Source organism: Centroberyx affinis, unplaced genomic scaffold, assembly GCF_046629955.1.
Source record: "Centroberyx affinis isolate AG114_WGS23_722 - 3 ecotype Tasmania unplaced genomic scaffold, CSIRO-AGI_Caff_v1 ptg000002l_1, whole genome shotgun sequence".
NCBI lineage: Eukaryota > Metazoa > Chordata > Actinopteri > Beryciformes > Berycidae > Centroberyx > Centroberyx affinis.
The window spans coordinates 150,947-269,863 of NW_027278718.1; the positions used below are offsets into that span (position 1 = coordinate 150,947).

The 118,917-nt window shown below is 40.1% G+C and overlaps 1 protein-coding gene across 1 annotated transcript; it reads right to left on the bottom strand.

Annotated features, from left to right (window-relative positions):
* Positions 1-3,825: 3,825 nt before the first annotated feature.
* tcf12 (transcription factor 12) lies at positions 3,826-102,656 on the bottom strand. Its single transcript, XM_071527415.1, has 21 exons — positions 102,562-102,656; positions 101,673-101,761; positions 101,271-101,343; positions 85,254-85,327; positions 78,610-78,712; positions 50,988-51,049; positions 43,502-43,634; positions 41,807-41,859; positions 24,565-24,664; positions 23,634-23,773; positions 22,976-23,129; positions 22,734-22,804; positions 19,307-19,394; positions 14,023-14,096; positions 12,296-12,367; positions 11,560-11,751; positions 8,599-8,710; positions 8,316-8,478; positions 7,644-7,876; positions 6,359-6,512; positions 3,826-6,144 (listed from the first exon to the last, which is right to left on the bottom strand). The coding sequence occupies exons 2-20, from the start codon at positions 101,742-101,744 to the stop codon at positions 6,370-6,372; spliced, it is 2,112 nt and encodes a 703-aa protein (XP_071383516.1). The 5' UTR covers positions 101,745-101,761; positions 102,562-102,656; the 3' UTR covers positions 3,826-6,144; positions 6,359-6,369.
* Positions 102,657-118,917: the final 16,261 nt, after the last annotated feature.

Here is a 118,917-nt window from a genome sequence, read left to right on the forward strand (position 1 = left end):
AGTCCAGATCAACCTGTTAGCTGACAGCTCAGCGCTAATTAGTCTTTCCAGTTGAACTAAAGGTTTGATTGAGTGTATAAATGCACATCATACTGATATCATGATATCGGGGATATACGGAGAAAGTAGGTCTATTTCTTTGTTTGTTTGTTTTTTGGAAAAAGCTGGGCCAATTTAACCGAGGTTATGAATTTTGTGACTGTTTTTCTATGTGAAAAAAAAAAGTTTCTGTATGTGGAAAAGTCAAACCTAATAATAACCCTATAACAAATCTTAGAAGGATACTACACAAATATCACAGTAAAACTCCCGGCAAAAGTCCCTACAAGAATATTACAGTAGAATATATATAAAAACGTGCAAACGTGTGTGTCACAGAAACTCTCTAATTCCCTAGAGGACTATTAATGGGATTTTTTAAATATAAACTAATAGCTTTATAATAGCATCTTACCCTGCAGCACTAGGCCTACATCCAGGCGGCTGTAGCCTACTCTTTAATGCCCAGAGAAAATGGTAGATACCTGTGTGTGCTCGCCTTAAGGTAGTTGTGGGTTAAATTACTTGCACGCTGCTAACTGCAAACAATTTGCGACGCCTTTAAAAACCGAGAGCGTCATCTAGTGGATAGTCAATAGGCTGACCTGAATGAAGTCAGTTGGTTAATCAGGATCTGAATCACTGGATTGGCCAAACATGTACAAGGGTCTCTGTTGGTGCCATTGGTGCAGGGATGCATGGAGAGCCAAGGCAGTAACACAGAAGGACAAGGGACAAATACATACACAGACGGTAAAATATAATGTTATCACCCTACATACATAGATTCAGCATAGGCAGCATGGTGTACACACTGTGGGTGCAGCAAGGGAACAGTGTAGCATGAAATAGTTAAACTGAGTGGGATGAAAAGCAAGAAATTAGCTCTGAGCATTATGGAGAATGAATATTATCTCTGTAACTAAAGTGTCTTAGTGTACAAAGACTTTATGAGGAGACATTTTGAGTAGTGCAGGACTGTACAAACAGCACTGAGTAACGACTCATACTATCCAGAATGAGTTAAAGCAGGCAGCAGCAGGATTACAGTCAGTTTCATAAGGAGAGGTGAGCAGGAGTCCACAGACTGTGTATTTGCAGTGAGTCTGGAAGTGCTGATGTTAATTAATCAGAAAGCTTGCTCTATTTAGTCTCCAGCTGGGTATCTGCAATATGTATACACTAGAAAATCTATCATAGGCCTAATATTATGTGATGATATTTTGGTTTAACATTTTTAAAAAGGCACATGATATATATTTATTGTTATTGACATAGCTTCAGGAATAAACAGGTCTTTACTCCTGCAATTATCAAAAACTATAAAATACAATACAGTAGCCTTGACTAAATATTATTTGAGTGTATGATCTGTTACTTACTGTCAAAATACAAAGCTTATAATTCATGTGGTAGATCAGCAATGATGATATTTACACTGGATGATATTATCCAATGCGATTACCTTCAGCTTCATCATGCCACAAAGAATATTTCACACAGCTACATTATTCCTTATAACTTTGGGAGAAGAAAACAACTATTATTATTGCAATCCTCATGAATGGACATCCATGGCATTTCATCGCTTCCACCAAGGCTTCAATTAAATGTTAAATTCAGAGTTCTTTCATGAAGCTTGTCTTTGGACAGACAGTACATAAACTACACTGTACTGGAGGCCCCAGCTGCCCCCTGCCTTTGTAGTGGCCCTCTGTTTATATTTGTGTCCGCAGAGAGAGCCGCGCAGCGCCGCAGCCTTTAATCTGTGCTCTGTGGCACTGTGTCGTGTTACAGCAGCACACAATAAGGGCTCTGTTCTCCGCTGAGGTGCCACAGCTGGGACCTCTGGGCATGCTCAGTACAGAGCACCGAGTCTTATCCTGGTTAAGGAAACCTGCAGGCCTTTTAGTGGCAACTGAACAGAGCTGACATGTAGCAGAGAAATCCCAGTGAAAACACATTTAGCTCATGTGATTTCATTACACATCTTTTTCCACTGTAGTGACTTTTGACAGAAAACTATTATATATGGAAAGTTTCTGTGAATTTGTATTGGCTCTGTGCCGACGTGACAGGCAGAAGCCAACAACGAAACCAAGAAAAAACGAGACAAATAACAGTGATCTGAGATTATAAAATCAGAGAAATTAAGGAACAAAACACTCTCAACACAGCAGGCATCCTATAAGTAGTAACAGAAAGGCAGATGCTCTGACTGTAAGTATGATCGCACTGTAAGAGCCAGGATTCCCAGCATAGCAACAATCCCTTTGGGGGCTTGTTGCTTCAAGGATGTGAGCCAAGAGTTTGTCTGTCAGTCGGTCCAGCAGCCAAACCCACAGGAAGTCGGCCTTCAAACACGGTGGTCCCACTTTTACAGAAAACACACACACACACACACATCTTCCTCCCTATGCAGAATATTGAAAGATGACAGTCATGATTTAGACTGCATTACTGAGTTTGCCACACACAGAACAGCAGTCAGCACTTTCCTCAGACCGTCACCTCTGTCAGAAAGCTGAAATGGGATCAGACCTCTCAGGATGTGATGACTTCTCTCATGCTCACATATGCAAAAGTGTAATTTTGTGCAGATGTCCCAGGCCGGTGATTTACAGCAACAGCCCTCTGGGTTTAGAGGAGTATTCGAACAACTGTGTTAGGATTGACTAATTTATGTCACAGCACAAGCAGCAGATTGAGCACTAGTCTATGGAAAGCCGGTTCCACCAAAAACATTTATTAGAAAATACATTTCAGATTTATACTTTTCACAATAGCTGCATCCACTTCATCCTGACGCTCTGTTTTCAGTTCATCTCTTTTTTCTCAACATTTACATGATGTATGTCCATCAAAACAATGACAAAACAAATAGACAAAAATGAACCAACCATCTTGAAATTAACACAATTAAAACAAAATTATTCTAAAATTATACTCAAGAAATAAATTCATATTTAATTACTAATATTCAAAGATAAATGTATTTTCAAGATCAGTTTATTTACTGTTTAAAATAGATATTCATGCATTTTATTTTTTGCTGGAATGGCTTTCATACAGAACCTAATGCTTCTGGGCTCTTTTTCTCAGTCGGCCATTCATGGAAAATCTAAATTTCAGAAAAAAGTAGGACCACAGCACATGTACAGTACGCTGCTATCACACTTTATTCAAAATAGAAACATATATTCCATAGTACTTTTCATACAGACTACAATGGTCCACTGGTATTATTTTCAAAAATGAGTTACATACTATAAAACACTCATTTGGCCTAAATCCACTGTAGAAATGTCTCCGCAAAAACAAACAAAAACAGGAAAGCCTCATCCAACACCCGTGTTTCTGAGCTCATCCCACTTCACCCAGCCAGCCTAACCCATGTCATAAAATAAAACTGCATGGAGAGAGGAGGAAAAAATGTAAATATGGAGAAACATAAAAAGGTGTTTGCTCAGTGAGGGAAATAAATGCACATACAATTGAGTTTAAAAAAAGATGGCACATTTATTGCAACATAAATGTTATATACATTTTGTGTTTTTCTGTTGAAAGAGACAGAAAATTCAAATTCTTGTTGCTGTATTTTTTGATGTGCATCAACAACACCTTGAATTTCTTTTGACACAAGAACAAATCTTTTATCAATCAACAATGGAGACTGAAGAATAAGATGGAGATCGCACTTTTAGGAGTCTTGAGCTCGTTCAACGCCTTTTAAGTCCTAGACTACGAGCAACAATCCTTCTATGTTCTTGAGATGCCATTTGTAAATTTCTGGTAATAATGGACAGGTTATGGTAAATAACCGTACATTTTTACTATCTAATATAGTAAAATAAAGTAAGAAACTTTTTACTCAAAACTTTTGCTTTCAAAAATCTAGAAAGAGTAATATTTAGAATTCAAGAAATATTCTTACAGTATTATTGTATAAAAGACTAACTACAGTGAAAAATAAGCCAAATGTTTTTTTTTTCTTTTGATTTTTTTTTTCATATATTATACAAGGGAAAGCATCTGGGAATACAGCAAAGTCTAACTTGGCAAACAGAGGAGCAAAGAAATATAGGAAGAACAGAAAATTTAAAAAATGAAGGAAAGAGAGAGCAGGACATACGTTATATCCCTCAATCAAAGACTGCCAACATGAATACAAGCTCATGAATACTGAAATGAAGAACAAGGCCACATGCAGTCAGAGAATACACAATAGTTGTTTAGGTTTTTCCACAAAAACAAAGTTGTTAAATCATAAATCCTCAATGTAAACTCTTGGTGTGGCATCCTTAATTCTAATTGATTTCCCTTTTTACAGAATATTCATTCTGAATGTGGCAGCCTTGTTTAAGGTGTAGATTATGATGGAAGACGATATACGAAGAAATAAATGGAATATAAAGCAAGTCTTAAGACCAAAGACTTAATAAAGGAGAAACATAAAGCATGCACACTGATAGGGAAAAAATAAAGCCATGATCAATGTCTTGAAACATAAAAGAAAATCCTGTTAACTGCTTTTGTTCATTATTGTACTACAGTTCTATGAAACCAACTATTTTTTATATGAAACAGTATGTGAATCCTTGAAATATCTAGTCTGGTTTACTGTACTGAGTATATCACGGCTTGGAAACACCATTTAAAATAACTTAGAAATTCTCTCTGCTAATTGAAACTGGACATTATATGCTGAAAGCCTAGAGAAATTACTTGTTACAACACAAATAAACATAACTAGTTTTTACTTAGAGTAACTGTTTTTGAGACTTACTGTCTTGAGTTATTAACAGAAAGAAAATTAAGTGATATGTTCATCAGGCCAGGAGTAAGAGTGGTCGTCGTTTTGAAACTACTTCTTCATTAAGCGATCTCTGACTAGCCAGTGGCGGGAAATGACAAAAAGAAGCCACTTCTGCGCTGAAGTCTAGAGCGTGTAACTGTCAGGCTAAACAGACAACAATCTGCAAAATATGCCATTGCTTACATTTAACACTATATGGCAAAGGAACCTAAGGGCAGTGAAGTCCCCTTTCCTTTTGTTAAGACACTAAAAATATGCAGGGAATGCTAAGGTTTGCAAATAGTTTGCTCTCTGTATTTTAACTGCTCACTACAGAGGAAAAAAAAACACAACTAAAGTCGACCTTTCAGTAAAACTAGAGTTTGCCATTCTTCTGTCACCTTAGGGCTAGACAATATTGTTTGCTAGTGTAAAAAGGGCCTATTATTCAACTGCTGAGCTCATTAAATCAGCTCAGGTTCTTCTAATCTCAGTCTGCAGCATGGAGACTGATCTAAACTACACAGAAACAGCATAGGTAGTTTTGGTTAAAGATGCGGCTCGTGGCGGAATTAATAAAATATAAATATAAATAATATATAATCTTTTTTAAAAATGGGGCGCTTAAGTCTTGAGCTCTCACAGCTGACAATCATTGTCACAGCTGACAATCATTGTCAGCTGGGTATAAATATCACTCTAAACTGGCCAATAAATTAATTTGACTCTTACCGTCTCAGTGCCCAAATATTTTAAATATTTTCCCCCTCATCTCGGACGAGCCCGGGACTTACTGGGGCGGAGTGCTCAGCCTTACTGGTGACACTGGCAAACTGTAGATCAACTGAAAAGCCACATGCTTCTCTTTGAAATTACTTAACTTTCCCTTTAGACATACACTTTATAGCTCAATAACATAATAAATAGAAAAAAAGAAACAGACAAACAAAAAAACAATTGCTGTTACAATGCATTCGTCAATTCAGTTTAGGCACAAGGCAACTTCCACATACGGTCGGAGGACATTGCGACAGTCTCTGATTGTTCAGAAGCAACGCGCTTCTTGCAGACAGTGATATGTGCTGAAGTTTTTCTCGTGGGCAGAAATTTGCTGATGGACATTGGCTGTTGTCACAGGGAGCTGGACGCTGGGTTTTTCTTCAATCTTAGGATTGGATTGTGTTAGCCTTGTACTTTTGCTTCAAGTGGTCTGTCTCCTCCAATTGGTGTCACAAACTGTGAGTCCTGTCTGTCATTGGGAAGCAAGGTCACCGACTCAATCTTACAGAAATGATCTGGATCACTTTGACCTGGAGAGAGGAGGAAAGAAATATATTGATCAGAGGTGAACATCGAATAATTAATCACACTAGGTACAAAACAAGCTCTATCTTATACTCCATATTAAGCGTCAAGGTTACAGCAAATCATATTAATTTGCAAGTATGATTATGGTTGTGATGATTATGACTATTTCTGCATATTTAACGATGAGGATGCGGACTCCGATGAGGTGAGGCGTACCTGTCTGCTACTCAGAGGTGGCCCATGGGGTTGGATGTGTCAGTGAGGCCAGGATGGACCCCTGTGTGGGCGGACTGGGCGTCGCCAGACACCCCAGACACTTTCTCCTCCTCCCTTCTCTTAAGGCAGGCTGCTTTTGGATTCAAGTTCCGCTCTGTAGGTTCAGAGAAATAGGAATCGAACCTTTCTGTTAGTTTCTGATCAGTTAGTAATCAATGGGAGCTTAGGTGTCTTCATTCTTTGATCATAAAACATTATAAAACATCAAGTGATACAGTAATACAGCATTTGAGTGAGCGAATGCAGCTTGTAATAATGTAAGTAATGTCACGATACCAGAATTTTGACTTCAAGACCAATACTAAGTTTAATATCTCATAATTCAATACTACTACGATATCACAGCAAGCAAGAATTATCATCAAGCTATGTGTTACCCAGTGCTGAGGGTATGGTATGCTTTAGAAAATGGTCAGCAGTAATGTAAAGTATGCATGCAGTGTAGCAAATGGGCTAAAACATGCACAAAAAAACTCCAAAACAATATTGTTCTTTTTAAAGAAAGATTTTGTGTCTGTCATGCTGATAATGTGGGCTTAGGTCTACAATATTTATTGGCCAAATGAACGCAAGTAGCACAATCCTTTTAAGTTGTAATACAAAAGTAATGTAACGAGTAGTGTAACTAATTACTTTTCTCCTGGAGTAATAACTAAGTAATTTATCACTTTTTATGAAAAGTAATGTGCAACGTATTACTTTTCTTCCAGTAACGACCCCAACACTGGTGTCACCACACTTGATTGGACAGCTTTGTAGCAACCTTTGCACAGAAATTTTTTATTTGTCGGTTGGGTGTTTGTTGACTCTGTAAGCAAAACAGTTCCATATTTCGCTCTTGGAACCAGTTTATCCACTTCAAGACGAGGTGGACTGTTTGATGCTGTTGCCAGTTTGATAAGGTTGACTTTTTTGCTAACTGCTGCAGTTCACTGTCAAAAGCCAGACTCTCTGTGTATTTTAATCTTTCTTCTTATAACCAATTCCAGTTCCAATTCACATATCATCCACACATTCAGTAGGCTACTCGCCCTCTGGAGGTGACACCAGAATAAATTTTCAGCTTGCAGAAGTCATTTAGTGAAATATTGAACATTTAAAAATTCAACATTGAATTCAATGTCTTGCAGCAGTGCTGAAGTAGTATTGAAATTTCAGTTATCATGACAGCTCTAGCGTGAAGCCATTCATAGGTCAAACTGGTAGGTTATGGGCGGCCACTGACCTCTAACTTGCTGCTCCAAGCTCAGTATGACAGCCACAGCCTGGTGGAGGATGAGCAGCTTAGTCTGGGGCTTCTCGCTTTTCAGGTGCAGCTGGCACATGCGACCCAGCTCCTTGAAGGCCTCGTTGATATCTCGCACCCTTAGGCGCTCACGGGCGTTGTTGGCCATCCTCCTCTCGCGCTCCCGCTCAGCCTTCTGCTCTGGGTTCAGGTCCTCGTCTTCATTGATACTGCTGAAGACGGGAGGAGACATCCACCCAGTCGGGGAGGTTACAAGAGTAAATCCACACTAAAGCAGCTTTTTAGTAGAAGATCAATGGATTTGACCATGCTATAATGTCATCCTGCTCAAAATAATATGACTAATTTTGTGCTGAAAAATCACAGCTTGTTGCTCCCCCTAGTGGTTCAAATCCAACTTTGGAATTTTGATGTAATTGTGTAATTTCTGTACTGATGATGTCATCGATTGGGAGGCATGACCTCTACTAAGAAGCCTACTGCTCCGCCCATATCCTTGCTTTATGCCAACTGTATATATTATGTTGTATCTCAATACATTAAAGTGGGTGAAAGCCAAAACCATGAGAAAACTCTGTAAAAACAAGGCTATATTTTAAGTTACTTTTAGTTTAAACAAGGAAAATATTTAGTCTGTTTGCATGTACTTACCTCGTCCGGGTGCCTCCGCGGGGCGTCTTGATGTCTCTCTTGTCGCTCTCATCATCTGACCGGACGTCATCGGAGGAGTTGTCGTGCATGTCGTCTTTGTCCTGGTTCTCCACCTTCAAGTCCAGGGAGGCAGGCAGATGCCCAGCCAGGCTTGAAGCAAGACCTGCGGCAGACAAGAGGTAAGACACCATATTTAAATAAGGTCTTGTCATTATACTACAATATGCCTTTATCATGCCATGTCAGCCATTCATTTAGTTGTGGAGACAGAGAGACATCAGACCTCTGAAGGTTTCCAATTGGTGGTTGAGCTCTGCGGTGGATGTGGAGCTGGAGGCCGGCAGTCCTCCATGGCTGTTGTTCAGGCTGGCAGCGTCGTCACGGTGGGCTCCGCCCTGCAGCAACACACAGTGGAGGACAGTGTCAACACAGGAACAAGACATTCGCTCTAGACAATACATACAACAGTACTTTTTAGTAAGAGAGAAGCGCTTGGTGAGTCAGATGTGTTAAGAGATTGAAATGGCACATAGTTCAAAACAGAAAGAATAGCCTTGAAGAGCCGTGACAAAGTCCCCACAGAGGTCAAGGATGAAATTCATTTTCACTTATTCAACAGTAAATGCCCAGTGATTTATGGTCAGACTTTTAGAAATGTGTTATTAAATTCTAGAGTGAATGTTCAAGCTGTCAGAGATTTACCTATTCATATTACATAAGTTGTTTCTAGTAAACAGATCGCAGTACAATTTCAGGGTCTCATGAGTCACTCAAGTCCCTCTTTCTTAACACTGGGAGGTGCTTTGGTGATTTACTTCACAGTAATCTGTTGCTGTAGAATGCATAAGCAGGGGAGGAAAACAAAAAAATAAGAGACACCTGTGTAATAGTTTTAAAAAACAACGTATTTACAACACATTATGAAAACATCTCCCTTTGTCCCCGTTTATGCTGCATTGTAATTCACTTACTTGTAATTCAGTTACTCTAACCACAATAAACAACATGTCTGTCTAATATAAAACAAATCTTTCTGTGTTCTGGTTCAGAAGATGTCGAGCTAAACCCACTCCAAAGCCAATTTCCTTGTTATTTCGTCCACATTTATAACAGTCAGCTCCCACCGCCTTGTACTGCAATGCCCCTCCTTCCTGAGGTTTACCACATGTTCTCCAGCTATTTGGTCTCCCCTCTGAGAACCGAGGAAAGGCGGGGAAATCAGAACTGAGGGGTGTGTGTGTGTGTGTGTGTGTGTGTGTGTGTGTGTGTGGTGGTGTCTTCCCCTTTTCTTATGGAATGTGATCCCCAGTCACTGTTGGCCTCTGTTAACCCCGCTACCCCGAGACCCTCCCCTTCCTCAGCGCTACGCTAATCTTTGCTGCGCTCTCAACAGGTGTCCAAACAAGTCTTTGTCTGGAGGAGGAGGAGGGAGGCCGGGGCTCTGGCGAGGGAAGAACGCTGCCATTTTCATGGCTGGGCCTGATTACCATACAGCTGAGGACCCTCTATTTGGGTGGAGGCCGCGGGTTCAGACACACGTTTCCAACGATTCAGATTTCCTGGGTTGTTAAAAAGAGGCAATGAAAAGGGGGTGGGTGTTCAGCCAGAGTAAAAGCCTGTGGTTGTGCTGTGCTGAGGCTGGTGAGCCCCGTCTGAGGAGCCCTGTCTGAGGAGCCCCCTTGAGGACCCCGTCTGAGGATCCTCTTCCCACACAGGAAGTGCTGTGTTAACGCAGACACAGTATGTTCTCTCTCACAGTTGCAGTCTGTCAACATCGCTGCCATAACCCAAAGCTCTGTAACAAATACATCAAGTCTGACTCTTTGGATCAACCACAAAAAGTGCTTTTGTTAAGGGGAAAAACGCGCTTCCCTGAACGATCCAAGGACCACAGCACCAGTATCAAAACACACCATGACAGATAACACACAGTGCCTGCAGATATTATCTTCCCTGTGCTGCGAGATGGGCAACAATAACAAACTGGAAACATTAACAACTCTGTATTTAATATAAATTATTGTTGGCAGAGGGGACAAGAGGCAGTCGGCCAGAAAGAGAGATACCAAATCCCAATAAGTGGTGCAAGGAAAATACAGCACAACTTTGATAATCTTGCCAGCAAAGGATTTTACTTTTATGTGTGAAAGTTAAATATTTTGGCATGATTAACACTAAAATGTCAGTCCAAATCAAAATATGAAACAAATATGTACAGATAATCTAAATTACTTTCTACAGTCTAATTTGTGGTTCAAATGCTTTTTTACAATTTCAATAATTGGGCACAGTTAATGGAAAATATTTTCACTGGAATCCAATTTCTTTAAATTAACCACTTGCTAAATTGGTCAGTGTGAATGTCTGAGGTTGTGATAACTGATACTGAAAATCAGTTATACATTTTGGAAAACGTCTGGATCTAAAATCTGGATCTGGATCTAACCTAATCAGATAGTGGAGGACCAAGAAATTCATGAAAAGGAATAAAAAATCTTAATCACAAAAAGAATTGGTTGAAATGTGTTTATGTTGCCTTACCTCTGACTTTTCCCTCTGCCATTTCTGCCTGAGTGCACCCGTTATCTGTAAAATGATAAGTAATCTAAACCCCCACCCATTCAGAATTCTTTTTTAAAAACTGACCCAAATTTTTTCCCAACACCTAAGGATTACTGTAGGAATAGCCGCCCCATTTTAATTTCCACTACAGATGTGTTCAAATCTCCAGGCTCTTTAAAATGAAATAACTCCGATGGAGGATGGGTGAACACATCGTGATTTATATTGAGACCTGCGTTCCCCTGTTCCTCAAGAGGCTTAGTCTTTAACTCTAAAAGGAGCGCAACATACAAACACTTTCCACACCAAAGCAAAACTTCGCTCCATTATGCCTGTTTTTCTCATTTCTCTTTCACCCTTGTGTATACTGCCTTTCTCATGACAAGGGGGGGCCTTAGGCCAGCCATTACACTTATGGAAAATATGTCAGCATAAATTCAACTGCTCTATGAGGAAAATGTCTTAGTTTCTACACATGGCAGCGGACCCATTTTGAACAGGTGGCCGAGGCATGTTGTATGGGGAATTTGGAAAAGTTAGATGCAACAATAAGTGTGTTTGCTTAGACCGAAGAAATGTGTTTTTTTACCCTTTACCCTTTAAATCTTAACACTTATTAGATGCAATATCCTAAATACATAAAATATTCATAATCCAAAATACTTCTGTGAAGTTCTCATACCAACGCTGCTGTCCGACTTGGAACCAATGCAGAGGCAGGGAAGTTTGCTCCAATGGCTGCTATTGGCCCATTTTGTGCTTGTCCCAGCAGAGTGTGTATGTCGCTGGGCAGACTGGCGGTGGAGCCCACTGCATGGTTCCGCAGAACAAGGATTGCATCATCCAGTCTGTCCAGACGATCCTCCATTCGAGACTGGGAGGACCAGGGGGATTGAAGAGTGAAGGGTTAGGGAGAGGGAGAAGAGAGGAAAGAAGGACAGAGCAGCTTAGTATAAGCACATTAGGACAAAAATTGAGAACACTGATTGTATGGTGTGGACTTGAAAAAGAAAAAAAAAAACATCTGAAACATAAGATAAAGACAATCCATATGCAAGAACGGAGCCATTTCAACTTGAGGTGCGTGGTTACAGTGTTCTCAAAGACAACAAATGCCCTTGTTTGTGTCCAACTGAAAAATGGACGGATGCACTGCAGCCACTTGGAGTACTTTAACAATGAATTTAGAATTAAACATTTTCTACGCCTAAGCTGATTACTGCAAGCTGGAATGGCAAAATAGAAATAACCAACATGAAAAATATGGCGACAAAAATAATAGAAAAAAATGAGTTAAACGGCATTTCACTGTGAGGAATGTGGATTGGAAGTCAAGCTTGTGGGAGGAAACAAAATGAAGGATGCGAAGACACATGGAACACGAGATGAGAAAGGCTCTATCTGAAGGGCAGGAGTACCTCGCAGACATCCTTCAAGAAAGACATGGCATCCTGGAGATGCTCATGTAGCTGCTGATGAACTCTGTTTTTCTGGCAAAGTCAAATAGGAATAAGACAGGATTATGAAAAAAGATCAATCTATGAAACACCAGAAATAAGAGTGTGGACAGAGATTGTCTGTGAAAAGGCATAGACAGAAAAAGAAAGGCAGAATTTGGAAAGAAACAGACAGCTGTTGACCAATCACTTTGTAAGGATGAAAATGTTTTCTTGTTTGAGACGACTAATAACAACTCTTACTTCAGTCTCTCCTCCCACTTTGGCTTTACTAGGAAGTGGTATACAAAGGTCACATCCGTTACATCACATCCATGGCACAAAAGTTTGTTTACACCATTGGTTCCCAAATTTGCTGAGCTTGTTTTAATTAGAAGTTTTCTGTGAGCTTACGTGCATCAATTCATTTGTTTAATCGACTGTCCTCAAGTTTTCAACATTTTAAGCTGAGAAAAGCGAACAAATCCTCTCTCGTCAAACTTCAACGGTAGTTTTTAATGTTATTAGCTGTACCACAGATGCTCTCTCTAGTGGCAATACAGTACAATACAATCTTCTTCTGAGAAATGTAATGAATTTTTAAGTATCTTTGCAAACAAAATTGCAAATGTTAAAACACAGATCACCCCAGCCGCTCAAGTCATAGCCATCCTCCTGTCTGCAGGATGTAACTTTATATTTGTTATTTCTCTGTTGGAGTGCATGTCGTCATTGGCAAAAGTTGCCTGTGGTGTCCCCCAGGGATCTATTCTGGGTCCAATACTTTTCTCCATATAGTATATATATGCTACCCTTGCAAACATAATATTAGTTTCCATTGTAATGTGTTTTCGGTAAACCCAATTGATATCATGCAATTGGATATGCAAAGATGGATATCTCTTAATTTCTTACAAATTAATACAGATAAGTCTTAAGTTATCATAATTGGGCCTCATCTTGTTAGTGCTCCAATTCATAACCATCTTGGCCTGATCTCTGCTAATATATATTCAAACTGTAGGAATCTTGGAGTCATTTTGATTCCTATTTGAGCCTGAACAAACATGTTACGACAGTGGTGCAGTCATGTTTTCTACATCCAAAATTAGTTTTTGTTTTTTCTGCTTTTAATTACCTGGAAATTGTGATCCATGCTTTTAATTATTCTGTACATACACCCTTTTGTATTTTTTTTTTTTATTTCTACAGTTTTAGTAATCTTTTAAAGCCCCTTGTAACACTGTTTTGAAGTGAAGGTTACTAACATTAAATTTAAAACATTGTGGGTAAATATTTAATCCCCACACCAGATAATGTGAACACATGACATGTGCATCAGGTCGTATGTTGGATGAAAGGTGATCCCAGACTGGGGCTCTGGTGGCAAGGCAGCACAGGAATCCTGGAGCAGCGGTTCAGCACAACAGCTGCCAATCCCCTCTGCCAGCCCCCTTCACTCCAGCCCTAGCCCCCAACTGTCATCCCCACCCTGGCCCGCAGAGTGGAGGACAGATGGCTGGGCACACCCCAAGGGACAGGTATTGTTCAGTTTTGGTATCCCTCTGCCCCCACCTTTCTCAACAACATTTGTCAGACAGGAATCTCCCTGTAATGCAAGCTCTGCCCTCCATGGGTAACCTATCTACTGTAAGCATCCATGAAAGAGTGTGTGTGTATTGGAAGAGTGAGGAGGCTGCGGGGCTTACCAGTGAGTGAAGGGAGTTGTCGTAATTTGGGGAGGAGGGGGTCTGTCCACCAGCACGGGGCCACTGGTTAGTACCTGATGAGAGAGAGAGGGGGGGGGGGGGGGGGGCAATCACCATTAGCAACGTAACACAGCTGATTCACTTTCATAACAACGTGGCTGAGAGCTTTACCCTGCTCCACTGGGTACATTGACACAAAGGCTACCTGACACACAGCATAACACGCAGTCATAACGCACTGACATCCTGATTTTCTGGTTTCTTGTTGCTCTATTGAGGTATTTTTATCTTTAAGGCTCAACTGCATCACTTCCTGATGACTGGACCGCATCCTGACACATGAGCCAGTGGAGGAATAGTCAAACGCCCACTTCCACTCTGGGACGTACTCTACATCCGCTCATTAATGAGCTCACAGCTAAGAAAGGCCGGGGAACAATATGAGCACTGATAAGAGCTGATAAGACGCTGGCTATCCTTGACACTTCCTTCTTCCTGGACAGTTTGAGGCTCTGTAATACATCAGAGTGATCAAAAATGCAGTGCGGTTAAACAGGTGGCCATCCTGATCTACAGATCTGAACCTCATCTGATTAGATTAATGCGATACTGGCATCCCAGGCAGTCAATCACATACCAAGAGTTTTAGCATAACATGAGTCCAACAGCCTTCCACACTTGCCAAATCATCTAGGCCAAAAGAGACACAGAGAATCAATCTATGTTGACTTCCTCTCCAAAATTCAACAGAGCATTATAAAAGTCCAAACAGATGTTGAACAGATCAAATTCATACCTTGATTAATTAAGGTCAAACCCATTTCATATCCAAGACTGGACATCATTGATAATCAACAGTATAATGAATCTGATCTAAAGCTTAAGGCATCAAAGTGTGTTTAAATAATTTCAATCAGCATATAAAAATACACTCTGGCACCGCAGGATTTGAAATTAACAGCTACCATCTGTTAAATTACGGTAAAAATTGGAAGTGAGGGATTATCCTTTCAATTTTAACAGCCACTTTGATTACTCATCTTTTCAAATCATTTCCAGAGAAAAATAATTTGTAGGAAAACTCAACACATCTTTGAACACAAATAGACACTTGTATTTCATTTAACTTTGTATTTTTCCTATGAATAATTAAGATGATGAGTCTGCTTCCCATCAACATCAATGGCCAATCCCTGCTGGCTCTGTCATGACTGAATGTAGTTAGAGAACCTTCTACACTGAGAAAACACTGCAAACTGCTGTGGGCCTCAGCTGAATACTGAATACTCTCTTGGCTATTCTCTAATTTCTGAACACTTGTCAATGATTGTTGGTGTTGAAGTTTGAAACGTATCACACATCCACAAGGAATGGTAGGCCTATACAATCAGGGGTCAGTTTGAGCAGCATTAGAGGGTATAGTTTTGTTATCATAAAGTGATAACTTCAAGGGAACAGCTGTAAAAAGTCCCACAACTGTAAAGGTCTACTGTATAAAATGGAATTTGCCAATGGATTGTGAGGCCCTATTGTTTTTATGAGTGTTAGGACAGTGTGCCTGTGCAGGCCTAAATATGGAGAAATTCAAGCAGCTTTACACTAAATACTAGTGGTTATAATTTACCTTTGGTCGGCAGAGGTTCTGAGTGGATTTTTAAGCTTTTGTGTGAGCCAAAAAGTTCATTTACAGCTCTGTGTAGTATATAGAAAAGTAAATCATCTTGATTTGATCTGGTGTAAATTAGTGTGAGAGAAAAGGAATCCACATCTGCTCATCACATTTCCAATTCCAATACATTTCATCTTTCCTTTTTCTGAAGCACACTTTCATCCTGCCAAACAAACAATGTGCAACAGGAGGTAATGCGTTATACAATCAAATATCCTTAATGGACTTTGACAATAATGAACCCTTCCAGGTTATTTACATGAGGTGGTGTTTGTGGACCTTTCCAGCTCAGCGCTGTCTGCTGTCTATTATGGTGGAAGGAGGCCAAACCTACATCCTGGTAAATGGAGTCCACCAGAGCACAAGCTGCAGATGGGGACTTTGTTTTGGCTATCTCTTTTTCATTTAGGCCAATTCTTAAAACTCATTGTCAGTACAGTTCTTCATTGCACATAGGAGTAGCAAGCCAAACAAAAAATGTAGACCAGGCATAGGGAATCATTTCTACTGGAGTTGCCTGGGAGAAAAGATTGTCTTCATTGTTATTTCCATGAGTAACTTAAAAAGCTACAAAGGGCAAGATTACATTCTGAGTCCCATCTTTGAAGAGACTGATGTGGCATTCTTACTCATAATGCCATTTACTGAGAATTATTCATAAATATCAAGGCGTACTTGGTCAGATCAAACACATACCAAACCACTGAATGTAACACCTCGGTTTTCAAAAGAGGTTTTACTTACTGATTTCATTTTATAGCAAACAACATGACAGCTTAAATATATTATCTTACAAACATGCGTCTAGCTAGTGTTAAACAAGAAAACACCAGGAATTCCTTTGAAGACTATCACAGTTTTAGAGTGTCTGTACATCTCAACCTTTCAACAGACCACTAAGCTAAGCAAGTATGTAAACCTAGCAACTAGCATCTTAGCAACTAGGATATTTATTTTTAGTAGCATTCAGGGATGCATTTTGAGAACACTGACTGTGGGACTCTTTTCTCTAACATCTCCCCTAAAAGGATATTTCAGTATTTCAAAGACAGCAAGACAAGAGTGAGAGAGAGAGCAGGAACCTAATGTTAGCAAATTGTATGTTTCTAACAAACACAAAGATTACATCTCCCTTGAGCTCTGGGAACTGTTTAGAAAAGGACTTTCCGAAGAATGTCTCTCTACACTGCCACACTCTTCTATACTTGAGTTTTCATGTTTCTTTACACACACAGCCTTAGAAAAAGCAGACTTTAATTAACAAGCTATTAAAAGTTACTTTGGAAGAGGAAATGAGAAAGTCTCTGTTCTGCCTCAGCTTTCTCCCAGGCGTGAATCAGACAGGAACTCCTCATAAGCCTCCACTGGCTGGCTGCTATGAAAAATTAGCCTGGGGCTCTGGTCCCCACGTGCACTAGAGAGGGCTAATTGAACAAACCAGCCTTGAGTAATGTGCTGTGCATTGGTGTAATCCTAATGATGAATGGATTTTGTGGTTTGCATCAACAGGATGCCAAATTTTGTGCCAATTTCAAAGAATAGTCCTTTTTCAAACTCCAGATGCATAATTGTGAAATAGATCACAAAACACAAACAACTAGTGAAAGAATATCCTTTCAAGTGAACTTGCATATGAACAAATGGAGATTTTTCTATTGTAAAAACTTAACAGAGATCGATGAGAAATACTAATATATTTAACAGCACATATAATAATATCTATTTCAATTTCTGGATATATGAAATGACAACCCAGCCTGTAAATGGTTTGAGCAATTCTGCTGTTCTCCTGTCCGGTGTGGCATACTGCTATCAAGCCTGGCTGCGAGTTACTGTAAATAGGTGGAGAGAGGGGATCTCCCCGTGTGAGGCCGTCATCGTCTTCCTCATCAGCTGAGTCACAGCCACCCCACCCCCCTCCACCGGCAGATAAATGAGGCCTTTTGCAGCCTGGTCTGTGGGGGGGTAACAGCTGTCCATGGGCCAGGGCAACAGCTGAGGATGAGGGGGGCATACGCACAGACAGCTGTCGCCAATACATTACCACACATGACACAACTGCCCGCAAAAACAACACGCTGGGCTTTCCCTCACTCTCTCCCCCTGCACTCACGCTCCATTTCTCCCTAGCTTCTGTAAACATGTTTGGCAACTTCAATATTCTTCTCTCACCTAGCTCTTTTACTGTCCTTGAAACCCCAATATGTCAGAAACGGAAACTTCCTCAGGTGTTCTGGTGGCAACTAACATGTTCTCTCAACTGTATGGATATGCATTGTTCACTACTTTCCTGTCTTTCTTCACTGCATCTGTCACGCCAAACGAATAAAACTCATAAGGAGGGTTGTCTGTCCAAAAATGCAAACTGTTGAGCACTTGTCTGTAAAAACAGGATTATGTAATATCAACGCTACTCCCTCAAATCTTTTCAACAACATGATGTCTTATCACAAAGTAGGGCCTCTTCTGTCTGGACCACACCAACAGTTGCCATGAGGCAATGTGTGTTATCAGCCATAAAGACTTAGATAACCATCATGCAAAAACATAATCTTTACAGCTTTTTAATGGTGAAATTCAAGACCTTTTCAAAAACTTTCAAAGTTAATTGTCAAAAAACTCAAGCACCCCACAGGCCACAACTCCAGTCAATTTCATTTACATTGTCCCCAGTCTCCAGTGGTTGTCATTAAACTTTTGTTTCTGTCACTTTTAAAGCAAAAATCCAGTCTAAGGTAAGTTATTCCAAGAGCATTTGTCAGTTCAGTCTAGATTTATGATCATGAACAAGTCTGAGCGAGAAACCTGAGAGCCAAGACTAATCTGTGATGTCACCATGAGACTATCTAGAGCAGCTCTACCGACCATGAAAACAGGCCCATGTTGTGGACACTGTACCAGCACCTCAGGTATATTCTACAGTACGCTGTATTTTCTGGGTCAGAATAAAGTTGATCCGCTGAATTTATGCCTCTAGCACTACTACTCCGCTCAATCACAATTCTGGCATTTTTAAGAATTTCAAGTACTTGTTAAAACTCTTAGATAAGCTTTACCTAGTAATGGCACTGATAGGGCTGTTTGAATGGATATGCATAAAGTCTAGTCCTAGACTAAACTAAAGTGCCTTTAGAATGGATTCACTTAAAAATGGTGCTAATTGACATGTCTGAGATTAAGCATAGTCTGGATTTAACCAATTTAACTCTAGCTACTGAGCTACTCCATGACTAAAACCGGTAATAAATTAAGTTTTAAGGAAACTTTCCAAACTTAACTCTGCTTAGTCTTTGATTAATCCAACTAATGCACTACATAGTCTTGAAGTAATTAAATTAAAGTCATGTTCATGAAAGCCTCTTAATTATCTTAGCTATTCCAGGTCAAAGCCTACTCCTGACACAATCTGATACATGTCTGTGCCACTGGCCCTCTGCCTATAAAAATAAGCATGTTTAAAGCATTTATAATGAAGTGCATGTTCCACTCTACAACCAGGTATCCGGCGTGGGTGTATGAGGTGTGTGTAAGTTAAAAATCCAGAGATTGATGCCGTACCTGCCCTTCCAGACGGGGTGCCGGCAGCAGTCACCACTGTACCTGCTGAGGCAGCACCTGCTGTGGCGGTCAGGGGCGAAGGAGAGCCTACAGGTGTCGACGGGTTGGATGGGAAACTACTGCTAGTGTGGTCAGGTGAGTAAATCTATGGGAACAGAGAGGAAGAGAGAGGTGGATGGAGAGATAGGGGAAAGAGAGAGAGAGATTCATCATTAAGGCACCACAAGCAACCCTATATATATCATATATATATACCATCTTCCAGCCAAAACTGGCTCATCACTTATGAGGATTTTACTACCAGGGATGCTATAAAAATGTTCAGGGCATACATATGACCCTCTAACAGTTGAATCATACACAATATTCACTTTGATATACTGTACTTTTATCTTGCACTGTATCTACTCCCATCATCTAGTCAGTCTGTTTTTTCACACATTTCTCTGGCTAGCTGCAACAAAGAGAATGTACAAAAATGTAATACAGCTGACAAAACAGTGACTGCTATACAACCATCTGATAAACTGTCTGACTGGATTCCAGTTTGCCTGAGATATCGTAGAATTATGGGGTGAGATTTGTGCCACCAGACAACTGAATCCGAATTGTGTTCTGAATTTGTGTGTGATCAATGACATTTGACTTGACATTTGAATCTGTTTTTTTACAGTTTTACAGTTTCGGTAAGTCAGGTTTTCTCCTGCCTCTCAGGGTTTCCATTGAAACTCAGTATTGAAAATCAGTATTGAAACTGAACATTAAAAAACTGTATTTCAAAAGAGGGACATTTTACTGTGTCTCTGAATTCTTACCAATTCTTGCCACCCTAGTGCAGAAAATGTCTTGGTTTGCTGCATGATGCCACAAAATAGTTTCATTTAGTTCATCTTTCCTAATCAAATAATGGACAATTCAGAGGAAGTGTAACCTTTCAGTGCATCCCCTGAAAGGTTACACTAAGGTCGTTGAGTTTTAGGATGACATGTCAATCACAAGAGCAGAGAATGGGGAGATTATGTCTTCAAAACTTCCACAGGGATTTCATTTGTTTAAACAAATGCTGGATTAAAGCACAAACACGTCCCTGATTTTTCCCCTTTAATAAGAGGATATTGTGCCATAATGGAACATGTCTCAGAGAACCCAGGGTATTAGGGGTGGATCCTGACTAATTAGCCGAGAAAAAAACAGCCGATCCACAGAGATTTCTCTTCCAAGTTAAGATCAAATTGAGCTTGCAGGAAACCATTTGACTTCTGTGGGGATGATAGAATGCACTCATTATCAATAATCTCCTTATTCAATCTTGATCTCTGGGCTTTAGTGTTTCAATCAACTTGGAGAATCAGGCTAGAGGTTTGGTTGTAGTGGTTCACTGAGTGTGTAGGAGGGATGGCTGTGCTCTAAAGGGACGGATGGAATGGCTATCCATGCTTTTCTACACTCTTAGACCATAGTGTTTCTCTCTGCTCAGCATTTTTACTCTCAGACACTCAATTCAGCTGAAAACTAAAGAGGATTAATAGTGTGATCACAAGTGTGTCGGAAACCAATAAGACTCAAAACAAATCTCCAAATATTTCTTTCGTTTCTCAAAAGCAAGCCGTTTATAACCGTGACTTCTGACCCAACAATATATGACTTTCTATTCTTTTCCCTCATTGGCTACTGGCGCCGTATTCAAAGTGGAACACGGCTCATTTTACTGGAATAAATGAAGCTCCGCCTCATCATCAGTTACGCTCCCGCAGGTGGCATGGGGCCAATAAGCACGGCCAATTTAAAAGGGCGGAGAACAAAAGCCCTACAAAGGGGGGCCCGTGGAGTTGAGCCACAGCAGTTATAAACTCCCCTGTGCCCCCCCCCCCCCCCCAGCCCAACCGTGTCCATTTCACTCCAGCTTTGTCATGCTAATAGAATTGAGTCTGCAAATATAAAAAGACTTAATTTGTGATTATCATCCCCCCACTTTTATATTTTGGGTTTACACCAGTAAGCAGTCTACCTCTCAAATGTAAACCCATTACACTTTTATGCATCAGTTTGCGCTACAATTAATTTTTTTAAAGAAAAAGTGTCTTATTGGACTTCAGTTTGCTAGACAATTTTTTTTCGGATTCTTGCCATATCAAGTACCAGAGTGTGTAGCATGTTAAACACTATTTAATAACATTATGTTGAAATAATAAAAGAGAAAGTAAAAGAATGTAAGACGAAGGCCTAATCTGGCATATGGAAAGACAGACATACAAATGCAGTCCTGAGAAAAGACTTTATTCCAATCAGACAGTAGGGAGCTGTGAAGGGAACTGCAGAGGTAAGATAAGGAATGCCCATCAAGCTACTCTAACTTCTAGATAAGTGAGCTTTCTACAGTTCTATATGATTCGAGATACTGACATTTTTGTTCTCAATTCAAAGACCCCCAAGTTCCCAGTGCTGAGCCCCGAGCCTCCATGCTGTGTTCCTTGTCCACTTCCATGTCACAGTCTTAAAACAGCATACATTTCAAGTGTTCAACTAGTATGAAGTTCAAGGTTAAATGTGAAACCAGTGGATGGTTTCTCTATCAAATATAAATTTTCATTCAGCTGGCAAATCTACCCAAAGAGTGAAAATCAAAGAGTGAATGCTTCTTCTCATCCATACTGTGCTAGTTAAAGCTTACAGGAGGGAGAGACAATTCTCGTTCCCAGATTAGACAATGTGCTGTGATCCTTGTGGCCATCTGACAGCGGATTATTAAATACTGCTTTTTTTACTCTAATTATCATACAATAGAGAGCTGCAGGGCATACTTGTACAGAATCGAGACTGAAATTCTAGCTCTCCATCCATGTGTGTGTAACTTCTTGCTCCTATGAAACTTTGTGAGCCAGAGCAAGTTAAACACTCACAGAGATGCATTACAAGATGTCACAGATATCAAGGGTTGATTTTCCAAACTAGAGTGTAATCCATTGGCTTTAAGAGTATTTTTAATGTACAATTCCCTTTCTTGAATACTCTTAGTTTAAGCCCACAATTATCCAGGCTTAGGCCAAAAAACAACTACAAACATATCCTCTGGGCTTTTTTTAATCAGCATTCAGTATAGCACTTAATTCCCAGCATGACCACTGAGGTCACCTTCTTTAGAGGCAGAAGTGGGCCATTATTCTAATGCACTATCTCGATTTGCAGAGAAATCAAAATGCATTTGCGCTTACGAGTGCATAGAAGGTAGACATGGGGTTCGCACCCTGAGAGGAGACCGGCCTAGAGGGGATATAGAAAGATTTCTGTGTAGCAAACACTTAAGTCACACTGATGCTACCAGGGAAAGAGGGCAATTTTAGATAGTGAATGAATTTTACATCAACATCCACAGTAGACGCCAACTGTTTTTAAAAAAAAATCCAAATCTCCTTTAATTCACTTCCATCAGGAATGTATGGCGAGACGGATTGAATTCCCAGTTGAATGTCGGGGTGTGACTCACCGAGGCTAAAGCCTTGCCCAGTGCATCTCCAGTCTGCGAGCTTCCAGTGGCGTTCCCCCGATTTGGAGCAGCTAAAAAAACAGAGAGAGGGGATCTTTGTAACAGAAAACTCAGACAAATGAAGAGCAGTCACGGTGCACAAAGCAGCTGTCCAACCGCCCGGCCCGCTACCTTTAAAGACCGGACGTTCAGCACTGATTACGATTAATCGATACACTCTGAGCAGGTAGCTGACTATCAACATGAGAACGTACCCATGACCCCATCGGCGGCGTTGACGGACGGGGTGTGCGTTGCGGTGACGAATGGTGAAGTGCTGGCGTTGCTTCGATGGAAGCTGGACATGGGAGGAAGACTGGCATTGATGTCCGGAGAGACTGAGTGTGCAGGGTAATTCTGAAAGAAATAGATTTTGAAGTCACAAATGTGTATGTATGTGTGTGAGAAAGAGGGGGTTCGTCAGCGATGTTCTCATTTATCCTCTGAATTAAATGTACAAGGGTTTCGCCTTTGACATTGTGAGGGACTCTTCCATTTCCCAGCCCATGATGAAGGAAAGGTTATTAGAAAGTGGAACAGAGACAGAGAGAGGGTTTTGGGCAGGCAGCATCTGCAGGCTCCCTGTGATGCCCAGTCAGTTGCGGCAGGCAGGCAGACGAGAGCAGATCAAACACTGATACACAGAGGGTCAGCGGTGCCTTCACTGATAATAACCAGACAGCAACATAAGAAGCGCACACCCACTCTGTGCTGTGTGTGTTGGAGGGCAGGGCTAAAGAAGATCTACATGCTGACCACACATTAGACATCTCTAGTGTGCTGGCAGAATAGAATTAGGATTAAACTTTGATTTTAATTATTTTTTTCTATTGTGTTGGTATCACCGGCTGAGCTGCTTACCAGGCGGTCGTGTGAGTGCAGGTTGCTGTAGTTTCCTGACTGTGGCATGTGAGATGAAGATCCTCCCAGCATTCCACTATAGCTGGGCTGACTGATCCCATTGGACGAGTTCCACGGGTCGGAGGAATTGTGGGTCCCATCTAATCATAAACAGAGATCAGTTCGTCAGAGATCAGTCCTGGAGAAGTTACATAAAATAAATAAAGTCATAATTCAATGCCACACAAAGCAATCCAGAACATGTAGTTTAGTCTCGACTGCCAACTTCAGCTAACCTCCCTCTCTGCCCTTATCTCGGAGTCATCTGAGGAGTACTTTTTTTTTGTTTTTGGGACTGAAATATGATCGTTGTCCTGAACACAGCTGAGATAACACTATGCTAAGGGTAACGGAGAGGTCTGCTATTCTGTCTTCATCCGGGACTCACACTCCACACATAGAAATACAGACTGCACACAGCCGTAACATTGCTAAACGCTGCTGGAACAATTGAATCTGTCTGGTAACATCAATGTAAAATGGTATAGCATTTCATTGTGGTTTCAGGACTGATAAAAGTGAGCATTATTTGCCACAAATATTATGTCAGTAAACTGATGCCAAGAATATATTTTGTTCATATTTGAGGGCAATTTTTGAAAGACCAAACCATGATGCAGTGGTCATTGAAAAGCAGCTTGAAAGTCTAGATGGACTTACATTTCATCCAGTCAATGATTCATGACTTTTTACTGACCCAAAACAAAACAAACAGAAAATAGAAATTTCTCAGTTTTGAAAAAAAAAGTTGCATATCACAATATGATTATATGGTAGTCCAAGCTCTCTGGTGATTCCCAATCCTATTTAACTGCAGCGCCAGATAATACTTTCTCGAGCGAATCCAAAACAGTCAGAGCGGTCGGGCAAACTTGCATCTGAACTTACTCACCAAAGAAAGTGCTTGCAAACATACTGCTGGAGGGCTTAGGAGAGGAGTAGGAAGGTGAATCTCTGTTGAAGTCTTCCGAGTTCGGAGATGGTGCGTACACCTGCCGTACAAAAATAAACATTATTAGCGAGACAGCATATGGTCCGCCAGACACTGAAGCATTCTGGGATCTATCCAAGTGAGTATTCTTTCAGATGGTTGTGCACGGTGAAGAGGCATTTCTCTACCACATCATATTCTCAAGTAAATTGATGCTGAAGCCTATAAAATCTAGTTTAATCTGTCAGCTCTCGCATCTTAACTGCTGTGAAGTAGACACTTTAAACACAAATGCAATGTACAATCAGGCTTACGCAAACAAATATGGTACATAAAAGCATGTCATCTCACACACACAGAAACACACACAGTTACATACAGCCCCAAAAACACACAAAACACACGCACATACACACACTTTAATGACAAAACCAACCAAGCTCATGGAGGGAGGAGTGGATTATCGCGGGTATTTGCATTTCAGATCATCACAACTTCTAATGGAAGTACAATGACACCCGCTCACATGCGTACAATAAATGCCTGGCAAATTACAGCATGCCCAGAGAGGCAGAAATCAAATAGGAGGCCGCTTTGCTTTCTTTATTATATTTGTACCTGCAAGCTGGCGGCAGAGTGAAAGGAGAAGCACAATGGGCATGCTGTTGTACAGCTGTGTGTGTGCCAAGCTAGGCGGGAGGATCAAAGGGACTGGAGGCCAAACACCAGTGATGTGGTCTCTGACTTCATCCACTCCAGATGGAGGGAGAGAGGGTGAGAGGGAAAGACAGAGCACAGAGGAGAGAAGAAGGGAGTGAAGGATTGAACAAATTCTCTACCCCACAGACAGGACTATTCCCCATCAGCATGTAGCACTAATCGGAGCCAGACCTGCCAACTAGATCCCACCTGCCCGTTTCCAGCCCATTCTCTGTTCACTTGCAAGATAAATTCCTCAGTTAATGACCCGACATCACACTCAGATGTTGGCAGTGAGACAGCTCGCACTTCAAAGAATGATCTCTAACGCCCGTGGATGTGATGATGGCCAGAAAGGTTGTTTACTTGCTGAGGTTGTTTTGTCAGTTTATGACAGAGCGCTGATGGGAAATATGCAGTGCAACCGAACTATACAAATTCAATTCAATCACTCGCACACACACGCACACACACACACACACGTGAACATAATATCAATGCAGAACTCAGTCAGCTTAACTGACACTGAGGGCCGTTGGGTTTTGCTGAGTGAGCAGCACTCCAGCGTGTTGTCGTCTGGGTGTGTAATTAAAGCACTCTGGGAGGGGTGGTGCTCTCGTGGGTATTCTGGCTCACACATGTGACCAGGGTTGATGGTACTTCCGCGGTGATCCCAGGTTAGCCTCACACAGGAGCCCGGGCTTTTGTCTTTTGCCTCTGTCTGAGTCTCAATGGGCAGCATATGGCAGCGGATAATGCTAATTGTCCTTTTTACCCTGGGCTAACCAGTCAAAGCATTAATAAACCATCCCAAACACTGGGTGCCTCATTCCGCCGGCCTATGGAAGAGAGGGCCCGCCTGGGTTTCCTTTTACAAGGCCATTAATTAAAAGCTGTCACTCAGATGGAGCACCAGGCCAGCATAGGCCTACACCAGTTGTTTGAGCATCAGTGGTTGTTTGTTAATAAAAATAAATTCCCTACTGTACCATATCTTTCACACCTCATTGCAAATCACAGGCCTGTTTAGCTCCACTGTTTACTTACATTAGACATTAACAAACCTCTCATAACTTGGACCAATGTTCATTTGTATACATAGTGTCCTTGTATGAAGAGCTCTGTTTAGGACCTTTTAAGATGCTTTGTGTAACATTTTCACCAAATATATCAGGGTAAAATCAATTGCGATAGTCATCATCAATGCAAAGGTTCATTACTTTCCCAATCAACAGTCCACTAGAAAAAAAAAATCATAGATATTGCAGAAAAAAACTACTTGACAGCTATGTATTACTGAAAAAAAAAATCTCACATATTATCTATTAAGAAATTTTAAGAAAAACAGTGAGGCTTAAACTTTTGAGGATGACGGATAATTCTAACAACTGATAATTGAATGCTAATATTTAAATAATTATGGTTTAAGGTTGATATGGTAGAAAATGACAATGGACATTTTGAGTTGTTGCTAAATAATAGCCTACTTCAGATAAAAGATACTGTATCAAGTAACGTCATTGGGTTCAGTCATTGTCTTTCCATCCTAACTGCACTCTGCCTCAGCTTGGAGAAGTGAAGATTCCCTCCCTCCTTCCCCCACATCCTGAAGTCTGCAGCACCTGCCTTTGATGTTCATGCAACACCAATCAAATTATCATATTATGTTAAAACACAGGCTGTCAACCTACAGTAAGAGTAAAACTTAACAGGAAGGGAAAGGAGATTAAAAAAATAATAATAACCAAGGAAAAATCAGGCTAATGGCCAAGAAGCTGAAAGAGAGGGTTGAACCGCACTGGTAATGGCTTGTCCTGTTCTCCTATGTCATTATTTGGAATCGAACCATATCTCTGGGGCATTTCTTTTCAAGTACAAGTCTTACACACTTACAAAGGCTAAACACTTATGCAGTGGAAACACAACGGCTCTTAAAACTACAGCTCAGCCTCCTTGGATGGGCATGTTAAACATTTCTGCATGATACCAGCCATTGCTTTCAGGAAAATATTTCAAGGCTGAGTATTTTCATGCAGTCTCACAAAGAACAACTTCATCGGCAAGACTTTTTTGGTGAATTAGGTTAGGTATTATCGGGACTGTTTTAAGGAAAATGCTGACATGCTAAATTATTTTTAGGAGCTGCAGACAAACATTTCATACTTCTCTGGCTGAAATGGAAAAAAAAAATCTGGACGCATCCCTGGTTAAAATCTTATTGCACTTAAGGGATTTTAGTGAGGAAAGGTAACACCTTAGATAAACATATTCCACCCTTAAAATCCCAAATATTTGAATTCTTCAAAGCTTGTGCAATTCACTCGCATGGAACTGGAAGACACAAACAAGTAAATGCTCTCACATCATAAAATAATGAAACCTTTAGAGATGTAGCTTTGAAACAAGTAAACATTCAACCGGGGGTGGATTGGGAAACCTTTTCGGTCCTCAACTTCATATCTGACCAACCTACTAAATCTAATCATTTGTTACCCACTCTGCTTACCCTAAGCTCACCAAAATAGACTAGAATAGAATGTAAAAGCAGAGCAGAGAGGAGAATGGAAGAGAAGAGATATTGTTCTGACTTTTTTCAGAACACTCCTGTAATCCATTCTATTATATCCTCTGTAATCTACCATCAATCCCATCAGCCACTGTAAAGCATCGCACTAAACAACATCAAACCACATCAATATGCATTAGAGTACACAACTTCACATAATCAGTTGGCTGAGATGACAGAGGCATGTAATTAAAGAACTAGCAGGTTTAAAGTTTTATTTTGTGTTTGCAAAGGAGTTAAAGCTTTTTATCCAAGTGCACCTTCTGTCAGCAGAGCGGCCTGCTGGGAGTCAAGTTCTCCAAAAACAGAACAGCAGCCACCTTGCAGAATAACATCCATCTTTCATGCCATAAAAACTGTCTTTGGCATGGATGCAACCACATGATCCTCTCTCAGCACGTGTAGTACACATGTATACAGCAGGTCAACAAACACACAGTATGCATGTGCACTCGAGCACGCATGCTCGCTCGCACAGATGCACATACACTGGGGAGACAGAGAACAAGGGTTAGCTTCTGGCAATGATGCGTGCCAACCTTTAGTGAGCATGGTATAACCTGTTGCTCTAAAAGACAACAAGAGGCATGCCCTACCTTGAAGCACTCATGTTGCCTCTCTTTTTTTTATGATTACCTGTGGATGTCATTTGATGACATTCCATTTCAGGAGGGGATGCTTTGCGTGAGGCAAAATAAGGAAAATGGCAACTTCTAACAATCACCACAGGGCTTTTGCTTACATTTTTTTTTCACTAATGGGTGACGGAAGAAAGATCAGTGAGCTGCTCCATCTGTATTGGTTCCGTGCCACCAGCTCACAAGCCAACGGCCCACTGTGAATTCTCCCAGAGCTCCAGATGGTGAGCCTGCCATGGAACTCTGCATTATAACAAATTAATGTGGATGAAGTTGATGCTAAGAATGAACACCATCTTTCTTTTCCCTTGCAAGGAAAACATAAAGAAGTTGGTGTTGGTTATTTAACAACTGCTTTTGATCATAAAGTTTGCCCATGCTGTCCACATGCTCTCAATTTTCTCCCCATCACCAACTGTAACACAAGCCTGTTAATACTTAATATGAAAAAGATCAAAGTGATCTTTTGTGCAGTGGGAACAGAAAGGAACTGTTGTAACAGGCCATAAGGAAAGTTGAAACACAAGCTTGAGTAAGCTGACCTTTTCAATACAACATTATAAAAAAGGCCAACCTCTTTATTTTCCTAAATCTGCCTTTTAAACACATGTTCACTTTATATAATAGCAAAAATAGCACAGGAAATGACAGGTGGAAATCTCTGTGTATAATTTGCTTATGACAAGATCATTACGTAAGGATTACTAAGATGCACAGGAGAGCTCATTCAGCCATTGTTAGAGGAGCGTGTCCTTGAGCAGAGTAGTAAACCCATTAGATTTGTTTTACCGTAAACAGAAGAGGTATTACATGTCATTCAAAGTAAAACCTGCTATTATCTCAACTGATCTTGACACACTCTTACACCTGTGACATAATCACTCAAAACATCAGTGAAAGCTAAATTCCTTCACATGCAGGAACAACAAAACGCCCCCCATACACACACGATGATGCATGTATTTACAAAAAAAAGATACTCACACAGAAAACTACATTTTCAGAGGAAAACAAAAATCAAAGAGGTTGTTACTGAGAAGTTCAGAAATCACATTAGGCTCCCTGTGGCGTCAAGAATGCCGATGTGATTAAAAACAGATGGAATAACAGCAACACTGGTGCTTGGAGCTCAATCTGCAAACAGGAAAGTCTAACCTCAACAGGCAGCCTCTTTGCCTTAATCATTCCCAGACTCCCACTTGTTATTATTTCAACCCAGTCTCGGAGCTGAAGCAACCAGCCAGTAAAAATAAATTCAGTGCTGCAAGAACTTTTTCTACCACTCTGTTTAATCTGTCTACGAAAAAGAACTTCAAAAAGCGATGGCATAACTTTTCCTGAACTTGAACTGGACACCATGGAGGTGTTTGTGAACTCAACTGGGGCGCATTTTCAAAAGCATGTAAGTTTATGACACATTTCATCTGCACACTGAACGAAGCTGTCACACAGCTGTAACTGATGTAATGGAAAACCATCAGAGAGAAGACCCTCGGACACATGCATGCACGCACATGCGCAGGCACACACACATACACACACACACACACACACACACACACACACATTTCTGTAAAAAAATAAATAAATAGAAAAAGCCAGTGGCTGGGTACAAGTATAGACAGACAAACAGACAGAGACACAGAGACAAACAGAGACACACACACACTCTCTCTCTTGCCCCTCTCCTCTCTCTCTAACACACACATTCCCAGAGAGATAACTCACCGATTTCCCGTTGTAGTAATACATTAAGGAGTTACTGCCCATTCCAGGGACAGGGTAGGCGCAGTACATTATAGCTTCAACAATTAAAGTGATAAAGGTATACGGTTTCAAGACACGGCAGCAGCACACTAGTGTTCTCCCTAGACATACATCCAGACCGCTCAAAAGGGACTAATAATTCTTTCAGTCCTGGCCCTCCACGCACGGACCCACTCAGAGGAAACTTATGCAAAGCAGGACTGTACCACTGCACACTGTGCGAGGGGGTGGCTGTCAGAAGGGAGTGGCTCATGTGGTACATCCCTCTTAAGCCTCGTAAGTGCTGAGGCAAAGAGGAAAAGAGCGAGGGGGAAGGGAGGCAGCGAGGAGGTGGGTGCATAAAAGATAAAGGGAAGTGGGTGGGACAGAAAACAAATGTGTGAGCGGATTTAGAAAGAGAGAGAAAAAAAAGTATAATTCCAGGCATAAAAAATGCAGATTTTCTGCAGGGGATCCCCAACAAACTGGAACTAAAACCATTTCATTGTAAGCGGGATTTCATTAATATGTGTAATTCAGCGGCAAACAAATTAGTGCATAAATAAGTGCAATGAGCCTGTTCCCTTACGCAGGTTTTAATCCTGAGCAGCTAATCTTTTGTTTTTGTAATGATTAAATGAGTCTGCAGGCAGTGAGGTAAAATGGGGTTTTGTAGCAACACAACCATCTGGCAGCAAATTTAACCTGTTCCCACACACAGCTCACACACCAATTAGCATCCAGTAAGGGAAAGTGGACACACTCAACATGCAAACATGTCAAACATGTCAAACATGTCAGACATGACAAATCCAGGTATAAAGAGAGACACAGGGGAGGGGAAACGACATATTTAGGAAATAGAAGATAAATGAAACTTTCAGTGTTGGCAGAGTGAAAGCTTCAGTGGAGAAGTGACTGTAAACAGAGAGAGTTGTAAAGCATGCAACAGCTGCAAAGGGGCTGGCCCGTGACGTCAGGCAACAGGAAAATAATGCTCCATTTCCTAAACCCTGGGGGCCTCAGACAGGGGGAGCACCGGGGGGAAAGCAAGACATGGACAGCCATTTTACCATGGTTTGCTGTCACTGCCAGCCACACTGCTCCCCCTTACCTTTATCATGTGGGAGGAGGGAGCAAAGGGGAGTGGAGAGGATAGATACCATATTCCACCGAGAGCCCGGTCCGTGCCGTCTGACCGCAGCCTTTCATGTCTACCAGTGGAAGCTTCCTGGACTAAACACAGGCCTGTGTACTCATTGAGACCATTATTGTTATAGAAAGATGAAAGCCCCCCACTTGCCTAAGAAAACTGGGCTTTTATTATGTTTTTCCTTTAGTACTGTTATTATTTATCCCCCCCTTTCTTCTCCGGGACTCTTTTAAACTCTTCCAAAGCACTGGCTCTACATGCTGTTACCGCTTTATATCTGGCCCTGTTTCAAGTTGATGCTTTAAGGAAAATTGTCATGATAGAAGTGTGTTTGAAGGGTCCAAAACAAGTCCAGACATAGAGTGCCGTGTTGAGAGGAAAATACATGAAAGCAGGGAGAGATAGGCATTAATTTGGGAAAGTATGCACGCTAACCATACCAGTGCTGGTTTAGTCAGGACAGTGTCGGCATGAAGCCCATTTCTGTGTACTGACTATGTACTAGACACACTCTCTCTGCATGAATGCAGATGTATTTCAAGTAGTGGGACATTTTAATTCTATTAAACTTTATGTATCAAGGTTAGTCCCATTCAACTCAAGGATCACTTTTACATGTCAGACCTGCCCAAGACAGCAGCAGCACCTCTAGCTACGGTAAAATAGAAAGAAGAATAGAAAAATAGCAAACACATTTCATAACAATAGATAAGACATAGTGGCATAGTCACAAAATAATTAAATGAAAGCTTTGACAATTTCCAATAGATTCAAGAAACTTAAAAAAGGCCTGCTCTCCTGAGTTAAACGTTTGATGAGTAGTAGATCCACCCTAAACCGTAGTCTATTAAAATACAAAGACAGAAGCCCTTCCCCTTCTCTCATGTCACGCTGGTCTAAAACAGCATCAGAAGATGTCTCCTCATCAGCCATCAACACACAGGCTACAGCCCAAATATTATGAAAGAGTCCGCATCAGTCTGGCTGATGAAGCTCCATTCACCTGTCCGCACCACCCATCCCTAATCACATTGCGGCCCTCAGAAGATGTTTTTCTTGGGATTTGTTTGGGTGTTGAAAAAGACGGAGCAAATCCACAGGCTGAGGTCACCTCCATCTCATGCATGGATTTAGCCATGATGTCATCAGACAGGAAGATTGTTTCCTGTAAGAAGCTCTGGTTCTAATTAGGGAGGGCAGACTTGCAGGGTGGGGGTTGCCTGGGGGGGATTTCTTAATCTCAGAGAAGACAGAGAAGAAGCCCCTCCTCTCCACCCCCCCCCCCCCCCCCCCCCCAAAAAAAAACAAACAAAAAAACCATCATGCATTTGAAAAATATACCTTTAAAAGCATTGCAACCTGACATTTTAAATTAACAAGACTAGCAGTGGCTGAAGCATTCTGGACAATATTTAAAATTCAATAAAATATTAATGTTATTATAAAGTTTTGTTTTTTTTGGCTCATTCATCTGAATTGTACTCATCAGCACCTAATATGTCTGGTATGTCATTGCTATTAATTCCTGATTAAACCATTTTTCCTCCTTTGTATAATGCTGTTGGCACATTTTCCCTCTCCTTTACTCCTTTCCTGTCAAAACAAGTGATTTGGGTAACCTCTTCATCAGCTGCCTACTCAGCACTGCTACAGAGAGCCACGCCCCTTAATCACTTACCAAAACAGATCTGCTTGTTGGTGGAGGTTACTGCTCCACATATGCATGATTTTTAAATTTGTAAAAATTAATAATTAGTGCCTCATTAACTATTCCTCCAGGTGGTGAGCTGACTTCCTGCATGTTGATACAATCAATCAGTGCTGTTATGAATGGTTCAACTGGAATTATTCCTTACGGTCAACAACCTCTGCTGTCTAGTAGCATTAGATCACACAAGATAAACTCACTTTTGAATTTCTTAAAGGAAACTGTACAACATTATTGTTGGAAGGTGTTAATGTTGTACAGCTAACTATTTGAATTCTGACATATTTGTTTACAACCTCAACACTAGTACTGTAGCTGGTGTGAGCTACTATAATCAAAGCAAACTATCTCACCAAAATCTATGCTAAATGATCTAAATGCGTGGGCTGATATGAGCACTTGTTTTTCTTTATAACATAACTAACAGGTTCATCTTCAATTGGAGACTATCAGTGAAAGCGCGAAGCTAATCAAATGCCTCTTCTTTAAATGAACTTTTTATGTCTCAAGTGAACCCTCAAATATTAAATTACAAGGTTCTGAATCTTGGTAGTAAAAATTATAAAAATGCACTTAGGTATAACTGTTTTTTTTTTTTACAAACCTGTTTTAAAACTAAACATTAGGCATTTAAAATTGTATGTTTCATAGCTAGCATTTCTGCTCATGTTTCTGGTACATATCATTAATGTATTTATGTATTCATTCATGCACACACGCCTGCAAGCACATACACAGATTCATCGTTGGACACAGCAGTCTTCAAACTCACTGGTCATTTAAAACTTTGTGATGGCATGTTGGAAAACTAATAGCTAGCTAGATAGCCATACCCCAAGCTAGCAGCACTAAAACAAAGGGCAATGCTTATCAACTATAACTTACTTACGTTGCACGTCTGACTCAAACCATTTGTTAGAAACACTAAAAGCCCCAAAACTTAAAAATATAGTAAGGAGCTTTCCTGTTCACCTAAATAGATGTGTGCATGCAAGTTTGCTTATCCAGAGCAACAATTAGTGAAACGGTGGAAAAAGGTAAAATTCCTAGATCAACAGAATTACAAGCAATCAACAGTAAGGAGTGCTACAGGGTGAGTGCTACAGGTCTGTGTGATCACAGAACAATCATGCAAGAGTGAAGTACTAGGAAAAGAAATAGAACATGTGCTAAGGAGAGAGATAGAAAGGTATCTTTTAGAGCAATTAGTGAGTAGAGGAGAGGAGATATCATTTAATGGGGAGAAAGTGAGGAGATGAACTTCTTGAAAAGATTAGTTTTCAGTCTATAATGAAAGACGGGGAGTGATGCTTCTGCTCTGACCGCAGTAGGAAGGTCATTCCATCATTGGGGAGCCAGGAGGGAGAAGAGTCGATACCGAGTGGAGCAACGGCCGGGCCGGTGCAGGGAAGGAGCCAAGTGGCCCGTAACAACAGGACACCAGGGTTTTGAATTCAATATGATTATGTCAAATAATGTACAAGCTTAATAAATTCCTTACCGCATAAAACCAGTGCAAAATGCATTTTCTTTGTTGGTTCATTTACATCCATTTACCAGCAGAAACATCATTTTCATGGCTTGACAAAATTGTAACACCTCACTCTTTGGTATGACAGGTAGATGGTTTTAGGGTAGGGGGTTATGAGGGAGAATCCAGTTGGCCTGCCCATCAAGTATAGACCAATCAGTGAAAAGCACGAGGACGGGCTCATACATCCTCAGCACACTATTCTTATGTATCTCCGGTCATGCTGTAACAAAAACACTTAAAAATGAAAGTTAAGAAAATCTTTCATCATAATCAAATAGAGCATCCTAGAATTAGCATGTAATTGCTCCCTCAAACTTTTCTTTTTTTTTTCAAGTGCTAAAAAATAAATTACGCAGGAAATGTGATGTCTACACATATCATAATGTATAACAATTCTAAAAGAAAATCCATTATTTTTAAACATTTTAGTGTCACCAATACTTTTTTTTTAACAGATTTGGTTTTTGTTGCCATAAAACTCTATTTATAAAAGTTTAAAATGCTCTGATAATTCACTGGGTCTGCCCAGAGCGGTTTAACTGACCGAATCAATATTTTAAAGGAGCCACCAGATCCAGCCGAGGTAAACCAACTGAGGCATCCCACAACCCAAAACAGTTTCTGTCAGCACTACTGCCGTTGAATGGATTATCAGAGGCCAACTGACCTTACACATAACCTCTGACCTACAACTGCGGCCTGGAGTTAAGAACCTCGGCTACATCATGAGCTTCACGTGCGGCAGCGCTGTTCTTTCCAGGTCACAGCAGCCCGGCTTCGATGGTCTCTAAATAACAAACACTCTACCTTAGTGATTGTTGACAGGCCGTGTTCTCGGGCCTGCCAACGCTCTGAAATCAAGGTCTGCATTAATGCCGCACACTCACGCAAGCCCTACATGAATAATTTACAACAGGCCAGAATGTGAGTAATGACTTTAATCTGTGCATTATTTCCGTGCTCTTTGTCCTTTCAACTCCTTGTTCTCCTCGCAGATGAAAGGAGGTCAGGCCTCTGGCTTGTTTGCCTGCTCCATTATCTCCAGACTCTAATGTCAGTGGTAAATTTCAGCAACCCAAACAAAGATAAACACACAGCCCACGGTCCCAGAGGTGGCTGCGCCTCTGTTCAGGATCATCCCAGTCAAACCAAGGGTGTCTATCTAATCAGCCATCTGATGAGGTCATCTCTGGGGAGCCGACTAACTGGGGTCAGGTCAGAGCCCAACACACCGTCCCCTGCTGGCTGGATGGGCTGATAAACACAGGCTGCACCGACAGAAAATATTAATTCCCTTACAAATTAGGGTCACGTTTCCTTCATGCCTGCCAAACAATCACCTGAGAATAATCATTTTAATGTGAATACGCTTTCTATTCTTTAATAGTGGGGAAAAAGTGACAATAGAAGACAGTAAAGTCATTTTATTAAAAAAAACAAAAAACACAGCACACAAAAGGCACACACAACTGTGGCTACATGAGAGGGAAACAAAGCAGCCAGTATGTGGCAACACCAGACTTAACCTTGAAGGAAGCTCTGGAGTACCAACTTGAGCGTGTGCGCGCAGTACACAATTTGAATTTGTTCCGCTCATTTATGTTTTTGCTGCAAAAATACCTAACACATACAGTACATTTTGGATAAATGACCTATGTATTGATCAATGATACCACAATTCTGTGTGCAATTACCTGAAATAAATACCGAACCATTTACAGTAGCATTACAACATAATTGGCAGTAAAAGTTGAATAAATAAAATTAACAAAATAAACAAATAATGAATAAATAGGCAAAATAATAGCTGTGCAATCAATGGAACATTGGCCTGCCTGTTTTACTTGGTTTGAACAACAGAAATCATGTAAGAGCTGACACAGCTGACATGTACAGTTTGATTCATTTTGTTTCACTGAGACTAACACAGTTCAGGTGACAGTTTCACATTCTGCAGCCTGGCCTCCGACGTGTCAGACTTGGCTTTTTTAAAGCAAGGTGTCGCTGTAACCCTCCATTCTTTTCTCTGAAGGTTCGGACACGGCTCTGTCTGCGTTATCTCAGTCTGATAAGATCGCCGACTTTCATTTCTACTACTTCTACTGCAGCTAGTTGGCTGCAGGAATAAATAAGGCTTGTTGTGTATTCGTTCAGGGGTCTAGCCTATCATCCTCTCACTCCAAACAAACCACAAGTATTTACAACATAGATAATGTCAGATATCTGGGACAGCAACAAGAACGTTATTCTGGCTGGCTTGACACTGGTAGGCAAACCAACATAAAAATACTGAAATGTTGTCTGTGAAGTGGAAAGAACATTCTGTTCATTTTGTATTTTATTATGATTATCATTTTCTTTTATTAGATTGAGGACTATTACACAATTTTCAGTGCATATTTTGATCAAATGAAGCATTTCTTCCTGTAATTGTTTTATAACAGGCCAATACTAGGCGCATCAGCCAGTGTACTTAATAAAGTACTTGGCACTCACACTGGTTCAGAAAAATTATCAGTGCACATCTTGAAGGGATATGGTAGAAAAATGTCTTATACTATAACAGTTTGTTAGAATCAAACACAAATGTCTTCAGATCAGGTATGATCCAGATGGATAAGACACATTGCTTTGATTTTCCTATCGTCATTATTTCCCATGGAAATACTGAACCCACTGATGTATTTACCACAGTCAGAAGCTACAACTGTCTGTTCTACTGTAGGTTTGCCGACCTCCTCGAAGTCAGTGGCTCCTATTGTTTTCCAAAATACATTAAAAACAGCTCACAGAGACAGAGAGTCGCCCTGACAATCATAACACATCATGTTGAACAACACATGTTGCAGTTTCAAGACAACTTGAGAAGATTTTTCTCCATAAAGAATCAATTTGGCATTGTTGGATTTGATATTCAACTAATGTTTTTCTCTCCTCACCTATCTGGGTTGGCTGCACCCCTTTTTTGACTTAGTTGCACCCTGACATAATGCCATTGGACTAGGGGTGTCTAGTGCTAAATGTAATGCAAGGCATGATGTAAAGCTTACTACCTTAAACAATTTCATGGAGGCTGCTACTCTGTTTCTCCCAACACCGTTTCTAGCAAAACTGGAGCACAATCTAGGCTGTTATAGAATATATAGGCATGGTTAAGCGTGTTTATGTCCATTAACCTTCCCAGGGTCATCTTCCTTTAAAAGCAATTGTTAGTATAGCAACAACTCTAGTAAGGGAAAACATGACACAGAGTAATGGGAAAATATGAATATATAAAACTGCAAACAGAGAGATTTTCTTTGAAAAACAACTTTTTGTCATACAACACCGGCCTGTGATTTGATCAACTACATTATTTAGATTGATTATATAATCATCAGCTGGGTGGCCCAAAAATCAACTTTTGCTTAGAGACCCTAAAAGGCCTGGGGTGATCCTGGTCTCTGGCTGTTTACATAGGGCTTTGCTGATGCATTTCATCCAAAGTCTTTTCACCAAGCCCCATTTGCCAAGTCTTGACCTGCTGTGGTTCAAAGAAAGGGGCAAAAATTAGCTGCTCTCTGAGCAACAGGAACATTGCTATTATAGTACGATACTATGATCACTACTGTCTTTGAACTGTTAAAAACAGATGAAGAAAAAGAAAGAGACAGAGAGGGAGAGATAGATAAAGAGAGAGAGAGAGAGAAAGAAAGAGAGAGAGGGGGAGAGAGAGAGAGAGAGAGAGAGAGAGAGAGAGAGAGAGAGAGAGAGAGAGAGAGAAAATATATCCTCTGAATGTCATGCACCAGACAGCGCTGCAAGGAAAAATTCTGGGTCTTAAGATTCAGAGCCTAGAGCAGACTTCCTCTCTTACAGCTCCCACAGTACAAATCTCTCAGAAACAAGGGTGTGTGAGTGATCTGTCAAAAGCAAATGTCAATCTTTTTTGTCATCCACACTCAGGGTTCTCGCTTGCAAAAGTCCCTGAAGGGAGCTGATTCTCCCCCTGCTCAACCCGCCACTTTCTTTCTCTCATCCTCCAGCCCTACCGTCACCACAGCCAGGGAGGAAGTGTCACATCAAGCCGTTGTGCCTCTGACAAGGGTTTGTAAGAAGAAAAAAAATAAAGAAAAACCTATTTACACATACAAACAGACACGCACATACACACACACGTACACACCATGCCCTTGCAGCTTCCCATAAATATCCTACAAGATACAACTTTTCCCCACAAGCAACAGCGCTGTTTCTCTCTCTCTCTCTCTCTCCCTCTCTCTCTCTCCCTCTCTCTTTCTCTCTCCTCCTGTCAGACAGGTGCCCACACAGCTGCCCGTCAGCGTCCCTCAGCGTAGCAGCCTGTCTGTCCAATGACAACATGCTCTGTCCTTCGCTCTCAGCACTGCTCAGTTTATACAGTGGAATAATGCATGGAGCCAATTATAGCCAAGGTGTCTACTGTAAAAAAAAAAAAAAAAAAAGTAAACACTTTCATGCTGCAGGTTTGAGGTCTTTGAAGATGTGTATCTGTCACACAAGGCTATAAGCTGTATTTTAATTTGGTAGCATAGATTTGATATTTTTTCTGGGCCAGCCATGTTTTACAACATTTTCAACACACGCCGCATTTGGAAAGGCTGAAAAAAAACTAGGTTAAACAGCTGCTTAAAATAATGGTGAAGAAAAAGGATTTGTTGGGCATGCACATCACACACTTACAACCACAACTACAGTATATCCATGACTGCAAGCACACACCTAGCAGACCACAGAGGGAAGTATGTGTGTGGTGGAGGGAGGGGGGCGTCTGTATATAAGATGAAAAAGGCCTATAAACATTTAAATGTTTGCAATCACCAGCTGGCCTCTCTAGATAGCCTTCACATCCTGCTGGACTGCAGTGTCAGAGCCTAAATGCACAGAGGATGTGCTCCCATAAATATTTTGATTCAATTCCATCATGTAGTGTACACACACATCATGCTTGGATTTGCAACTTACATTACCCATCTGATTTAAAACTCCTAAATCTATTTTTAGACCGAGCAGGGAGAATACAAGCTTGAGGAAAAAGGGGATTTGAGACCGAAATAAATAAATAAATGAGAGAATTCCCAGCAGTAGAAATAATGATAGGAAGCATTGTGTTGATTTTTTTTTTTTTTTTTTTTTTTATCAAGCAGCTATTCAGGTCTCTGGTGGGGTTCTGGTGCTTACACAAGCAAAAGCTTTCAGTAGCATCTGCAGCTGCATTCCTGCTTTACAGGTACGCCGCAGGCTCTTCACACAGCTGCCTCTGGCGGAGCAGCTCTGACTCCAGGTGTGCCTTCACCTCAACACTTCTTAACACCACCGCCGCTACCTGCCATGTCGATGCCAGCACCACCAACACAGGTCTCGGCTGATAACCACCTTCACACACATTCACGCTCACACTCAGCGACAGTCACTACACAACTTTTTAAGGGCCATAAGCCGCCCCTTTACACCATTCAATAGTTCATGGCACCCTTCCTCCCACCAGTCCAACACCAATATATTTACACCTCCAAAAAGCTGCCAGACAACCACCCACTCCCCCTTCTCCCCATACAGCACCTATCTGTAAAACTGGCTTTATGTTTTCCTTTCTCTGAGAGCAGGTTATAAGAGACCTATACCCCTTTATTCAACGCCGCCATCTTTATTCTTTCAAATGGGATCAAAAGACTAACTGGGATAATTCCTCCAAGCTCCAGGCTTTATCTTCTGAGCAGCACTGAGTGACAAGAAGAAGCTGTATTTTATCCCATGCTCTGTCACTGTTTTTCCCCATCTAGTATTGTACTGCTTGATTGTACTCTTATGAGTCACAGAACCGCACCTGCGCCCATGTGTTAAGTACTGACAAATAAAAGCCCAGCGTCCATTTACACAACAAAGAGATGTAACCCGCGAGGCAACCGTTCTTTGCCTCCCTCCCTCTCTCTGACAAGACCCCCAATATATCACTTACTTAAGAGGAAGGCAGCGCACGTTCCTCATGATGCCAGAGACTGCCTCTCTCCCCCCATGCTGACAAACTTGCATTCAAATACAAATCCAGAAACAAAAACACATCCCAGCCTTTTATGTCCCGTGGCCTGTTCCATATTTGATTTCAGCATAACAGCAACAGAGGTGATGATTATCACAGCTCCGAAAAGGCAAATCCAGTCTCTGAGTCCCTCATAAAAAAAAAAAAAATCCCTTTTTTTGTTTAACAAAAGAACAGAGAAGGGAGAGATTTTGGTAAACCAGTTGCTTCTTATTAAAAAAAAAACTTCACTCGTACCAGTACTAGGAATTTAAGGCAAGGCTTAAACCTTTGCCAATCCACTAGGGTTTTAACAATGAACATCTGACTTAGTGATTTATGCATATTAATGAACTCCCACACCCCCCCGTCCAGGCGAGCGCAAGCTGAGCTCCACACTTCTCTGCATCCTAATGGTTTCTGCTCCACCGGGATCATTACCAATAGAAATTTCAGAGATTCTGTGCTATTAATCTCTGTCTGTCCTCCTGTTCGGCTACATAATGACTAATTAAACATCAAAAGAGCAGAGCTGGGGATCCGCTCTGACAGCTCTGCTCTCTGCGTCCCTTCTCCCAGGAGAGGCTATGAGGAGGCCAGACTGTGACAGGGCAGTGCTGAAAATCAATCACCTCGAGGTACACATGTGTACGCTCGCACGCAAACGCACACGCATGCACATTCGTGCACACGCACCAAAAAAAAAATAAAAATGCACCAGCACACTTCTTAGACATAACCTACAGAGACATTTCCACACTAACATTAACACCGAAACCACATACACAAATATTTAAAAACAAAACACTCAAGCATGCACCGTCAAAACTTTTGGGGGAAAAAACAAAACAAAAACGCCTTCGTACATTAACAAGGCACCACTGGTGTCACTACAGAGCAGATCTTTCAAGGGCCCACAAAAACAAGTGAATTCCCATCCAAGATGTGTGGTAGTGATGTCTAGAGCGCTCTTTGTGTGCGAGTGCTGTGTGTGTGTGTGTGTGTGTGTGTGTGTGTGTGTGTGTGTGTGTGTGTGTGTGCGCGCGCGCATAGATGTGTGTGTGCTTCAGTAAGCTCACTGTGAAATCTATTTATATGAGAGGTAGATGATCTTCCACTCACAGATGAAGGCAGGCCAGGAGGGACCTTGCGAACTTTCTTTGTTTGTACAGGATCTGTGGAAAGATAAAAGCACATCTATTCACTCACCAGCAAAAAGGAAACAACTAGAAACAACTAGAAATGGGCTGTAAACCAACCATAACTCTTTGTTTTTCCAGACACTGGTTTCATCAACATAAATCATTGAAAACCTTTATTTGTTAATGAATTAAGACTGCCACGCAAGCAAGCTTTAAAGGAAAAATCCACCCTCAGATACTCTTACTCTGTTATACATCGTCAATCTGTGATGTTTAATGTATTCCTGGAGTTATTTTGTGTTGTAGTGTCGTAATTTACCTTTCTGTTGTTCTCTTATATATACTCGTCTATACCCCCAGAGAATGGGTGTTAACTTGTTGCATTGTAATGTGTGTTGTACGTAACCAGAGCAAAGTTAGCTTGATGTTGGACATTTGTTTTTCCACCTTCAGTAACTTGTAAAGCAAACATGTAATAGCACATTAATGAATATATTTGTGATTACTGGAAGAGGAAAAACAGTTTACAACCACTTTCTTAAATATGTGAGAAAATATTTTTCTTATATGACCTCCAGTTCATAAGCTATTGAAATTTGAATATGTTCATACATAAGAGAAATATTTTCTCAAAGAAAAAACCTAGAAACCTGCAGTTGTAAATTGTTCTTCCTCTTTTAGTAATCACAAATATAGTTAGACAACTATGGTTCATCATAGTTAGTGTAATCAAAATTGTATTAAATTATGCACATAACTAGGTTACTTGAAATAGGCCTTTTTGTTTTAATTCAAAGGTGCAGAAATATAAGACGTAGCGTGACATCACCATTTTTATAGAGCCTTATTTCCCTTATGCATAATGACATTTGTGGAGTAGCCTTCCTTGAAAATATAAAAAGGATTACATTGTTTTGATCACCCTTTTAAAATAAATTAGAACATGAATCTGACATTTAAAGGTACAATTTTTCATATATAATAGCATCTGGGGTCCAAATATAAGCATTTTTGTAGAAGCTTTGATTTGGTCATACCTAGTTTATAGTATGTTGTGTGGTGTAGTGTGGTATATAGTTTGGGTAGCTTTCCATGTAAATGGGTATTTGCCATGGGAACAGGCTTATGTCTTCCATCCTTTTTTAAGTAGCTTCTTTGTGAAGTTCACAAAGTCAGAGAGTCCAGGATAAACCAGGCTATTCCAAGTGCTATTCAGCCCCACAGTTAGTTGAACTGTATTTTCCAAAACTTATCCTGGCAATTTAAAGTATTCTGAAGAAATTAGATTTCCATTTTAGACAATTTGATTTGGATTTCAGATACTTTTAACACAAATCATATTGGAGCCACTTGGCTCTGCAACAGACCTGTGTAATACTGATTCTGGCTCTCACATACTGCAGTACTCCCTGTCCAACCTGCATTTAGTCCTGACCATTACTGCCCAAGTATGCCACAGTTTTATTCACAACTGAGATGACTGGTAAGTTCTCCTTTCTGACTGGTTTCAGACATTTTCATTGACCAATATAGAACGACTTCATTAAGATTAGTTAGCTAACTAAAGACTACATTCATCCCTGAGGAGAAATGAGAGAAAATACAATTTTAAAGAAAACTAGATTGTAATTTTTAGTGCATTTTGTGCCAGTATAGTCACTGAGATGGCACTGACCAATGGGAGTGGGGTCTGGTAGAGAGCGTCTTCTGGGATTGGCCCCAGTGTAGGAGTAGAACGGAGCAGCCGACTTCCCCGATGGGGCCACAGAGCTGGGACTCGCCAGCCCGATGTCCGGCCTTAGAGTAGACTGAAAGAGAAAACAAACACACAAACACTCAAAAAAAGTGGACAACAGCAGCTCTCATTGTGTGTCAGAAGTGTGTGTTAATTTCAGTCTTGCTTGCAATAACAATGATCTTGTATAGTCTGCCAGTGATTTCATGTGCTGTCAACTACATTTTATCAATGAGGCTATTAAGGAAGATTCATTCTCAAGAAAGAAGTGCTCTGTCTGAAAAAAGAGGGTTTGCCTCATTTTGAATCAGAGGTGACAATATTACATTGTCACTGGTTAAGACTTAAACACACGACAAGTTATATTTTACGACATATTTACAAGCCAATGCTGGCCTCATTAGCTTAAAGTTAAAGTCAGGCCATCAGTGGAAATATAAATTTGATCTCAAGTGACTTGCCTGGTAAAATGAAGGTTAAATAAAATAAAATAAATAAATAAATAAATAAATAAATAAAAGTTACTAGATTAGGATACTTTACTACCTGAGCCAAGATATGGAGCACACAAAATGAAATGTCAATAAAAATTAAACTAAAATATAACAATAACAGATATATACACACACAATAAAACATCAAGTCCTTCATTATTTGAATAGATTGAACAGAGTAATAAACACCAATCAACAAAAACCCATGTTTGATGATTATGCAGCCGTCTATAACCGTGTATGACATATGACAACTAAATGAATATAAATGTGTTTTCCTAGATTATTATACTTCTATAATGCTCATGAGTTGTTTGTTTCTGTATTGATAAAACAGGCCTACGCTGGAAAGCTAGCTTCTGTGATGCTAACATGCTTCCTGTGGTTATCTGTTTATTATTTAGATAAGAACATACAATACAGCTCTCATGAACTCCACAGACCCAACCAGTCTGACCAAGTGATTTCCCTTTCCTCCACTTCTGCTTAGACTTGTCATGCTTTGCATAGATTTGTGCTTATGACAAAGCCCATATTTAAAAAATCTAGAGATCTATATTTATAGATTTATACCACTGGCCTACCAGCAACAGCAACCACTGTGGGAAGATCACTCACAGAAATACACTCCTGTAGACTACAGAGCGTATACTGCGCACCGAGACAACACCAGAGAGGCCGCTAACCTGCTCTTTTTTACCCATCTTCCTCTATTTCCTCTATCTTCCTCTATCAAGTTCATTTATTAAATACAGCAAAAGAATCTTTGTAATGTAGCAACAACCAACAACCAACAACCAACACCACACACACACACACACACACATGCACACACACACACACACACACACACACACATGCACACACACACACACACACAGTATGTACTCTGCACCACAGTGCATCAGTGAGACAGAGAACCAGTAGTTTTCCCATCCTCTGTCTCTCTTTCATTCTAAAAGTGAAATCTCATATCAAAGAGTGTGTCTATCAGATTTGGCCGAAGGATGTGTAAAATTGGCCAAATGTGTCCAGAAATTGGCCACTGGTACGTTCGATCATTTTTTATGTGGACTCCAGTTTAAAAAACAATTATAGAGCTTTGATATTGGGTTTTTGTGGAGAGTGAAGAGGATGCTGAGCTGATGGACTAATCACCTCAATCTATGTATCCTGTTCTGTCAGCCGGTTTCTGTGTCTGGCTTTTAGTCTGCATAGTCTAGTCTGAGGTCTTTAGTCAAACTGGTTGTTTCAAAATTATGCAATGTACATTCAACTGCAGTTCTGGCCTATTAATACATTAGCAATACATTAGAAATGATAATGATGACAGATGAAATTCTATGATTCAATTGTTTAGTTATCTGGTAACACTTTAAAATAAGGGTCACTAAGTTAAGGGTTAGTTAATGCTTAATAAGGGTTAGTTAATGCTTAATAAGCATTAACTAACCCTTAATTAACAGTTAACTAATGTGTCTGGTAATCATTTACTAATGGTGTTCATATTAACTAAGGTATTAATTTATACATTATTTAATAGTCATCTTTATAAACTATTAAATAATGTATAAATGAATACCTTAGTTAACATGAACACCATTAGTAAATTACACATTAGTTAACTGTTAATTAAGGATTAGTTAATGCTTATTAAGCATTAACTAACCCTTATTAAGCATTAACTAACCCTTAACTTAGTGACCCTTATTGTAAAGTGTTACCAGTTATCTTTACCTCTCAGTGTTATAGTTTTAACATTTTGCAATTGATGTTTTCTGTAATGTTTTGCAGACCAATTAACTTGAAAAATGTCTGCAGTGGATACACTTTTTTTTTTTTTACATAGAAATAATTTTTCCAAATTGCACAAGTAAATTCTTCTGCAGGACAAGTGAACATCTGAAGAAAGAGTTAATCTCAACCCCCAAAAGGCAATTCAATAACTTAATATAAACAGTCACTTTCCCGCAATATAGTCATTAGGTCGCCTGGCTGCTGGCTGCACGTCTCATCTCTGGGAAACAACTCAAATTAGTGTAGGAAAAGTACAGGATGTCAGAGAGCTACCACAACGCTGTGTCAGATGGGCCTTGTTTAGCGCTGCTCCTGGCGTTTTGTGATGCTGTTCATGTTTACTCTGTGTCACGGGAGAGACTGTGGCAGCCTCTGAAAGCTCATCATGTCATCCTATCACCAATATCCATTTGACCTCTACACCCCCAGCAAACTGGGTTAAAAGGCCAATTAAGAGCCCGGTCTTATGAGGCTAATCGGCTGCAGACCTTAAATGGAGAGTCAGGGATCGGGTGAGCGAGTGCAACTCAGAGGGATGTGTAGTAGTTGGCTTGCAAGCTTGCCTTACATGTCCCTTGGACCCTTTGCAGGATGAGGGTTGACATTGCAATCAGTGACCTTTCTAGCAGAGGTTAGAGACACAGCTTTGATCAACAATCCTAACACAGGTGCTAACAAATTCCAAAAAATTAAGATTATCCCCTTAAACGTATGTGAAGGGAACTATAAAACAGATGCAAATCATTATTTCTCTAACTTGGGCCATCAAAGCCTGTCAAAGTCAGCTGTAATACGAATTACTAAAAAAAAAAAAATGGGGGGAGAAACAGGTTCTGTAAAGTGACAATCTGTCACCGATGCCACAGCATTGACAAGGCACAAAAGACCTACTTCTACTGTTGCCTTTGTTCAATGATATTGAATCCTTGGAGCAACATTGGGTCATGCTTCTTTTTTTGGAAGATATGCAGGAAGAAACCACTGAGGAGCCACACAGATTAAATGAAATACCAATCCTTTCTACAAGTATTAAAGCGGTGAGAGGCCCGGAGATGGCAAGGTTTCTGTGTTTGGCAGCTTGTGACTGTGACCTGGCCTGTGAACACCTCTGGATTAGTTTCTTTCACCCAAGTATCAATTGGAGAGGCACTTTGCACCTTATTCTGAGGAGGGAACAACCCGTCATACAGGAATCGGATAATCATACTCTCACAGCTGAAAGACTTTGTAGTCATTAGTAATAGTACTACTAAACCTTTGGATCTCTGCAGTTTCTACAGATTTCCCCTCATCTCACTCAGCTGAACATATTAAAAGCAGAATTTAGCTGACGCTGAGGTTCAGAAATTCAGATTTGCAATTTTTTTTTTTGCAATTCACCTGCAGTTCGTGTGGAGTGTGCCAGTATACTAAGGGTAGAGTTGAATGAATGACCAAGTTTGAATAGATACCACAGCTCGAGCTTAAGTCTGCTGGTTGCTGAGCATGTTTGTAAGCACCCTTTTGCATGAACAAATGTTCTAAAGATCAAAAACATCCCAAAGGTCCCAGCTTACAGACCTGCACTCCAATCTTGGACTTTCAATCAAGAAAAGCTACCAGGTTGTCTGTTGGGAGCAAATAGCTTGGAGAACAATCTCTACAGGCCTATAGCTAAAACCCATGCAGCCTTTTATGTGTTGTATTTAGGCCTGTGACACATCTTAGTTAAATGAAACCTGTAAAAACTTGGCTAAGAAATTAATTATTTTACTCCATTGCTTTGCTTGATCGAATTCCATACAGCCACTAAAGTGTCATGCTTAGGCTGGTGAAGCAGGCTTGTATAACAGTAGGCCATATGGTCCATGGTAAGATGAAAGATAACCAAAATTCTTTATTTTGTATAACTACATGCCATGCTGGCTACAAATCATTGATCTGCCATGTTGTTAAGTTCTTTATGTTAAGCAGCCTGTGTATTTGTAGGGGGCATTTAAAAACATGGCCAAAGATCATTAGCATGATTAGATTAATTTTTATCATTCTTATATGTTGGTCCAAAACATAATTTGCATCCAAACAGAATCTTACTGTAAAAACAAAGAGCATGAGGAAAATGCCAGAGCATTAACAGGCCACAGCTGGTCACAGCACTTAAGATATCTAACCCAATAAGAAAGGGGCAGTTAAACATCATGTTCAAATGATGTAGTGATATGGTGCTGAGAAAGGCAAACCGCCTCAGTATGACAAGCCCATAACTGATGGGCTCTTTGGCAGATATCTAGAGCAATTAAAGTACTTTACAAAAGACAAGCTCTACAGAGATTGTTTGTGTTTTTCAAATTTCCATCCATGCTCCTCTGAGGAAGGAAATAAATGTTACATTTTATTAACTTGTGGGATGGATTGTGAAATTTCCAGCAGACGGGTTATGAAAATGGTGTGAACATTTAGTTGTTCATTAAAAGACAATGGCAAATTATCTTGGCACCTGATGGCCTTTGATTATGTGCAAATCCTGTGCTGTAAAAGGTTCAATGGTGGAGCCCACCAATAACCACCGGAGGGGTTATAATGTTAATATGGCTGTTCCCAGTCTACATTCTTTTTAGATTCTCTGAGGAATGAAATGGCCTTTTTGGTCTTCCTGTTTTTCTTCTTTGACCAGACAAACTGAGTCTCTGCTAACCTCAGATCTCTGCAGCTGCAGGCCTGCATGAATTCCCCAGATCCTACTCAAAATATCTCAATTGGTATTCCCTCCCAAAATGCTTTTATCAATAAGCAAGCAACTTCAAGCAGTAGTTGTTTTATTTTCAATGTATCTGACCAAAAGTATATGCATATTTGTGATCATGTAGTGCACTGTTGGTCATGTTCTGGTCCAGGTTCTGCTCACAAACAGGATATTCAACAGGGTGAGTGAAATAAAACAATTAAAAAAGGGCTTTTTCCCTTATTATAGATTCAAAAAATGACAGAGACTCAGCTAGCCTGAGTCCCTCAGCCAGGCTGTTCCAAAGCATAGGCTCTCTGACTGCGAAATCCCGGTCACCTTTACGTTCAGGCTCATAAGGGGTTGAAAGGTCAGAGATGTAACTTGGGGCCAGACCTTGTTGAGCCTTAAAAACTGTGAGATCTTGAGATCAATTCTAAAATTAACAGAAAGCCAGTGCAAGGAAGCTAGTGGAGGAGGCTTAGAGGTAAGCTAGGGGGTAAAATGGTCTCATCTCCTGGTCCTGGCTAGCAGTTGGGATGCAGTGCTCTGCACCAGTTGCAGTTGAGGGAGCTCTTACTTAGGAGTAGAGGGATTTACAGTAATCCAAGTGTGATGAAAAAAAATGCATGGATTACCTTTTCGAGATCAACTGAGGAGAGGCACGGTCTAATTTTAGCAAACATGACTGAACAACCCTCTTTACCTGAAAGTTAAAACTAAGCTCTGAATCAAATGTTTTTCAGTCGGGAAACAGGTACACATTGCTAAGATTTCTAGCTGTGGGCTCAACAAAGGCTGAAAGGTTACCAAGACTGTCCAGAATGGAGTTGATGGAGTAGAGGGGGCAAAAAACCGATAACATCGGATTTACTGTCATTCAGTTGGAAGGACATTTTTGGCACTTCTTAAGGCTATTTAGTTACTGGTCCATAAAGTTGTGTGTCGTCAGCATAGCAATGAAAATGGATGTTATGTTATGTCATGCCTTCACTTCAGAAAGTCCCAAAAGACAATTTTTATTGGCAAAAACAAAAATTCAAACATAGCCAATCCCACCTCGATATTGCCTTGAGCGTCACTTCTCCATAATAAGCAATAATGCCCATAGCGCATTAGAGCACCCATTGCATATTTCACGATAGGGCCCAAGAGCGCTCGTCATTTTCCACATGTATACGGTGATGTTGACTGGGTCAGTCAATCATAGTCCTAAAAATGGCCGTACCTCCTCGCTTTTACAACCTTATGGAAGCCATGAGAATGTGCTGTTAAAAAGATCCCGACCCACCATGTATCATGGAAAGTGATAAAGACATTGTGAGTTGAAGTTTTTGGATCAAAATCGTTGGTCCTTGTTTAATAAAACAAGACACAATCAGCTTTACTACATATCGGGACTACCTAGTCCTCGCTGCCAGAGAGGGACACCGTTTTCTGGGAGAGAGTGCATCCAAGGCTCCATAGGGAGAATTGTTGTCTGATCTTATTACACTTTTGTGCAGGGCTGAAGTACAGGATGTTTTCTCTTGTATTTTGAAAGCCTAGTGTTAGCTAAAATAAGAGGGATCTGCGTTGTTGTCATACTGTGGCAGTTGACACTAAGACAAATAAGAGTCATTCTTAAACTGCAACAACTACTGGAACTGATCCTGGAATGGAGCCAGGAGTGAACCGGGGTCGCACCCCCCACATCTACAAAGAATTCTACAAGAAACACTGTTAAATTTTACAGGCTGCTCGGTATGCACATTTCTATCACAATGTCACTGACCACAATGGGAATGTAAATAAACTTTTTTTCAGGCAGGGGAGGGCAACCATCAAGGGGAAGCCATTTTCTGATGGCATTTCCACTTATGGGTTTCATAACCAGAGAAGTGCGTCATGCTATACAGCAGGAAGAGTCCAAAATAAGAGGAAACCAAAGACAGAAAAAGAATGGAAGAAAAGGAGGAAAAAGAGATCTCTCCCCTATTTACTTAATGACATCAGGCACAGAGAGGGAGCCATGGCTTCTGCATACAATCAAGACTTTGTGTTGAACAAGTGCGGCAATGAAGAGGGGGAGCTGTGCTCAGTGGCCCTGGCCTAATGGAGGTGCTGAGAGTTGTGTTGTGTCAGTGGGCTGCTTCTGCTCAACCAGACTTAGTAGAAAATATATGTATACCTCTCACTCTAATTAGTTGCTCATTATCAGTAAGCCTTTACAGCTCTCATTCTCACACACTGCCACCCCGCTGTGATTTATTTTTGCTTAGATTGGGGCACTTATCACAGTCTAGAAAATCTTGTTTGACTTGTCTGCTTGTCAGTCAGTTTTATTGACAGTATCACCAGGGCATAAAAAAGCTAAAATAAGAATTCAAAGTTCTATATACTTAGATCAAAACCCAGGGAGCAATAAGAGCTTATCAGCTGATAGGAAACTTACCTGGCAGCCCGATGCTCCGGTATCCCTCCCATAGCCATGAAATGAAGCTCTCTCCGATTTACCTGTTTTAACAAAGAAAGGCCAGTATTAACAATTGTTATCTTTTATAAAACTAGGGCATCCATCACTATTATAAATTCAATAAATGCACTGCATGGATCTTAGGAAGGCAAGGACATGACCATATGCACTGATAGTGAATAATACCTAATAATAGACATAGACACATAGATAGTCTCCTGATCAGTTAGACATGTAAAGAGCTTCTGCGGTTAATTTAAGTCAAGTTTTTGTCTACAGCTGCAAAAATTTGCTTTGCTTGGTGCTTTATCATAGCCAAACCAACAGTAATTAAGCAGATGAGCAGCATTTGAACTTAAATACACACACTAGTAAACAGGTTCAGTTCCATCAGGTTTAACTGCAGGCTGTTGGAAAACATCAGAGTGGTGTCTAGTCAGGTACGAGGGTAATTTGGGCATGTGACCACAGTATTTTAATACCAAATGGCAAAGCTTACAGATGTTGTTCCTTTTATTGAGTTCATCTAGCTCTTTTTTGCATTTGAATCCAAAATGCACCCAAGCATCTGCCCTGACTTCCTGGCACTGGCTATTTTGGCACCTGCCATTACTTTTAAACAGAAGAATTTGGTCAAGTGTGGTCTCCATAGTTATCAAAGCTGCTGTAAAAATGGTCACTAGAGTGACACCAAAAACAAGACTGGCACTTCTGTAAAACATGGGGGTTTACAAGTATTAATATCAGAATTTGCAGGAATTATCCTCAATCCAAAAAAATTAAAATCATGATGTATTGGTGTATCGTGTAGCTAAATGCAAATATTAAACCATAAACATGCATATGAGCATATGAAGAGCATAACTGAACATTAATGTAAACAGCATATGAACAGCATAACAGCAAACTAACTCATGTGTGACCAAGTTTTCAATATAATAATGCAAATGTAAAGAATATATTTTCAGTGGATCATTCACTGACAGTGCAATAAGTCTCCAAGAGTCCTTCCATCAGTGTCACATGTCTGGCATGCTCTCCTCAAAGAGAGGCTTCCAAGCAGCCATCAGGGAAAAATAAAACTTACAGCACACAACGCACATGAATCATACACTTCACAATATCCAAACTCAGCAGTTTTATTCCCATGGAAAAACAAACAAACAAAAAAATGAGAGCTCCTACAGGAAAATGATGAATAACTTTAACAACATCATACATTATTTTTGTCAGACTTCCAAACATTACGAGCACAGACACAAGCAGTGGAACTAAATTCTGTTTACTCTGGGGAAAAGGTAAATATTTTTAGTGAGTTAAAAACTTGCATAGCCTGGATCTTTTGTTACACAATGACTGATCTGAACATTGCTTTCACAAACACAGGTGAACAGAGCCGCATCTAAAAGAATTCACATGTGCTTATCTGAGCAGTCCTGCAGGAGACAGTTGTACTGCATCTGTGCATACTGTCTCTAGAGACTGAGGGAGCGCTGGAAATCAGGGAAGATGGTTTAACTGGCAAAGCTGCTTCTCTTGTTGTATCAAAAGAGTTCATTTGATGTGATATAGCAATTCAGAGCTATGTCTCTTGCAAAAGGAAAATAGGATTAAGTTGTTGGTTACCAACAACATTCCCTACCATGGGAGAATAATGAAACATCTCTCTTTTGACTGAGAATTTTACAATTTTTTAAATTTTCTGTTACCTTCGGGTGGTTTCATGAAATTCATTATCACTCATAAAATGTCCTCTCTGAGGAAAAGGTCTGTTCAAGTCCAAGAGTGAAATATTCATTGCCAGCATGTGTTTTGTCACACACACACTGTGTCTGCTGTGAATAATTGATGGCCAGTGTTGTTGTTTCAGGCCCCACCAGGGCAGACAGACGCACTCATGAAAACATGCTCTCACAGTCTGCACTACGACTGGGAGAGGTAGTCGCACAGCTTCCTCAAACCTCTGCAGCCAGCCAGGCCAAGCGCTCTGACATGCTCTGGGTCCTGTGCACAATCGACGTCAGCAGCCCAAACTGAGAGGAAAATATCCCCAAGGAATCAGTCGGGAAACAGGTACACATTGCTAAGAGCGCAGCCGAAAGATATGACCATCTTCCATCATCACTGGTTAAAATTTTGCCACAATATGACTTCACAAGGAGACTGTGCACGTTATGACAAATGATAGTAGCCTGCAACCCACATGTCATTTCCATTCATAACTTTAACTATAGCCGTTTCACCCAACTTTTCACCCAAGTCACTGCATAACTTTCCTTCTAACTCATCCCACACAAATGCACACAATTGTATCACACATGCTAGTCGTTTACTATGATCGATGTTTCCTTTTTTCCTCTGTTGGAAATCTCATGTAACCAACAATGTGTGTGAGATCAATTTAGCATTCTACGTTTGTAAACACACAACTAAGCGTAGCAGGACGTCCGGGCGGCTCAGTTGGTTAAGGCGCATACCATGTAGCTGCAGTGTCCGAGGTTTGAATCCGGCCCAGGACATTTGCTGCATGTCATCCCTCTTTCTCTCTCACACCCTTCTTGTCTCACTGCACTGTGACTATCCAATAAAGCAAAAACGCCATTAAATAAAAAAGTACTGAGCGTACCATGTTCCACCTGTTCAATACATGTAGAATATTTACCTAGTATATAATTTTTCCAATTCATTTTGATAGCATAGTACGGAGCCCGGGAGTGGCCATCGGGAGAAAAATTATTTATGTCGTGGCCACGATTTACTGTAACGTGCGCACGATATGCAATTCGAGCTCTCGTTTTCTCTTTTTCGTGCGCACGAGATACAATTCGTTCCCTCAATTTCCTCTTTACGTACGCACGAATTGCCAAAACGTGCCCTCAAAATAGTGATATCACGCTCTCGATATATAATACATGCGCTCTTCACAAGCTTATAAAGAGTCATTACTGGTGCTAATGGCGATCCTAAGAAAGAAAGAAAGAAAGAAAGAAAGAAAGAAAGAAAGAAAGAAAGAAAGAAAGTGCAGATATTGGTGATTATGTTTAAATGTGGCGCTGTCCTGGGTGTGTTGCAGCCACCTGATTGTGTTTACATGGCCTGAAGTTTAAGTGGCTAAATATGTTGCAATATTTGGGGGATATGCCTATTCAGTGTAAACAGACAATGGATATTAACATACCACATCCTTACTAGGCCTATCTGCAATACCTAAAAGGTACCTTTTAAGTTGCATTTTTTCATAAAATACACAGTTAAACGAAATCGAGGGAACAAATTGTATCTTGTGCGCACGAATGGACTAAAACGTGCGCATGTTACAGTAAATTGTGGACTCGATATAACTTTATTACTCTCCCAATGGCCACTCCCGGGCTCCGTAATAATGACTGTAGAAACATGAGTTTATTCTATGTGTTGCTTTCTATATATTTATTCGCGGGGTACGATTCCCCACGAATTGTGGAGGTTTGACTTACAGCACAAAGGAGGAGCCGCACTACTTGTTCATAAGTGAACAAATACATTGACAAGTACAGATGCGGTCCAGTCCCATGGCACCTAGCTAGATGTGCAGCATTAACTGTTGCTGTAGTTTACGTTACTGCAGTCCTGGAACAATCAGGATAACCACATCATTGACCACTGTATTGCCTGTTTCATTAGCATTGCCCAAACCTAATAAATTTCACACCTGTCACACAGAACAGCTTTGCTAGCTCAGTGTAGTTGTAACCAAAATATTTGCCAGCAAAAAACATGTTTTTGAAAAGCTTAGAAAGACTGACACCGGGAGAGTGAGCATCACTCAATATGAAGTGAGGCAGCACCATTTGACTGACTGACTGACTGACCTGAATTTGGCTCCTGATAAACACGTCTCGTGCCATGGGAAAAAAAAAACTTGCCTCCTTACATAAGTTTATTCCAGCTCCATTATTCAGTTTGAATTATGACAGTTTCATGTCACCTCTTCTAGACTATACAGATTTGTCTTCTCTCTGCAGAGGAGGGGAGCCAAGTGGCAAGTCGTCTTTGCTACAGTGATGTAAAACACCACCACTAAGGGACTCAAGAGATCAAAGTCATCAAGTTTCAAATGCTACTGGTAGCAGCTTTGAATGTGGTGTGGTTATGTGTTTTATGTGCAATGTCATGTCATTGTGTTTATTCTGAACGGAGCTGCTATGATGCATGACAAATTTCAGAGAAATCTGACAATATAAATCAATAATATAAATCAATACAAACCTTAGAAAAGTATTCACATTTTAAAAAAGGGGGAGAAATACTTTACTAATAGATCAGTGATACAAGAAGTAAACCAATATCCCAGGGGATAGTAGACTGGTAAAATAAGTCCATTCAAAATTTGACGTGAAATGGTCTTACATATCAAAAAAAAACCTTAAATGTTTAATATAATGATCTCACATATTAGAGCTAGAAGGCTCTCCATCTTCAATGCGTTAACAGAATGGATTAGGCCAATGTTGTCATTGGTCATTGGAGTCATTGGAGTAAAAATCCTAAATTAGAAATTTCCAATTAAAGTACAGCTACATCAATATTGTGCCTGAGGTACTTAACTTCAAGTACAGTACTTGAGTAAAATTATTTAGTTTCTTTGCACCTTTGATTTACCTAAGATGACAATATCTGCCAATAATGTAGCCACAAATACACAGAAGATGAGGAAATAATAAGAGCTGGTTAATAACATATGTGTTGTGTACGTGATCAATTTATTTTCAGGTCTTTCGGAATATTATGAATCAAAAATGTGAGACAGCCACAGCAATTGCCATTATAATTGTCACTGGAAATTGTGCCAATCAAAGGCTAATTTTTGAGGAACTGACGCCAGCTAATGTACCTGCAGCACCCATTCCAACACTGTTCCTCACCCCCACCTCCCACGACCCAAATGAGCCAGCAAGGAGAGAGGGATGCAGCAGCACACAGGGGACGGGCCGAGAGGGAGCAGAGTTGGGGATTAACTTCAGTATCCTGTATAGAGGTCATGGATGAACAGGGCTCTCGGTTCGTTTGGACCGGCCTGCTGAAGATGCAGCGGCTCTAACCTCTTTTTATCTAATCACATCCCCCATCTCTGCTCCTGGCGGTGCTAGGGGAGCGATATGCAGTGGGGTGCTGTGATCAATAACTTGTCTGCCTTACTGCTCTACTCTGTCTTCCCCTGCATGTCCCCCCGGAAGCAACCGGTAGGTATTTCCCCTCCCTTAGCAGATACACCATCAATTATAGAAACACTCTCACTAGGGATGATTAATAGGCCAAATCATCACACTTTCGGAGCCAATGACATGCAGAGTGTCATGTGGGACAGAGACGCAGCTCAACTCATTGTGCAGCCTCTTTCAGAGTCTCTCAGAGCCAGTCAGGGGGGCCGACCACAGAAGCCAACATGCTTTGATAATAACAGAAGGCACTTCTGCTGCATGAAGCTGCCAGCTCAGCGATTTGAAACTTGGCACTCAGATGTCTCTAGTATAAATATTCTTTATACGAAGGATTTACAAGGAAAAATTGCTTTATAATAACAGGGCTGTTGGAAGCTTTAATACAAGCTTTGATAGAAGCCAGGATGCTTGAACTTGTGCATGGTCTCATCAATCAAGTTATTATTTACCCATCTAACTCTAGTAGTTAAACCTAACTTTCCCATGGTGTTGAATGTGGTCAGTGCACATTATAGATATTGTCATAGCTTAATAGTGCATAAACCTTGTTATACGTGAAAAGTGGACCTGGCTAACAAGAGTCAGGGGACTTCATGACAAATAGGGGCCATTTTGTTTCAGGGTGCTTTGACATATTGTTGTTTACATTCAGATCCTTCAGAATATGTTAACAGGGTCTGTTTCAAATGTAAATGTGTTCCCTATTCCAGAGAGCCAAAGCATTGGGAACCGAGAACCAGGCACTATGGCTTGGATAGGGCTGTACAGTATAAAGGCACCAGGGTAGTGCCCAAGCCCTTATGATATGTTTTAGCACATTTATTACAAACCATGATAAAAAAAAAACAACAACATAAAAACTCAAAACAAAAGGTAAAGACAATGCAGTATACATAATTTATGCTCTGATCAAATGAGAAAGAAAAGTAGGAATAATTCTTCTGGGTCCTGAAGTGTGTGTGGATCACAGATTAATTCCAAGAGTGGAAACTGCCAACAGCCAATAAGAGCAGAGATTACAATGCAAGTGAGGCGGAAGACCTATACTAATAATAATTATAATAATAATTAACGATAATAACGTGGGATAATAATTTGGGAACTCCTGTCCTACAATGAATGTAAGTTACTATGGTTACTACCATTATTTTTTTTCTGAAGAACCAACTCACCTCTGGCTCTAATGAAAAGTGTACAGCCCATGTTGACTCTGCCTCTCCAACCAAGACTTCTCCTTTTGTGTTCTGTCTTTGTTTTTTCTTTTCAGTGCATATTAATGCACCTTGCATTAATGTCCAAATTAACACATATTGATTAACGCTGGATAGCTTGACACCACAGGAGTCAGCAGGACTCATCTCGGTTATATCGCTAAGTATGTGATACCCTGTCCTTCTCTAATCGTCTTGTGTGAGTATATTTACGACTGAGAGACAAAAAAAAAAAAATCAGTGAAATCTGTCATGTCTGATGCAATGTGTTTTTAAAATGAGTATCTTCTAGTCTTCTAGTTTGTCCCCAGCCCGAGTAAGTGGTTCTTTGAATTTTCATACCCCTGCTTATCAAATTTTAAAGGCTGTACACTGTACACTGTACACTGTACAACAAAACTTCCGAAAGACTCAATAATATTTACAGTATGCAGCTAGTTGGCTGAATTGCTGGTTAAATTTCAGGTGAATGCGTATTCGAGATGTTGAAGTAAAGTAGAACAAAGTGATATATCAAGTGGAACATACTGCTGGGTACGCCAGTTCCAAAGCCAGGAACCTAAATTAGCTGAATAAAATATTCCCTTATCACACGACGACACAATCCTCTGTCTCAGGCAGACATAACTCATTCTGAGGAAAGTAGGTCACTGTAATAATCTATACTTCCTGAGCAAGAACATGACTCAAGCTGTTAAGTCTTAAATTCCCTTAATGAAGTATTTAAGTTGGAAACAAGACCTTATCAATCAAAGCCCACTTACCTATTGTGAGTTAAAGAGAAACAAAAAAGTAGCAGAACAATGGATCAATTTCATATGAGGAGTTGCAGGCCTCACATTAGCCATGCTTTGTTTACCCTCTCCCCGAGCAAGCCGTACGATCACAGTCTCAACCAGAACAACACTAATATTGTTATTACTATGGGCATATTTGTTTTGAGCAGGGCAAGTCAGGAAACAAAGTAATATTCTCCAACCGTTTCATTCTCTTGCCAGTTTCTTGTCTGTGTCAGTTTGTATTTTTATTTCTTTTTGTGTTGCGGGCCTACTTCCTGATTACCAATGGGTCTCGAGCGATTTGATGGATGGGAAGCAAAATCAATTCATCATCCGCTTAACAACAGCACAGATGCAAGCTCCCAGAGACATGACACAAAATACAATATGAATAAAGCTGCTTAATTACCGCCATCACCGTCAATGATCTGAATATAACTTAAGTAAACAGGCTACTGTCACACTAGAGATCACTAGCAGCGTAAACTGAAAATCAATCTTAACAGGAACAACAACCCATCAATTGTGGTTAATTGCTTCTGTGAAGCGGCTCAAGAGCTGACACTAGAAGATCACGGATCACTCTGAGGTGTGAAGGTGTAACTATGAATGTGAAGCAGGGAGCTGCTGAAAAAGACAATATGCACTCAGCAAACCTGCACTGGCAGAGGGATTACCAAAACATAAAAAAAAAATGTTTTAATAATGTCAAAAAGGCAACAAATCTTAAATCTTAATTTGCAGCCAAATTTCTTAAAACATGTTTTATTATGCAGCTTTCATCTTAGTTAATTTGTATTTATCATAAAAAAGCATGCTGACAGCCCTGCATTGCTTTGACAATATATATTTTTTCAGTGATTTTATTAAATTCAAGTGCTTCAGTTCTTTCCAGTTACAGCCATTCCCTTCTCAAGCCACTTTAGTGTCCCACCCAACCCGCCCTGATCATTGCTTTGGAAACAAAATATAAAAACTTGCTTGGATAGATTGTTACATTCAAGCTCTGATGGTCACATTTACATATTTTAGAGGGCTCGCAAACACCAGCAGGTATATTAGTGCAAATTTGACAGGTGGCCAGTGAAGCCAGGCAGTTGTAGCCAGAGGCAGTAAGCACAGCAGGGGGCGGGGGGATCATGCACACACTACTTCACCAGACTATTTGATTTTCACATTACAAATGGAACCTACAAATGATTGCTGGTTACATGTGTTACATGGCTGTTAGATTTAAAAAAATAAATAAATAAAAAGCCACAGCTATTGTGGGAGACCAGTATTAAACTAGTGTCTCCGGTTAATTTAACACTTTAATGACATAAAAAAACAAGGAGACTGCAGTTTAACTTCTATTTGACACACGCCAAAATGAAGCCATTTTCAAATACATTATTAATGAATTATTATATTATTAAATCTTCCTCAAATCGCCCACAGGGTCAGTAGCTACAGCATATTGGCTATTGCTAACATCTATATCCTAGTTCTGCCCACTCAGATTTTGAGATAAAAAAAAACTCAGAGACTATTGACCACTTGGGAAAATGCCACTCACTGGCGTTTTTCAACGGTCAAAACATAAAATCTTGTGGCCATGGCTAGTTGAACATGGGATTTGTCAACCCCTTCACCTAATCAAAGCTGTGTGTGCTTGTCAGGCTCATGCAATGCCATGCCAATGCTAAGTGAAAAAGTTTTTTGCAAATGTATTGAAAATGAAGAAATATCCAGCTTGGCACACATGGATTTGGGGATTCTGTCTTCTCATTCCACAGATTTTCAACGGGATTCAAGTCTGGGCTTTGGCCAGGCCACTCAAGGACTTTCACATTCTTGTTCTGAAGCCATTTCACTGTTGATTTAACTGTGTGCTCAGGGTCATTGTCCTGTTGGAACATAAATCGTCACCCCGATGTGACGTCTTTGGCATTGTGAAGCAGGTTCTCCTCAGGAATTTGCCTGTATTTGGCTTCATTCACTGTTCCCTCTATCCATATAAGTCTCCCAGTCCCTGAAAAGCCCCACAACCTGATGCTGCTGCCACCACGCTTCATGGTGTCACCTGAGTGATGCGCTGAGCCCGGTTTCTGACACATATTAATTTTCTTTGAGGAGTCTCACAGCCTAGACAACAAGTGTTGGAAGATTGTTTACCTGTTGCTGTCGCTTGCGACTGTTAATGACAAATTAACTGATATCCACTTATTGCATTTTTACATTTTATATATCAAGAGAAGATGGACTTCTTTGAGTTTGCTGGAGTACACCTGCCCTTTTTCAGCAACATGGCTTCACACTCACACACTTAGATTCACTACTGTCCAGTACACCCGACGTACAACCCAACCCCACTGAGCAGCTTCACTACAGCAGATGAAGGGCTTTGCTCAGGGAAACCTCTACAGCAGTTACTAAGAGGGGAGACTGTTTCTTATTCACATTCCTCACCCAAGCACCTGGAAAGCACTAGCACACTTGTTCACTTTTAATAAATGTATTGTCAAATGTGAACAAAAGGAGCTCATAATCATCATCAAGATGTTTCTTTCTCTTACTTCGCTGATGACTTCAATTAGTTTTCACGAGGCTGTCTATGCAAGGTGTTGTTGTGTATTAGCTCAAGTGAATTTACACTCAACAATAGAAAAGCAAAGTTTGACTTTCAAGCTTTACACGCTGTGGTTCACAGCTGGAAAAACAAGATTTGTTTGGCTAGTCATCAGTAAAAATAGTAAACTGAGTAAAAAGAGAAAGCAAGCTTCATTAGACAGGGGAACCCCCCATTGCCTGATTGTCTCCAGGTATTTTGCTTACTGGCAAAGACGTACAGTACATCCTTTTGTAGTCTATTAGTCTATACAACATAAAATAGAGGTTCTACAAATAAAATATTTCTTCTTCTTACTCAACCAAATCATTCAATTAAATTATGTGGTCAACTCATTTGCAAAAATAACTGAAAATACCCATCCTAATCAAATTCTGACCATGAATGCTTAGAAAACATAGCTGAGGGGTAACAAAGTTTGAGAGTAATATCCACACAAAATGGAAAAAGAATTGGCCAGGTTTAGGTGTCACGGCCTTAATAAGCATATTTTTAATCTAATTTCCAACCCAATTCAACTTAAGCTGCCTGCATTCTGAGCTTAAGCGTGTGAAGGAGAGGTAAATAAATTACATTTCTGGTATTAAATATTGAAATCCTACTGAAGGAAAAAGCAAGCTGGCCAGTCATTCATAGTGTGCTTCCTTATTGATCACAGGGCTGCAGTACAGCACAGCATGGCACTGTGTTGAGCCCCCTTATTTTGATACTGTGAGAGGTAGTGACCTAAGCGTCTCCAGGGATCAATTCAAAACCCTAGCCACAAAAACAGCCAATTAGCGAGCCTGCTTCACTCCCTCTCACACGCATTCCAAGGGCCTCTTTTTTCCACCCAGAGAACCCAGTCCCTTCTCCTTGCTCCAAGGAAAGCTAAGACCATGAAAACAAACACATAATACAGGATGAGGAAATAGAGGGTAATGTTAAAAACAAATGAACTTATCATGCGTCACTTTGTTTTGTTCCCCTCAGCATGCATGTGTTTCTGTTGGTGTCCGTGTGCGCATGGGCATGTTCCCATGCGATGAGGTCGATGACACCTCACCGCAAACCATTATTTCTAAGTTAATCAACCATTTTTCCATGTTGGATCATGGAAGGGCTAATTCATGGCTAAAAAAGGAAATTCTTTATCCGTGTTACGATCAGTACTAAAAAGGTCCAAGATCTAAAAATATGTTACACGCAGCTTTGTGTTTATTCCTTTTCTGCTGATATCCATGACAAAAACAGGGAGGTGGGCAGGAAAAGAGTGGGTGAGGAGCGGACTGTGAGGACCTTACACTATGAAGGTGAACATAGGACAAAAAGTTAAATCACATACTGCCAACAGGATATTCTACCCTAATCCTGCAGTGTCAAGTTTTGGCCTTTCTGGACACACTTGAAATTAAAGAGTGCATTAGGCAGGCTCCATGGTTACTAACACATTCCACTGGCAAGAAGAGACGTTACAAGGACAAATCAGATGCACACTCACACTCACTTTTTTTCCATGCCTTTTAAAACGGCTCCTTTTGTTTCCTTCTCTCGAGAGTTTGTGTACATCCATCCTGTCGAAGCCTTTTGATGCTTCCGCCAGGTTCTGTTTGACAGTAAATAAAAGCTGGCTGTGAGCAGGGCCGGGGTGGAGGTTAGGTCAGTGTGGATGAGGAAACAGGGAGGGGAGGCGGTGTGTACCAAATCAGCTTCCTCCCTGGCTGGGGGAAACCGTGTCTACAGCCGGGCCTCAGCAACAACAGTAGGACAGAGAAACATGATGGAGCCACAAAAACTAGGGAAACATGTTTCTCTCTGCCTTGCCCTGAGCTCAACATCAATTTCTGTGTACAGCCTTGTCAGCGGTGACATTATTCAAAACAGCAAGCGCAAATGTTAATGAGTTCTTATTTGCATATTTATTTTTTTCTTTGTTGAAATGTCACTGATTATTACGTTCTACGATGATGAATGCATCTGCTCATGCACCCTGATATGTAATTAGCCATTAGGTGGAATGAATAGATCAATTAAAGGAGAGGGACCAAGATTAAGAGAAATCAAACAAGGAGGAATGTAAGAATGACAAATGAAGAGACTGATTTTTTTTTTTTTTTTTTTTTTTTTTAGATGAGACACAAAAAAAAAACATGCTTTCAGTGTGAAAAGAAGCTTACATCCATCGCTCTTAGTTTAGGCTAGAAATCGTGAAAGGGTTTCTAATCAAGGAAAAGTGTCTAAATATTCAGTCGGATCAAAGATAACCTTCATTTTACTGTACATTCTTTAGCCCTGAAGTATGACTTTCAAATTCAGGAGTTGCTGCCCTTCACCCTTGCATACCAAAAAAGTTTATTTTCCCTTAAAATCCATCTCTGTGTGAGAGAAGAGATGTGGATTTCCTGATTGTATTTATCCCCACCCGGGATAATCAGGTGCCACGGCTCGGTCTATTTGAATTTTTTCTGACTCTGTAAAAAGGAAAAAAAAGGGGGGAGGTGGAAAGGGGAAAATGTTTTCGTTTGGCCTTTGCCTTTTTCCGAGCCCAACTATTCTCCTGCCAGTGCTTGTTATTCACAAATGAGGAAAAAAATGCATTACTGCGGACCAGATGGGAACATTCCACATGACCAAACCAATCAATCACCTTGGTGGGACGCAGGTGTGACACAGCCGTGCAGCAACACACCATTTCACAGTCTATCAGGCACAAACACATGGTCACCAATCAATGGCACCCTGAGGACCCATGAGGAGGGGAGCTTCTCCAGAGCCGCACTGGTTCATGGCTGATGACTTCATAATCACACATCCATTCTCTCAGTGGAGAAAGGCAATGAGCTTCCTAATAACCTCTCCCACCATGTGAACACCAACACTGTAATGGATGCTGCTTTGGTCGGGACACCAACATGCTCCCCCGCATCACACATTCACATGTGAGCTCCCCGTCAGGCTGAGAGGGAACCATCCAGGGAGACGAGAATACACTGAACATGCAGGAGAAACGCACAGGAAAAAATTCCTGCATGTCCCTAGTTGGATATTAGAATCAAGTCGGCGTGCAACATCAAAGTGTGTGTCGATGTCTGGTATTAGATGCCAAGCAACTGTTGAACAGTGAAACATCAGAGAGCTGAGATGAAGGACAAGGAAGGATACACACATGGGCTAGGAATGTTGATCCAGCTCCAAGCACTGTGGGCATATTTCCTTACACAGAAAGCCATGCAAACCCTAAGCTGTCTATAGTTTAAGAATACAAGCCTGCACTAAACAAAATAAAAATAAGGACAAACACAGTCCAAACAGGATCATTTTTTTTCTGTTGGTGTGTGTTCTGTGTGGGGATGAATTTGAATGTAGGCAAAAATTGGGGCAGTCATTTAAAAGGTTTTTGTTAAAAGTCATTGAGTTGACTAAAAATTTACCTCCCCACCTCCATACTCCTGGCAGTAAAGACAGTCTGATGCAGCCAGACTTTTCTCCACACTTCCCACACTTCGCACTCTCAGGACTGTGCCAGCGCAGGAGAAAATGTCAGGCTGAAGCCATTGTCAAGTGGGAGTACAGGCGAAACAAATGTTTGCATTTTATCAACCAATCACAATTCACTAGAGTCGAACAAGAGCATAGTGTACCATTAGCTAGTGTTTGTTTGGCAGTACACCCAGCATGGATACAGAGGACGACTGGGCAGGAAGGCAAGAAGGTTGCGACTGTGGAAAAATGATGGCACAAAGAGACTTCACTCTCAAATTTGTGATTTTGCAAAGAAAACTTTCACACAATTCTCACAACTTGCACCTAAAACACAACTTGGCAGTGTTCTAGAGGCGAGTGTCCAGGCAAAAGGAGTCGTCTATATTCTGCACGACCTGGTTTTCAATTCCGTGCCTTCCCCAGCGTGCTTGGTGAGACAGCAGTGGGAGACTCACTTGAACTATGCGTTTCAAGAAAAAGAATGGGAGGAGGTCTTGGACAGAATCCATTCATCCTCCATCTGCGCCCGCCACAACCTTATCCAACTTAAGTTCATCCACCAAATCCATTAGACCAAGCTTAAGTTGTCTAAAATTAAGCCTGAAATTGGTCCCCTTTGTGATGGATGCAAGCAGGCCCCTTAATGCATATGTTTTGGTTTTGCCCTGCTCTGCATTCTGTCTGGCAGTCCATTATTTTGAAGCCGAGTAGGGGTGTCTGGCACAACTTCACCTACTTCCAAGGTGCATGGAGAAGGTAAAAAGCTCAAAACTCCAGCAACACTTGTAGTATATAGAACAACTTTATTGTTAGACCAACGCGTTTCGGCTTGTGGCCTTCATTAGGGTCATCATGAATCACATTACAAACAACATTTAAATAGGGTAACAGAAAAAATTCAAAAAGGAAAAAAAAAAAAAGACAACCAATCATATACAGCCACACACATATCAGCCAATGGGGTACCTACAAAGATTGGTTGGGTATATGGTCATGTGGATTCAGGCCAATCCTAGTCCCAGACTGACAGAGAGGCAAGGGGAGTGGACAATAAGGGGCATGGGTGACACCATATTGGGTCATTAACTTTTTTCTGTTACCCTATGACATTACACTAGAGATGTCCTTTGGGTTTTTTCTTTTTTCGTTTTCTATTTTTTCTCTCTTACATTGTAACTGGGGATTTTGTCATCGTCATTATTATTATTATTATTAGTAGTAGTAGTAGTATTATCATTACTATTATATCAGTTATTTTCTACCTATAAGGCACTTAACTGTCTGCTGTTAGCATCGGGTGTGTAAGCGTGTCTAAGTGTGTAATCTTATTGTCAGTCAAGATTATGGAGACAGAGCCAATTATTCATGTTGGTCTCCTTGGAGAAACAACTGTAGCTCAGCCTGAACGCTCGCAAGACAACATCTGTAAATTCCAAAGGAATAGTGCTAATGCCAATGCCAGTACTGCATCATGTAACAGTTAATCATATATTTGCTAAGTGTGGAGATCATTTCTGTGAAAAGTTTGTCTACCATTCCAATTTGGTACAGACTCAGCTGGAACCAAAAGTCCTTTATTAAATGTTTGTTTAAATGCTCATCTTTGCCGGTTGTTACACCAAAGAGATAAATGCAAAATCTGTATCATTACTTGCACACGTACTTAATATTGAGTCACAAAATGAACTGGGCACTTAAGGTTTACAACTCTATATCTGACTTGGGCAGAAAGAAAATCTGACAACGACAAAGCGGATAAGTGGAGTCATAAAAAAGCTGACAGCAAGCCAGTACTGAGTTATAATAACTGAGGCTATCTGTAATGAAGATCTAAACCATTGGAGTCAAAGAGTCACCAGTAGACATATTTCAGTGTATACCTAAGCTATACAGTAATATGGTATCTAAGGCTGTCAGCAATGACAATATCAAGCACTGAAGTCAACAGACTTCAATTGTTCCACTAACAGTAATTCTTCTGAATGAATCATTTCCCTTGAACTTTGTGCTTGCACTCAATAATCTCCAACATTCTTCTTGGCATCAGCTGCAGGCTAGCGAGAGGAGAGAGAGAGAAATTAGAGAGAAGGGGGAGGAGTGGAGAGAGAGAGAGAGAGAGAGAGAGAGAGGAGAACAGAGGGAGAAAGTGGTACAGAGAGAAGACGAGGGATATAAAGAGGACGACAAGTACAATGGGCCTTGGTGACAGAATTTGAATTAATCTAGACTTCAGTAGACTACATTTCAGAAAAAAATTATTTCAGCAGAAAAAGTTTTGTAATTTATTAATGAATACTGAATTGGACTCTTACTTGAATTATTGAGTTCTAACTGAAAAAATAAAAACTCACTTATGCAGAAATTAGAAGTGGAAAAGCTCTTGGCTACCCCTTATTTGAACAGTAGGGAAAAAGCTGTGCACACACAAACACACATGGACACACGCACCAACAGTTAGGCACACATATTCTAGGCCCCTCATAGCAATTTGGTCCCTTGCACCATCAAAGCTGCCTATCTTTGGCCTTGCCAACTCGACAGCATTCTGTAGAATTAAATGCAGTAGAAGTGACTGACAACAGCCATGTGAAGACACCTCCTCCACCGATTATCTACAACTATCACTGTGGCACTTCGGCTCCTGCAGCTGCTTCTCAGAGGCTTGTTATGTCACCGTACCTTGGCCATACCCCAGCTCTTCTTCCCTCTTTGGAGAGACAGCCCTCCAGGCCTACTGAGACTACAGCTGATCCTCTGCAGCTGGGCAGCCTCGCCAGTAGCATGCTGGGGGCCGGGGCCTAAGGAAGAGGAGGCAGGGGCTGGGCAGGGCCAAGACGGGCTGGGAGAGGCACAAGGGTGGGAAGGACTCGGATGGGGAGAAGTGGGGGGGCACAGGGATGGAGAAAAGGGATTTGTGCCCTTTCAGCTCGTCTTCAGCTCCTCACGCTCCACTGACCACAGTAACAGATAAGCACACCCTGCAGCTCTGCATAATGACTGGCTACATCCACAAGACTACACCGCACCACATCTCCTCGTCTTCCCTTGTCTTCCCTCCTCCGCTCTGACACTTTGTTCTCCTCATACATAGATTAAGACCTCGGCGCTTTTGATAAAGACGCGCCTGCAAAAGAACTGTTGAACATAAGTTAATACTGTATCCTGCTCTAACTGCCAAAGCTTGCACCGATGTATGTGTGCATGTGTGTGTGCGTGCGTGTGTGTGTGTGCATGTGTATATAGGGGTGTGAATGACAGAGTGGGAAGAGGGAGCAGCCTTGGCAGCACCTGTGACCCACGCTGCAGTGGAAACTGAGTGCACACCTGAGCAGCACCTGGCCACAATCACAGCCTGGGTCTGGGGAGGGTCTCTCGCGGGACAGGGCATTAGCACATGACACCTGCACCCGTAAAAACACGCTGGGGATGCCAGTGTGATGTGGGATTTGGCACTCCATGATAAGCCTTGAGGAACAATTAGAAACGAAAAAGGAGAAGACACTGCAGAGGCACTGAAAGAGATTGATTATTTTCTGGTGCAAAAGACTAGACAATACATCTTGGCGGTGCCATGGCCCTTTTTGTATCTTAAAACCTTCACTGTCACTTAACCAACTGCATAATTTCATTCAAGGAAACCCATTCAGTTATATAAGATGGAGATAAAAAAAAAAATAATAGCATTTTTGTGTATAGAGGATAGAAGAGGAGTGGAGCAGGGGAGACGAGGAGAGGAAAGCAGAAGTAACTGCACAATCAAACAACACTCACTGAAGGCTGAAATGAGGATGCAAATCTTAAACACGAGCACTGTTTATCATTATTTTCCTTCTGTCAGTATGCATTACAGCTATTAACTACCTAGAGAGCGGAGACACATACACAATTCATGGTTAGTCTCTCATGACATGCATGATATCAATCTAAGTGACTAAGTATTGATCTGAGTGATCTGCATAACCTTGGGCTTAACAACACATGAGCTAGGAGCCTATGCCAGTGACGTGAACAGTCTATACGCTCCATCTTTGCCATCTGTCTTGCTAGCAGTGTACATCGATGATAAAGGTCCCCATGAAAGCAGTTGTGGTTTCAGTCCACTCTGCTCAAGAATATCATTTTTGGGGAAAAGAGGAATTATAAAACTCAAAAACTTTATTGTTCTATCCATGAGCCAGAAAGCACAGTGTTTGTACTAGTGTCATACAAACAATGAATTTGATAGCTCAAACAGTGAGCCTGCACCTCTGCTTTGAACAGCTATTCAACAAAACAAGTTTTTAATGAAATTTCAATAAGAATTGTAAGAATTGACAGTTATAAATGCAACAGATACAAATTCTATGAGTGACACTTCTCATTATTAGGGGTGGGACAAAATATCGATACTGGAATATATCGTCATACTTCCTCTTGCGATACGTTATCGATACACTGGCGCCAAATATCGATATTTTTATTAAAACATGCAGGTGCTCTGAACGGATTCCCCCGCATTAAGCCTGTTACCATTTTGACTTACCAGAGTCACTACTTAATGACTCCTCGTGGTGGCGCTTATCAAATGAATGAGGGTAAAGTGAACGGAAGTTAACTAACTTGCGGTGAAGAAGACGAATAGCTCACTCAAGGGGAAAACGGCGGACAGCGGGGGGAAAGCAAATCAGAGAGGCACCCAGGGGGTTCCCCAAGCGCCGGCTGCCGGCTATTTAGCCGTCTACTCACCTCTGTCTGGCCGGCTACTTTTATAACTGAATGGCACTAAACGTACACACTATCAGAATTTGGTAGTGACAACCGAATTTATGAATGAGAGTGACTGCGCATATGTATGGTATACTGGAGCAGACTGTGACTAGTGTCTGTACGGTTAACAGGAGTCACTCCATTCCTCTGATCTCGCGATGGCTGGAAATAATGTCTGTAACCATAGTAACGTTTACCACTGCCTGTATTTTCAGTTTGTTTGACACCAGTAACACCAGTAACCAGAGGCGTCAATTTATCCATAAGATCTTAATAAACCGCCACTGACAGCGGCGTCACTTTCTCTTTTTCCACCGCAGGAACTTGATACTTTTAACCGCAACATCTGGGCCGAGACCCAGAACTGGAGGAGCAACTGCAATGTTGAGGAATATAAAATTTGAGAATGTCCCACAACACTTACCTCCGTCTCTTTCAAATTAAGGATGATAATGTTACGTAACATAACGAGTGTCGCGCCACGTAACAACCAGTTGTCCAGTCCCGTTCTGGTTCACACTACTAACCGAAACCGCTGTCAAACTGGGTAGTCAGTAGGCTACCTGATTTTTTCAGGTAGTGAGTTTGGTTATAGACTGCGGTTGTCACTCTCCTTAATAACCGAACTGCGTGTGCAATTGCAATGAGAGTTGTGAGTTTCATAGAGGTTTCAAAATAATAGCTATCTCTGCTGAACCTCGGATCGCGCAGCGAACGGTTGCCATGGTAACGACGGACTCAACTGAAGCGTTACAGCTGAAACTACTGTATAACGCTAAATACAAGGCATTAGCTGAGGAGATCATTTTAGGGGCTTCATGTAACGCTCCTAAATAAACTCCTGGCCTTTGATGTTACCACCCAAGTTTAACCAAGTCCCACTGACTCCATTTTGCCAATGTTCAAAATATAAATGGGAGAAGTAAAGGGAGGAAAAGGGAAAGATTAGAGGGACTTCTGTTTTAGGAGGTTTGTTAAAGCCAGTATGCAGGTGTTATGACCATGTAAAATTGGGGGCATTTTGCCACTGCAAACATCCCATAGCCGGCTACTTTTCCCATCTGGCTGGCTACTCAAAAATTTGGGGAACCCCCTGGGCACCACAGTTCCTGCTTTTTGCCTTTTTAGGGGTATTTTTTCTTCTTCAGTTACACAGATATCGTGATGTATCGTAGATGAATTGTCTTGCAATATATCGAGTATCGCAGAATCGCTGTATCGTGATACCATCGTTATCGTGGGCAACGTATCGGGATAGTATCGTATCGTGAGTTACTCTGTGATTCCCACCCCTACTCATTATGCATTTTAAAGACCTTAGAAGGAAAGTGTTAGCAACATGAGCACAAGCACACTTGACCTGCTGAACACACTGAGCAATAAGCAAACTTGATTTCCAGCGTGGGTGACTGAGTTGGAAATATAATTGCAGTTTATGAACCTACCTGAGAAGTCAACAAAATGAATAGAGCTGCCAGTGTAAATTGTGACTGTGTTGTAAATATAATGGTGGCCTAGCAAAACAGCAATAAAAGCTCCACAACTCCACAAGTTCAATCAGTCCAATTTTATCTGTGTGTACTTGACAGGTTGAAATTTGGGTTTCAGTATGTAGCAAAAAATTCAAAAAGCTCTCATATTCTTTGATTCATATTTCATTCAAATTGTAAAAAGTACAACACAGTGCAAAGTTTAAAAGAGTGAGAGAGTAAAAAGAAAGAAAAGAGAGTAAAAAGACAGCCTAAAGCAGGGAAAAGTATAAATACAAGTTGAATGGAAGTTATAGTATATATTAATAGAGAGTGCAAATGTAAAGCTGCAGGGCCTCATGGAGTCTTACCTGGAACCTTCAAACAGACCGGCCAGCTGGCACTAGTGTTAACAGCATCTTTAACAACTCCATAAGGAGTCCCTACATGCTTCAAATAATCAATCATCGTTCCTGTTCCCAAAGTAGATAAGTTTCCCTGCCTCAATGACCTCAGGCCAGTCACACTGACTTCAGTCATAATGAAAACTTTTGAGCGCCAAGTGCTGTCCGACCTCAAATGCACCACAGACCCAATCCTCCATCCTCCATCCCCTGCAGTTTGCCTATGGGGCAAATCCGTCAGTGGATGACGCAGTCAAGTCAACATGGGTCTACACCTTTCTCATCAAACACTTCTGGCTCCTTTGATTTGCAGTTTCTTTGTTGTCATGTTCTGAATATTTCCTTACATGTTCATTAACAGGCCAAGCTGTATGGTACCAGTCATCATCCTATCTGGGATCTGTCAGTTCCCTTGAGGAGTAGAGAGGACCTGGGCTCTGGACTGGTGGGACCTCAGAGCAGTGAGAGGACGTCTACAACTGAGGGCCTGCAGCCTCTGGGGCCTTGGACAAAGTGAGCATTTACTACCTGCTCCCTTAACAACCAGCTAACAGATTTCATCTACTTTGAGATACAACTGCATTGAGAAGTAACTGACTGTATTCCCAAAACATTACATGCAATTTGGCTATATGGGACAAATCTTAAATTGAGCTAAGCAAACAAATGATCTTTGACAAATATGGTCAAAGATTATTTGTTTGCTTATTTTAATCAAACACTAATACATAAATAAATGTTCAGCCCTCAAACTGATTCTAATTTCTCAATGAGGCCCTCACCGAGATTGAGTTCTCAGGGGCGGAGCTTACCTTGTATGCATATGGGTGCAAGCTAGCTGTGACCTCTGTCTACACAGATCTCATAGGTCTAAAATAGCAATACCTTATAAGCACACTGAGACAACAGTTAATTTTAATTGCTAAATCTTAGGCTACAGAAAATGCAGTACTGATTCTCAGTGATATGTCAGAAAGAAACATGAGCGTTTAGCCAAAATTTGGCATATTTATTTACCAATTCACATTAGATGCAAGTGCATCAAAATCACCCCTACAAGGAAATTTTTCTGGATTTCATCTTTGCAAATTTGTCAATGACTTTGTTCAGATCAATATTCTTGATAATTTTCTTCTCGATGAAGAGGAGAGCAAGCTGAAAGAGACACTCCTTGCTCAACGTCAAGCGCAGGAAATTTTTCAGTAGTTCCAGCTGAATGAAAGAGCGCTCAGCCTGCACACTGTTCACAGGAATGGTGAGGTAAATCCTATGTAGTATCACCAGGGTTGGGAAGGCTCTGTCCATATTATTGGCAATAAGGAATGGCAAAACGTGGCCAGTGGACATCATCATCTGCTCCTCAATAAGCCTTTGTAAGCGTTGATTGACAGTATTGTGTCACTGAGTCATATTCTGATTTTGAGAATGTATTACATGATTCCATGGCAACAGAACATTCCACCTGAGGGATGGAGATACAAAAAGAATGTGACAGAAAGTAGTCCATGATTACATGTAATATGACTATTTAACATTTGAGGATTTTTTTATGTGGTTGCTAAATTCCAAATACATTGTCAGCCCTGGGTGCCAGGCACCCACAGCACCCATTCATATTCTGCTAGTGCCTGCAACGGAAGGATCCTGTTAGGGATTTGCAGAGGTGAGTGAGTCAACAGGGAACATCAATTGCTCCACCATACTCAGGAGGTGAAATTAAGGTCACACATGGGCATGTAGACAGGCTGGGAGCAGGATGCATGTGCCTGCATGTGTGTTGATGGCAGCATTAAGCTGATTAGTTTTTATGAGTTGCCAAAGCTGTACGTGCACAGTGTATGAAGCATACCAAAGGAACGTGAGCGTAGACTTATAACTCAGCAGTTGTGTTTGATAATACACCCTCAGGCACATGGTTGGATAGAACTGATGCAAAAGCACTCATACACACGTGTGCATTGTACATCCATCATCACAGATACATGGCAAGGCCAACCAGCAATCTGACTGTTTCCAAAAACTTCCAAAGAACAAAAACAAAGTGCTTATGTCTTTTAAATAAAATAAAGGTTTTCTTTTTTGAAGGGGGTAGAGAGGTAGGGATTAATTCATAATTAATTAGGATTAATACAAGTGTCATAACACTATTGTAGTGCAAGGATCATTGTGCATGCGTGCGTGTGTGTGTGTGTGTGTGTTTGTGTGTGTGTAAGTGTGTGTGGGAGTGTGTGTGTGTGTGTGTGAGAGAGAGAGAGAGAGAGAGAGAGAGAGAGAGAGACGCAAAATGCATGACTACATTTTATAGGTATAATCAAACTAAGCGTTTATAGCCTGTATGTTTTTCAAAAGCCTTGCAATTACGGTTTTCTGATCATAGTGAGTCAGGCCTTTCTAAAAACATACAAACATAGTGATTCAGAGTAATAATTGCCTATTTTTTTTTTTTTTAGTAGGGTTTGTCCCAGCTTAGTCAAGCTAGGGTAACAAGGCTGTGATGAAAGATGGACTTAAACGCAGAGATACAATTCATCAAAGAGGTTTGGTGCTCATTTGTCCTCAGTCTCAAAAGAGAAAAAGTCACATTCCACTAAGAATTTACTGATTTACTGAAGAGCTGCAATTTGAGCTTAAAAAAAGATTTTATTTTCTTTTGATGTCCTTCTAAGACATTTCCCCCACTTTTTAGCTGCGACCAGCAGCTCTATAGCTCGCTCTGTCGGTCGGTCGGTCGGTTGGTTGGTTGGTTGGTCCACAAAAATTTCCCAACACATGTATGCATGCATGTACGAGGTCGCAGCTATTGCAAATTCATGCTTGTTTCAATACACGGCCACAAACTGTGACTAACAGCATCTGTGACCAGCTACATTAACCCCGTCTTGCAAATTCAAACAGTAATTTACTATTGTCATCTGAGGCTAAGGTTTAAATCAAAAGACGTTATCTGACATTTATCATTATATTTTCCCTTTATCGAAACAGATCAATCAATGAAGAACGTCTTCAATCCATTAAGCAAAAAGCAAACATCAGCGAACGTGTGCACACACACACACACACACACAAGTCCAATCGCACAATGTAGCATGAAAGCAGGGGCAGAAAACAGCTCTTTCAATTGTAGCTCATCATCTGCTGTAATTGCCCACATTGCTTGATATCAACCTCCCCCACTGACTTCCCTTCATCTAGCTTACACCACAAGAAAAATACTCAGCAGGTAATTACATCTAATCATTCCTTGTCGGGCCTATGAACTGTTGACCAATCCTACGGCCAAATAAGTAGCACAACTGAATGAGAGCCCACCCTTCACTATAAGACTTGTTTGTTATTACATGAATTCTAGCATTTGAAAATATAGAGAAGCAAGTGAGGTTCAGAGAATTTTGTCTATTGAAATTTATTTATTTGTCCAAACATTAAACCTCATCAACTGCACAGGAGCATGCCTGTTGTGCTCAGTTGTGTTATCCCTACGCCCTGAGATGATTAGTGAACATCTCCTGTCTTCCATTGCCAGGAACAAAAAAATTGAATTTGTCTTTCCAACTAATTTATATTGCCTACCGATACACAGAGATTGAATTAGAAAAGATGTCTGTGAAATTACTGAGTATGATTTTCCAAGAACAAGGCAACATTATCTGGTTAATAACTGATAGCACTGCAATAATAAAAAGCTTTTTGGATTTAAAATAATTCTAGTATAAACCCACCAACGCGCATTCAAAAAAAAGAAAAGGATCTCTGGTTTCTAGCTTTAGGAAAAAGAGGTTCAGAAATACAGATTGGGCTACCTTAGTTAATATGTTGAATTTTAAAATTCAGTGGTATTCCCTTTCAAGTTAACTGAAAGTGAATGCTATGAAACCCATTATGTCCATTGCAGGTCTTCCAGTCCTGCCTGATGCTATTCAGTATTTTCCATTCCAGTCCCATTCCCATCTATATATGTTACTCCCGTATGCTACACTTTCCATCAATGTGTCATAGACGTTGTATTAAACCGTTGCAGAGTCGTGTTGTCACAAAGCCAGTACACATACAGGCTTATCTGATGCAATGTTGATCAGAACAGTCTTGAATATCAATAAAAAGCTCAACTAATTCTTCTGTGATCATAATCTGTTTGAAAGGTAAATCCATTTACCTTTCACATGGTGAAGAGTCAGGATTTCCTATCTGTATGCAGATATCCATTTCATCAAAACTAGAGCAAGAGTGCTTTCTAGGTGCTCGGGTGGAAGCGTAGGGTGCAGGGTATGCATGTGAAACTACGACTACGACAACCTGGCACAGTGTGGTTGTAACTTAGAATCACTGATCAAAATATTTAATTCATGCTTTTACTACATTGATGAACAGCGCACAAGCCTTGAGTTGGCTGATGCTGTTTGACTTCTACCGTACTGCCTGGTGTACGAGCACACACTGGATTTCCCTTATGCAGGGCTCATAGGGCTCTGCGAGGCCTAAACAGTGCATTACCATATTTCCCCTAAGCACTGCACATTGCCAAAAGCATTACACACAAACATACAAACGAACACACAGAGCCCGGCTCTCCTAGAGGTGCTTCTCCCGAGAACATAATGAGCTTTTTAAATGTTGCTTCAGTAAGCCAAAACTGTACCTGATACCCAGAAAATCATCCAAAATACTGTCACATTTTTCCACCGATTGCAATTCATTATCTGAGCGGCTATACATCTGTGTGATATTCAAGATTAGGAGCGTGACAAATTATTTGTTATTTCTATGGGAAACCACTGACCCAACTGTCAAAGGGCACAGGAATCACATACTTCAAAGCTGAAAATCTCTTCCAAATGATTTCTCAATAATAAGTGCAGCCTCTTGCAATGCATGCAAAGAGCGGTTGAGTCAGAGGGATTCACATGGCTGAGAGTGAAAAAGTTTGTTTTGTAGTGCATGGACAATGTGGCAGCCACCTGTCCTGCAAGGGCAGCGTGCTGAGGATGACGTGTGGGTCAGTAAGAGGATTGGAGCACGAGGGGGTGGAGCTTAGATGCACGTGAGGCCCAGACCAGCTGATCCATAGCCTGACCTGACATGGGAGCTGGCCACTGGGGAGAAGAGTGTCATCATTAAGCAGTCAATGGCTGCTCAGCATTCACCCAAATCCCCATTCTTCAGCTTCAAACCCACACTTTTCTCATGGGACCGGGATAAGGCCGCACCATGAGGGAGGAGCTGACTTCTAACAAACCTGCAACATTCAATTCTGATGTAACCTAACAAAACTAAGTTATAGTAAAATAAGCACCCCTTGGCAGCCATCTGCTACCCACTATGACTATAAAAAGTTCATGATCAAACACAACAGCTAACCTGAAATGACTCTCGCTCTCTCTCTTGTTGACCACATACCGTGCGGCAAGAAACAGCTGGTGGAGAAATGGTTTTGATGTGATGGCTTCCTCCTTGAGTATATACAGAATAGATAAATGTGCTGTGCTGCCTCCAGCACACACAGACCAAATTTCAAAACAGGACTGATACGCAGACCAAACATGCAAGGTCACAATGCTATATCATACAAAGCCAGTTATTGGGTCTCTTTGGTTTATTTCATCCCCATATTATTCTTATTGTGAAATTTTGTCTGCAAGTGCTAGAGGCAGTGGAAGCTTACAGCACAGGGTCGTGGAGGATGCCGCTTGCACAGTAGGGTGAATGGTGGATTCAACATGGAGTGGTCCGTTTTTAAAATGGATTTGAACGAATGATTGGAATGATGTGGACCATTTTTTCACGTTTCACTAGGATTACGCACCAAAGCAGTTTTCCTACCATAAAAATTGGGAAAGTGCGGTGCTTTTTTTTGTTTCAACAACCTCCATTCACAAGGGGCTTGGATTAACAAGAATTCAGTGTACCGGGAAATGGCCAAATATCAAAAACACAAAATATTTTTGTTAGTATTTTTTCAGGAGAAATGACATTGCATTTTCCAAGGATCCAATATCAGTATCCCTTGTGCTAATAAAATATTGCTTGGATATCTGAAGAAAGAACACAGCATTTGGATAAGTGCAAGTCTGTTATTAGGGTTATGAAGTGGCCGCCTTCCACCAGAGATGCTTCCTTGAATTAGACCCAGGTCACTTGAATTAGGCCCATCTACCCTCTCTCTTTATAACCTCCGACACTCAGCTGACACCAAGCTGACAGAGCATCTACACTTAGGCTTACACTTCCCAACATCGCACCCAATAATTTCAAACCTCACCATCAATCTCAGAAACACCTAATGGAATGGCTGACCCTTCGGCCAACTCAGCAGTTCAGAAACCGCACTGTACCAACAACCGGAGAATAATGGGATGCCAGACCCACCTGACTTGGTTGGATTCTGCCGCTGCTCACCACTAAAGAAACTGGTTCTAGCACTACTTTGGAAAAAAGTCACAAAACAGATTTACCTTGGAAATGCTCCATCTCAGAGCGTAACTCTAAACGCATTTCACCCTTGCATGCTTGTTCTGCCCTTTTTTATTGATGAGGAATAACCCTTCAGACATGATTTAATAAGGTTGCTGAAAACTACATAAATCCATGCAAGTCACAGATATTGCTGAAAAAATACAATTTGATAAGACCATACTCATCTTACGATCCCAGCCTCAGATAAGCACAGGCAATTCAAGTATACAATCATATTTCCTAAATCTCTGACATATCACTGTAGCAGATCACATCCATATTCTGCTGCTTATAAGCATAATTACAGGCACAGCTGAAAGGGGGAGAGAAACCCAGTGTTCTGTAACAGTCATGTGATCAATTACAAGAAAGATAACATTTTGTTTCAGTTCACCAGCACCCATTTGTAAACTAATCACTTTGCATGGAAACCAGTCTCCAGGGCCACCACACAATGAGCTGAGATGTAGTTTGCCATAAAACTGTCAAGTGGTTACACATTACAGTGACACCAGGCCAAAGGGTTGGATAATACATGTCTTTTAATTGTTATAATGGGAGTGCATATCATAAATCTAAAATATGCAGCTGCAATAGGGGACAATTTCTCAGTGATCATCATTCTTATCTCCCTTTCACCTCAAATGTTATTACAGCTTCTTGCATTGGCCAAGAAAATGAAAAAAAAAAAAAAACTTGATGCAGATGTTCCCATTCATACCAGCAAATTGAGTGGTTAAAAAAAAACAATCAGCAAACATGATTTAACAAATGCCAATCCAAAGACAGCACAAAAAATCAAAGAGCACCATTCAATAAATCTACAAGAAAACCTTACAATAAATTCCCAATACTTGTGTGAAATGTTCTGTGACACATCTGGCTGTTTAACCCCCGCGCCCAAAGACAACCCTACTGCCGCCACCCGTCGACCGATGGAAGTTGCTGGGGGCTTTTGTTGATGGCTAGAAGACGCCGTTCTGTGATGGAAAGCTATACTGATGGCGTGACTTCCACCCTGGGGGAGGGTCATCGCAGGAGGAGGAAGACGGAGATAAAGAAAGGGGAGGGGGATTAAGCAAGGAAATAAAGACAGCAGGAGATGGGGAAAAATAGCCCTATAGCCTACGAAGCCTTTCAGTGCTGCTACCTCCAGATGCATGATGTGCCTCGACCCCCGCAAGGCTAATATGTTTTTTTTTATACAGAATGTCCTTCCACTACCAAAGGGCATGTAAGGGGTGAGGTGACGAGAATCACTTACTTACCCATTATGTTGGAGTTCATGAAAGGTGTTGGGGACAATCCTTCTTGGGACACTAATCGACTGTCACTCAAGTGATTGCCGTAATGAGGGCTGTCTGCGAAACCCTGAGGGAAGAGATCAGAGTATTAAGCACATTATTAGGCAACTTCACTAATTGAGTGCTATGGCATACCTCTAATTAGTGAGGAGGAGAGCACAACTGGAGCTTCCCCCACGAAACTGTCAATTTTTCTTCCACAAAGTAAAAAAATAAAAATAAACTATCTCTGTAAAGCAGTAAATCGGTTCTCTGCCACACAACTCAACGCATATGCTAAATGCATTTGGAAAAACAAGTTTAATGAGCTGCAAATCAGGAAATGTACTGCAAAAATCTTATGACATTTTAATTGTTGGTACACATTAATGGATCAAAAATACATGCATCTAATAACGCATTCAGACATACAACCCCATTCTCTGACATGAAAAAACAAGTGGGCTGAGGTCTGGTGAAAGAGACAGCAATGGTACCGTTTACATTGTTTTCTTTTCTTTATCAAAGCCATTCCAGGATCGTTCATGCCCTGTGGATATGGACACTATCATCCTGAAATGCTTCACCATAGGTTTTATTCGCATTTACCGTGCCCTCAACAGGGGTGAGTGGGCCTAAGCCATATTAAGTGTCAATCAAAGCATTAAAATATTTCCAAAACTACTAATGAAAAGAGCTTGTGTCATTTTACAGTAAGACCTTTTTAAGTCTAAAAGGTAATTCTTGTGCTTGTTTTTTTGCAATATGTGTTCACTGTATTCAAAGACCAAAAGCTATATAGTGTGCATTTTACCGTTTTCTTTTTGATCTTTTTGATTTTATCTATCTCACGACAAGGTTTATATAATATTTTATAACAAATATCTGCTAAGAAGGTGTTGTTTAATGGAGGGGGAAGAAACAGACGGATGCAATCCTACATCATTCCAAGGTACCTGCAGCTTAAAAAAATTGCCTTTTTCTCCTGCAGCTTAACAGTGCCTTTTCATGACAGTTATCAGCTTCGGGGGCTTAGGTCTAAATATCGGTCACAGTATGGTTTTTGAAAACTCGGGGTCCCATGTAATAAAAGATACTCTGTTGCAGTGCTAATCCCAGGCCCTGTGAAAATCCTCCTGTGCTCCAGTCAAATGCATCTCCCCAAACTACATTAACTCCCACCAGAGGGACCGAGCAGCAGTGGGCTTGCATTTCTATAGAGCTATTTTCACCAACTCATACCCTTTGCATTCAACATACAGTAAAAAAAAAAGTAAATCTTATTATCCATCTTTTTTTTTGTGAGTGGATGGTGATGGAGTAATTTCAAAGGCAGTGGAGTGTTGTGCTGTGTCGAGGGAATCCTCAGAGATTCCCTATTGTGCTCCTGCCAGGCCGCACACTCTGTTAATCACACCATGAACAGACTCAATAACAACAACAGCCCCGTGAGAGGCTCTAGCGAGCTAACACACACACATACACACACACACACACACACACAGAGCTAACGTAAGAAGGCAAAAAACAAACATTTCCTCTCTTCCACTGCAAATCAACAAGGAAAGCGTTTCAAACTTCCAACATGTAACAAAATAAAACAAAGCACTGCTGGTAATGAACAATTGAATCATTCACCAATAAGTCTTCTTTGATCTTTGCTTCCTTGGTTGTTATGAATGCTACCATGAATCAGGAAAAGGCCAGCAGGGTTGGTAGGAAAGGAAGAAAAAAAAAAGAAACACAGGGGGATAATGGTCAATGCAGGCTCACAGTGTGTGTCAGTGCAACCACACTGTGTGCCTGCTCCTCTGGGACCATTAGATCATCAATCACAGATCCCTCATCATTTCCAAACACCGGTGGCCTACATCTATCCGAGACGCTAACACACGCTGTCACCGCTGCCACGGGGCTACGTTAGCGCTGCTGGCTAAATAACTGTCAGATCCCCGCTGCAGCACGGAGGCCGCGGCTCACGCCTCGTCCCCCAATCACTTGCCACAGTGTTTAAAAAGTCATCTCTTCCACACTCGGCGCTGCGTCCCAGGTGAACATGTGGCTGCGCGTGGCAGCTTGGGAAGTGATGATATGGCCATGATGGATGCGTGTGGGGGCGGGTATCACGTCGGGGCAGGGCGCTGGGGATGTGGGGGTTGTCCTGCGGTGGCGGTGGGCACAGCCCTGCCTGTCAGACCGCCGGCCTGCAGCCACAGCTGCCCAGGATGCAGCGGCTGGCTGGAAGCCAAGGTCAGCGCGGCGGGGCTCGCGACTGTTCACAGTCGACTGATCACACACTCGTAGCTCACCAGCTCAAACAAGCTCAGGGACAAGACAGAATTCCCTTCATCACAGACTGAAAGATAAAGCGCTGAGGATTTCTTCTGGGAGATCTGGATAGGACTGATATACTGCGCAGAGCATACTTTTCAAAATAAAATACAGAAAATAGAAATTCACAAATGAAGTGAATGGCTGTGTTCTCAATTTGGATTCTATTATTTGAGTCTCATTTAACAGAGGAACAGCATAAAACCAGCCGCCGCTAGAGACATTGTCTTAATTTCTATTGGCAACTTTTTAACTAATATAAATAATAATAATAATACATTAGTTTGCTCTCTAGCGCAATCACAACAACAGAAATTATGTTTCTCTGTTGTCTCTGCCTTTCAAGGGGAAGTAGAAAATGAGATGAAGTACTTGACAGTTGACAGCAGAAATCTTAGCATGTTCCCAGTGCTCAGAGTGTCTCCAAAAGGTGTTAAGAAATATGCAAGTGACTCATTCATTTTTGTTGGTTATTAGAAATTCATCATGGAGAGAATGTTAGCGTATACTACTGTTTGCATTAGATGGCATTCTTCTTACCGTCTTAGGAAACATTGCAAAAGTAGAATGATTCTAACTTTAAATGACAACTTGTACGTGCTTTTATATCATCTTGCCTTGATTACTGTAATGCTTTGTTCTCCTGTCTCAATCATTTCTCAAGAGGTTCTCAAGCAGGGAGCTCTGAGCGATCCCAAGGTCCAGGCAAGACTGAAGGTGTTGGGGCCTTTGTTGTCCAAGCCTCTGGGCTTTGGGACGTCCTGGCTGAGGAGTTTAGGCTGGCAAAAATCAGTGTCACTTCTTAGAATTTTTTTTAAACATATTTTATTGTTGTTACGTTTTTTTTTAAATCATTTTTACCTTTTATTAGCATTTTACTGTCTAAATCAATTTGCAACTCTGTTTTGAAAGATTTATTATTATATTAAATCGACATTTCATTTTGAACCTGCCTCTCTCTTTCTCCCTCTTGCACTGATATTAGGGTTGGGTATTTTTAATAGTTTTAACAGTGTTTGATTGTAGAGTGTGTTATTATGTAATAGCAACAGGCAAATTAAACAGCACTTCTGTCATTGGGTGATACACTCAGAAAAAAATGAATATGTAACCACTAAACACTAAGCACGTCCAAGTGACACTAATAATGGGGTAAATATGGATGGAGAAAACTGTATTTCAGTTCTGCAATACTGAGAAATTTATTCACAACACAACACATGCTCTGGTATTTTATAATACAGTAAAGCACATTGTTGTATAAGCAGTGCTTCCACATATATATGTAACATGCTATGAGCTATATTTTCAGACAGTTTAATTGCTAAAGTTACCTAGCAGCCCAGGTAGTCTAACATTACTGTATTCTGCATAGAGGAAACAGCTGATCAACTAGAGAGCCAGAGAGCTGAGATCACATTCCAATAAAATCATAATTAATTAGGTCATTATGTCATCACCACAAATGCACCATGGGACTATACAGAATATAATCATTTTGTCAGATATCATTGTATTAGTCCATGTCCTTCTATTTCAGTGAAATATTTTGGTGCAGCTTTGGCTGAAACAAATCCATGGTTCTGTACTTTTATAGATCTGGCACAGGTTTCTATTTCCAAATACATTTGGCTTAGTAAACATGGATTATTTGGTTGTTAATGTGGGGGAATGTAAATTAAAAAAAAAATCTAAATTTACAACTCTAGACAGCATCATTATGTAGAATGAGTAGAAATGAATCTGAGGATTTGAAGAGATTGGCTCTGTTTTCTTTGGCCAAAGTCATCTCATTGAATGTGTGACAGAATAAAAACCAAGCAGTATATAGGAATGCTGCTTTTCTCCAAATCAATTTGGTCTCCACTCACACTGTCAACTATATCTAAAAAGCATTATCCCTGCTGTGGTGTGAATTGGAAGGGATAAGCTGTGTAATAAACACTGGTTGTCTAGGAAAAGATGCATTTTGTATGGACAACTTAAAATCATTCAAAGTGATTACTGTAGACACTAAAGTCAAGTTTTCATCTGCAGATAGAGAAAGTATAATCTATTTCATAACCTAAACTATATATGAGGTATAATATCTATGTGTGTGTGTGTGCGTGTGTGTGTGTGTGTTTGCGTGTGTGTGAGAGAGAGAGAGAGAGAGAGAGAGAGTGTGGAGAATGAGTGAGCGGGCGAGTGTTTGCGTGCGCGCCTTATGAAGGTGCAAACAGCTGTCTGCTGGCTGACGCCGTGCCTTGCAATGTCAGAAACACTCATTTATATGCACCTGGAGCAAAGATATCTCAAGCGTCTCCGTCTTATAATTCAAATCAGGCTGCCTATGTTACCATAGCCTGTAGATGTTCATTCGGGAAGGGCACAGAGAAATAAACAAGGTAATGCAGCCCGAGTAGCTCTGACATTTAACTGAATTCTAATAGAAAGTGACAGGAGATTGACATTAAATGAAATTCATACAGGGCATCTAGAACAACCAACGTGTGAGGGACAAACAAACAGGGGGAGAGTTGTTCACACTTGCTCATGCAAACAGAGAGATGTTCTCACTTAAAACAATAGAGAAATGCAGTTTAAACAATGCATGCATAGTTTCTTCTATATTATTCTTTTACAAATACTACTCTTAGTACCTTGAAGATATGAGTTCCCTTTGGTAATGGGAGTAAATGATGCTGAATTAAGTGCTCATTTGACAATCAAAAAAATTAAATGACTATTATGAATCTGTTATTGAAAATATAAAATCATTTCCATTGCCTCAAGGGGAATACAATTTTCTGAATTAAATTCATTTTTTCTTACCTAGTGAAGATCTGTGATCATAAGCAAAATGTCATAATGTAGTCTGAAGCAATGAACCCAAAAACAGAGATTTTTTGCATCATGTGAGCAACTGCCTAGGAGGCTGACATGCCCCTGAAGTAGTGCAGTATAAAATTAACAGAGCAATTTATAAACAAAAATCAAAGCTTATTTAAGCTTCAAATGACAGAATGCAAAATAGTGATCTGTTGTGCTACAGAAAATGTCACATGAACCTAATTTAAGTGTCAATGTAATTTTCCCCCACTGCTCATCTTTATGAGAGGGGCAACAATGCACATGTGCCAATTGTCTGGGGGAATACCATAAAGCAATTCTCCCTTATTTGGATTTACTGGATTATTTTGACTAGTTCTGGAAATATGGCCAAGAATAAGTTGGCTCATTTGCCCCTGGCTGCTTCAATTTTGATAATACGAGGGCAGAAGGACCCATCTTTCCTCGCATTCAATAACAGACATCAAATGGTGGCTGGTTGCCATTTGGAATGACAAATACAATTTAAATACACCATTGCAATGTCTAAAGAGCTGAGCATGTGCAAACCATTTCTTAGCAGAGGATTACAATTGGAACGCCAAGGCTTCTGCCATTACGTTCCAGCCTGTAGTTCAAGACTCGCTTTTGCAGAATATGTTTGGCCTGGAGAGAGACAGGCCAGTGGGCCTTTGGGCTGTCACTTCTCTGCCAAATCCAGTTCTAGTGAATTCAGTTGAAACTCTGTTTAAAAAAATGCCTCAACTGGAGAGTCATTGCATTGGCTTGTTTCACCACTGTTAACAGGGAACTTTCTGTTGCACAACCAATAGCGCCTATACATTCTCTGGCTCAACTGCTTGTTAAAGCTTAAATAATCTTACAGTTTGTCCATAAATCATCCTGTCCTCATCTTGACACCAATTCCCCACTTTACATTGTACTGTTTATGGGCCATGTCAGTATCTCAATGGAACTGGTTACGTGACTCACAAAAACACTCTTCTTCAGAATACATTAAAACGTTTTCCTTATGACCACAGATCTCCTCGAAGATAAAAAAAAAAGACTATTCTTTCATATTGAAAATCCACGGTATCTCCCATTAAAATATCATTTGAGCCCCGTAGCATAAATATTTAAACAGATCTATATTACTCCACAGCTGCAAAATCCCACAATGTTGTTATCATATTCCAGAGCAGCAGTAATCAGTTTCCCCTGACAAATGATTAACATTTCCAGTAAGATAAAGCAATCCAATGAAATGACAAAATAATGAATTGCACCGGCCATCAGATTATTAGCCATTCATTTAGGTCATACAGGGGGAAATAAGTCAATTACAGGTCACACAACATGACTGGTACTTGGGATAAGGTGGGAATAAAGTATTGTGAATGTAACACTTTGATGTAATGAGTGTTAAATGATGTGCTGTGGAGCAGAAAGGCCATTCGGAGGCGTTAAGGTGTGGGTCGTCTTACCCGTGAGGACTCATAGGAAGGACTGGACTGGCCACCTGGGGCCCAAGACGCTTGGCTGGTCCGCTCATCCATACCTGTCAGAGACAGAGATGCACAACTCAGTCAAGACGTTAAGGTTGCTCAGAGAGAGTACAATATAGATACTGAAAGGAAGCAGATTCTCTCTCTCTCTCTCTCTCTCTTTCTTACACACAGGCAGAAGGAGATATAGTCATGCACTTATATATACTAAGTAAACAACAGAAAGACAATTTAATAAGGTGTGCATAATATTACATTGATAATTGAAAACTGCAGTTTATGGAGTGCCCCAGTGGTTGAGTGGACTGGTATGTTTTGTGTCAAAAACCATTCACGTGATCTACTGTGACTAGATATGTTAAGATGAGCTAACAGCATGGGCGTCGCAGCTATTATATGAGGGTGGGACAAGTCCCACCCACTTTTTTAAATTATTAGTTTAGACGCCCCCCCACTTTTACCATGTTTTTACCATGTCAAAAATCAGTGCATCGGTCTATCCGCACTGACTGTCAGTGCTTCATTATCAAATCCATTCTGCTTGCTTATTGAGAGAATGCCCAAATCAATGAAATTTCATACCACGTTTTCACTGCTACCTTGCACCCAGGCAGATTCTCACATAGCACGCACACACATACACACGAGCGCACTGCTAACGTTAGCTAGTCATTGATGCCCGGATGCCAGGTAGCTGAGTTAAGGTGGGTCACACACTGTCACCGCAAAATGTTCAGGAAATTGTTAACTTACCGAAAATCAAAGCTTGGCATTTAACTAAATGTTCATCTTTTGTTCACCTGTTGCTTATAGCCTTCTTGTTTTTGTTACAAAGTCTCTATACTGATTGACAGCAGCCTCACCGTTCGGTTAGCTAACTGTTAAGAAGCGCTAACGCTAGCTAACATTAAGATTAACATTAGCAAAATAGTGAAAAGATGAGGAGGGAGGCTAGTTTTCATTTGATTGTTACTGTAGACTGGTCTATTTTTTGGCTGACGATCTCTTGGTTTGATATGTTTGCTCCCCCAGACAACATGGACATAAGGAGGTTTTTTTCAAAGAAGAGGAAAGTAAGTCATCACTGGTAGTAATCAGTTAACTTCAGCTAACTAACAGCCGAGTCCCTAAATGGCCAGGGGCTCCTCGTTTTGACAAATAAAAGCCTGGCTGGCCCATGGCCTCGGGTCCTGGTGATTCTTCATAGTAGTAGAAATGATTTGAAGATTAATGTAGTTTATTGGAGAATGCATAGGGGCACTTTGACTACAGTTGTCCTCTCCACTTTACTCATTGATTTGATAACATTAAAGAAATTAATTTAACAGAAATTGCAATTGCATGCAAGCATAAAGAGATCCTCAAGTTTAAATAAACAATGAGTGGTTATTATTAAAGATGGCTCTGAATTAGTCATTGAATCAATTTCTGTATTTAAGCTTTTTAATATCTTCAAATATGTGATCTGGGGCCAACCACTTCCTCTAGATGAAATTACAAAATGTACCCATAATTTTCTCATGCTAGTATAGCCAGATAAAGGTATCAAACCACCTGTTAAAAGGCACCAGAATACAGGAAATTACATTTAGGGGAGGACCCCCTGACCCCCCGTTAGATTGTCCCACCCACATTTTCAATGCTTCCTACGCCCATGGCTAACAGTGTGCTGTCACATCTCTTTCTGCCTGTCTTTCCTGTGTCATTTCAGTGTACTATGTGAAAAAACCTACTAATGCAATTGTGCGAGAAGGTAGACTGGACAGCCCTCTCTTCCCTAAAACCAAACAAGTTCAGCGTTTCCCACAGTTTGCCTGAGTAGGTTACATTGGCAGGAGTGAGAGAGGGGCAAAATGTTCTTTGTTCCTCTGTTCTTTATTCCTCTTTATTCTATCTATTCAAATAATGAAGGACATCATGTTGTTTTTTCAGATGTATGTGTATATATATCTAAGTAGGCTATATTTTGGCTGCATTTTAATGACATTTCATTTAGCGAGTTCAAAAGCTTCCTTTGAGCAAACACTGAGATCTCTTACTCTCTGAACTATAAGCAAAGGCTAGCATTGGCTATTGCGACTGCAACATTAGCTGACTATTACTGTATAGTCCCATTTGATTATCAATAGTTTTGCAAAGTTTCAAACTTTGCCTTGTCAGTACATGGCACTTCGAGCATGACTGAAAGAAACACCGACTGACTAATACCATGCACTGTGTCATAAGTGTAATGAAAAACACGCTTTCAGTGGTTGACAGTATCAAATCTGTTTTTTATAAACTACATTGACGAGAAACAAGTTTGAAAGCCAGCTTAGTGCATCACAGCACCCGAAAAAATATAAAACAAAACTTGTCCAGTTGTTTATTTATCTGGGAGGGCCTCATAAATATAAACCAATATATGGAAAATTTTGAAATTTACTTGCACTCACCAGAAGGCACTTGTTTAAAAGCTCTGTAGTTAATAAAAAGGGCAGGTCTATGTAATATCCAAGGTCTGATCTACATATTATCCGGGTAGACGACTAAAAACGGTACGTGGAAAGTCAGAAAGTAACGCATTGTTGATTTGTTATTTTCATAGGATTTGTTGACCGTAAGCAATGCATTAAAAAACACCGGCCTTATCCTTTAACGTGTTTTTTTTCACTGGAAAACGATGAGAAGAGTGACTAATTCATCTGTTCAAAGGTTGAGCTTCATGAGCTAAAAGCTGTTTTTCATAGTGTCGTTTATTTTGCTTTACATAAATCATGGCCAAAAATGTGCAACCCTTTACACTTGCGCCTTAAATGTACTAAAGAGCAACTCCAGCTTCATGATTTGGCACTGATCTATGACCAGGCTCCATCCAAACAGCTGAGCACTGAAACCTGATGAAACTCATTTTTAAATGAAAGAAAACCTCTATGTTCCAAAAGTCAAACTGAGAAAATGGATAAACAAATAAAATCAATAACTTTGACCAAATTGCAAAACTTGAACATCTGGCATATGATGACAAATATAATATCTGATCTTCAGAATCAAATTTATGTGACCCAGTAAAAAGATATGATGCCTCAATTGTTCTCGCTGTTTGAGACAATATTGTGTTGCAGTAACAGCCCAAGTCCCCACGAACAAAACATAATTGCAGAGAGGGTAAAGCATCAACATTTTCCAAGTTATTGATTGCCCCAGTTGTAATTTCATTCTGTCTCACTAAAATGCAATACCATTTGTTCAATTTCACCGTCAAATAAAAAAAGATCAGATTCAAAGAAATTGTGCAGGCTCCAAAAAATGAATATTGCAAGGAATAAACAAAACTTTCAAGGATACAATGAAGTATATTTTTACCCTAAAATGTTAACAAATGATCTGTGCTCAGGTGCCTCCACACGGCACTTGGCCGCATGGTTAGGCACACAATCCAAGCAGCACAATTTACATGTGTGGAACAAACAACTCTCGCAAAAGCAGAAGTGGATTTTACACAGCAAAAAGCAAGCAAAGCCTGTAATCAAACGATCAAAATGCGGTGGGCTAGTCTCTGACTCAAACACAAACACAACGTACAACCCAGCCAGGCTGTGTGACAAGCAGCACAACAGAAAGACTACAGCAGTCCATTCAACTCAACTTAGTTCAACACAGCCTACTTTTGGCACTTATCATGCGTCATTTAGGTTATTAATTTAATTTTTAAGAGCATACATTTTAAAAAGAAAATCATCAAAATCAGATGGTGCGACATCTGTGTGTGTTGAGATACTCAGAACAGAAAAAGTATGCAATGCCCAATCTGAGAAATGATACATGACATTTTTATAGACAGGGTACTCAATTTTGTAGCATTTAAAAATCATTATACTATTGTCATACTGCAGATAAATTCTTAGTGACAAACACTAATCCTTGTAAAATGTATCATTATACTAGATTATTAGATTAAGTTTGACATACAGTATACTTAACCAGAAAGTCATGATGAGTAGAAGTATAGTAGGATAAGTTCCATCCTGACGACCATGCTGCTTCGCTGCTACTGTGCAGCAGATTCAGTTCCCCTTCTTCTTCTACTAAAACTACTATCAGTGGCTTTTGGGAGAAAATATATAATTGTCTCTGTATCATGATTTTTCTGCTGTGCTATCGTTTAGATTCATAACAGTGATACTTGTGCTGGTAATAGTACCCAAGTCCATATTTTGGTATTGTGACGGCACTAGTGTGACATGTTGTAGCCCAACTGAGGCACTTTACTCTCTGACTGTAACGACGGTCAGTGTTAGCTCTTTGGGCCACTGCCCGTCATCAGCTCCTCTCTCTAGTATGATTACCATCTCCTACCAGGGCTCAAGGGTCTCCTCCCTCTCTCCTTGCACAGCCAGCCAGCACAATACCACACAAAAGGCAAAAGAACAGCTACAAATGCACAGGCTGTAACATAAGTCTAATGAATTAGGAGAACAAATGCCTCTCTACTGTGAGAAAATGAGAGTCACTGTGGCAAACATGCACCAAATCCTACAACAGAGAGAAAATGGAGAGCCCTCTTAAAAAAAAGCCAATCCTCACACAATATGCTTAAGTTCTTTTTTCTCCTCCAAATCAAGTCACAGTATCAAAATGCGTATGAAAGACAACCGAACCGTCATGAAATAGTCCTATGGCTTTAGCCTAAATAAATCAAACTTTTTGTCTAGTGCTGTTAACTTTCTACTAACACTGGGCTGTTTTTTAACCATCTAGGCAGTAGAGAATCAGGAGAAAATGTTTGCAGAAGTTTAGATGGTACCACTTTATTTAGAGCAGTGTAACAGGCAGCCAATCAACAGTGTGTTTGATACAGAGCCATTGTTTTGCTTTACGGTGGCAACCAGGGACAAAGTGTGATAACAGGCAAAGACCAAAGACTGTCTATAACTGAGCCATCCAAGAGTTATCATCTCAAAACGTTTCCAGCCAGTTTGGCAGGTGGCCCTTTCTGATGACAAAGTTTACTGGCAAATGCTGCTTGGCAGGTGTCAATTTTGGACCATGGCTATAAATTTGAAAGTTGGGTTTACAGGAAATTTTTGCCATCAATATGGGATCAAATACTTAAAGCGATCACTACAAATTGCTTGAAATGCCTGCAACAAAAGTTTAACTTGCAAAACACTTGTAATAACCATGGTAAGCCATGGTACTAAACTTGAATCAGTTTTTCCTATACATTGATTATATTTGTACGGCCTGCCCAGGTATATTAACAACTGCCAAAGTAAATTTTTGTTTAAGATTTATTTTGGGTGTAGTTATGCACTAAGCTGGTCATCAAACCTGGCAATTTTCATTGCTATGGTTTATACAAAACAAAGATTTCATACTGTCAAGCACTGAGGGCATTAGTGAACTACAACAACCATAACTCACTGCGCCTATGACGTAAGGCACTGAGCTAAATTACATAAATAAAATAAAATAAAAAATAAAAGAATTACATAAATGAATAAAAGGGTTAGAGTTAGATTTATATTGTAGATTACAATCTCTGTAGACATGGTCACTCTTAGGCACCAGCTTAGACTCGGGGCATTCCATTCGTCTCAGTCGAACAGCCTTTGCTTATTTGTTTGGGGGTGTAATGGGTGTGTCAGTCCACTGACGTCACAGTACTAGTGACGTTATGAAATGATCTCTGGGAAGTAAAATGCAAAAACACCACAGCAATGATCGCTTGTCACCAAAGATGTTGCCAGAATAAAAAAATTTAAAAAATCTCCCATTTCAAGTTCATCATTATTTGAAAAGATAGAGAAATAAGAAATACAGAGAAATAAAGAACATTTAACAAAAAGCATCCCTCATACATATGTGACAGGTTAGAGAAGAGCAGCACCCTCATCCTGCGGCTGTGACCAGAAGAGATTCAGAGGTTTGGCATGCGGACCCATAAGCCCCAACTGTGGCCACTTTGTTCTGAAAAAAAGTTTCCACTCCACACTCCAGCACCTTGGTCAGTGTGAACATGGATGAAGTGACGGATTCCTGGCATGACAGACGAATCTGTGTATGTGAAAGAAATTTCTCAGAAAATTTTCAGAGATACAAACAATAAAACTGGCTTGATTTTGCTTAGGAGGGGCTGGGGTTCCAAATGTGGAGTGGATGTATGTTTCCACTAGCTTAGACTCATCTTAACATGCTCAACAAGTGACTATAGTCTGCTACAGTCCAGGAGCTGCACAAAAGGAAGGTCCCACAGGCCACAGTTTGGGTGCTCATCAGACTGTCCACACCTGAATAATCTATTAAACCGGACTCCAGCAAAACTGAAATGGAGAAAAACTCAACTCACAATCTTAACTGGTTTCTGAAACAGTGGCTACAGATCTCAGTATGGACTTTGGAAGCCACTCTCAACCATAATGAATCACAACACACACTACAGCACACAGCATCGGGGCAAGTGCTCCCAAGTGTAAAACAGGCAGAGACAAAACAACAGTGCTGGACTGAGGCTGCAGGGGAGACTCTCATCCCTGGAGTGTGCTCCCTCACTTCACTGTCAAATCGACATTACAGGTGTTGGAAACTAAATACAACCTGGCATCACGGTATTCTGAAAATCATCACGTATGCTGCATTATACAGTAAAATGTAGTATCCATTGCACGTGCTGTGAATAGTCATAATGGATACACAGGCACGTGTCCTGCTATGACTATATTGTTGATTCGGGTTGCTACAGCTGTCAGAGAGGTGTTGCAAAATCATTTATATCTGTCTACACATTCAAGTGCGATGTCTGAATGGTTTACAATCACTCAAACAGATTCCTTCCACTATTCCCAACACCGCTCTGGGTTCAACATAAGCATTTGTTCGACTTGTCCTGTCAGGCAAATCAATTTGGGATGATGTTAACAAACATATGATTAGAGGCTTGCAGATTGCAGGCGATTCAAACAATGCCAAACAACTAGCCAAATTCTGTTCAACTTCTGCAGCGATATGTATTGCCATACAGGCCATATGGCGGAAATAATGTTTTGATATCTGTGCAAGTGTAAATATAATTCAATTTGGTGAATGCAAGTAAAAAACATGAGCTGTGCACACACCTTTTTTTAAGACAAAGAGAGCGGTACATGAGTGCTTCATCCGCACCACAGTGTTTGCGCTCCATGGCTCTTACTATCTAGACCTACGCCAAAGAATGTTCATTTACATGCAGTGTCTGTCAGAAGGGGGATTTGGCCTAATATGGATTTAACCTGGCACGGGTACCGCTCTGTGTGCTTTCTTGACTCTGATATCTTTGACTATCCTGTTTTCAAGCCTTGCAAGCTATTAGATATCCTCTTTCAACTTTCCTCTAGTGTTAGGCAAAAATCAAAGCTTTCATTGTTCATCGGTTAAAAGAAAATTTAAGGGGCACTTTGGTCTTAGATGATTATAACTTAAGAACCTCTTTCCCCAAATACCTACATGTTCAGGTAGCATAATCCCAGAAAACTAAGATAAAATTTTATGCATTTTCAAATCACTATCTGAACAACCTGGTATCTATTTGATTGTAAACAGGGATATACCAGCAATGCAATAATATAGAAAGAAAACAATATATTAAATCCCACAACTAGTCCACTGGATGGGGGAATGCATGGCTGATCAAAACTATTACCATTAGATTAGCATTCACTTAACCATTTAGCTATTAACAATGATTTAGAAAAATAAGGATAAATCATTTGCTAGTTCGTAGTGTTACTGTTACCATTCTTTATGGAACTCATCAATGTACTGCATAGAGTTGCAGTCTCACTCCTGCCGATGCACACAGGGTGCACTTGAAAATGATAGGGCTATTTTCATTTGTTGTGGGCATTGGCCTAAAAAAACGTAACCCTAGAGCTCGATGCACAGGTTGGTTTCTTGTCAGATTTTGGTGCCCCCTGCTGAGGCTCCCCGTCAGCTGGAATGTGAAACACCTGTAGTGGCCAAGAGAGGTGACTTGCACCTCCTGGCTGGTGCTTCAGAGGAGTTGCTGCATCTCCAAAACTCTTCCACCAAGGACACAGCTTGACTAACTTTCTCTCTTAAGGGCAAGTCCTTTAGTTTAACTTTCTGGATTTCTGCTTAGTTTGGGTTTTCTGCTCGTCACTTTTGGACAGAATTAGTTGGCACCTAGCCCTGAAAGACTCTATAGTAGTGTATCTAAGGTATTAATGAGATTTGCTTTAGGTGAAATAGGAAATCACAACTACATTTGTAACATTCCTATTTTTGGGGGAAAAGACAAATGAAAGACATTCAACATTTGTATCTGTTAGATACATTTAGTTTTCTACAGCTGTGTATTTTCAGTCTGTCAATGAAGAGAAATGAGTCTAGAAATGACTAATCATGCCATCTTTATTGAGGGGAGGAAATCGCTGTAGTGAGAATGTGTGATGTGGTGATGAAGGTTTGACAGAGCTAATGCACAGCATTTTTATTGTGAGGACAAGCCATCCACAAACAGCTGCACCTCCCCCGGGCCTGTGGGCCCCCAATTCAGCACACCGTCATCACACAGGAAGACTATGGTCAGAATTTTTTCAGAGGCTTTAATGAAATACTTCTGATATGAGATCCTGCAACAAAACCAAAGCATTGCACAGCTTGAGCTTAACTGACAGCATGCAAAAAATGAGGCCATTTCAGGATGCTCCCTTACAATGACACCACCACTATCTCATGCCAGTATAAGATGTGTAAGCTAGAGCTGCAGCCCCTCCCTGGGAAGACTGTAGGTGAGGAGACTTAGCGAACTGTTCACCTGGACATAGACTCCAATCCATCCTGCTGCATACAAAGAAAATACAACAAAGCATACAAACTTAATTCAATTGAATTTAAAGATGCTGTGTATGATAAGCAGCAGGGAAGGTAAGAATATGTCAGAATATAATGTCGATGGCCATTATCACAATTCATTCAGATTGGATTTTACCCTGGTAGGCAAAATTCACCCCGAAAAAGAATATACGTATGGTGATGGAGGTGCTTCATTAACAATGAATGAAACACTAACTTCTTCACTCTTTAAAGGTTTATTAATCTTTTAAACCAACCTCCATTTCATACACAAAGTATCTGTCAAGTAAGATGATCAATAAAAAACAAAAATCTATTTCTGATATGAATCTGTTGCTTAAAAAGGCTAACCAGTGTCAGTAGATGGACGTCACCCATACAGCTGCATCTATCCATTATCCCCTACTACACTTAAGACCCAGTGGCTTCATCAAATTCCCATCGTGAAAAAGGCTAGAAGGAAGAAATGCTAAATCTGTCAGAGCCACTTGGTAATTTTTTCCAATCCATCTTTCTCTGGCACACTTTTAAGGGTCTTGAAGGGTCTTGCCAGTCCCGCTCTGCTACAATTATCTGGGTATGCCCAGTTCAGATGCATTAATCCAAACTCTCATTCCCTGCAATTTCCACACTTCTTTCCTGCGCAGTCGCTTGCCTTATGTTCACAATCACTTACGAAGGTGCTTCTCCCCCCTACCTCGAGGATCAGAGACACATGAGCAGACAGGCTGAAGAGAGGAGGAATTATCTACTATAGGCCTAATGAATTTCTAGGGTGCAGTAGTTGGTTTTGACATCATTAATTTTTAGATGATGAAGGTTTTTTGTTTTGTTTTACATAATTCAATTTTGCAGTGTTTGTCATGTGAATTTAAGGGTCAAAGACCAGTGCTAAGCTATCTATGCAATCACTTCTCAAGAGCAGTATACCTACATGAATGTTTGTACTTGGAATTGCAGACTAAATTTAGAACCTGTGAAACTCCTAAAATTATAATCCACTCGAGAGTCAAAGGCATGGAGTGCTTGTTTGGTGACAAGAACATGGTAAATTTCATATCTGCAGGTCCCTGCAGTTACTGGCTCCCTTGCTAAAGATGAGCCAAAAAGGCTCATCTTTGAAAAAATAAACCCAAATTAATCAGTGCCCATTCTTTGGTGCCCCACAAGTGTTTATTTTCTCACCACCAAAAGATAAATAAGAACGATCCAATCCACAAAATGTCATGCTTAATAACTTTTGATGCAGCTTATATGTAAAGTTGTATTGTACTGCATTGTATTTGGCTTCTGGTTGAGTTTCAATAGTGTCTTCGCTTCATTTCCACAAAGAATACTGGTGTCATGTTACTACATCTAGCACCTGTCTTGATAACTGTGAGTGTGACATTATCATTCACAACAAAGCCTTGATTGACAAGTTGACGGCCACAATGAGTGACCACACGCGTAAATTGTAAACAGTTTTGGACAGACGCATATGAGGGGGGATACGGCCCATGAGCTCAGTATGACACCTAATATTACAGTGAATAAAAAGTGGTGGCTTCATGGCTTATTTGAGCTGGCTGAAGGAATTACATCAGGTGTCAACCCAACAAACTTGGTGAACCCCATGGAGTGTTGAGTCCAATTCAGTCCACTGCTGGGGATCTAAACTCTGATACTTGCCAATGAAATACCCAAGCTCACTGTAATTTTTTCTCTTAGGCTTAGGCTTCTCTTAGGTAAGTATCTACCGTGTCCGATTAGCTAATTATTTTGGCAGTACGCAAATATTAATTAGCTTCTCAAAAGTAACTAACTAGCTTGTAGTCACAACAGATCGGTTACGAGAAGGTTTGTTGGAACCAGGAAAGGTGGGACAAAAAATGCAACTAGCCCCTGCTCTTTTATTTCAAGTCAATACTTAATCAACTGTAACAAACACCTTCCTATAAACGGTCTCCAGGACAAAATGTACCTCAAATTCAACACCAACACCAAGTGATACTGAATGAAAGCATTTTAGCCCCATTTTTATATAACTTCTGCAAATGAATACATGTAACAATATTTCCACTGAAAATTTCTATTATATAGCAATCATTTTCTCTGCAAAATGATAAAATGTCTCAATATCATCAAGTGAGTTGAGCTACTGTGGAGAAGGTGCACTGTGGCAGAGTAAGGAATACTGAAGAGAAAATTGGAAGAGCCTCCCTCCTGTCTCCAGGCTGCTGCTCATGCTGCGACGGCTGAAGTCGTCGCAGCAGAAGCTGTCATGGTAAGGGAGATCACAAAGGGGGAGCGGAGGCTTGACCAACCTTAGGATTGGCTGAAGTCCCAGAGGGAACTTTGGCTTCAACTAGAATTGAGTTTTCACATTAGTTTGGTAGGTATGCTACTTTTTTTTCTTAGCACTAAGAGAATGTTTAGAGGAAGTGTGGAGCCTTTTCCAAGAAGGGTTGGTCACTTCTTTTAGTCATTCAAAATAAATAAATAAAATGACATTATATTTATTTTTCTTATTTTTCCATGACTGGAAAACTATTTTTTAATTTCCAGATTTTCCAGGATGCATGGGAATCCTGTTACAAAATTAGCAGCATTTTGGGTGCACCTGTGTATTTATTCAGAAATAAATGAACATTGTTGTCTATGTTGCGACAGATAAAGTACTGCATGTTGCTTTCCAAACATGGAGATCCATAAGCCCTTGGAATAGAGTCAGTAAGTGTCAAGTTTGATAGGTCTTCTACAACAAATTTGCAAATTCTTTTTTTTTTGTGGCATTTTTATGCTTTATTACATAGACCAGATTCGAACCCGCGTCGCTGCAGGAAGGACTGAGCCTTATATGGTACGCGGCGCTCTACTCGGTGAGCCACCGGGGCGCCCCACAAACTTGCTATTTCTAGTAAGAAACCGTTCGAGTTGATGAAAACACATTCCTTGAGGAAATGAACCAAGAGCACAAAAAGGTTGTTGTGGAAACTGGTAGAAATACCATATTTACACCTAAAAATACACCCAAATTTAAACTTCGTTTCTAAAGGACGAAGCTGAATGGTCGCCTGACAATACACTGCTATGACAATGAGCTTTGGCTGTAACAGACAATTCTCCTGACAGTCTCCATTTCTTTTCTATTCCAAACAAAAAGCACCATGCTGATGCTGGTCTATTTTGGAAGCCAGCGAGTACACGTCCCAGCCGAAAGGTGGCAGGTCACATGATGTCCGTACCATACTAAAGCATAAAGCATACAGCAAAGCTTACTCTGTGCAGTTCCTGGACGACATACATTCTTGAGATGTGGCACAGGGAAGCTTCTAGTATACTGCAGCACCATCAACAAAAATGTTTTACTAGTGCATGCAATCAGGTTTTGAAAGCATTTAGCATATTTAATATTTGTGTAATCTGCTCATCAAAGCTGACAAAGTATTACTGCAACTCAAGTCTGTGTGTAGAAATGTAGAAATGTGTGTATCTGTGTGTGTGTGTGTGTGTGTGTGTGTGTGTGTGTGTGTGTGTGTGTGTGTGTGTGTTCATTGGGGTTTTTTTGTGCACTGTCTTTAAAAATCCTCTTTCAGGTCAAGAAGCATGCTATTGCACATCTGTATCTTGTAGGATATTCTCTCACATCTTAATGGATAAGGCTGGTGTTTTTTAATGCATTGCTTACCGTCATCAAATCCAATGAATATAACAAAATCAGCAATGATTTTGTTTTGCCAACAAATCTCGTCCATGTAGCCGGTGCCCAATGAAGCCATGTCCCAGCAGCCATAGAACTCCATTGTATTAAAAAAACAATTAAAAACACGTCAAAGTAAAAGAGCCTGCTTAGAGATGCCCAAATGCTCAGGGGGGCTGGCTTTGCCTAATTTCTTATTTTATTACTGGGCAGCTAACATTTCAAAGATGAATTACTGGATTTCAATGTATGAAACCAAACAGGGACCAACTTGGGCCTCTATGGAACTTGTATCCCATTCGGTACCTTCACCTATTTCTATCTAAGTTGTTCTTTACTTGTCAGTTTAAGTCTCCAAACTCTGAGCCCAGTTGTTAAAAACTCCCTTAAAATATGGTTTCAATTCAGGAAACATTTTCGCTTCAACCAGGCAAACATTTTCCTCCCGTTGGTGGACAACCACCTGTTCCATCCATCCCAAATTGATACTGCTTTCAAAACATGGCATAGGAATGGGCTGGTATTCATTGGTGACCTCTTTGTCAATGGCATATTCGCTCCATTTGAAACACTGCAAAAAGATCACAATATTCCAAAGAACCATTTTTTCAGATACTTGCAGGTGCGTAGTTTTGCCAAGAAACACTTCCCATTTCCTTCCTTACCACCTAAAAATGCAATTGACGCTATACTGGAATTTGACCCTTATGGGAAAGGGCGGGTGTCTAAAATCTATAAAACAATACAAGATATCAGCCCCCCCTCACAGGATATTACTAAACTGGCTTGGGAGGAGGACTTGGATGTTATACTCTCTGATGAGACGTGGCAACGTAGTTTACAACGTATATATACCACCTCTTTCTGCATAAGACATGGTCTCATTCAATTCAAAGTCGTACATCGGTTGCACTATTCGAATGAGAAATTGGCCAAAATATACCCTGGCACCAACCCTGAGTGCCCGAGATGTCGTCACAGTCCAGCTACGTTAGGTCATATGTTCTGGTCGTGCACTTTACTAGATAACTTCTTGGCGAGGATTTTCGATGCAATCTCCTACATTTGTGGTGGGACAGTAGATCCTAGTCCCATTATTGCTGTTTTTGGGGTGTCTCCGTAAGAAGAACAACTTACTGTTCTCCAGGCAAACGCTACAGCATTTGTAACGCTGCTGGCCCGGAGGCTGATTCTTCTGCAATGGAAGTCAGTGAAACCTCCCTCGTTTAATCAATGGGTTAAGGAAGTACTCTCTATGATTCCACCAGAGAAGTTGAGATATAATCGAAAGAACTCCCGGGATAGATATATTAAAACCTGGGTCCCCTTTATGGAATTTGTCGAAAGCATACCCTTCACTTGATATCGTTTTCTCTTACATGCTCATGAGATAGCCAGTTGAATTCATTGATACATAATGTTGTGCAATGTTCCTATTCTAAACACTGCTTAACAATGTACATGTCAGGAATTGTCTGTAACCATATTATAGGTGCTTATTTATTTTATTTTATTTATTGATTTTTTATTTATTTATTGATTTTTTTCTCCACTGTGGCCTTGGGGTGGGTGGGTGGGGAGGTGGTTGTTATATGCTACCAATGTTTGTTTTGATTTTATAAACTGAAAATCTATAAATAAAGTGTTTAAAAAAAAAAAAAACACGTCAAAGAGCAATGCTGCTGCTCTGGGCAGCATATTTCATCATAGCGATGCACCGGGCCAGCCGACTTTGTCCTCAAACAACTTAATAAGCCGGCTGTAAACACGTTTGCGATCTCGGGAAAGTAGTTCCGTAGCACCAAAAATAGTCCCCGGCAATGAATAATTTGTTCCCATTTGAATTTGATTTGGTAATAACTACAACAGTCTGACTTTTCGTGGTAACAGTTAGCGATTTTTAAAATGGAAACTATGTCTTTGTGAGCTGTATTTCAAGGTTTTTAGCTTACAATTGGAGCCAATTACTTCCGGGTTGATGGCTAAAAACGGTATGTGGGAAGTCAGAAAGTAACGGGAGTAGAGCAAACGCATTGTTGATTTTGTTATTTTCATAGGATTTGTTGACGGTAAGCAATGCATTAAAAAACACCGGCCTTATCCTTTAACCAGCACACTGCTCAACACTCTGTTACTATAACTTATTTATGAAGCATGAAAATAAAAAACAACCAGAACAACTAAGACCTTTTGTTATTAATGCATTACAGCCAACTTACATGTGTGAACCTCACCAGGAAGGCACAATTTAACTTAAAAATCCACATCAGCTTGACCACAAGTCCTTGCCGTTTGCTTTAATGAAGTGTTGCACACACACAACACCCTTCTTACGTGAATGGTTAGGTTTTCTAAAATTCATCCTCACAGTTCTATAGTTCATGTACAACAGCTCTCTAGTTTCTTTGTCTTTTTGGTCAGTTTCCACTAAATGTGTGTCTTTCGTTTCACAGATAACTGAATACAACAAGGCTTTGTGAATGTACACAAAACATGCTTTCACAAAACATAATGCTTGATTGTTGGCTTTCTCTAGTAGCGCATCAGACAATAGATGTGCTTTGGATTAATGTCATGAAGCATTTAAAGCTAGGAAGTGATCCACAAAAGCAGGGAATTTAAATGCTCGTTATAACAAAAAACATGCGCGAGCTTGTTTGTCAATAAAAGATGCTCACAGATAAAAGCCCACTGAATAAGATCACCTTCTCGTGGAAAAGACTGTTAAATCCGTGTGTATAAAAGGACTATGTGAAGGACTGAGCCATTACTGAGCTGTTATTTGTACAAAATCACTTTCCACTGTGTGTGAAATAACTCTTGGAGAGGATGTCTCGCAATCCCATTAGGCTGCACTGCAATTCACAAACAACTCCAATTTTGAGTATGTTCACTAAAATCTTATTCAGACACATTATATAACCGAGTCAGAAATTTGTCTCTGAGACACCTCATAGCAAACCCTGGTAAGAACACACTGAATTGCCTCAGATTTACTGTTTTTCTGTGAACACTTGCTGCACTGACACTTGACGGCACACCGTGATCAAAGTAAAATATGCATGGTTAATTTATGACAGTGAGCTAAAATATGGGACATCAATTGCATTACACCATGATGGTAGTTAGATCAATAAACCATTTACAAATGTCTAAGGCCTAAACATTATTTGTTCCACATATTTACAACAGGACTCCACCACTATTCCAGGTGGAGGGCTCATGTTTCAAGCGCCAGATGTGTACAGTGCACACAAGCGTCACACAGAGGTGGGAAATGAATCCCATGCGAGGTAGAAAATGAAGCCCCCTTCATCCTCCATTTATAAATAAGCCCAAACCCCATCCAAGCAGCAGAGGTACAAGTCAGTAACCATAACTGATTTTGAAGAGCAGATTTATGAGTCATGCAAACACGGATAAAGAGTGACTGCATAACAGAGGGTTTATTGAAATAGGTTTCTTGGATGAAATCCTACCTGATGCACTGAACTGACTGCTTCCGAGGGTGGTAGGTCTGTTTTTCCCACCGTTTACAGGTGGAGAGAACATCTACAAGGAAAAATATGATTTAGACATATAGACCTACAATTGAGAGCAACTTCTCTGCAATATAAAAGTGAAGTATTCTGAACACCAACTGCAGCAGTAAATACTTTGAAAGCATGCCATGATATTTAAAAATAAAGAATAGCTGGTAGAAAATAGAATCACAGAATTCTGATCATTGTCAGTTAACTAGTACCTGCCCCGACATAACACAAGCATTCCGCTTTGAATAAATCAATTAGACATGCTTTAGCCTAATTGGTCTGAATAACTCTAAGCCCTCAAAACTATATACACAAGAGGTAAAAACTGACGGTGAAAAGCCTTCTTACCGCACTAAAATCCAGCAAGTCACTTAATTCCTTGTCTGTTCCGATAGCGGCAATCCGCTGCTGAGGATTCATCCTTGCGATCTAAAAACCTGAAGAGAACACAGTCCATTAGGTTACATCTCTGGTGATTTGTTTCACAGCGGTGGTGATCGGCACTAGAAATGCGTCTTGTGGATGCAGAATAAAGACAGCCACAGTTAAGTTACAACTTCAAGTTGTTTGTGGAATCGCGTCATGTAGAAACACTGACAGTGCTGCCACATCCTAATTGATCAAACGGTGCCAACATGTTCCTCACACACCTTTAGTTTTTTTCCGTACAGTGAGCTGGACGAACTGATGAAAGATAAAGACCCTTGATGGGAGCGCTCTGAATGGATGGCACAGCTTGTGACAGCCAAGACCTGCAGCATCGCATTATTGCAGTAACAGTGTTTCTCTGTAATGTTAACGTTGATAAAGATAAATGTAACTAAATGACTTATTAGGCTTGCGCTGATGTTGATTTAAGTGGTAAACCTTGCAAGCATAACATTAGCAAACGTTTGCAGTTAGCTAGTGCACCTAACGTCACTTAACATTAGCTGACTAGCTAACGCTAGCTAACAAGCTGCAGTTACTGATTCGTATGGATTGGACATAGCTACCAAGCTGCAAGAAGCTGCAACGCTTTTAGTCAATGTAGACACTAGCGCAGAGAACACAGTGGCTTTGTACTTACGAGTGAAATACAAAAATACATATTTGTTTAAGGTAAGTAAATAAATATTGCAAATGAGAATCGTAATCCCCAGCTCCAGACTATAAGGCGTAATGTTGGTCTTTCTCAACTCCCAACTTCTTTCACCAGTCCGAAAAAGCTTTTGGCAAACTCCCATAAATATTTTACCTTTTATCCGAGTAAAATTCCGACTAGGGTGATCGGGTGTGGCAGTAGAAGCCTTGTTTTCTTGCAATACGCCTCAAAATAGCGAAATAGTGGTTTATGCAGCGATACCTGGAAAAATATCCTCTATATATATCAGTTACGAGTTTCCCTTAGGCAGACATTTTTGCTTCGCAAAAGCCTCAGCACCACGATGACATTCGCTATTGTATCCCTCCGCCGACAACAGCGACATAATTTCCCCATTGGAGGTCCCGCACACACAGGAGATGCTGCGGGTGTCAACACACACAGCCCGGGGTTACACGGTTTATTCCTGCTTTGTCACGTTTAAAGGGGCATTTCACCCAGCATATAGATGCTCTCTGTTTTGTTCCTATCACTCATGTAATGGATTGAAGCACCCAGGAAATGTTTTTATTTGAATGCAAGAAAAAAAGGCATATTCACTCTAAATAAGTTACACAACTCCACTTGAGAATTGTAGGCTATTTTCCAAACGTTATGGCTGACTTTTTCAGACTGCTATTTTTTATCTAGGCAAAGCTTACATCACTGAGCTGCACACAACAGAGGGATTGTCCTCTCATACCAACACTGGAGGAAGGACTGAAACTTATTAACTATCACAAAGTCTTAAGGCAAATTACATTGTCCAGTGTTTACAGTTTTGTGATTGAGCCTGTTCAGTGTCCCTTGTAGTTTGCCAACTATGTTTTCAAAAGTAGCCATTTCACATTAGGTGTTTGAGCGATCAGTTAGTTTTAGTGTTAGCCTACTACAAAAAGTCCATTTACTGTAATTATTACCTGTGCACATGCATGAATTGTATCCCCCTACAATCATTTCACTGTCTTCACCCAGCAACTGCAGTAAAAACTCCACCCCTCTGTGTTTTAGAGAACACCAAGGTCCTCTTATCATTTTTTTTATTCACTGGAGTGCTATATCAGCAATTTCTTCCACATCACAGAGGTTACCAGGCATTCAGAATAAAACAATTACTGTTTCCTCTGTCTTGTTCAAATGAGATTTGTATAAAAAATATGAGGTAATATAGACAGTGTCATGATGATTATTTTAACTTTGACCATCAATAACGTACTAGAATTAAGAGCTGCAAGAACAGAAGTAGGCTAGTACAGGCAGGAAAAAGGTTCATCCTGCATATCAGCATTATACCTCCTGTTATAAAATGACTGCCTGAGAATTGAATGATTTTATCATGGAAGTTAATATTTTTTTAATGTGTTGTTAGTGCGTGATACTCAGAAAACTTGAATGCTCAACACCCACTGATGGTTTTCCCAGGGCAATTTACCACTAATTTGGGGGGAGGGGTCCTGCCTGAGGATTATCAGGCTTTGCTCCAGCTCACAAAGGGTTAAAAGATCTCGGATGTAACTTGGGACCAGATTTAAACACGCCTTGAAAGTAATCAGCAAATATTAAAATCTGTTCAAAAACTCTCTCAATGTAGAGAGGTTAAAATAATAACATGATCATGTGTGTTTAGTCTTGAATAACCTGATAGCAGACAATCTGAAGGCTTGTCAAATAGGATATTACAGTAATAAAGGTAGGATGATATGAAGCTTTTCTCTTTCTCAATATCATTAAAAGTCAAAAAATAAAGACATATCCTAACCATAAATCTAAAACATAAATCACCGAAAGCGACTAAACGATTTGATACAGGCAGCCGAGTTTGTCAAGAGGTGTTGAGGGCCAATAACATGGTCTTCAGTTTAGTCATCTCTGCTTTTGGCAATGCTACAACACTGAGATCACGGCCATGTCAACTGCAGAATATAACAGCCAATAGAGGTGTTGAGGATGAATGATGTGTCGGTATAAAAAAAAACTTACAGCACTTGAACATTTCTCCTTTTATTCAGTCATCGTCTGAGTAACCACTTCAAATCACCGAGAGCCGCGCAGTAGGTCTACCGTGCAAAACTGTATGCCGGATCTACTTTTTCCTCCGCGTTGGCGAGAGACCAGACCAGCGGACTGCAGCAAAGTTAGACTGATATTGGACATTGCTCTGGTGTGAGGATGCAAAAAGTGGATGGGTTTGATCTTAACTGGGGGAGGATGCAGAAAAGTCTCTTTTGTATTCTTATTTTTGAGGGGGAAAAATTATATGTTTTTGTATATGTACTGTATATAAATGTTAACATGTCTCCTAGAAGTCTGACACAAAACTTATTTTGATTGGCATCATCACCCCCTCCAGCAACTACATTTTTCGTTTTTTTCTTTCAGGGATTTTTTATTTATTTAGTTTTTGCAATTTAATTAATTGAATAATTAAAGCAACACTGCTTTGAGGTTCAAAAGCAATAGTTTAGCAAGATCAGATCTTAGGTTGGTGTTACTTTAGTCTAGACTGTAAGTTGTTGGCCTGCAGCTGCTCATATTTCCCAATGTCTAGTCTGCTTTAGCTACACTTGTGTTTGCCCTGTAATAGTTTTTTTTAGTTTAGTAGTTTTAGGTGCAGCGTCCTGACAAGATATGATGCTGCTGTGTGTGAACACAGGGGATATGTGGCCTTGCTGCTGGTCAAGGTTTGGGATGATGTCAGCAGGTTGCTCTAATAATTCATTTAACCCTGGACACAATCCATATTTGACAATTCTTTCTGTTTCTGCACTTTTCATTTCACACATTGTCCCTGCTTAGCACAAGTGAGTTACATCAGATCATATATTTGAGTAAATGTAAGTACAAACTGGGAAAACCTGCTATAGGTTGATTGGTTGATTACTCAATATAACTCAACATAAATAGAAATTAAAGGTTGCAGATTCATCTTCATCCTCCCTTGATTATGAACACTGCTTACAATATGTGTGTGTTTACTATAAATTATACTGCAGCTAGAAATGGAAGAGATGAATCTCAGTCATAGAGATATAACAGTAGAGGGGACATGTCATACAGAATTCCTATTCTGGAATGGGACCATATGGCAGCCATCTTACCTGGGTCAACTTCTCAGCTGACTGTCATTGGAATCAATGGTGATAGTGCCTTATGCTGCCATTATAATGCTTTTTTTTTTATTGAGACATCACTACTACTTTTTATTTAGCTCATTGTATGCAAGACAACTGAAACTGTCTAAAATGGTACCAAACATGAGCATTTTCTCTAGTTTGTAGATAAAAATAGCTAAACTATGTTAAGTAATTATGTTTTAAATCATAAAGATTATCTTCTGAAAGTATTTTAATGGTGCATTTACTTTACAGGAACTATGAATCCTTTTTTCAAGAAGACTTTAAAATTCTCAGATTTCTTTGGTACTCTTTGGTACTGAGTAGTTGTATTAAGAGAATATATGAAAATCTTCTTATTTTTAATGTAAAACCCCCAAATGATCTGTTGTTGTAGCAATAGACAGATGTTGGCAGCAATTAAATATCACCATCACTGAAACACACTTAACAATACACCCAGATAAAATATACAATAAAAGGCAAATGTAATGCCATTAAGTGGTTAGTGCGACAGCTCTGAGTCAATTTAAGCAGGTAATAATGGACATAAGCCCTCACATTTTTTTTTTAGTTTATTGGCATGGCATCTTAGCCTACAATTAAGATTACAATCCATAAAGAAATAATTTATATACTGTAGATGCCATCATGTAAACAAGTAGGCTACTACAGTAAAAACAAACATCTCGACACTTGAATCAACTTAAAATATACAGTAGCCTATACAGATATGCAAATGAATGTCCTCTCTGTCTGCGACCACACGCCACGATGTGTCACTTCCATCATTAAGGAGCGTCTTGGTAGAAATAGCCTGCAATTAATTAAAAAAAATTGGCGCATTTTCAGCAGCGGTGCCACTACTGAGTACTATACAAATACTATAGAAAACACTATAGAATGTATGTTTAGCATGGCGGGTCGTGACTTTACGGTGGCAACCTGCCACAGTAGAATATAAACGCTGGTTGGACATAATGCTGAATGATGTGTGCTGATTGTTCTCGGAAACAACATGTTCGTATGGCAGCAGAGACCCAGCCAACTAACATACAGCTGAAATGTAAGGATTACATCTAACAGCTAACTAGCTAACACAGAACTCCAGTCTGTTGGCTACTACTAGCCAGAAATGTTGTGTTTTAAGTTGTGTCAGTTAAATTTAGCATATAAAACAGCCTCTATCTTCTACTCTACTGATGTGGAAGGTGCTGTAGCCTCTCTGGTCTCTTTGGTCCTTTTAGTGCAGCAGTTTGGTCCAGATCAGGACAACAGTGGTTGCTTCCCATAGACAGCTGTTACAGGTAAACTGTACCCAGGTAAGATGGCGGATGATTATCCCACGCTTAATGACGTCATGTCCCCTCTAGTGTTATATCTCTATGATCTCAGTATCCAATATAGAACTAACTTTACAATAGTAAAGCCTGGGGAAACAAATTGTTAAAAGCATAACAAAAGGCCCATTCACTGAATGTGGCCGTTGTGTAGTTATTAGATAGGCTTACAGATGCTTATTACACATCAATTAGATAACAGAAATGTGTCCAAATGTCATTTCACAAAGGTAGACCATGGGAGCATAGTGTCAAAATTGCACTTAGGCCACTGATGGTCACAATTCTGTGTTGCCTGTGAACAGATTCATCCAAAGTAGATGAGTTCTGGTTTTAATATTACATGATTTTAGACTGTTTCAACAACAAGAAATATGTGTTAGGTTTTTGCAAATAAAAAAAAATAGTCCATGGCTGCCATTAGAAAATGCTCAGCCTATGCTGCTTATTCTGGACATAGTTTTCAGAACAGTCACCTACTTGTACAAAGTAGTTATAAACATTTTCAGCCAGATTTTGCATGCTCAAGGCTCAAGCTAAAAAAGTTGGCACTTCAGTACCTAAAACCACTTAGAAGAAAGGTATTAGATGATTTGTAGACAGGGTGCTTTTTCATGGACATCCTGCCCTATTTTAAGTGAAGATGTGCCAAACAGAAACAAAAAATTAAACAACATATTCTAGGAGGGCAGTTGTGTATGTAAAGGGTTCAAACTCCCACTGGACCAATTGTGCACATGTCTGATTTTCAGTGTATCTCTGTATGTAAGCCTATTGAGAAAATAAAAAAAAATGAACTTAGAAAATGGCATGAAAGAGGGAATTGAAGGCAGATTTTACATTTTAAACAAATGTTCTAAAATATTTAATCATAGATCCATGGGAAGCACCTCTGCCTTGTATTATTAATTCCAGACTGCCACCTGTTGGACAAACTCAAATCACCCTGAACTTCACTGGATGTTCTACAATCATATTCCAGTATTCAAACACTTTATTAAATAACATAACAATTACAAATGCAAACACAGATTAACAAAATAAAATTGAAATAAATTTACAAAAAAACTAAAATATTTGAATGAATAAATAAAACAAAAAGGAGAGATCATTGAGAATTTAAAAAGTTATTAGGATTGTTTACAGTAGACAGACCTTTTTATTGCTATGTAATTGTAATGAGTCCAGGGATTATGTAAATTACAATTTAAATGAGAGAAATATGGTATAGCACTAAAAATGTACATTTATGTATCTAAAACACACTCATAAATGTAATCAAAGTAACAATGAGTTGACTTTACAATAAAGAAAAAAAATACATCTTTATAGTTCAAACAAAAATTTTGACAAACAGTATTTAAAAAATATTTTTTTAAAGCCATTCCAAAAGAGCAACTAAAAAAACAAATGAGGGAGAGATTCTTCACTGGAGGCACAAAAATTCTTATCAATATCTTTAAATCTAGGATTGAGTACATTATTTGGGTATATGTTGTACAGAATGTTTAATTGAACTTATGCTTTATTTTGAATACAGAATTTATATGGGAGAAGCCATACTCTTTCCCAATTTATATTTGTGACTATTGAGTCCCAGAAAGATTTGCCTCTGGGACTGACTTTCTGTTTGTTGTGGCACATCTCTTTCATTTGGTTGTTTCTAGATTTAGGGTCTTTTTCGTCCAAACACCCAATCTTGACATTGCGTTCAAACGTATGCACTGTACCACAACTCATGTGACATTCATAAACTGTGCAAGACCAGTAGGGATAGCACAGTTTAAAAAAAAAAAAAAACAGCTCAGAACTCTTCAAGTTTGACAGAGAAGTCTCTCCTTCCTTGTTTCTCACATGACCCAGAAGTGTTTTTTTTGTGCAGCCATTATGCCTGCTGCCCCAATGGTGCCAGACACAAGAGATTCTCCTTTAATCATGTCACAAAGAACAGATACTCAGATGTATCTTCTCTTCACCCAATTAGATATAAAGCATTAAGACTGAATGACTTGACAGTCGATGACAAATTATATCTCCGTACTCATTCACTGAAACCTCCTTCAGAGGACATCTATTGGCCGGGGATTCATCATCAATTTTCATTTCATCCACGATACTGAAGTGCAGTATCTCTTATTTTTCCTCTCATCTTTCACTCAATTCCTCAAATTACTTCCTGCTGAAGATGAATGGAAGTGAGGCAGGGGAGAAAAGGAGCAGTAGTGAAAACTTTTAGGATAAACCCAGAGAGTGGAGATGTGAATTTCATTCTAAGTTACATGATTCTCCTTGCTGTTGAGCTGAAGGGAGGAATCTCTAAGTACCAAGATGAAAACTGGCAGCCGGACAAACTGAGGATCCATTCTAACTGATGCCAGACAACGGAGTGTCCCTAGATCTCTACTTTTTCCGCCCTTCGGCAAATGGTACAAAATGTACCCGCACAGCATGAAGTATATCCCACAATCCAACACTCTGTGTGTCATACCACTGATCAAAACAAACAAATCGACTGCATAGATTGGATTACTACCACATGTTTTTATAGTTATGTTTATAGACAGCTTTTTATATTTACATCGACTATTGTTTTCTTGCACAATATGAGGGTAGGCTGGTTGTAAAAATGTAAAATATCAAATAATATTGTATTATAAAGTGAGCTGAATTCTGGTTATGCTGCTCTAAACTGCTGCTCAGTTGCTACGACAAGGGGAGGAGGGATTGGAGACTTTTTTGCCCAAAAAGATACATTTAGCCAGACTGACATACAGTAGACCAGCCTTTGAGGCAGAAAGCCACATGCCACTCAACCAATCAGTTACCATCCAAGTACTTCACAGCCAATCAATCAAATCCCATGCTTACACAACAGTGGAACACTGCAATTACTGGACAAAATAAGTCCAAAATGTTTGAGCACAGTTATCTGAACATCAAATGTCTACAGTTTTTTTTCTTGGAAGAAAGCAGTCTTTTCCCTCTTTCTGCTGTCAGTTTAACCAGTATGTTGAGATAGATAAGATAGATAAGCTAAGCCGGCTGGCTATGTTTTTAATGGATAGTTAATATCTGTAAGCAGCTTGTAATAAATCACTTTTTAGCTGACTGTCCTTAAATGAAGAGGTGTAGGCTGATAATGATGTTTATTTAAAAATTGTATATGTAACTATGTTTCATGTAGTTACTGCCTGTGAAATGTAACAGAAAAAAATTCATTAGAGTGATAATATGTTTGAATTTGAGATGAAGGAAGACGTGTGGTTTGGGATACTGAGGCAGATTTTGGAATTTTGGTGCCAAATCTAAAAATGATAAAAGTTAGTGGAAGAAAAAATAGTATACATATTATTTTTGAACCAACTGAATTATTACTTTATTGGTGAGTATGCATATTATGGTTAAAATTATATAATTGCCATGGTTTTGTCTTCATTATCTCTGACATGAAAGCATGACAAAAATTGTGAAACTCGACTGGCTCGGCTGCGCTCCAGCCAGGTTGGTCCAGGATCTGAACACCGGCTTTGAGCCAGACAGGCTGTGGCTCAGCCAAACCCTGGTGACACAAGGCACATGAAATCACAAATACTGAAAAGAGAAATCCATCACCTGTATAAAAATGCACATCTCTGAATAATGTGCTCAAAACTGCTGTCTCACTGCATCACTGAAATAGACTATAGAGTAAACTGTTAGTGTCCCTGAAGTGTAATTTGCTTTAAAGCCTGCCGTCATTAAAAACATGCACAAGACACATGAACAGTTACAATACATCCAACATAAAAAAAACCATAGAAACCGGTCCAGTATAAAGCACACTGAATTCAAGCAAGTGGGCTCACCACCAACATTTGTTCATAAGAACAACAGCTGGGATAAAGGAAGTTTTAAACCCATTGGTACCACATTTGGAAGGTTACCCGGGTTTGTTTTACCCCTGGGCTCCAGAAATCTGCAAAAGAATTAATAGCATATATACAGCAATACTCAGTATAGCAAAAAAATACTTTACTAACAAGTCCAATGAGGCCTCTATCAGTATCAAAATATGGAAAGCCATCAATCAGCTTTTAAAAAAGAAAACACCCTTTCCTCTTCTCTGAGCGTTAGATGACAGTAGCACCTATGCTGAACCTTTGCTGATATCGCTTGTGAATTCATCTTATTCCTCTCTGTGTAGATTCATCTGATGAATGGCTTTCCCCTCAGATAGGAAAGAAACATATCCTTCTTCAATGAGTTTTGATCTACCTACTGAGATCGAAGTCATGAATACAACTGCCAAGATGAGAAATTCAGCAGCGGGTCATGATGAAAACAGTTCATCTCTGATAACTGAGGTGTGTCCCTCAGTTGTCAAACCAGATTCCTGAGAGTCAAGACTAATAAAACCTTGAACCTTAAAATAAACACCTTGTTTTGCAATTAAGTGAAGAATTCTCTAGTTATCCACATCTCTAAATCAGTGGTTTCGTTGATCATCAATGTCTTTCAACAATCTATTATACTTTGATTTACACTTACCTCACATACTGCAGTATTGTTTGGGCTACCACAAATCACAAGATTTAGCAGGACTGAACACTCAGCACCTCTCCCTCATCATTTAAATATTCGGACTTAAATAAATACAAATCAAATGTATTTGTGTTTATACATAATACATAAACAATAATCCCTGTCCTTTCAAAATATAATATCAGTTGAATTAACAAGTTTAAAACACCACACAGTAACAGCCTGAACCTTAACAGACTCTTGACGACTCACTGTAGTTCTGCATAAAACAGGATCTTGACTGTGGAGTATTTACATTCACACTAACAGTGAATCTGCATCTCTCCACAATGTTAAATATATGTACACGTAAGACCTGTCTGATGACCCATATTAAACTGTGTATCCTTCGACATGCACAAATGCTAACACGCTCAGTCACACACACACACACAAACACACACACACACACACACACACACTCCCTCTCATCACCACACTCATTTCTCCAATGATTTCATTTCCTGCACCAGGGCTATTTTAATTCATCTTTTATTTCCATGGTTATTTCCTGTATTTTATTGTTGAATCTGTGTCATATAGCTTCTCTTATCAAACCCAGTGGTGTCTTTACTTGTCTTTTTGATTTTTTTGTTGATGATGTTATTGTTTTATTTGTTTGCATGTTTCTTTCATTTGTTTTGAGATGAAATGTTCTTGTAAGACCCTTATGGGTTTTTTTTTTTTTATCTCACCTGCACCAATAGGTAACTGTATCTCTTCTTTCTTAATATTTTTACCAATTTGCTTTTATGTTGTATCACTGTGCCAACAAAACTAAACTAAACTGCACATTTGAGGTAGGCCTATTCTCAACTGATCCCATTACAAGCAAGACGATTTCACAAGTTGTAAATGTTGAAAAATATTGAAACATATGAAAACTGTTCTATAAACTGTACCCATGCACGCACCATTAATTGTGCTGCATACATTGAATATGGAGACATGTACCAATACAAAGGATCTGATAATATTTTGCTCTTTTCAGTGTCTCTCTATTGTGCCATCAAGAGCATATGGACTTCATTAAGGAAACAAAGGTCAAGTGTAAGGCAGTGCTGACAAGATTCTTACATTATAGCAGAAATGGTGGATAGGAAAAAACATTAAAGGTCTCTGATTATAGTGTAGAAAAGATAGGTAGAAAACGTCGGCGAGGCCAGGAAGTACTACATAAAACACAGGAAGTAGTAAGGGCACTGGGCGCCTTGTCTTGTCCCGCTTGCACTGATTGGTCCAGCCGAGGATAGTGCATTTACTCCGCCTCGGTCCAGCTAAACATACTTTTATCTCTCGAGTTCCCCATCCCAGCCCCAACTGAACCTCATCATCTCCGGGCGATTGCATGAACGCTGGGCTTTACCTTGTACCCTGGAGGTTGGGTGTGAGCGAGGTAAGCTTAACGCTAACGCCTTGAACGCAGTCTTTGTCCCGGTAGTCAGACCAGAGAGACGAAAAACGCAAATTACCCAGCATCCACTGCCGAAATGTGAGACTTTGCTGGACTTGTTGGCTAACCTAACCTAGCTAACGTAATGATCGGTAATCCTTTGCAACGTAGCGATACTATGACATAAACGGTGAGGTGGGTTTAAATCTGACACAATTGATTATGTCGTTTGAGAGGCGTTTTAATCCCGTCTCAAACTGCCACAGTTGCAGAGAACGAACGTTTTGAAATAATAAAGGTTAGCCTGTTGTGCACAACGAGCAAGCTAACACTCGGCTACTGCGTTGGTAAATGTGAGCTAGCTAGGGTAACGTTAACATTTGCTAGCTAATGTTAGTTGGCCTGGCGGCAGTCGTTCCTAAATCGATTAAAATTTGTTTTGTCAAGTCAATGTATTTGGGATTTGTGTGTGAACTTAAAATGTCTCTTGTGGCTGTAAATTAACAGAAGACAACATCCTGTTTGATCAGAGGCTTTACGGTTGCGCCAGAAATCTCCTAGCAACCACAGCTGTCGCCATCTTGGAGGGCCGGGTGGCGTGTGCGCAAATAATGGCTAAATATGTAACAGGGCATCTGAAAAAGATGGAAGTCGTGGATGTGGATCAATACAGCAATGTCATGGCATGTTATGTTAAAAGTGAATCGTGTGATAAAGTAGATTTGTTTCCAAATTGCGGCTATTGTGACACAGACATGTCTTGTCTTTAGCTGTAGACCCTGCTCCCAAAGTACTCTTGAGTTTTGGCTTTTGGCTTTGCAAGATTGCAAGATAACTAATCTATTTATTAGACACTACAAGGTACTAGCTAGCTATGGTTGGCTAGATAACCAACAAGCTGACATTATAAAATTGGTTAGATGCATCATGACAAAATGATCAATCCCTGGTATCTATTTGATACTGTTGAGATGGCCAAGTTGTTAACAGAAATGCAATCGAGCAGGGGGCAATCAGTCCTGACAGTCAGCACAGATGATCTTATAACGATGCCACTTTATATATAATTTATAACGATAAAACGGTCTTGATAATTATCACGATAAAATTTGTTGCGATAGCGATGATAACCTTTTGGGATTTATTTTTGATAAAACAATTTTCGGCATCTATTTTTCCTCAATCTACACAGCAACTTGCAATATAAACAGCAAACTGCGCAACAGAAATAGGCTTGCGGCACAGACGGACAATACTAACAGCCACAGCAGAAATGGCTTGGCGCACAGACAAACTTGACACTAACAGCCAATCAGACAGCAGAAATAAGATTGCATGTTGCTGAGGTACACTCACAACAACAATACGACACAATATGAGTGACCACGCTTATTGAGTTACTAGAGAAGATAAGTGGATCTAGATTAGCGAGACATAAAAAATAATGAAAACATACTGTCCCACAGACGGGGATGGAATTTTGTACTAGACTTTCAATTAATTTGTAATTGCATACTTACATTATGTTAAAAAAGCTTGCTGATTTTTGTCTTTGTTTGCTAGCCAGGAATATAACTAGCAAAGCAACTGATGCTAACATTTGTCTGTAACTGCTAGCCACTGTAGATACTAGCCATCCACGTTAGCTACTGTGAATATCAAATGTATTAACAGCAAGAGATAGTGAGCTGACCAGATTCTATGGTTGGCTAACAAGTGTAAACAGAAAAGGGTAAGATATATCAATGATGAACAGATCTGTCTGCAGTGGAAAAACCAGCATGGAAGTGTGTGTGTGTGTATGATGTTCCTAAACATAAAGGCTAAGATTAGAAGGAGATTATGTAGCACAAAGTCACAAAAATCATGCCCATGAGAAATCTATGCTCAAAACAGCCCAAAAGTCTGGCATACTCAGTCTGTGCTCGGGGGCGTATAACATTTTCATTGACATCTCCCTGTTTTCAAGGCTTGTATGTCTCAATGCTTGTAAAGCAATTGTTGACAGAAGTCTTTAGAAATTATGCAACAATAATCTGAACTCAGTTCATGTTCAAGTGTTCCACTAACAAAATGGAAATATGTCCAAAAGTTATGAGAGGGGGAGAGCATGATGAGTTAGTGAATCTAAAGCAGTCAAACAATAAATTGGAGCAAGTAATCTGAGATTACTGTGTCTTTTGTAATTCCGTAGCATCCTAATCAGTGGTAAAGACCAACACAAGATTGTCTACTTTTTACTTTAGAAATGCATTCCCATCCCATTACTTCAAGCTCACAAAGAGGTAAAGCAGTACGCCTGCCTTATGTCAGTTGAAATTTGGGCTGAATGCTGGCATGAAATTAATAATGATTACAAAAATAGTTCAATTCCAAAATCCACAAAATCAGACTTTTCTCTGGCTTTTTGAGGGATTCGGATGGCAAAGGCTGTGAAGCGTGAGCTGGCGTAACATCAGCTCACACTCTGTGAGTGCATTTCTGTGCTACGGTGTGCCACAGCTTGAAATGATAGAAATCTGTAGTTAATTTGATGAAGTCCCTGTATTCCCCTGTTATAGGCCTACTACAGGATTATATAAAATGCACATATTGTTTGAAAATCTTAGTTTAATATAGACGAGAACAACATGGTTGTCCCAACTACAAAAACAGTTGCTATAGGCTTTTTTATATACTTTTTAATATAATTCCTGTGTGTTAGTGCAGTGACAGGAAGGAAGTGGAGAATATCCCTTTGGCTACCAACAAGCTGGTGATACAGACAGATACACACACAAAGCCAAAAACCCGTAGACATGCTCACATGCTCACACACATACGCACACGACTTTCATGCAGTGTGAAAGTCAGTGCAGATTTCTCAGCTTTGTTTGCCGTATTTCACCCTAATTTCCATCCTGTCAATCAAAGGCATATCACCAACATGATAATAAAATCTGTGGCCCTTTTTATGGGACTCTTCTAGGGCTTATTTTCATTGTCGATTAATCTGTCGATTATTTTCTCGATTAATCGATTAGTTGTTTGGTCTATAAAATGTCAGAAAATGGTGAAAAATGTCGATCAGTGTTTCCCAAAGCCCAAGATGACGTCCTCAAATGTCTTGTTTTGTCCACAACCCAAAGATATTCAGTTTACTGTCATAGAGGAGTAAAGAAACCAGAAAATATTCACATTTAAGAAGCTGGAATCAGAGAATTTTGACTTATTTTTCTTAAAAAATGACTCAAACCGATTAATCGATTATCAAAATAGTTGGCGATTAATTTAATAGTTGACAACTAGGCTAATCGATTAATCGATTAGCTAGGTGATGGATAGGCATGATGGAAAACCCTGAAATTCTTCCACACAGTTAAGATAGTGCAGTGGTAGACATCAATTCCTATTTTAGTTTTTGGGTGGCCTAGTGTTTAGAAAGATATCCTTCAGTACTTATGTATATTTATTGAAGACTACCTTTCCTCCAGGCTATATATTCAGCAACTTTTAAAAAGTGAAGTGAACAACACTGATGTTAGGGTCCTACTTCTTGTATTTGGAGCTCATTGCAAAATGCTTCAGGTAGAAAGAGCCAGTCTCTCTTGAGACTCAATAAGGAGCTGTTCTCAAGATCTGTTAAGACTTGTCCTCTGACCCTGCTGTTCTTTTATCAGACTATTGCCTTTTGAGTGCTCATATAGTGAATTTGCCACCGGCATTTTGATTGTATTTTTACTTATGTACTTAGTTATATGTTGTTTCGTTTATAACTGTAAATTGTGAAGCTGCATTCTTGAAGCAAGATTAGTGGGTTAGCGAGCTAACTTTGGGCATAACCTGGCTTTTTCGGCCTCATGTCATTACAGTGGCTCACTTTTTAGCGGGGTCACCATGGTAACTAGGGCTGAACAATTAATCGTAATTTTATCAAAATCGCAGTATAGCCTACTGCAATTTTCAAATCGCAGGAGGCGCAATATTTGTTAAAGGCGAAATGTGTGTCAAAATTTGCCATTTTAAATTAAATATTGTCATGCTGCAGAGATGTCCTGGCCTACACATCATATTCTACAGACTTAAGAAAACATCTTTGTTTGGTACAGATCCCCGCAAAAATCACACCATAATCTTTTTTTTTTCTTTTCGAACATTTATTAAAACAGGTTCCTTGACAATGTGTCTCACACAGCATGACACAAATAATATTGGTATAAAAAACTAAATAACAATACAAAGACATAAGATAGGAGAAGAGGGGAAGGGATATCCTTCTTTGTATGTTATATACTTTAACATTCACCCCAAATTATAATAATTAAATGTTTACAGTATGTTCACTTTGCTAGATACATTATAACAGAAGACCATTTTTTAAAATAAATGTCCTTCCGGAGTTGTAGTCTCGCCATTATATTTCCATACAGTTCACAACCTTAAGTCTTTGGGTCCATTGGTCCAAGGTAGGTGGGTGGGGCTTAAGCCAGTTTATTGTATTAATTTTATGGGCTATTAACACAAGAGCTCTGAGCATATACAATTTGTTTTTCCCTAACCCCCTTGAAGGTATATTGCCTAGAATTAGCTGCTGTGGTTCAAATGATCTGTCTAAATTCAAAATTTCTCCTATTTCCTTTTTTACCTTCTCCCAAAATACTTGTAATTTAGGACAAACCATAATCATTTTAATACTTTTTCAATGAAAATGAGAATAATGATGTAAAAATGATCATTCCCTCTAATATTGCAAATCATATCGCAATTGCAATATTAGTCAAAATAATCGCAATTAGATATTTTTTCAAAATCGTTCAGCCGTAATAGTAACTTAGAATGCACAGCTAAACCTGCTCCGGAGCAGCTTATGTTCAGGATCGGATCCAAACATATAAAAAGTCTGCCTCCTCGCTACTCCTTGAGGATCCCATGGGTTTTTTTAATAATCTTTACTGCAAAAAATGTATTTACAGAAACATTGTGTTCAACTTAATGAGACAATATAAAGAACGGTACAGGATGATACGATTTAATTAAGAGATATTAAGAAGGGCTGTTCACAGGACCGTGGTGTTCAGAGACTGGCAGAACCACTTTGCTTTTCATGGTGATTTTTTTATATCAGAGATATAATAAATGTTTGTTGCATTTTCCAGGCCATTTGCCCACTCTGGCAATGAAAGAGGGAATCTAACAAATAGCAGGTAGCTTACATTAGTTGACTTTAGTTGCCAATAATGAATGAAATCAACTATTGCATATTAAGTGCACTGAAATTCTTTCATAACATTTCCAAGAGAGATTAATGCAATAGATTGCACCCATATTCCATCACTGCAGCCCTGGGGAACATGAGGCGACTTTGTGAATAGAAAATCTTTTCACAGCCTCAGTATGACGACACAATATTGTATCAATTAAAAGTATGCCCACTGTGCATTAATGGGGCAGTGATAAGTCTGTTTAGCTACTCACACATTTACACTACCTACATTTTTCCTCCAGCAGTCCGCCCCAGCCTTGGCAGCAGTGACAGTGTTATAGTGTTTTTGTGTTGTTCATATTTATTGATTTTAACAGTTTGTTCTTCTTGAGAAAAGAACACAAATGTTAGTAAAATGTTAGTTTGTTTCCCATTTTTCCCACTTCAACAGTCTACTTAATGTGCTGAAATTGTCAGCAGCATTTGTTTACATAATCCCACAATTATTTATATTCTATGGCTTTTATTGTTTGATTATTTTATTTTCCACTATTTCTTATTTTTATATCCTAGCTGTGTGCTTAGGCTATATTGTATGCCCTTTTCCCTGTTGAATCATATTACTTTGCTGCTGTAACAATCTAATTTCTCTGGGTGATCAATAGTTTAATCTTATTTTAAACCCACTGCTCTTGATCTGACTATGTTGCATGCAATTGGGTGTTTGTTACTAACCCTGCCTATCCCCTTTCATGTGAAGGCACTCATAGCTGGATTGGAAAGTCCTGGGTTGACAGAGCCAGTTGAAAACCATCTTTTGATAGACTGGTTAGTCAGGATTGACATAGTTAGGTTTTGTGAAACCAGCTATCACAAAGATAA

What these genes read in the sequence shown, in the direction of transcription:
- tcf12 (XM_071527415.1), bottom strand. Translation starts at nt 101,744, where the DNA reads ATGAATCCTCAGCAGCGGATTGCCGCTATCGGAACAGACAAGGAATTA. An exon ending in CTCCTGGCCTGCCTTCATCT is followed by an intron (nt 24,665 to 41,806) that starts GTGAGTGGAAGA and finishes TTTGTACGGCAG; the next exon opens with GTGTACGCACCATCTCCGAA. An exon ending in GTTTGCAAGCACTTTCTTTG is followed by an intron (nt 23,774 to 24,564) that starts GTGAGTAAGTTC and finishes GTTTATGATTAG; the next exon opens with ATGGGACCCACAATTCCTCC.